General features: G+C 31.3%; 14 protein-coding genes and 1 non-coding gene across 22 annotated transcripts in view; 4 read left to right on the forward strand and 11 right to left on the reverse strand.

The window, feature by feature from the left end:
* The window catches only part of LOC129290740 (serine/threonine-protein kinase ATG1c), a 9,218-nt gene extending 6,682 nt beyond the window's left edge, over positions 1–2,536 (reverse strand). The window contains exons 1-6 of one of the 3 annotated variants that reach the window (XM_054927655.1): positions 1,922–2,049; positions 1,617–1,731; positions 1,394–1,525; positions 909–1,026; positions 515–573; positions 95–159 (exon numbers count right to left, since the gene is read on the reverse strand). In XM_054927655.1, the coding sequence (XP_054783630.1) occupies positions 95–159; positions 515–573; positions 909–972 (188 nt within the window). In that variant the 5' untranslated portion in view covers positions 973–1,026; positions 1,394–1,525; positions 1,617–1,731; positions 1,922–2,049. Of the gene's footprint in view, positions 1–94; positions 160–514; positions 574–908; positions 1,027–1,393; positions 1,526–1,616; positions 1,732–1,921 lie in introns of all 3 variants that reach the window. The other 2 variants (XM_054927656.1, XM_054927654.1) reach the window with 2 other exon arrangements.
* Positions 2,537–20,009: 17,473 nt separating this feature from the next.
* On the forward strand, positions 20,010–20,083 carry TRNAV-CAC (transfer RNA valine (anticodon CAC)). Its single transcript has one exon. It is a non-coding gene; the product is annotated as a tRNA-Val (tRNA).
* Positions 20,084–20,137: 54 nt separating this feature from the next.
* Positions 20,138–24,011, forward strand: LOC129290291 (PRA1 family protein A1). The gene is made up of 8 exons (XM_054927027.1): positions 20,138–20,466; positions 21,681–21,721; positions 21,809–21,887; positions 22,424–22,510; positions 22,612–22,700; positions 22,791–22,862; positions 22,993–23,115; positions 23,822–24,011. The coding sequence occupies exons 1-7, from the start codon at positions 20,309–20,311 to the stop codon at positions 23,094–23,096; spliced, it is 630 nt and encodes a 209-aa protein (XP_054783002.1). The 5' UTR covers positions 20,138–20,308; the 3' UTR covers positions 23,097–23,115; positions 23,822–24,011.
* An 8,258-nt stretch (positions 24,012–32,269) lies between these two features.
* Positions 32,270–34,273, reverse strand: LOC129291455 (uncharacterized protein At2g39795, mitochondrial). Its single transcript, XM_054928807.1, has 3 exons — positions 33,944–34,273; positions 32,804–33,144; positions 32,270–32,713 (listed from the first exon to the last, which is right to left on the reverse strand). Exons 1-3 carry the CDS (start codon positions 34,199–34,201, stop codon positions 32,554–32,556), a joined length of 759 nt encoding a protein of 252 aa, XP_054784782.1. The 5' UTR covers positions 34,202–34,273; the 3' UTR covers positions 32,270–32,553.
* Positions 34,274–36,502: 2,229 nt separating this feature from the next.
* Positions 36,503–39,916, reverse strand: LOC129291195 (NADPH-dependent aldo-keto reductase, chloroplastic-like). The gene is made up of 7 exons (XM_054928433.1): positions 39,621–39,916; positions 38,560–38,610; positions 38,218–38,294; positions 37,995–38,082; positions 37,353–37,628; positions 36,958–37,206; positions 36,503–36,827 (listed from the first exon to the last, which is right to left on the reverse strand). Exons 1-7 carry the CDS (start codon positions 39,741–39,743, stop codon positions 36,741–36,743), a joined length of 951 nt encoding a protein of 316 aa, XP_054784408.1. The 5' UTR covers positions 39,744–39,916; the 3' UTR covers positions 36,503–36,740.
* Positions 39,917–43,995: 4,079 nt separating this feature from the next.
* Positions 43,996–47,011, reverse strand: LOC129291149 (NADPH-dependent aldo-keto reductase, chloroplastic-like). Of its 2 annotated transcripts, none has more exons than XM_054928360.1 (7): positions 46,756–47,011; positions 46,155–46,232; positions 45,975–46,051; positions 45,751–45,838; positions 45,105–45,380; positions 44,712–44,960; positions 43,996–44,327 (listed from the first exon to the last, which is right to left on the reverse strand). In XM_054928360.1, exons 1-7 carry the CDS (start codon positions 46,876–46,878, stop codon positions 44,241–44,243), a joined length of 978 nt encoding a protein of 325 aa, XP_054784335.1. In that variant the 5' UTR covers positions 46,879–47,011; the 3' UTR covers positions 43,996–44,240. The 2 variants fall into 2 exon arrangements, with proteins under 2 accessions (XP_054784335.1, XP_054784336.1); XM_054928361.1 differs by having other exon boundaries at positions 46,155–46,205; positions 46,756–47,010.
* A 3,066-nt stretch (positions 47,012–50,077) lies between these two features.
* Positions 50,078–54,059, reverse strand: LOC129291799 (NADPH-dependent aldo-keto reductase, chloroplastic-like). Its single transcript, XM_054929324.1, has 7 exons — positions 53,685–54,059; positions 53,308–53,358; positions 53,029–53,105; positions 51,937–52,024; positions 51,546–51,821; positions 51,186–51,425; positions 50,078–50,417 (listed from the first exon to the last, which is right to left on the reverse strand). Exons 1-7 carry the CDS (start codon positions 53,802–53,804, stop codon positions 50,334–50,336), a joined length of 936 nt encoding a protein of 311 aa, XP_054785299.1. The 5' UTR covers positions 53,805–54,059; the 3' UTR covers positions 50,078–50,333.
* Positions 54,060–58,961: 4,902 nt separating this feature from the next.
* LOC129290104 (NADPH-dependent aldo-keto reductase, chloroplastic-like) lies at positions 58,962–59,975 on the reverse strand. Its single transcript, XM_054926807.1, has 3 exons — positions 59,928–59,975; positions 59,131–59,379; positions 58,962–59,048 (listed from the first exon to the last, which is right to left on the reverse strand). Exons 1-3 carry the CDS (start codon positions 59,973–59,975, stop codon positions 58,962–58,964), a joined length of 384 nt encoding a protein of 127 aa, XP_054782782.1.
* A 95-nt stretch (positions 59,976–60,070) lies between these two features.
* LOC129290105 (NADPH-dependent aldo-keto reductase, chloroplastic-like) lies at positions 60,071–61,205 on the reverse strand. The gene is made up of 5 exons (XM_054926808.1): positions 61,071–61,205; positions 60,916–60,966; positions 60,727–60,803; positions 60,530–60,617; positions 60,071–60,430 (listed from the first exon to the last, which is right to left on the reverse strand). The coding sequence occupies exons 1-5, from the start codon at positions 61,188–61,190 to the stop codon at positions 60,071–60,073; spliced, it is 696 nt and encodes a 231-aa protein (XP_054782783.1). The 5' UTR covers positions 61,191–61,205.
* A 9,799-nt stretch (positions 61,206–71,004) lies between these two features.
* LOC129291139 (NADPH-dependent aldo-keto reductase, chloroplastic-like) lies at positions 71,005–73,591 on the reverse strand. Its single transcript, XM_054928337.1, has 7 exons — positions 73,329–73,591; positions 73,174–73,224; positions 72,986–73,062; positions 72,787–72,874; positions 72,413–72,688; positions 71,424–71,672; positions 71,005–71,341 (listed from the first exon to the last, which is right to left on the reverse strand). The coding sequence occupies exons 1-7, from the start codon at positions 73,446–73,448 to the stop codon at positions 71,255–71,257; spliced, it is 948 nt and encodes a 315-aa protein (XP_054784312.1). The 5' UTR covers positions 73,449–73,591; the 3' UTR covers positions 71,005–71,254.
* A 9,057-nt stretch (positions 73,592–82,648) lies between these two features.
* LOC129291179 (CASP-like protein 5B2) lies at positions 82,649–86,946 on the forward strand. 2 transcript variants are annotated; one of them, XM_054928415.1, is made up of 4 exons: positions 82,649–82,729; positions 83,118–83,380; positions 85,612–85,744; positions 86,616–86,946. In XM_054928415.1, exons 2-4 carry the CDS (start codon positions 83,250–83,252, stop codon positions 86,814–86,816), a joined length of 465 nt encoding a protein of 154 aa, XP_054784390.1. In that variant the 5' UTR covers positions 82,649–82,729; positions 83,118–83,249; the 3' UTR covers positions 86,817–86,946. The 2 variants fall into 2 exon arrangements, with proteins under 2 accessions (XP_054784390.1, XP_054784391.1); XM_054928416.1 differs by having other exon boundaries at positions 82,722–82,820.
* Positions 86,947–87,772: 826 nt separating this feature from the next.
* LOC129291180 (wall-associated receptor kinase-like 20) lies at positions 87,773–90,724 on the reverse strand. Its single transcript, XM_054928417.1, is given in 4 exon segments — positions 87,773–88,968; positions 89,548–89,580; positions 89,708–89,712; positions 89,823–90,724. Coding segments are annotated over 4 exon segments (1,944 nt in total). The 5' UTR covers positions 90,650–90,724; the 3' UTR covers positions 87,773–87,889.
* Positions 90,725–100,968: 10,244 nt separating this feature from the next.
* On the reverse strand, positions 100,969–101,721 carry LOC129291651 (uncharacterized). The gene has a single exon (XM_054929132.1). It carries the CDS (start codon positions 101,621–101,623, stop codon positions 101,303–101,305), a length of 321 nt encoding a protein of 106 aa, XP_054785107.1. The 5' UTR covers positions 101,624–101,721; the 3' UTR covers positions 100,969–101,302.
* Positions 101,722–120,645: 18,924 nt separating this feature from the next.
* On the forward strand, positions 120,646–127,417 carry LOC129291113 (transcription factor EMB1444-like). 3 transcript variants are annotated; one of them, XM_054928285.1, is made up of 12 exons: positions 120,646–121,116; positions 121,573–121,974; positions 123,143–123,316; positions 123,782–123,875; positions 123,985–124,026; positions 124,275–124,334; positions 124,700–125,531; positions 125,625–125,815; positions 125,908–126,009; positions 126,454–126,585; positions 126,701–126,826; positions 127,042–127,417. In XM_054928285.1, exons 2-12 carry the CDS (start codon positions 121,877–121,879, stop codon positions 127,120–127,122), a joined length of 1,932 nt encoding a protein of 643 aa, XP_054784260.1. In that variant the 5' UTR covers positions 120,646–121,116; positions 121,573–121,876; the 3' UTR covers positions 127,123–127,417. The 3 variants fall into 3 exon arrangements, with proteins under 3 accessions (XP_054784260.1, XP_054784258.1, XP_054784259.1); XM_054928283.1 differs by having other exon boundaries at positions 120,653–121,116; positions 124,700–125,815; XM_054928284.1 differs by having other exon boundaries at positions 120,653–121,974; positions 124,700–125,815.
* Positions 127,418–128,777: 1,360 nt separating this feature from the next.
* LOC129291076 (ultraviolet-B receptor UVR8-like) lies at positions 128,778–136,701 on the reverse strand. 2 transcript variants are annotated; one of them, XM_054928199.1, is made up of 11 exons: positions 136,404–136,701; positions 136,048–136,121; positions 135,870–135,954; positions 134,101–134,232; positions 133,770–134,000; positions 133,297–133,536; positions 132,971–133,014; positions 131,361–131,543; positions 130,729–130,819; positions 129,782–129,885; positions 128,778–129,356 (listed from the first exon to the last, which is right to left on the reverse strand). In XM_054928199.1, the coding sequence occupies exons 1-11, from the start codon at positions 136,609–136,611 to the stop codon at positions 129,234–129,236; spliced, it is 1,515 nt and encodes a 504-aa protein (XP_054784174.1). In that variant the 5' UTR covers positions 136,612–136,701; the 3' UTR covers positions 128,778–129,233. The 2 variants fall into 2 exon arrangements, with proteins under 2 accessions (XP_054784174.1, XP_054784175.1); XM_054928200.1 differs by having other exon boundaries at positions 129,782–129,825; positions 136,404–136,698.
* Positions 136,702–141,259: the final 4,558 nt, after the last annotated feature.

Below are 141,259 nucleotides of genomic sequence, written 5' to 3' on the forward strand. Positions count from 1 at the left end.
CAGCCTTTTACCCAAAAAAGAAAAATAAAAAGGTGAGGGAAGGGGTAGGAAGAGTCAGTGTTAAATTCGAACGGCATAAAAATAGTTAGGATACCTTGCAAACCCAAAATCAGCAATCTTCAGATCTGACTTGTCATCATTTCTGGTGAGAAGAAGATTCTGTGCCAAAAATTATACTTGTCACTACCACCAAAATACCTACACGAGCTTTAAACAAACACAAATATTCGTATGATAAACAATCTTTAGACTTGACATTTACCTGATGCACCCTATATAGATATAAGATGTATTTCTCCACTATTATCAATGTATTAACCTTTCTTAATATCTTTAAACAAAGACTCAATCAAAATAAATTTGCACTTCAAAACACAGACTCTTTATGCTCACCTATGAAATGCAAGTCATGAATTAATAGAAGGTTATCAGTTGTAATCTTGAACTATAAAACTAATAAACCCATAGATAGGCAATTAAGCATCTTGGTATAAGTGGAAAAGCAAAACCAAACCTGTGGTTTCAAATCTCTATGAATAAGATCATTGTGCCGAAGAACTTGTAGGCCAGCAGCTGTAACACAAACGGTTCTCTCCACTGTTACTATGTTAATGTAAGTATATAATAAATTTTACATAGCTCAAACATACTGATGCAGGATGCAAACACCTGTAATTAGGATTTTGTTTCATTTCATTGGGATTTAAATTTAATGTTTAGGGTTTTCAATAAATTGTGGTGTTTAATGAGGTCTTTCATTGTGGAAAATCTCAAACTTATCCCTGGATAATGTTTTAAGTTCTATTTGGTGTTTTTTTTTTTTTTCATTTTGAACTTGGTTTAGAATTAGAATATCAGATCACTTGGAGAGTTTGCACTGTTTCAGTTCTAACTTCTGCTTCACATACCTAGTTGTTGCATAAAATGCTTCGCAGTTGCCTCTTGGACTCGTCCATGGCGTTGTATATACATAGAGAGATCACCCCCTTTACAGTACTCTAGCACAAGATATATCTTCCCAGGAACCTACATTAAGCAAATGTACAACACTAATTAGCAATGCGACAGGCACTTCATTGATAGACCTCGTTAATGAAAATTCACCCTCCCACAAAGGATATTACCGACCAGACTAATCTTGTTCACAACAAGAAAGGTACGAGAATTCTCTGTTAAACCTAATACTTAAACAATGATTATTGGCCTGCGAAATATCCTTATATCATCTTCCATCAGGGAAAATGAATTCAGAATATCAGAACACAAAGAAGGATGCTCATCTCATCAAATATGGCAGATTACATTTCTTAGCAGGATAATCTGGAAGGATAGCAATAAATTAATGTAAATGACAAATGTAATTTCCAAATCAGAGTCAACAGAAATGGAGTACCCTGAATTTGCTAGCTCTTTATTCCTACAATTGGCTACAAGCTAAAACCTTCAGCTTGTTACCCGCACGTGAATTTCCCCAACTCAAATAATTACAAAATGCAGAATCAGCCGAGTCCAAAGTGCATGCATACTGAAAATTCAAACTTACAAAGCGATCACAAAATTAAACCTTATAAGTCCAATTTACACGGGGGAAAATTAGCTTATAAGTTTCTACAAACTTTATCTGACAAATTGGCGAGAAAGAAATCAAGCATCGAACACTTCCGTTTTTCAGAAGCTCTTTTCCTCTCTATTTCTTTTGCCGAAGTTCATTATTTTTCACTCTTCAATCTTCTACAGCCAAATCGAACAGCGGTATTAGATATCCAAAGAAAACAAATCTACAATCTAGGGAGAAGGTAGGGGGCTACAGAAAAGCTCTCCACCTTGGCACCTCCTAACGACCACCGTGACTCCTCTTAACCAGAATAAAATGCGGAAATGCCGTTAGGGAGATAGATAGCAAGAAAAACAAATAGCCCACCTTAATTAATTCGTGCAAACGAATTATGTTAGGATGGTTAATCCCTTTCAGGATAAAAATCTCTGACAAGAGACTGTCCTGCAACTTGTTGTTAAGCCGACCGGTGACGATCTCTTTAATGGCAACCTCAGTTCCATGAACACGGTGCCTCCCATGCCACACCACCGAGAAAGACCCGGACCCAATTTGCTTCCCGATGATGTAGTCTCCCACCAAACCGCCCCGTCCCGACGACTGAGCCATGAACGAGAACCCTAGAAACGGAACTCCAAACCCAACCCACCTCCGAATGCCCAAATCCTTCTCTCGACGGTGGAATTGGATATTTCGACGACTCGAAGCAAAACCCTTTTGAAGATCCCAGCTTCTTCGTCGAATTATCCTAATAATGACGGAAACACTTTGGAAGACAGATTGATGGATTATGGAACCTTATTTGACATATTATTTTTCTAATTTGAAATTTGAAATATTAAAAGAATTAAGTTTACATGATTTTTTTGGTTCAGTCTTGCTGCCAAAAATCACAGGGAGAGAAAGATGGAAGGTTTGAAGGCGAAGCGGTGATGATGACAAAAAGAGGAAAGCGAAGTTACACAAATCCTATGATTGAATCTGATAAGCTGTATCTGCATGATAGAGCCACAGTTAATTAAAGTACTAATTTTGATCAACGGATCAAGGTTTTGTGCTGCTCACTACTCACATAATAAACATGATGAATTAATTAACCAAGATTGACCACAATTTGGCAAAATTGTAAGTAAAAAACTATTATTTCCAGTCCCATTTTATAAGGTATCTTCTTATAAAATTATTATTATTAGTATTAGCGAAATCAATTCAATTAAATACTATTTAGAATATTAATTTTTTTGTAAGAACAGCTGACACTTTTAAAAATATTCTCCATATAGGAAAGGAGAAATATTTAAGAAACAAAATAATAAAAGATAATTTTAAAATAATTTTATTAGCGAACCATTATTTTTTAATAATATTTTATGTTATAAAAGATCAAATCATTTAAAAAAATATCGTATAAAATAAGGTGAAGGTATTATAGTGATATTTTATATATAAAAAAATTACACAACATCCATAGTTCCATATAGGTCCCAATCTTTAGATTTTTTTTTTATCCTAAATGCAACTTTCAATAAACTTTTATATGTAATCAATATATTTTCTAAAAATACTCTTTGCAAAAAGTCTAAATCACTACTTATCCCACCTTTATTATTTAAAAAATATATGCCTTCTCGTGGCATTTAATTGGAAATTGAATATGTCAAGACTTATATTAAAAAAAACATAATCTTTAATTCTTATAATTTTATCAAATTTTACTTTTAATATTTATAATTTTTTTAATATTTTTAATCTTTATAAGGATTAAAAATATTAAAAAATAAAACTATATAAACTTGAAAAATAAAGGTCATTCAATTTTTTTAAAATTATAAAAACTTAAAACAGTAAAAAAATTATAAAAATTAAAAACAAAACTCGGTGAAACATGAAACTATATGAATATATAAATGATTATGTTTTTCTTATATTAAATTAGGGGGGAAAGCACAGTGATAAAGTTTTCTCAACTAATTCTTAACTTATAAATTCTGATATAAAAAGCTGGTGAAAGCATATTTCACTTAAAATACTGAAAACTTTACTTATTGATAAAATAAATAAATAAATAAATATATATATATATATATATATATGTTTTTATATGAAACTACTATTTAAATATTTTCTTTTGCAATTTATGTAGAGTTAAAGGGGTACATGCATCATGCATGTGTCGGATCAACAAAATATCGGCAAGTATATGGGTATGGTAGTATAGTTATAGAAGTTAATGTATTATGTTTTTATTATATATAATATAAAATAAAGATAAAAATGTGTTTTTAATCCTTTCACTTTCATAAAAAATTTTATTTAATTTTTAGTTTTATAAAATATTTTTTTTACTTCTTCCAAACACCATTATTACTTTCATTCACAAGAAATTATAATAAAAAATAATAAGTAAACTTATAATCTTTCAGTCCAATTGTTTTTATTTTTAAAAACCAAAGTCAATATGTTAGAATTTGAGACATTTTGTCCGCATTTAAAATTATAATATACTAAATTTCTAAATTTTAAATGATGAGACTAAACAATATTAAAATTAGAGGATTAAAAAGTCGCCTTATAAAAATTAAGAAACCAAATTAAAGACCAAACATGCAAATTTGCATGAAATAAGTAAATATAATATTATGACAATTTATAAATAGTACTATATTTAACGACAAATTTGTCGGTAAAAAAATTTCCTACAAAATTTAATTAATATATTGAATGAGTATTGACGTCGAGTTGCATTGAAAGGTCAATGTGGAGTCCACGGAAGCATTAAAACAAGTGAAGTCCTGGGGGCAGATTAAGGTTAATGTTGACAGAAGTTGTTGCCAAATGCAAATTGTTGGTGGGCACATGGGAGGTGCACTCATTGGATTGGATGTACGCTGACAAGTTGAGTTTAGATTGATATGCATTGAATGTGATTTCAAACAAATTGGTAAACCTGAATATATACATGCATGCATATATATATATATATATATATATATAAAGAAGTAAAAAGGAAAAAAAAATAAAATAAAAGTCATCATTCAAATGAATGAAACCTAAGTACACATAACATCCAAACAAATCAAAAAGGCTAAAAGACATACGCAGACCACACCAGACAAACCAAGGGGTGGCGCTGCAAGCAGAAGAGAATCGGTAGACATATTGTAAGCAAACGTGACAAGAAAACACAGAGGTAAAAGCAAAGAGAATGTTTGCTATCATCAAGAATTCGGATCACATGATATGCCATGCATTGAATTTTCTTCCAAAGCCACTCAGCACGACATATTTCTTTGTTAAAGACTTGGTCAATCTTGTACATCAATTAGCATTTTGCTTCACTTAACTAAAACTAGATTTAGGTATCTTGGTCCTTTATTTTGGTTAATGATCAAAGAAATTGCATTTAATTCTCTGAAATGAATGGCTGATTCTGAATACTAGAAGGGACAGGAAAGCCTCCAAATGCACCCAAATTCCGTTGCTATTTTTGTTGAGCTTTTTGTTAGTTGTTTCTTCTCCATGATCCCCCAATTTCTGCCCCTTTTGCTTTGATCCGTACACTGAGAACACAACGGAAAGTTAGAGGTTGCTTGATTTAAATATTTTCAAAAATTATTTTTTGTTTTTAAAAACAAAAAAAAATCGTTGGGATAAGTGTTTTGGATTTAAATTTTATTAAAGTTGTTCTCAATTTTTGTTGTTAAAAAAAATTGAAAACATCTTATTGCTATTTTTGCTTTCTTTAAAGCGAAATAAATTTGACTAGGGATAATAAGTAAAATGAACCCTAAAGTATTACGCGAAAAGTATTATAAATCCTAAATTTTTAAAATGTGCAAAAATAAATCTTAAACTTTTAAATTTATAACAAATTAAATCTCACCGTTAACTTACCATTAAAATCATTACTGTTCACTCAATGGGGCTCAATCAAAATGCTAATGTAGCAGTTTCTTGCTGATGTATCATTTTTAATTAGCATCACAGACTCTAAACTAAAGCATGAATAACATTTTGAACCCTAAACTTTAAAATTCAAAGCAAATTATCCCCATTGTTTATGTGTATATCATTGACTATTATATACACCAAATTAGCCTCAACGTGGTCTGCCGTGATTAATGCATCATTAGCTGTAGCGAACTACCCATATTTTTATGAAATGATATTTTTTGCCCTCTTTTTTGCAATATTTTTCAAATGATTGGTATATCATAATTTCATATACTCTATAACTCTTATTTAGTCTCATTTTGAATAATATTTATTTATTTAATGGTAAAAATTTGAGATCCCATTTGAAAAAAAAGTTTAAGTATAAGAGGATTTTACAGATAATGAATGCAAAAGTTGGCAATTTTATCAACAAATTTCAACTTCAAATTAACCAGTTAATAAAATCCTAAACTTCTTTTTAAATAAGATCTTAAGTTTTTACCATTAAATAAATAAACATTATTTGAAACAAAACTAAATCAAAGTTATAGAGTATGTGGAAATATGAGATGCTAATTGTTTGGAAAGTAATGCAACAAAGGGGGCAAAAAATATCATTTCATAAAATTATGGGTTGTTCTTTGCAACCAACAATGCATTCACTGTGGCAGATCACATTGAGGCTAATTTAGTTTACATAATAGTTAACGTTTTACACATAAATGGTGAGGATAATTTACATTGAATTTCAAAATTCAAGATCCAAGATGCTACTCGTGCAATAATTTAGAGTCTATGATACTATTAAAAATGATACATCAATAAGGGACTGCCACATCAATATTTTGACTAGGCTCCACTGAGTGAATAGTAATGGCATTAATGGTGAGTTAATGATAGGGTTTAATGTATTATGAATTTAAAAGTTTAGGATCAATTTTGTACATTTTTAAGAGTTTAGAATCCATAACGCTTTTTGTACAATACTTCAAAGTCCATTTTACCCATTAATCCATTTGACTATTATAAATTACCTTCAATTATGGTCAATCATTATTATAAGTCATTATTATTAATTACCAGTGACCATCACTATCGACTATTTTTTTTAACTCAAAATTTTTCAAACTAACATAATTGTACATATTTTCATTTTTTTTGAAACAATTTTTTAAAATTGATCTGAAAAATAATTTTTCAAAACAAAAAATAAGAACAAAACTTTTTTAAAATGAAAAGAAAAACAAAATAAACCCTTAATTTAATTTTCCACATGCACTATTAAGACCTGTTTTGTATGAAGTATAAATTTTTAAAGGATTGAGAATAAGAATAGGATTGTAAATGGAATTTGGGGTGCAAATATGCTTTAAGATCATGTTTGGCATGTCATGAAATTAAAAAAACATCCCAAAACTCAAATCAAACAAAAAATTAAGTTAAAGACACAATTATTTCCATCTTCCAATTTTGCAAGCATCTTATTCCCATCTCAGCCACTCACGACTCTTTATTAGAGCATCCACATTTCAATTTTGCCAACATTTGATTTAGAATTAAAGATGTAGTTTGGTTTGGTTTTAGTCAAAATTTAATTTAATTTTTAAGCAGTTTGGTTCTGTTTGATTCATATATGAATTAAGTTTCAATATTTTTTTAACTTATAAAATAATACATTAAGGAAGTACAATTTTTTACCCTCTCTTTTTCCCTTCATATTCTAACTTTAAATCAAATTATTTTTTACTTTATTGTTCATTCATGAAAATGAATATCCTATCCAAAATAAAAGTATTCAAATTTCATTATCAATAAACATTGGGGTATATGATGAATTAAATTTCATTATAAAATGAAAAGTAACTTGTTTTTTGGTTTGGGCTAGAATTTAGTTGTAGTTAAAATTAATAAAAGACACTAATTAATAGTCTTATATTAATAATGAAAAATGCATTTAAAAATAATAAAAATGTGTGGTTTTGGTTTCGTTAAGATTTCAAAGAAAGAAACTGACACTTAAACGAAACCATTTGATTTTTAAATTTATTAAACTAAACCAAGTCTTACTAATGATCGATTTTATTTAATTTTTATGGAATTAATTAATTTGGTGTGATTGGTTTTATTTGGTTTTATTTACCCTTAATCTTGATATACAAGGGCTTCGTAGTGAATTCAATTCATGGATTTGGGAATCAGGCGCTATTCTTTCCCCCACCGTGACCATTCCCTCAAAACCTAGACAAGCAGCCATGGCCAATTGTCTAAATACCAGGTTACATATTCAACACGCAAGCTAATATGCAATATGAACACGTAATACCAATACACCTCAGTTTTAACGTGTTTTAAAGCTAATTTACAAAATCTACCAATTATTTTTCTCTACATGAATTACACACGTTTTTTTTTTTGGATTCAAAAGATTATTTAAGTTACATGGTTTAAATACTTAAATTTATATACTTAACCTTATATACTTAATACTTAATATACTTATATCCAATCAAATTATGACAAGTGAATCTTAAGGTATTAACTAAATTAATAACAATAATTTATTATAAGAGAAATTCTTAGATAAATCGGGTGCATCACATTATTTGTGGCTTATTCAATAAAAACATGACATTTAGATGATATTAAACATGAATTAATTTTGATATAGTAGAGAGAAAAAAAGCAAGAAATCAAATTTGCATTCTGTTATAAGAATAAAATTGATTAAAAAATATTACACAAGATTTTATTTAGATTACTTAGAGATTGAACAGACTACAAATAACGTGGTGGACTTGATCTATCTAAATATTTCTATTTATTAAAAAATAAATAATTTATAAAAGTCTTGATTTAACTGAAAATAAATACATTAAATATATAAAGTTAAATGTATAAGTTTTTTTCGTTATATAGATAATAACTAATACAAATAAAGGCTGTGATCCTTTCATAATTTTTTTAAAAATTTGAAAATTTTAATTGTTATTAATATATTACCTGATTTGTAATTATTAATTTTTTTTATTGCTCATGTGAATCATTTTATAGAAAGTAATTATGTTCAATATATAATTAGATACTAAATATAGATACTCTTTTTAATAAAAATTTAAATTTAAATTTGATATGTTATGAAAAATTAATCATTTTTATTAGATCCGATAATAATTATTTAATTGTAGCATATTGCCAGCTTGGGGTTCACGTATGTACGCCACTACGCCGGCATTGAAACTTTCTCAAACTTCAATCATTTCGCTTTCTTCATTCAACAATCTGCGTCGCCCTCCCACTCCTTCGTTGTTCTCCAAGAGGCTCTTCAGCTTTTGCTTCTCCCGCAAATATTTGTATAGTTTAATTACCACTCCTATCATGGATAAAATACTACTTCCGTTGCTACTATATATACGACAGTTGAACTAAAATGGGGTAGTTCAATTATTGGATATTACATAAAAAATAAATAAATTTTCAATTTTTTGGTTAACAAGATTAAATGACAATCTTCTCTTTAAATCATAGATTCAAAAATATCTAGGCCCCAATTTCTTTTTAGTGTAATGTTTCTCTTTAACATTTAAAAATAATGTCTGAGCTTGGTATAATTAAGGGGAGAAGCCAAAATGTACATGGGCACTCTTTCATCTCATGCCCCTCGCCTCTCCTTAAATTGCAATCCCTGTTGGTTGGCTTTTGTTAGACTTAGAGATTTGAGAATAGAAACAATGAGAGAGAGCCTCGATCAATCTTCTTTGAAAAATTGGGATAAAGTTTCGGATCTAATTCAGAATCTTGTTGAAATTGTTTGAAATTTATGAAAAAGGTAAATTAATTATTCAAAAAACTAAATTAATAGTCTCACCTTCGAATAATAAATAACCATTCTCTAAATTAGCAATAGTAACTTGTCCTATTTTTATACAATATGCATATCATTATTTATTTTTTAAAAATATGTTGCACTCTCATGTCTCAAGTCCTAGCTCTGCCACTGAAATGGTGCAATGATATTCATATTATTAATAAAAGTTAACTTTGATTATTAATTGAATAAAAATTTATGAAAAAATAACCTAAACATTACAAAAAGAGATCCAAAAATTATAAATAACAGGTAAAAAATTTATACTGATTTTTTTGAAAATAAAAAAAATCAAGAAAAAATAATATGTTTGTTTTAATAATATCTTATTAAAGTGTTATTTTAATGTTTAATATTTTTAAATATTATAATTATTACTTATAAATACTCCTCCAAAATTTATAAATAAAATATAATATGGTATTATAATAAGATAACATTAAAAAAATATAATATTTGTTAACTCGTTAGCCGGTTAAACTAGCTGGTTTAATGTCTTTTACATGAAAAAGAATTAACACCTGTCACTTGCTATTTATTTATAATTTAAAAAATTTAATTGACATTAATTTTTTTATAGGATATTTATTTATATTTATTTATAATTTTTATTCAATTAATTGTCAAAGTTAACATATGTTAAATATGGAGGTGACATTATATCTTTTTTAAGGTTGAAAGGGAACATTGCATCAAGAATGAGTTTAAGATCCTAGATACTTTTGAACTTATAGTTTAAAGGTAAAATTATCCTTTAATTCTTATAAATATTTTCTCTCATGTGCAACTTCTTACCTTATTCATAAAAAAATGGAAAAAAAAGTAAAATTAATAGTATATTTTTTTAATATACAAAGTGATTTAATATCTTATAGAGTGTGACTCATATATAAGACTAGAAAGAGTAATAAATCTATAAGTCAATAACATCTTAATTCGTTGTAAACAAATTAATTGTTCCTATTTTAGTCCTCTTGCTTATGTTAAAAAAAAAATTGAAAATTGTTAAATGTTGTTAAATGTGGCGCTAAATATTAACACGTACCATCGAAAATTCCCAGAGTTGATAGGACGAGATGGTTAAATCACCTAAACCACCTAACCCACTGAGTCAATTAGCAGACAAACACAGTGAGGCCAGTGCAGTGGAGTACTTGGATCAATGGTATGAAACCCAAGATGAAGTTCGGGAGGACATTGCGATGGGAGACGAGGGCGAGGTTGTCCCTGAATCTCTTGCATGATTGCTTGGCGTGACCTTCTATTCCCTTCCTCTCTTTCATTTATGAATTTCTTAACTTGGAATTATAGAGACGCTACCTCAAAAATTTTTGTTAGATGCTTGAAAGATTTGTTGAAAAGTAAAGTCATCAACTTTATTGTTTTAGCAGAGACTTTTGTAAGTGGGGTAAAAGCTGACCATATTTGTGCTAGACTGGGGTTTTTTTTTTTATTGGATTAGGTCAAGTCTATTGGGTATGCTGGAGGTATTTGGGTGCTCTAGAATGAGGATTCATTTTCTGTTCAATACGTTTGTTCTTCTACTCAATTTATTCATCTCAAAGTGACTTGTCTCAAAACTAATAAATATATGTGGATCACTGGAGTGTATGTTGAACCGAACTTGAATGTGTGTAATGTTCTTTAGGAAGATATTTGCAAGCTTAGTCAAACTCTAAATGAGGCTTGGTTGGTTTTGGGTGATTGTAACACCTATTTATCAACTGTAGATAGATGTGGGGTTTTGGAACCAAATTTTTATCCAGGGACTAGTTTGATAATTATATTCAAAGAGCTCTCTTACAGGTGGTGGATTGTGCGGGTGATAAATTTACTTGGGAATGGAGTTTATTAAAAGAGCATATTGATTAGGCTCTCGTTAACCACTTTTTAGAATAATTTGTAATATCTTGAAAATTAATCTTCTATTAATTAAACTAATCAATAGGAAATTTAGAAAAATCAGTGTGGTATGTGGTTAGAGAAATCTAATGAATACCTTTGGTTATGGTTTCAGCCATATATTTGGGCTCGAAGTGAAACTAAGTTACCTGAATCTCAAAAAAGGAAGAAAACAAAGAAAAATGTCTTTGTGCGAGATGCCATGTGTGTGTTGTATGCTGCAGTACATTAAACCAAAAAAATATGAAGGAGCTTCTCTATGCTATATGCCGTGACATGTGTCATGTGCATCACAACTTATGGCCTATTTTATGTAGAAAATAAGATGCAATCTAAGACAAGAAACATAAGAGTTTGGAGACAAAAATGAAGATCTTAACATTTGCTTTGCTAGGGCTTGAAGTTTAGGGAGTAATTTAGGACTCCTAAACACTAAGAGTAAGTTCAATAATCTTTCTCTTTTTCTCTTTCATTTTTAGGAGTTGTGAGGTTAGTGTATGTGTTGGAAAAGTGATTTTTGGTCCATAAAGGACATGGGTTTGAATTCAATAATTTAAATAGAGTTAATAAGAGTTTTTAAATGTATTTAAATCTAATGTTTGTGAGTTGACATGTTTTGTTAGTGGGATGTCATTTATGAGCAAAAATGCTATTTAATAAGGTTGTTGGAGTTGGTTGGGAAGCCATTAATGATGATTTGAAAGTTTAATAAAACTCTAGGGAGCTAAAGTGAGTTAATGAGCCTAATGACTAAACTTAAAATGTGGGAGACTAAGTTTTGGGGTATTTGTAGAATTGAAATGTGAAGTTTGAATTGTGTAAATGGTGATAGTGATAAGGTTGGATATGAATAAATTACAATAATACAATAAAACAGTAATAGAGTTATTTAAGTACAAAGTTGATAAGTTATTATTTTTTCTTTTATTTTACTAAAGTCATAATAATATTTTATACTTAATAGAGTTACTCAAAAATTAAAATTGGTTCAAAAAGTAGATAAAAAATATTTTTAAAAAGTTATGTGTATTCAGGCCGATCTAAATAAGCCCGAACCCAAAAAGTGTTAGGGCTAGGGTTAGCTATATGGGCTTTTTATATAAAGTAAGATATTTTAAGTCCAATTCGAATGAGCCTAGCGCACCTAAATTATTGGCTCTAGTGAAAACTCATCATGGGAATGATGTGGTTAAACTTAAGGTGGATGGGTTTGTGAAGGATAATGGTAAAAGTGGGTGTCATAGTGTTATTTGGGAAAAGCAGGGAAATTAGGTTAAGGGTTTCAGTTATAAGCTTATTAACGTCCCTTCGGTGATTGTGGAGATTCTAGTTATTGTTTAAGGCCATTAACTTTGCTGGTCTATTAGATTTAGAGATTTAGATATTTATAATGATTATATTCAAGCCATCTGGTTGATATAACATAAGTCTATTGAGGAGCACCCTTTCAGGGACATTATTGAGGATGCTAGATTGCTTTACCATGGAGATTGAAATATTGCGATTCATCATTTTAGTATGAACTATAATTTTAATGATGATTGTCTTGCTAGTTTAGCTTATAGTTTAGATTTTAGTTTTTGTACTTATGATCTCCCCCTGCCCCTTCTATAGTAGACCCTCCTAATTTGTAATCTCCTTTGATTAATGCATGCATCTTTCAGTAAAAAGAAATTGCTGATACATTATATCAAAACTATCAATCTCAAAAGAGGCAATGTTTTAAGGGATCAAAGCATTAGTAATTGTGACTGGAATGTTATTGGGAGAATTTCAACTAAGGACAATGGAAGATAAATATTTACCAGTGAGACCTAAAAAAATTAAAAATTCTCAGCAGGATTTTTGGACTCAACTAAAATAAATGTTGAAAAGACTGGAATGCCCTTCTGTAAAATTAACGTGTACTTTGTTACTACCTAACTTTACTTGTTAATTCTTTAACAGTACTTGTTAAATATTAATTACTTAATTCCTTGACTCTATAATCTCAAGAACATTATTTGTTAATTTCATAACTTTACTTATTAATTTGTCAATATGGCTTGTTAACTACTTAACTTGACTTGTGAATCCTTTACAAAACTTGTTCATTCAATTCAATCAAAAAGCACCATCATTAGTCATTATATTTCTTATTTCACTTGTTAATTTACTAATATCAATTATAAATTACCTGACTTCACTTGTCAATAATCATATTAATATGAGTTGTTAATTATCTAACTTTTACTTGTTAATTTATTAGTATCAATTGTAAATCATATGACTTGTCAATAATCATACTAGTTTCATCATTTTGTCCAAAATACAGAATCATTAGTTGATAATTCTTAATTTTACTTGTTAATTTAATCGGTTGTCAATCATTTTATTTTTTGCAAAAAGGCATTTTTATCTTTTTAGTCACCTATTTTATTTCAATTTAGTTCAAAAATCCAATAGTGAATTTTCAAATTTTTTTAGGATCCATTGGTAAATATTTCTCTTTTCTGATCCTTAGTTGAAATTCTCTCAGGTTGCATATTGATGGGTGAATTTAAGTTGAGAATCTAGACTTAAAATCTTCTATTTGAAATCTCAAATTTAAAATTCATATATTCTAAATTTTTTATTTAGATGATATAAAAAATTTCAAATTATAATATCAAAGTCTTTTAGTTGGATTTAAACTAAAATTTTAAATTCTATATTTGAATTTGAATTTAAATTTAAATTTAAGATAAACTTGAAAGATTGGTTAGAGTCGATGGTCTAAATAGACAACTTTTACTGGGATCAAATAGTCAAAGTGGATTGGGATTGTAGCATTGGTGATGACTAAGACAGGACAACTAACTTCTATCGAGACTAGATTGACATAACAACGAGCACTAGTTGATCGGCTTCTACTTGGACCAAACGGATAGTGACAATACCGACAAAACAACTGACTTCCATTGAGACCGGATCGATGGCGATGATGGGGACCAAACAATTACCTTCCACTAGGATCAAACTGGTGGCGGTGGTAGGGATAGGATAATAGACTTCCAATGGGACTAAATTGGTGGCGATGATGGGGATTGAAGGAAGTCAGGCATTCAGTCTTGGTGGTCACTGTTAGTCTAATCCCAATTGTCACTATCGATTTGGTCCTGGTAGAAGGAAACCATTCAGTCCCTGTCATTGTTGTTGGTTCGGTCTTTATGGAAATCAACCATCTTGTCCTCGTCATCACAGGCAGTCTAGTCCTAGTAGAAGTCAGCCATCTTGTCTTAGTCGTCGCCTTAAGTTTGATCCCTTTCATTGTCTGTCAAGTCCTAGTGAAAGTTGGCCGTCCAGATCCTTGTTGAAGTCGGTCGTTTGATCTTCATTGTCACAGTCGATTCAGTCCCGTTGGAAATTAGCTGTCCGATTGCAACATCTTGGAAAGTTTAATCATGATTGTTAACCTAATGAGTGTGATTAGTGAGTTAATGAGGTGTGTGGCTAAAGGAGCTTAATTAGTGTAATTAATTGTGATTTCAGCCTTAGAAGTTGGTCTAGATCGAATGGCGGGCCACCAGGGCATGGAAAGAGGGAGAAAAAAAATAAAGGAATGCCCTTTGTGCCACATGTCATAGCATGTGGTCAATCTGCCATGATGCATAGAGGCAAATTTAAATGTAACAGGCTTTTCTGTGCCATGTGCCATGATGCATAGCCAAAATTTTGATTAAATCAATTTGTTTCTGCGTGCAAAATTAGAGGAGGGGGAGGAGAAGAGAAAATAAAGAGCATGACTAAAGCTTTGCTAGGGCACATTGTTGGATCACATTGAGGATAGTTTAAAGCTCCCAAACACCCAAGGTAAGCAATTTATACTCTTTTCTTCCTTTCTCTTTCTCATTTATGAAGGTTTGAGTTAAGATTTGAAATGGAAGATTGATTTTCAGTTCATAGAAGTTATGGGTCCGAACTCATTGGTTAAAATGGATATATTGGGAGTTGTTTACGGTAGATAAACTATACATTAATGACCTTATGTATAGTTGGTTGAATGAAGCATTTAATGTTCAAAAATTAACATAAATGAGGTAGTTGGGAGAGTTTGATATTCATTAATGGTGGTTTAATGACTCATTAATGGTAATGTGAGTCAATGAAACCTAATGAACTCATTGGGTATGAATAAATGGTAAATTTGTGGATTGATAGAATAGATATGTAGAGTTTGGTATTGGTAAATCCTAAAAAATGAGATGATAATAGTATCCTTGTGCTATGAATTTAGAGAGGTTCAATTTGGCACCATTCAAGATAGTAAGAAGCTTGGGAAGTTAGTATTATGAGGAGTAAATTTTTGATCTTTTAAAGATTTGAGGTAATCGAAGAAAACCTAATTTTTATAGTTAAATATTAATTGTGTTTGTAAAATATGGTTGATGGTTTAAATTAATGATGCAATTTGACAATATGTTTAACTTTTGAAATAGTTTTGAAAAAAGAAAATCTTTTACAAGCCATTATTGTGATTGATGATTTGGTTGGTGGCATAATGAAGTGAAAGTGATAAATGTGATGTTTTGAAAATGCTCTATATGTGATATATTAATTGTGGCTTATTAGGAGTAAGAGATTAATATGATATTGTGTTGGTTATGAATTGGGTCACATGTACATTTATATATGGCATGTGCATCATATGATCATTGGCGCGAGTTCATCTAAAGAGATGAGTAGATGATTAAATTCACGTGGTACTGACAGTGATCGTTGGAATTGAGAGATTACCTTGGCACTGACAGTTAGAATTAGAGTCAGGCACACGAGTTGAGCTCGCGGGCTAGCCCATTTAACCCGCACAATTTGATGGGTTGGGTTAAAGAAATTGGCCCATTTTTTAAAACGGGCTGGGTTAGCCCAACCCATAAAATTAGTGGGCTAAAATGAGCTAGCCCGCGCGCTAGCATATTTTAAAAAATAATTTTTTATTTTTAATTATATTATATCTTTTTATAAATCTACAATAATAATAATATTTCTTAAATGTGTAATTTATGACTCTCAAATATGTTCTTTACATTGAAAATATAGTGTAAATCTTTTTTACAGTTTGCAAATAAAATTTTTGTTATAGTTTGTAAAGATGATTTATTAGTTTTTATAGAAATATTTTAAATATATATTATTTATTAATCTCATAAAATTTATTGATTGAAATTATAAATATGAATTCACTAAGAAAAATAATATGGGTTTATATTCAAATTTTCTTTCTCAGTGACAAAGATAGCACACCTAGGCGAGAAGATGATTGATAGTAAAAATCTAGCAAAATGAATTTGCTTGGTTGAATTCTATGTTTATTTTATTTATTTACAAATTTTTTAATTGCTAATTTATTTTAAAATATGAAATAAATAAATATATTTATATTATATAAATTTTAAATTATTAAAAAAATCTAATAATTTTTTGTGGGCCAACCGGTGGGTTGGCTAGCCCATTAGAAAATGAGTTGGGTTGGATTTTTCAACCCGTTTTATCTGGCGGGCGGACCCAACCCAACCCAACCCAACTCGCAAAAATACCAGCCCACACATAACCCGTTTGCCCAGTGCTAGTTAGAATAGAGAGGTAGCTTATGTCCCATAATTGATTTGGGATTGTTCTACTTATTCTACGAGGGGCTCAAACTTAGCTAGTCTCTATTGATTCATGAGGAGGCTAAACTAAGGTTATGACACCCTATGGTTGTTAGTATTGGGGAAAACTAAATAATATAAGTGAGTGAGTTAACCCTGACCCAGTAGTTTCTCACAAGTAGAAGGCTAAGTTAGTTCATAAAGGACGTAATTATCAGCTTCATGTTGAAGGTAACAAAAGGGTATAAGGTTGACATTCGATTATGCATTTTAATTTGGCCACATGATTGTTAGTATTGTGGTTTGTTATGTGTTAAGGGCACATGGTTGGCATTATTACAATCCCATGATGTGCATTAATAATGTGTGAATATGTATATGTGTATTGAGCCCAGTCATATGGTTGTTAGTATTGTGAACCGTGGCCAAGTCCATCATATGTGCTGTATTTGTGTATTCTTGTTTATTTGCATTTGTTTACAATTGATATGTAACTATATAGATTAGGTGAAACTTGATAACTGAGTGGTTGTACTCATCCCTCAATTCTCAATATTTTCAGGGTCTAGCTCATCGGATTCAACTTGGGGAAAACACGCAAAGGCTTAGGATTTGTAAAGTAATCCTTTTGTATGCCTCTCTTTGTTGTTTTATGTGTATGAATGTTAATGCAATTTTTAACTAGGAGTTACATGTTATTTTTGTACTACTTGCATTATTGTAGTATATAACTTGCGTATTTTGTGCCTTGGGTTGAAGACTTTTGGTTGAAAATCTGTAGATAGGATCAAAATACTTGTGTAAGTAGGAAGATGTGTATTTTAAATGATTTGAAATGAAAATGATGGTTTTATGCATAATTTTCCTCCTCCTTGTGTTTTGTGAAAATTGAGATTGAGTGATGATTTTGAGATATATGTGTTTTTGATTGTGTATTCCTCCCCTTTATGTTTTGCAAAAATTGAGGTTGAGTGGTGATTTTGAGATATATGTGTTTTTGATTGTGTATGGTGTATTGCACAAGTCTACTAGAATTAACTGAGTGTGGTCGAATGGTCGATGTAGGCTTTTGGCAAGTGAGGTTGTGTTGGGACACCATGGTTGTGAAATTTTAGTGAAAAAGTAATAAAATGAGTTTTGGTGTTTAACTTTTTTAGAAAATAAATTTAAGTGTGAAACTTATGCCATTAGCTAGAGTTAGAAAAAAGTTTTGTGTATACACTGAAACCACATTAATTGGATGTCGGACGAAGATTTGGTATGCATTTAAAGTTCGCTCCCTATGTTGTCATTTTGACAGCTAATATCTATCATTTTCGTGCAATGCACCATGGCGCATGGCATAGAGAAGGATGAGCCGTGGTGCATATGTCATAAGTCATGACGCATGGGTCATTTTCTACACAAAACATATTTTGAGTTTTAATACTCTTTGTTTTGGGCCCTGTTTGATTTTCAAACTTTCGCGTTATTTTTAAATTCTGATTTTAAACATTATAAGTGTGTGTTAGTGATTGAAATTGAACTTTGGGATCCCATTGTAAATGATTTGAGAATTCTTTTCTTTTAGGTAATATTACAACTTTGGTAATTCTTTGAGGATTAACCTTTGATTACCATTTTTATGGAGTTAAATGTGGTTAAGTAAGGGAGACCTTACACTGGTCTTGATGGTCACTGTCATTTCAGTCCTTATGGAAATCAGCCATCCAGTCCTCGTCATTGTCGTCAGTCTAGTCCTGGTGGAAGTCGGTCATTCCATCCCGCTCGACATTGTCGGTTCAATCACAGTAGAAGTTGCCCGTCTAATCTCAATCAATGGTGGCAGCTTGTTTTCATAAATTTTGACAGTCCAGTTCAATTATTGTTGGTAAGTCGATCAAGCTTTCATATATTTGAGTTAAATTATAAAAAAAAATTGAGTTAAGATTTGAAATAATAGGTATTTAAAAATGATTTCAAATTATAAAGAAATTGATATAGAAGTCTGATTTGAATTTAGATTTGGGTTAAATCAAGCATATATTTTTAATTATCTAAACAATAGATTTAGCTTAAATCAAAATCAAAATTCAAATTCTTATATATCCAAACATAGCATCAATGTTCATTCCCTAAACACATTAATATATATCACAAAAACACTACTTCTATTATGTCCCATGGCAAGCAGCAGTTGATTCCATCTCACCGCTTAATATAGCAAATAGCATCAGGGTTACGATAGCACATTCGAATTTTGATAACCCTTTTATAGCATAGATGCCATCTCAATCCTAAAGTTTCATTAGCCAATGCTTGACTAAACCAAGAACTATATTGTTAGTAAATTCAAGTAAACCGAACTTAAAAGACACGTATGGTGTGATACCCCCGGAAATGTCATTAACACTGAAAGCAACTATGAACATCTAATAAAACTATATGCTCTCTTTCATCTTTATTTGATTTTGGGTCATCCATCCAACAAAAAGGACATTTTCCCCATCGGTTGAACAAATCCATATTGATGTTAACATATCATTCTTATCTACAACAAAATTCATAAAAATTTACATTATTCACGAGTCATAAATAATATGATTAATTTTCATCTCCTATAATAAAAAATATCCATCCAATTTCAATAAAAATTTACTCCCTCTGTTAAAAAATATAAGGTATTTTTAATCGAATCTCATCTCTAATAAAGTATTTACTTATCTTTAAACTAACCCTATTTTTTCATATTTACCTCTATTTAATAGGGTGTTTCATTCTAAAATAAATATAAAATATTTATTCAATAGGGATACTTTTAAAAAAAGGCAATAATTATATATTGAAAGATTAAAAATATTTCATATTTTTTGACATTCAACTTTTTAAAAAATATTTTATATTTTTGAATGAAGGAAGTATATTTTAGCTTTATTTATTTACATGTATCTTTTTATTTGAAACAATTTTATTTAAAATATAGTTAAATACTAAGTATAAATATTTTTTTTATGAGAATTTAAATTTTGATGCGCAACATTGTGAGAAATTATTTTTTTTCTCACTAGATTCAATTCTAGGGCTATCATCCATCTTAATTTTGAGGCTTCTAGTTTTGTTGCTCAGTAGAAATTCTACTTTAATAAATTATACATCGCCAGCTGTCTGGGTGGTGTAGTTGGTTATCACGCTAGTCTCACACACTAGAGGTCCCCGGTTCGAACCCGGGCTCAGACATTTTTTTTATTCTTCTATTTTTTAATTTCCATTTTCCTGGATACATGTTCTCCTTCGCCATAGATTATAAGCAACTGTGCTCTCCTTACATCTCTTCCATCACTGATCAGTTCGTTGAATGCAAACTACATCTATCTCTGTTTCTTGCTTCGAATTCCATATAGGTTACACTGAATTTTCCTTCTTCCTAGGGCCTTCGCTGAGCAGACGAGAAGAATCGGAGTCATGGATTGGGGAAATGTAACAGCAGAAGATCTGATCGATGCCCTCCGCGAAGTGGACTGGTCATCACCGCCGCGTCCTCTCTCTGAATTCTTCTCGAGATTCACCGTACCGAGATCCTCCTCTAAATGGAATAGCCGCCTCAAATGCAACCTGTACTAGTACGATTTCCTTCTGGGGCTAAGTAGTTCTCTTCCCAAATCACTTGATTTTGAGTTCAATTTGTCATATTGTACAGTAGCTGAAAGATATCTCCGTCCTTTTACACTTCAGTTTCTGTAAATTATTTCGGATAGTGCTTTAATGATGGTGATGTTGGAGTCAACGATTTTAGGATACTTTTTCCTGATTTTTATTTTGTTTTTCCTATGTTAATTTTTCGCGGTCAATGGGAAAACTCTGTTTATAATATTTTATTCTTGCAAGTTTCATTAAGCCCCACAATTTTTGGTTTGCTTGACAAGTTCTTAATTCTGTCCCAAGTTCAAAACGCTACCCCTGGTTTGACAGGATTCAATGACATAGGAAAACTTAAATAATCCTAATTTTTATGTGAAATATTAAACCAATGCACCTTGGACGTTGTGGATAGTTGAGCCAATACTACCAGGCCAGGATAACTGTTGGATAAATTTATAGTTTCTCTGCGTGATTGAAATTGGCGATGCATAACAGCATAAGCTTACTAAGATTACCTCCACTATAGATTTACAGCCGGCATGTAGTTCGATACAATCTTGGGTATCAAGAAGGGCCATCCGAACATAAAATAACAAAGACCAAAACAGAGAAATGTGAGGTGAATTTCCTTATAGGATATGCGCTGATCATGGAAAGGGATTGAGGAAAACAGAAAAGAGACCTTCCTCTTCGAGTCTGGAAGGAGCAGCAAAGTCCAAGCTACAACTATTCATACATTTTTTTGCATGCTTCTCTTGCATTCCGGCAGTATACTCCCTTTATTGAAAGGAATATTACTTTATTTGGCTGATAGATTTGTTATTCTCCCTGATCAGCCTTCTAACCAACCTCAAGTCTTTATTCAGTTGAAACTCGTGCTCCCACATATGGAGCCTTCTCACTGCTCTATCTTCCCTTTCGCCCCTTTGCTTCCATCTGCATCATATCCTACATTCATCCTCACATAGTTGATGATGTAATATCTGCTCCAGCTTAAGTTTTCATGATCTCTTTTGTTTGTTTAACTACTTATGTATAGTTAATTCTTGCAAGTTCCACGATAATTCTGAGTTCATAGGCTGAAGTCACTTTTAGGTAATACTTATTTCTGTAGACAAGAGATATGATTACTATTCCTAATTTCTATAGTATTCATTGGTAAATAATGATACTTATACATACAATGTATTTGCAGCTACCGGACCAACTACTTCCTTTTGATTGTTTCTGTTCTCAGTAAGTGAACATAATTATGTATTTATTTTTTTCCATTTCCACTTAATATATACATTCGCTACTCAACTTTCATGCTTTGAATTGTAGTATTGGGTTTTCTTCGAAGGCCGCTAGCTATTGTAGCTGCATTTCTTACAGCACTTAGCCTTGCTTTCTTAAATGACAGGTTTGTCAAATAACTCCCTCTCTTATTACATCATCAGTTGGAGTTCACTTGATTTCATGAATAATTTGGCCTAATGTTATTGTACTACTGTCTAGGAAGAAACTTTTCTTAAATGATATAGGATATTGCTGCCATATTAGGCATTGATCATCTGACTTCTTCGTTGTGCAACCAAAACAAGTCATGTTTCATGGCACCATAGTTTATGGAATTTTGGCGTTATACATTACAGTTTAATATCTTATATATCCAATTGCGTATGTATTTTTGTGTGTGTGTGTGTTTCATTTTTTAAATATAGTTTGAGATCCACAAAGATACATAACTGCTGAGTATGGAAAACATATTCATCTTAAATTCTTCAATTTAAGTGTATGGAGGTTTTGTTAAACTTGATTTTAGGATCTTGAATAGGCACTTTGGATGGCTTAGGGAAACAAAATTTTACTGTCTTATTGAATTCCTAACCCATTACGTCATAAGTGTTTTAGCTTTGATATTTTTTGTGCATTGATTTAATCTGTAATCTTTGGCAGCTTTGCAGGAACCTTTAGTGAGAAAGTAACACGAACAGTTAGGCAATTTTCACCACATTTAGCAGCCAAGATGAGACCTCCTCTTACGTCAGTGTTTGCTTTTTATTTATTTTTGTGTTACATCAAGTATTGCTGCTTCTTTTTTTCTTTATCTTTACTTTTTATAAAATAAATTATTCAAATTCCAGGCCTGTTATCCGTGGACGCCCGTCAGCTAAGAGAGCAATATATATTTGTGGTCGACCTCGTTGGGTTTTTGTCCTGATGTTCTCATTTGGTAATCGAATCATTCCAACAAGGACCCTCTTTTTTGTTATAACAATATTTTTGGCGGAGTAGTAATACTTTTCCTATGCTCTTTGTGCAGTAAGTTTCATCCTTTGGTTTGTCTCTGCTGGTCTTCTAACTGTGTTATGGTCGCTTGCAATTGGTCTTCTTGGTATATCACATTTTGAGACATTTTAATCCTTCTTGTTTACATTTATGTTTTCCTTTTCTTTTCTTTTCTTTCTTTTTGTTTTTCTTAAGTTGATTAACCTCTCTCTCTCTTCCCTCCTCACATTTTTCAGCCACCATCCTGCATGCAAGCTTTAGAACACCTAACTTGAAAGCACGTCTAAACACATTCCGTGAAGAGTTTCGTGCAGTGTGGCGCAATTATAGTGAGCTGTAGTTTACAGTGTGTTTACGGGGTATGTCAATGATTTCTGGTTTTATGTTTGCATGCAGTTATCTGCTTAGTGATCTTGGCTACGGATATGAATTATATGCAGTACAACTCAAGTGATTGAGAAGCAAACGAGTAGCTTGTAGGTTTTAAAATGGAGAAGTAGCGTACTATACTGCATTATGTTTAGTAATGTCTGGGATCTCAAATTATGGTGAAGTTTTTTTGGTACGTTGATCTATTTTATCCAAAACCTAGGTTTAACTAACATAAGGGTTATATTGGTTGGAAGGGCTTTAAGATTTTGGTCAGCTTGTGTTTTGCTTCTCCTTTCACTTCGTGGTCCATAATGTACTTGTGAGTATGCTGATGCATTTTTATCCGGGACTGACATGTGAATTGTGGTAAGTTACCGTTTGAATTATGATCCATGAGATGCATCCACCATTAAATTGGACTCAATGTGATGATATCTCTGATTATTCTTATCTTGTTTGTTTCTTGCACAGTTACTTGTGGGTTCTTTAGTTTATTATTATTATTATTATTATTATTATTATTATTATTTTTGTTACTTGTGCAATGTGCAGAAGCAGAATTAAAATGGAAATGAACTCTGGCCCCGACATAGAAAAATATTCTTTTAGATTTCCTATATTTTCTTTTATATTTTTCTATCACGATGTTGATTGCAATGTTGATGAAGCTTTTCTGGTATTGTTATTGTTTAGGAGTCGCCGCTTTTTCAGTTGAAGTAATTCCTGGTGACTGGAATGGGACTGTCTGGGGCAATATATCAACCATTGCTGGTTACAAACAGAATGTATATGGTCAGAGATCTTGTTCATGTAAATTACATTGTGCTGGACTTCTGGTTGTTCTATTGTTGACTCTATCGAGGGGATGCTTTTCAACCTTTTACGTGCTGTGCTCTTGAAATTCTCGCCAAATCGGGTCTTAAAGTTCATCAGTAGCTTTCAGAATCCTTACTTCGTGATGGATTTGTTTTATATGCTTTTGCCCTTTTCTCACTCTTACTAGCTGTAGGGTTAAGTAAAATTATCCATATGGTTGCCTGATTTTACTAATATTTGAAAAATTTCAAAATGAACTTATTTATGATTGTTAAGTTTATTGCGATGGAATTATGGTTGAACCAATGATAATTAAATATCTATTATTTAATTTTATCGATTTTTATCTGTTTGAATGGTTTTTATTTTTAATCAATTCAATCATGTTTGTTTTTGGTCTATCGTTTATGGATTTTGAAGATTAGGTGCGGCTCTTTCCAATTTGTACTTCTATGTGGCTGGTCATCAATCTTACAAACTTCTGTGTAAAAGTTATCTGTGTTGATAATTTAGACGTCGTTGTTAGGAAAAACGTGAAATTTGGCTCAAAGTGATTTCATTGTTGAAATTTTCTTAGCGTGGTTGGCTCTTTTTAGTCATTCATTTTCATTGATCATTGACTAGGATGTGATCATGTGGAGGTATTTTATCAAATTGTCTTGCATCACCCCCAATTTGTGTCCAATCTTTACACGAAACCGCTTGGAATGTCTCTGGACATTTTCCGTTGAAGTCGACATTATTTCTTAAATATTTCAATTTCAATAAAATTAGAATATAATTAAAATGCTTCTATATTAAAATAGTTGTTTCAGGTTTTTTGGAAATATAAATATGTTTGACGTGAATAAAAATTAAATATCAAATTAATTCTCACCTCTCCTCTTGACAATCAGCAATTTATTTATTTTTTATTATAAACTTTTCAATAGATATCTTGGTGGAATATTCTATAATGGGTTAAATGGCAATATAAATTTTATACTATAGATTTATGAGTGATTTGAACCCTGTATTTATATTTGATGCATTTTAAATTTTGAATAATTCAATCTGTAGCAATCTAGCCCTACAATTAATTATTCAGAGGGTCAAGGTGAGATTGTTCAAAATTTAATTATTGAAAATTTAAAATATATTAAATATGAGTTTATGATTTAAATTGTGTTTTGCCTTATAGTTTAGGATTTATATTGCCATTTAATCCTATATAATTGATGGATGAATGAAATGGTACACTGAATGCGAAAAATGCCCTGCAAACATCCAACCTTTCATTGATGTGATATTTACATGCTTGTTTATTTCTTTGTTTACTTTTCCCCCCCTACTTAATGAGCCATTCAAATTTTCTTTTATGTGAAAAAAAATTTAGATTGTAAATTATCTCGGTTTCCCTGTTCAATGACAATTGGACCAAGCCAACATAGCAATATTAACATACGAACATATCTCATGTGTACCGCAATCTTAACTGTAAAAAAGTTTTTTTGTAAAAGAAGATTGATTGGCGTATATTTTACAGATAAGAAGTTGAGCCTCGCAAGAAACTCATGAGTTGGCTTATAGTTAATTTTAAAGACACATTCTCTCCCAAAATCAATATAACCATTACCATTGTGAAATATAAATCTATCGGTTAAGAGACATCTATATTTGAATATATACATGTGTGTGTGTGTGAAAGAGAAAATAAATATGATTATAGAATGTAAATCTCATATACAGTCATATTTTTGAACATCACTTTTAATAAAGGAATAATGCATCTTAGGTGAGACTCCGAGCAATATCAGATAAGTAAGTGTATTTTTAAACATAATCAAGCATTCAAGCTAGGCGATCAAACTAATAAAGACCTTTTGCTCAGTGTCGCAACAGGCTGTGCATTTGCCCCTCTTTTTTAGTTTTTTTTTTTTAATCTGAATATTTGCCCCTCTATTAAGTAAAGCCGTCAATCACATGCCCGCTCCTTTTAAGCTAGAAAAAATCTTAGGTTGGTATATTACTTCAAAGTGTAAAACAACAATTTAAGTTTAAAAGAAACCCTTTTAAATTCTAAAATAAAAGAGCTAGCCTAAGCCCTTTTATAATTTTAAAAAAATTTTAACATTAAAAAACTTAGTACTATACTAATTCTAGAACCTTAGCCTCATTTCACAAGTATAAGAAGAAATATATAAAAAGCTTAATATTTTTGCTATTGATGAGGCTCAATAAGAAAAATGATTAAATTATATTGATGTTGATGATAATAAAAAAAATTAAGATTTAGCTAATGATACTAGCAAAGTCTAATTATTATCGATATTATTAGATTTAAATTTCTTTTTGTGTATATTGACTTAAATTTATTTTTTAAACTCAATGTTGTGTAATAATTTTTTTAAAATTTTAAATATATTTTTTAAAAATTTTAAATTAAAAAATGAAAAAATAGGCCCGAAATCCTAAATGCCAACCCTTCACTCCTAAAGGCCAGGGTTGAGTCGATTAAAATAGAGCCTTAGGATATAATTTTACTTAACAGGATTAGTACATTTAGGTCTTGACCCTTCAATGCTTTAAAAAATTATTAATTATTTTTATAAGTATAAATCTTTTAAGGTTGACTAAATGAACTCTCGAAAATTTGTTCAAAATAATTTTGTTTTAGTCTTTTATAAAAACTTTTATGTTGATTTACAACATATTTAAGATTTAAAATTACATAAATTATTCTATTCTAAGATATAATTGATTAATTTCTATTTATTATGAAAATATATACAAATTCGTTTGTACCATAGTTTATTTGAAAAATATATTTATATAATTTAATTTCAATACTCTCCTTTGCCCTAAATATAAGACCTAGTTAAGAGATTTATTTTAGTCCTAAATATAGGATCACAGTTGCTTATCAATATATATATATATATATATATATAGGATCTCAATTTTCTTTATCTCCATCATTTAATGCCGTTTCTCCAAATTGCCGTAGGTGCTTTAGGAAAAATGACACCTTTTTTACGCAATAATAGATAGTAGATAACCAACTTAATAATTTTTTAATGGAAAAACATATCATTAAGTTTCTACATTTTATTTATATTTTTCTGTTAATCTCTACACTTTTCTGTTAATATTTTAGGTCTCTGTATTTTTTTTATTATTTTATATCCTTTTATAAATAAATTGTAAGGACCTTGGAGGGAACTAATACAATAAAAATAAAAGTATTAAAAATGTTGAAATGTCATCTCGGTCTCACGAAAAAGAATTGAATTGCTTGATATTAAAAAACAAAAAATTGAAGTGAGGTTTGGCTCTAAAATGGAAAGAAAAGATGATGATTGCCGTGAGAGTTGGGGTGGCTATTGTTAGCCTAATAATTTTATATCACAGGCCTTGTCCCGTGTCATGTGCAGCTCCCAATTGTGTATTATATTTCTCCCTCTTCTTTCGATACCATGTTTCTGTATAAAGTTATACAACCTTATCAATCTAGGTTGGTGACTTGGTGTAAATAGCATGCTTTTGCTGGCAAAGAAAAAAAATTAGCATGCTTTTGTTTCTTTGATCATATCATTAGAAAAGCAAATAAATGTATTAAATAGCTGCTTCAACAAGCAGCTAATATTAAAAAAAAAAACATAGTTTAGATGTTAAGATTTTTGTTGACTCATTTTTAGGGTATAAAAGACCTATAAATTCTGCTTGAATGTTATTTCTTGCACAATATTCCATGATTATATATTGAAAAAACATGCTTTTATTCCTTAATCAAATAATTGGGAGCTTTTTTTTTTTTGGCCTGATAATAATTGGGAGTTTGATCCTAATTTTTACATGTAGAGCACATCTAGTCAAAAAGGTCTACCTTTGCCCTTCATACTTCAAAAGATGTTAGTCTCATTTGTCAATAGAATATACTCTGGCTTCCAAAAAAAAAATTATATATCTTTTTTTGTTTTTACATTCTAGACATTTTTTATGAAAATAAAAAATAAGTTACACAAATTATTTGTTTTATTAAAATTATGCAAATTTCATTTCCAATTCTAAAAATCAAATTTTTTGGAAAGCAAAGAGTAGATTACTTATTATTTCTTGATTTTTATTTACAGAGATCTCTTTTTAGTATTAGAAATGCTTGTGTATATATATTTTGGAAACAAAAATATATAATAAAATTATTGTATTTCATCTATTTATTTATTTAAGTAGATCTATCCAGGTTTCATCAAGCATAGAAATGATCAAAACATAAACGGGTGCAAAACGTGTATGCATCAAATTGTGCAAGGCATTAACTTCAAGATTGGGTTTTTGGCCAACGAACTTAACGATTAATTGGTTTAAAATAGAGTTGATTAAGGTGGGAAAAATACTTGTTATATCATATACATGTATAAATTCAGAATATCAAAAGCGTGGAAACAGATGATATCAACGTGTGAACACAGCACCAGAGAAGAAGAAGAAGAAGAAAAGATGGGATATTTATGAAGGAAGAAGACGAGGCTGAGGAAAAACTTGTGACAATATCTGAATGAAATGGACGATCAGTACTTGAGGTGGGCACAGGCTTTGGCTTCTGCATGGGGTTTCATGTTGTTGGTGGGTCTCGTGTGTTGTTGTCTCAGCACTAAGCCCCGCCACGACGGCGGCGATTCCCTCTCCGGCAACGGTGGCTGCACCTGCGATGGCGGCGGCAATACCTGTGTTTGAAGCTAGCTTCTTCTGAGTTTGCTGTATATAAGATTTGAATTTTGCAGATTGGTTTGTCCTTTCATTCATTTTTATGGATGATTAGTTATACCAAACAAGATTTAGCTAGCATTCATCAAAATCTTGGTTGTTATGTAGTCCACAGTCGATTTGCAGAGATGCACACACACACACACATACATATGTACATAAGTTTTGATTGTCAACGGTGAAGTTGCTCTTTTGGTTATTCTTTTCTTCATCGATTTCCGTCAGATTAATCCGCGAGAAGAAGCTGGAAATAGATTAAGCGAACCCTTGATCTCTCCTTCCCTTATTAATTAATTGATGTATTACGTATATATCCTTCATTAACGCTAAGTTAAGATAAGAAATTTGTGAAATACTTGAGTTTGAATGAAACAAAGTTATGAATTTCCAAACTCTCTCTCCCCCTCTCTCATTCACACACACACACGCACGCACACACACGAGGACACGGGCCATAATTTGGTAGGTAGAGAGTTAGAATAGTTTTCACAACAGCAACACAACTGTTTTCACCGAAAAGAACGAATGATTGTAGGGTAGCTTGACCCCCTCTTCCTCTCAACTCTCAAGTCTCAACAACTCACATTCTCTTCTTTCTTAACAGTAATTCACACGCACAAAGTAATTTTCAATTGTTGGGTTTTGTAAGTCCGGGGATCTAGTTTCTTGCCCAAACTTAAGCTCACATGGTCGAAAGGGGCTCACCAAGATATTAATTATGAAGATGTTTGGGTCTTTGACTGTAATATTCTCATTTTTGTGTGTGGGAATAGTTTTTAAGAGATGGATGTTCGAAAATTATGTGGGTGAAAGTTATAGAGTATTGAAGGCTGTTGTTAAATCCAAACTATTAATTCTATAAGGTTACACTTGGTGAATAATTCATTCTTTTCTCCTTTTCCTGTCAATGGTGTATTTACTGTAAATCAGAGGCAAAATTTGAGTAACTTAGTCATTCACATGGAGGCATTATCTGGTGCAGTAACAGGCATGCCTTTTACATCAATAATTGCCAATTTTTTTATCAAAACAGAGTGCTAAATACCTTTCACCAAGCTTAATTGCAATAATTAATATATGTATTTTGAAATGTAAAAACACTTTTTGAAACTTCAGGTGACAATAAAAAATTTAATGATTGATAAATAGGAACTGCAAAATGCTACTATAAATTTTCAGGATTAAACAATTTTGCAGTGAGTTCAAATTTTTTAATCTAGATTTATTATTTTCATGCAAATCCAAAATTTAATAAAAAAATAATCATATCCTATTTCATATATTTATTTAAAATTGAGTTTTTTTTTATTGTATATATGTATCATTCTATTAAAAACAATCTTACTAATTTGTACATTTTTTCCCGCAGGGATTCAAACTTCTCTCTCTCTCTCTCTCTCTCTGTGTGGGTAAAAGTGATGATACTTAACTTAAAAATGTTGTCATTTATGACTCAATCTAGATGGTCCAACAGCTCCTGTCCTGGCATGACTAGCTTTCTCCAAGGCAAAGGAGAGAGGGTATTGAAATGGCAATCATATAAGTGATTGGTGACCAATGAATTGCTCTGCATCAGCAACATAGAGACCTTCCCACTATGATCTGTAACCAGCACATTTCTGATATACAATCTCATCCTTAAAGACTGAACAGATCAATATTTGAACCTGAGGTGGATTATTTGCTAATTCTGAAGAATTAAGCAACCAAGGTCTTAATCCTAGAGGAGAGCCAAGCCATATTGCTCTTACCCATTGACTCTCCAAAAATAAATGGTGTATGGATTCCTCATTATGTTCATAGAACTCACAATTCCTCATTATCAGATGGTGGTCCCCCAGGCATCTTCTTTGCAGGAAGGGAATGGACGGGGAGTTTTAGAGCTGTGGATGGTTATAACATGCTGGTTTTATAAATTTGAGTATACTTTTCTTCAAAAAAGAGTTGGTCACGCATTTTTGGCCCAAGAGTTATGCTGCTACCAAACTTGGCCCAAGAGTTAAGGGAAGAGTGTTATGCGACAATTGGAATAAATTGGATCTAGTCAAAGGAATTAGGCCCCTATAACATGGTGTGAGATGCTCATATTTAGTATTTAACAATGCTTTGAATATGATTGGCTCTAATAAAAAAATGTTTGAATATAATAAAAATATAAGAAAAGTGTGCGTGCATGCCGAGTGAGAGATTCTCTTACTAAACATGTCTCTTGATGTTTTTTGAAAAAGATCACCAATTACATGATTCAACTTGTAGGGAGCTGCGCCAATTTAATGAAGAGTTTTGAATTTGAATTTTGAAAATACCAGCTATGTTAATTATTTTATTGAAGAGCTTGTTCTTTGTGATCCTACTTGTCTGAATCCTGATAAGTCATCTACTTGCAACGAAGTAGGCCAAAATATCTTGAAAAAATAGTTGGCTCCAAAAAATTTTTTTGTTACTGATGGCTGAATGAGTCTCAACCTCCAAGCCAACCTTTGCAGGGAGTGTTAACTTGGTGCTTCATGCTCTTTTTATTTTATCTTTTAGTAAAGTTTTCTTTTGGATAAATTACCAAATACCATGTAAGAAGTTGAATGACAAATTTATTCTGAAATTATTAGTTCTATAATACCTGATATCTTAAATTCATTTTTAATATTATATTCCTCTATAACAAATATTAATCTTGATCTTTAATTGATTAAAAATCATAGAGAAGAATCTAAAAAATTACAAAAAAATGATTAAAAATTATAAATTTAATTAATATTAATTTTTTTATAAAATCTTGCAATTTTCTTAAATCTTTCTACTCCTTCTGTTAAAAAATGTAAAGAATTTTTTAAAAAATTAAATATTAAAAATGTAAAATAATTTTAATCGTTCGAACTGTAATCATTGCCAAAAAAATACTTCTATTAATAGATGACTTTATATTTATTATAAAGTATTTAATAGAGATAAATATAAAAAGATAAAATTAGTTAAAAAATAATTGACTATTTTATTAAAAAATAAAATTTAATTAAAAATATCTTACATTTTTTAACGCAAGGAGTATATAATTTTAAATTTTTTTGTGACTTTTTTATAACTTAACTATCAAAATTAACATTTATTAATGATAAATGAAACATTCCACCATTTTAAAATGTTTAGAAAACATTGCATAGAAAAAGATTTTAAAATCACAAGCACTCCTAAATATAGTTTAAAGACAAATTTACTTTAACCTTAATATAATTTTAACAGATTTTATCCAGCTAAAATTAATATTGTCATTCTTGTAAATAATATACCAATCGGGACAGCTTTCAATTTTAAAAAATTAAAATAATTTTTAATTTTCAGAGCCCTTAAACCTCGCTTCATTTCCAAAATCACCTTTACAAATTAACAAAAAATGAAAAAATAAAATATAACCATCAAATTTTACAAGTGTTGTTATCCATAAATCTGCTTAGCATCATGTCATGGGGAGCAAAATCTTGAATTCTTAGGTCCTGAAATAATCTGACTTGATGCTCAAGAAAGCGATGCGACGTGGGGATGAAAAAAAGGGGGGGGGGGGAGCAGATTTAGCAAGCGCTACAATTAAACACTTACCTGGTCCCTGTTAAATATCAGCTTCGGACATGGGAAGCTTTGCCCCTGACTTGGGGGAAATTAGGAATGGAGAAACATACGTGAGGCTAACATTATTTGGAACCATCTAAAGCAACTCAATGCCTCCCCAAAACAGTTGTTCAAAATCCCTAATCTACTCCAGCACTTTTTATCATAACAAGAGAACAACGGTTATGAATAAGTCCTGAACACCCGAGGGCTCTTACCACTCATAAATAAAATAACCTGTAATAAAAAAATATTCTTCTAAATCATGTCTCAATAAATTTCCTCAGGTTCTTCAGCCACATTGAGTATTCTTTGCTGTCTTTGTTGACCATATATTCATGCAAAAAGTTCGTTGTGCTGGGCTTGATCCCTCGTATCTCAAGATACTTGTGGAAAGCCTTTTGCAAATTTTCATCCAAATCACTGTAGACAAAAGAGTAAGCAAGTCTTCAGCAACAAGAAAATGACATTATAAAAAGATTTAGATAATGTCATATATAAAGGGGTGCTTACTGGAACTCAGGTCCCTCATATGCAAGCTGGTCTTCTGATTCTTCTGACTGTTTTATGGACAAACTATCGATGGAAATCTCATCAGGAAATGCAGTAATACCAAACTCCAGAGTGACCCCGCTTCTTTTGGAAATATTAACAACTAAAGGAATGCTAGATTCATCACGATTCTCCTCCTGATCACCACCCTCATCCTCATCCTCATCTTCCTCAGCTGCTACGTTAGGGACGTCAACTTGCACTGTGATGGTTTCATCCTCATATTGCCTCTTAAGGAATACGGTTCTCTCACCAGGATTGTCTTCGATTGAAAATGGAAAATCATTTGGCACGTCCTCCATCTTAATAAATGTTTGCACAAAAGAAAAGGAAACAAAATCAATAGGTAAGCTAACATCATCAAAGATCACATTAAAATAAATTCTATGGAACAGCAATCCAATAGCACTCCCACAATAGCTGCATCTGGTATTCCTTCCATAAAGAAACATTTGCCCTCTTTTCTTTGTAAAGGGGAAAAAGCAGAGCTAGGGTAATCCGTACGTAATTAAAATTTGCTGGTAGGTTATATATTAGCACAAGGGGTTGACCATTAAAGCGGCTATTGCCCATTATAACCCATAAAATTACATTTTTTCTCAGATTGATCCAATATACCAATACAAAACTAGTGAATAATTAAATAGTCGTTATATCACCAGCAAGCTGCACCACAAAACATTGTTGAGATATTTGCAGCAACTCCTAAAAGCACTTCATTAGACACAATCGCATCACTAAACTTTTCTGGAAGCATATCTTAAAACGCCGACTGTAGAAGAATATTTTCAAAATAAAGACTGCAGGAAAAGAGGAACAGTACCAAAGTGATCAATAGAGTTAAGTCATTCTTTGGTCAACTTGCGATAGAGAGGATCTCAGACTTACATATTCCAGAAATAAAAGAAAAATGGGCTTGCACATAACTTCCTAAATAGTCAGTTTTTTCTTACCAGCTCCAAAAAAGAAACCAGAAATTTCCGCAAAACATAGAATATTTAAATTATGAGCACGCTTGCTGTAGAGTAGTATACTGATTAGGAACTGACTGAAAAATAGACTTGATTATATAAAAATATAAGATATGCATCCGTTACTTACTTCATGATCCTCCTCCTCGGCACATTGAATCTCCGTATCAAGGACTCGAAGCAGATTTTCATCAGCACTCGTCTTTGTAGCAAATGAATTAGCCAGGCGCACAGAGGGGAGAAGGATTCTTTCAATGAGACGATGAGTAAGTCCAGACGCACGAACAGCAGAGGCAGCGCAGTGGAAGGTTCTAGGAGATGCCATGGCGCGAAATGCTAGGGGCAATACTGATGAGGATACGCGACGGAGCACGGAGTTCATAGCCATTTCTAAGTTGAAGGGGGCTTTTGTGGAGGAGAGGAAAGGCGCGAGGGTTTTAGTGCGACTGAGTTAGGGTTTTAGGCCGTCCCTGTTTATAGTATCAATTCCTCACGTGACACGCACGTGAACGGCACGTTTGTGTTCGTTTGCCGTGATCACTGATCAGCATTCAGCAGTTTAGGGCGGACGTGGGAGGGTCATGGGTGGGGAGAACAATTTCCTCGGATTTTATTTGTAAATTATTATTAACGTGTTTTATTGAAATTATAAAAAATTTAAAAACCCATTAACTCTTCTTAAAAAGTTTAGGATAAATTAGCCAACTAGTTGAAGAAAATTTTGTACCCAAAAAATATAGACTAAATTTTTAAAAATTTGAGAGTATAATCAATTCATAATGATATACGAGAAATTTATGATTGATATATAAAGAGTTTATCATTAAAAATTTGTAAAGATTTAATAGTATATCATTAATAAATATAATAAATTGGTTATAATATAATATATAATAAATGTTGGATTGTTTATTTAATTTGATCATCTAACATGAGTTATATCTACAAAAGCCCCAAAAATTTAGTGAATGTATATATTTCAATATTGTATTTTATGTCACTAATTTTCTATGAGAATAAGAGAAAATTTATAATAAAAAATAATTATATATGTTATAAATAGGATAAAAAATTTATTTTTTCTATTTTATACATAAAAATGGTATTAACTGAGAAGGAGTCATCAATGGAGCAGCCACTACATGTTCCCTTACTCAGTTCCTCTACTAAATTCTCTGAAAAAATCCTGAAAGTATGATGAATAGATTGATGTTTTCCAAGTTGCATCCTTCCTACATTTCGTTGGTTTGTTAACCCAGATCACTCCCAAGTCCCACCTCACTGACTGTCATTAAAGTATGAAAAATTACACCTTTCCCTACTACCGATTGATGGTTTCTGATACATATCACTGTAGCCCAATTACAATAGAAGCGAAGACGTCCTCTATTTTCCTCCTCTTCCTCACAGAACAAACAGGTAGGATCCACATTTAAATGATGCTTTCTTAAATGATCCTTTGCAGGTAATCCAGAAGTTTCCAAAGAAAAAGACAGACTCTAGGAAGTAGGGATAATTGATTTATCTTCTTCCAAGTGCCATCTGGAATTTGGCATACATGGAAAATGGAGTAGCTAAAATTGATTTTGCCGATTCCTCCCTACAAAGTGTCCTGACTAATCTAGAATTCCAAGAACCAGATTGGTGCACCATAAGATCACCAACTGAATTGAGTGTCAGTGATTGATCCACCCGCACGGCACTTGGCACCATAAGCGGCTAAATATATTAATACCACTGCCATCGCAAATTCTCTGTTGGGACTTCTCTATAATCAAATCCTTTGCCCATATCATATCCTCCAACGTGGGAGATGGAACTGCTTTTTTTCATACTTGTACCATCTACCAAAACAGAAAAGCACTTCGGCCTTAATACCGACAACCAATTAAATGCCATTATATAACTGCGATTTATTTTTTTCTCAAATCAACATAAATGCCCAAATACTTCCCCATAGAGCCATCAAACTTGACTACCATCAACTGAGATAAGGAAAAAAAAAAAACTTATTTTGATAAAAAGCAGTTTAAAAATATGTTTCCTGTTATATGTCATCCGTTAAAAAAATTTGAAGGAAAAACATACCTTTTAATCCCTGCTCGTGTTTTGGTATGAATTTCTATATTTTTTTTATTAATATTTTAGATTTTTACACTTTTATTTTTTAGTGTTTGATGTTCATTCAAAATCCCTACACTTTCTTCATTTTGTTCATTTAGGAACTAGAATAATGAAAAATAAAAGTGTAAGAGCCCAAAACATCAAAAAAAAAATGTAAGAACCTATAACAAAATACGAACAAAATGCAAAGACCAAAAGGTATATTTTTCCAAAATTAAAAGTTATTATGAAAAATTACAAAATTCAGAAATTTTTTTATTTATGTTTTATTATTTTTTTATTTTGCAAAGCTAGAAAAATTATAAAAAAAATCATGTTTTCATTAAAGACAATTATATTAATAAACTAAATAATCATTTCATCCTTTAGTTCACCATTTTAGATATATTTTTCAAAATAATGATTCAAACACTTTTTTTCATTTTTTTTTATTTTCAAAACTTGATATAAAAAATTACTCTATAAAATTGTTTTAAAAACATAAAACAGAGAACAGAATCAAACAATCCAATTTTTCATGTTTTCTTTGACTTTGATGTTCTGAATTTCATAACACTTCAAGTCATACTAGAAAACTCAAAAATTGATACTTGTAGTGATTGAAAGAGCAACCACATTTGTCATCCAGTAATTCATAAAAAGATAAACTATTGCTCCATCAAACATATGTAAGCCCATATTTTGCTGACAAACTGAACAGAGTCAACATATTTCCCCATTCCTTGCGCCCCTACAAACTTAAAAGGCTAAAAGACACTTCTCTTATTCCTTCGACTTCTCCAATTGGCCACCCAGTCTACCGCTCAGATTTCACCATCCCACAATTCCTCAAGAGATCTGTAGATTCCATGAGTTTCATGGACAAATGTAGTACCCCTGATTAATCTCGCCTGCAACAGAAGAACCACTGTAATAATCACGACTTTCTATTCTATACCTATCATCACATGACTTGTAACCTGTTCATGTCTTCATGTCATGAAATATGAGAAAGAGTGAAGGTAAACATAAAAAAGTGACCTGCTGAATCTCGGAAAATTTTGTGAATAAGTCATCAGGTATAGACCAGTCAAAAATGTCAAAGTTCTCTTTTATCCTTGCTTCATTTGTACTCTTGGGAAGCACGCTGTGACCCATTTGCAGTCCCCAGCGAAGAGCTACTTGTGCAGGAGTCTTGCCTAATTTATCAGCAATCAAATTCAGGACCGGATGCTTCAGAACATCACTTTGAAGCCAGGTTGTCCCAGGAGAACCTAATGGTGAATATCCCTAGTCACATGCAACTTGAAACTCAGTTTAAGGAGTGCATATAGTTTTTAAGGCCAAGTTGCCAACTTTCGAAAGTCTAACAAAATTAAATAACAGCCACTCTTCAGGCAGATTTATAGAAGGTAATTCAAAATTTGTGAACTTACAGAGAGGTGCACACCCTTGGACTTGCAGAATGCCAGCAACTTGTCCTGCTGCCATGAAGGATGACACTCTACCTGGTTGACAGCAGGAGGTATGCGTGCTACCTCCAGCAAGTCCCCCAGCTTCTTGGATGAGAAATTGCTTACACCTATAGCGCGAGCCTTGCCAGAGTCGTAGAGTTCTTCCATTGCCTTCCATGTGCTAGGTATATTGGGAGACTCAAGATTTTCAGGTTTAAAGCCCACAGATCCCTTCTTCATTGGAACCGGCCAATGGATCTTAAAAGGAAAAATTTCAATTTATGATTGATTATATCACCAATAAGCAATCTATATTACTTAAAGAATTGAATAAAGTATGCTACATGCATCTCTGAAGATCTCACAAAATAATCAAGTTTGACAAAAAAATGCTGCATAAAAACTAGATTTTGCAATGTTTTGTAGTAGCTTGATTTTAAAAAGGAAACAAAAACTATTTTATGCATACCGCATTTTTTGAAACATTGTGTAATCTATGTAACAGCTGTTGTTACAGAAGATAAGTTCGTTAGCAAATTTTGGAACAACATTAAATGTAAACAAAATAATCACACATGTAACCTAGAGAAAGATAGATACTCTGATTTAAGTGATACTACATACAAGGTATAAATCCACATAATCAAGCTGCAAGTCTCTCAAAGTTCTGTCCAATGCTTTCGGAACATCTTCTGGAGCATGATCAGTATTCCTGCAGATCACCATAAATTCAGCCATAGGCAATCCTTACAGACAAGGTGAATTCTCACAATTGCATGATTCTACTTGCGTCACTTCAGTTTAAATGGTAAAACCAAATGAAATTAAATAAAGAACTAGAACAAACCAGAGTTTAGAGGTAATCCACAAATCCTCTCGCTTCACTACACCATCCTCAAACAGCTTTTTCAGTACTGAACCAATCTGCAGTGACAAGATTGAATCATTTGCAGTTTTAAGATGTCAAACAATATCTTTGGTGTAGAGTTTATGCTGCCTTTGATGGCTAAAGTCAATAGATAGATGTCTGACTTAATCAGTATGTTGAATTTCATGACCATGAAAGACCATGAGTCACTGAAAATAATTCAGTTACCTAGAGCTCCTGCTCAATTGGAATGGGATGAGTGATTAAATCATGACACCAACGTTTACAAAAATATGGCTTTAAATCAATTATTATAATTACCTCCTTTTCGTTGTCATAAATCTGAGCACAATCAATATGTCGGTAACCAACCTGTAATTTCCAAACAGTCATTTAGTTAAGCGCAAAACACCAATGTATGTTCAAACAAAGAAGCAAAAGAGGATTACGTATACAGTCACTCAGTCATCCTTTTCTTTCATTTTTTTGATCACATTCATCTCATGCAATCCCCCTCCCCCAAAAACAAGGGAAAAAAAGTATATACAATGTGTTGTTCTGTCATTAAAAAAATTAAAACATAAATAGACGCCATCAACCAGCTTTATCCTTGGGCAAGGGAAATAAATAACATATCTATCCGCACTTCTTCAATCCAATCCTTTTTTCTACACATTCTTCAGTCTTAAAATTTTTGACGCATTGAGACATCCTCATTGCAAGTTTTTTAGGGTAGAAATGAGGAAAATTACATGAACATATATACTTTATTAATTTCGCACGCAAATATTTGACTTCCCCTAATTCACATTGTCCACACGCTTTGCAACAAAACTAATATAATAGGACAACCCACCCTTCGCCCTACACACGTTGCCATGTTTATCACCCACTCTACTCTACATATCCTCTACCTCTTTCTCTTCCACTTGTTGCTCTCTTATTTTCCAGACTCCACACACTTCAAATTGGTCGTTTCCTTACTCCAATTAAGCATCGCAATGTTCTGAATTCAATCCTTTACCGCTGCCATATGACAGCTTCAGGATGAGTTTAGAAAGAAACTAGCGGTAAGCCCCTCCATTTCCTTTGGTAAGTGAACCAAGATTTTCTCCAGAGACAGAGTGATGACTTTCAACCTGAACCTTAAATCTTCATTCAAATTCCTACCTCAAATTAAATTACTATCAACAAACAATTCGAAGAACCATCCGAATAAAATATACCGTTACACAGTTTAATTCCCTATCGGTTGAAGTAAACATAAATGACCAGACTCTGACATCTCAAACTGCAAGCTTTCAATCATCCGAAAGCTGAAAGAAATCACAAAGGAAAAGTGCAAGTTCGAGAGCGCAAAGCATGAAAAAGTGAAAATGGACCTTGATGGCGGCAGCAACGGCGTCGCCAACGAGACCGGGAGAAGACTGCCATGTTCCCAAGCCAACTGAAGGGATCAGAGCTCCAGTGTTCAATGGGAAGAATCGAATCGAGTTGGTCGCCATTGTTATCTTTCTCTCCGAACAGAAGAATCAAAGCCGACGTAGAAACTATAAGTAGGGAGAACGGTTTCACGTTTCAGTGAGCGAAGGAAGCCAAAAGGAAGAGGAAAGAGCAGAGATGAGAAGGAATAAAAAATGCGTGCAGCGTGGCCATAAATAGCAAAAGCCACAGGTTTCGGGCTGCTCGTGGGGCGAGGGCGGGAGTTTTGTGATGCTTTCCCTGTCTTACTGCCACGTGCACTCCGTCCCCTTCCTTTCTTCCTAAGCCGGCTCCCATCGATAGACACCTCGTTTTTCTTTTCGGGAAAATTTTATTTAAGTTAGGGCCCTACATGGAGATTGTTAGAATACAAGAGTTGGGTTCATCCAGAATTAAAGCCCAGTCCAGCTCTAATCATGCAAAGCCTAAAGAGAAGATTAAGGATAGGCCTAAAGTGCAGAAGACGAGTGTTTAACTTTTATTTTCTGTTATGAAACATGTGGACTTAGTATGTTATAGCCAATTATTGTTAGATTAACTGTATGAGTTGGCATTAGTTTACTCGGTGTAACATTTCTATATATATATATAGAATATATGAGCTTCTGAGTTTAATTAACTTAGATAAGCATTTTCTCCAAATTATCATTTTACTTCTGAATTTCACTTGATATCAGAATAGAAGATGATAGAGACCTCAACTTCTTCCAGGTCACCATTGATCAAAACCTCTAGTATAAGACCACCAATTGGTACAATTACTCTAATTGTTCCACAAGTTTCGACGACAACAACGAAGGTTACTCCACTTCTTAGCAGGCTGAATCAGGTTAGTATGATCAAGTTGAATTGCACAAACTATATTTTGTGGAGTTCACATGTCATTACTATGATTTGAGGACACTGTCTCGATCGATATTTGAGTCGAGCAAAGCAGTGCCCACAAGAATTTATCCTTGTGAATGATGAAGTTCAAATTAATCCAAATTATGAAGATTGGATAGCAACAAATCAATTACTTTACAAATGGCTTATTGGTTCTTTGCAAGTTGAAGTAAGTTCACATATGCTTCATTGTAAAACCTCATGTCAACTCTGGAATAGTTCACATATGCTTCTTGGTTCGATGTCGTTCTCTTTAACTCAAAGGAGAATTATCACGGGCTCAAAAAGGAAGCATGAGCATGGACAAGTACATTTATAAGATGAAATTGTTATTTGACAATTTGGCTCTTGCAAGGAGTCCTATCTCCATACCAGATCTGATTATGGCTACTCTCATAGGTCTCAATTTAAAGTATACTCTACTTGTTGTTCAACTTACTAACAAATAAAATTTGTCTTGGATCGAGATGCAATCTAGACTCTTGTCATATGAAGCACGCTTAAAGCATATTCATTGACCATTGGTGAAAAACTTGAGCAATGCTTTTGATAATTTTTCTATTCATACTGACGCCTTTGCTTCTTATGCTCCAAACATAGGATCTTTTCAAGGTCGTGGAAATCATTCTAGTAGAGGACGAGGACAATATGGTTGTCATAACAATAATAACAAGCATATGTGTCAAGTTTACACTAAATCAGGTCACACCACAATCAAATGCTGTGATTGCTTTTATCGATATGATAAAACTTATTATAAACTCGATTCAAGACAGTATGAACCTGTTGCATATTTTGCCTCACTTGAGATAGTAACTGATCCGGCCTGGTATTTTAATAGTGGCGCCATGCATCATGTTACTCATAACACTGTTCATGCGTCTACTTCTAGATTTGGCACTCTCAAGGTTAGAGGTAAACACAAGCTTCCTATCCATAGCTTCACTAGTGCTCAATTTTCTGCTCCTCATTGTGCTCCTTTGAAGTTGAATAACATACTTGTGGTTCCTAATATTCAAAAGAATCTTATGAGTGTTCATAAACCGGCTTTGGACAACAATGCATTAATTATGTGATACTTTTGGGTGTTGTGTTAAGGACAAAGCAAAGAATAGACTCATAGTAATCGAGACACCACATGAAGGTGGCTTGTATCGAACTAATTGGAAGTCTATATTTCTTTATGTTGATTCTTCGTCTGCAACCTCTGCTCAGGCTTACAATGTTGCTTTAAGTACTGCACTTCAATCTTGGCATCAAAGATTGGGTTATTGTTCTACTACCACATTAAAAGATGTGTTAACTTATTGTCATATTGTTTCAAAGATTAATGAAAAAGTTGAATTTTTCTCTGCCTGTCAATATAGCAAGTCTCATGTACCCCCATTTTTTAATTTTGACTCTCATGCTAGCACCACTTATCTTAATTCACTTTGATCTTTGGGATCCAAAACCAATTATTTCTACTCGCAGCTTTTGCTACTATATTAGTTTCATTGATGATTATAGTAGGTATACGTGATTATATCCACTAAAGGCCAAGAGTGGTGTACTATCAGCCTTTATTCATTTTAAGAAAATGGTTAAGAATCAATGTGATAGAAAAAAAATTTTTTTTGATGTGATAATGGTGTAACATCCTGGAAAAATTAACTTAAGGTTAATTGAGTTATTAAAGATAAATTAGACAATTAAGAGCTAACTTGGATTAAAAGATATTGTACAGATGGCTAATAGGTCTATCGAACCTTAATTAGTGCTTAGAATTGGACTCTAGATGGTATTAGGCCACATTTAGGCCTACTTAGATGGACTATGTTCATAACATTAATTTTTGGTCTTTGGCCGCAGCCAAAATTTAATTTTTTTAAGATTCCAAATTTACATTTTAACTCAAAAAATTAGAGAGTTAAGTGGTAGTCCAAAGGTGAACGAGAAGAGTTCTACTAGGATTTGTTGGAGGCATCTAATTGAGTCTATTTATAGCTTCTAATCAATTGGGTAAGTGCCTATAACCTCTTATCTTCCTCTCTTGTGCATTTTCATTATTGTTTTTGGAAAGTTCTTTGGGAATCTAAAAATAAGTTGTGATTTTGCCTAAAATTCTGACTTCAATGGGATTAATGGTTGTTTATTTAAGTGTCTAACCTTTGGGTTATGGTGCTAATAAAATTTTAGAATTTTAAAGTGAGGTTTGAAGTAAACTCTTAAGCTAATTAGTTGAGCTAAGAAAATTAAGAGTTAGTAATGGTATTGATTAGTCTAATGGGAGTCTAAGTGAACTAATGAAACCTAAGACTGGATTTGGTTATGAATATATGACCACAATGGAATTTTTAGGTTTAGGCTTTAATCAGAGTTAATTAAGAATAATTAGTCATTTATGATTATTGATGTGTTTGATTGTAGATTGATCATTGTTAGTGCTATAGCCCAATCCAACTCTAATCATGCAAAGCCTAAAGAGAAGATCAAGGATAGGCCTAAAGTGCAGAAGACAAGTTTAACTTTTATTTTATGTTATGAACATGTGGACTTAGTTAGTCTGTTATAGCCAATTATTGTTAGATTAACTGTATGAGTTGGCATTAGTTTACTCAGTGTAACATTTCTATATATATAGAAGATATGAGCTTCTGAGTTAAATTAACTCAGATAAGCATTTTCTCCAAATTGTCGTGTTAACTCTTAATTTCATTGAGATCCCGTCTTGATAAGCCTGTCTCTACCTCCTATTTTTATATATGATAGGGTCGTTTACATAGGCAAAGTTTGACATTAATATCAATGTGGGATGGCTCCCAATAATCCTTCCCTCTTTTTGGAAGTACAAGGCCAAAAAAATCGTGTAAAGAGAAACAATCAGGTCATGGAGAATTCAATGGAGTCATGTAAGAATCCACAAGATTTCTGCACCCTAATGAAGGATGGCTAAAAATCATAATATTTAAATTATTGTAAAATGCTTGATTAGTAAGCAGATTGTCACCTTTATTTGTTTATCCAAACACAAGGTCGAAAGTAAATTTTCCCCCTTTTGTTTGTTGTGAAGTGATGATAAAGTGTTAACTAATATAAGTGCTTACACTTCTGCCCCAAAAGAAAAAAAAAGTTCGGGGAAAATGAGAAAAATTGTGTTCTCTTTCGAACAGAAGCCATGAAATTAATTTGAAAAAAGGGGAAAATGACCGGAAATAAAGTATAAACAAAGGTGATGTCGTGAAAAAGAAAGAATACGGGGAAAGAAGCATGAGAAAAATATGAAAGGCAAAACAGAGAAGCAAAATCTTGCACCATTCGCCATTACTAGCAACTAAGCTACCATTTTCCTTTTTCATCTGACAGCATAGAATATATTGATTGACTAGCATGTTTCATCTCCTGGAAGGATTGAATTGCTCTAATGAGCAAATTGGAGAAACAACATTGCTCAAATTGAAAAAGAGAACACATCAGTCATCCACTAATCCATAAAAGTATTGATATCCAGGTGATAATAGCGATTTCAGGACAGGCTTTTGCTGACTAATCGAAAATAGTAAACAAATCCCACTATCCTTGCATCCCTACAACCAAAAGACAAATGGCCCCCACCTATTCCTTCTGCTTCTTTTATTGGCCACTCAGCTGACTGCTCAGATTTCACCATCCCAGAGTTCCTCAATGGATCTGTAGGATCCATAAGTTTCATGGACAAAAAAGGTACCCCTGATTAATCTTGCCTGCAACAGCATAAACAACTGTCATAATCATCAACACATTCTATGCCATACTTATTGTCTTGGCCATTCATGAAAGATTCAAGTTTAATGAAATCTATAAGGGTACAGTGCTACATATTTCCTCATCACTTTTACATGACCACATAACCACTTGGAAAGATCACACATGCCTTGGTATTTTAATTTTCTCTTGACTCTAAACTATTCATGCAAATTTCAAATACCGAAATTTTAATGCTTCCACAGGCGTGATAAGGAAATAAATCTTCATCTTACTCTACATTTTTACTGCTTGACACGGCTAAACACAGCACAATCATTAGATATCCATGTTTTCATGTCATGAAATATCAGAAAGACAGAAGGTAAGCATAAAAAATTGACCTGCTGAATCTCAGAAAATTTCACGAATAAGTCATCAGGTATAGACCAGTCAAAAATGTCAAAGTTCTCTTTTATCCTTGCTTCATTTGTACTCTTGGGAAGCACGCTGTGACCCATTTGAAGCCCCCAGCGAAGAGCTACTTGTGCAGGAGTCTTGCCTAATTTATCAGCAATCATATTCAGGACCGGATGCTTCAGAACATCACTTTGAAGCCAGGTTGTCCCAGGAGAACCTAATGGTGAATATCCCTAGCCATATGCAACTTGAAACTCAGTCCAAGGAAGAAAAATAGTTTAAGGCCAATTTGCCAACTGCCCAAAATCTAACATAGTTAAATAACAGACACTTTTCAGGCAGATTTATAAAAGTTCATTCAAAATTTGTGAACTTACAGAGAGGTGGACACCTTTGGACTTGCAGAAAGCCCGTAACTTGTCCTGCTGCCATGAAGGATGGCACTCTACCTGGTTGACAGCAGGAGATATGCGTGCTACCTCCAGCAAGTCTCTCAGCTTCTTGGATGAGAAATTGCTTACACCTATGGCTCGAGCCTTTCCAGAGTCATAGAGTTCTTCCATTGCCTTCCATGTGCTAGGTATGTTGGGTGGCACAAAATTTTCAGGCTGAAAGCCCACAGACCCTTTCTTCATTTCAACTGGCCAGTGGATCTTAAAAGGCAAAGTCATCAATTTACAATCTATTTTATCATAAATAAGTCATGCATCTTAATTAAAGAATTGGAATAAAGCATGCTACATGCACCACTGAAGGTCTCACAAAATAATGTTCAACAAAACATGCTGCATAACAAATAGTTGCAAGAATTTTGTAATAGTTAGGGTAGTGATTAGAAAGAACCACGTTTTGTGCATATAGCATTTTCTGAAACTTTGTGTGATATATGTAACAAAATGAGGTTAATTCCAGCATACAAAGATAAATTCCATTACAATTTTGAAGGAATGTTAATCTAGACAAAATAGTCACTATATGTAACCAAGAGATAAATGGATTCTCTGATTAAGTGATACTGCATACAAGGTATAAATCCACATAATCAAGCTGCAAGTCTCTCAAAGTTCTCTCCAACGCTTCTGGTACTTCTTCTGGAGCATGATCATTATTCCTGCATATTACCATAATTTAAGCCACAGGCAAACATTGGGTTCTAGACAAGGTGAGATACTCACAGTTGCATGATTCAATTTGCATCACTTTAGCTTGAAGGGTGACACACCAAGAGAATTGAAAACTAAACAAACCTCAATTTAGAGGTAATCCACAAATCCTCACGCTTCACAACACCCTCGTCAAACAGTTTCTTTAGTGCTGAACCTATCTGCATTGACAAGATTGCATCATTGGCACTTTTGCAGTAGCAAAGATGTCTTACAATATCTGCTATTACAAAGACATGGCTTTACATCAATTATTATAATTACCTCCTTTTCATTGCCATAAGCCTGAGCGCAATCAATATGTCGGTAACCAGCCTGTAATTTCCAACAGAAGTCACTTAGCTGAATGCCAAAACATCACAGGATTAGAAAGATTAAACAGAAAAGAGAAAATTTCATAAACATAGTCACTTAATTGCCATCTTATTCATCCCATTCCACCCAGGGGGAAAAGCTAAATCACAATCAGACGCCTTTAATCCAATCCTCTTTACTTCTTCAGTCTTTCATTTTTAGGACACTGTGACATACTTATTAAAACTTGATTAGAGTATAAATGAGAATATTAAAAGAAAAATATACTATTAATTTCTCACACGGAACCTTGACCATCCAGCAATTCACGATGTATGCTCATTCTGAAATAAAACTAACAGGACACCTCACTCTTCACCCTACACATGCAGCCGCCATCTCTCACACACTTCACATTCTCACAATGTCTGCCTCCTCTCTCTTCCATGGTTGCTCTCTTATTCTCCACAATCTAAACACTCGACATTGATATCAAATTTCAAGTATTCAATAATCTCATAGCTTGAAGCAACCACAAGAAAAATAAAGTTCACGGAAATTGAAAAGGGACCTTGATGGCGGCAGCAACGGCGTCGCCAACGACACCGGGAGAAGACTGCCAAGTTCCCAAACCAAGTGAAGGGATTTGAGCTCCAGTGTTGAGCTGGAAGAATCGAATCTCGTTGCTCGTCATTGTTTTCTTACTCTCCAAGTCGAAGCAGAGAAACGAGGAGGCTGAGCGAAGGCTGGTGGAGTGAGGGTGGTTTTCCGGGTCAACAGGAGGCGTGCTTTTAATTTTTCAGATAGTCGATCACGTGAGCCAATCTTCCTCACGATAACATTTTTGTAAGGATGAAGGGTTATTGTCCTCCATAAACTACACGAAGGTCATAACTACCTTTAAATTTGATTATAGATTAATTGTGTCTTTTAATTTTAAAAATTTCATCCATTATCATTCATTTATTTTTTCCTCGTTGACCGTCGATAATTCTCACATTATTTTTTAATATAAAATATTTATATTAAAGGGTAAAAATACTTTTCGAATAAAATTTAAGGGACAAAAATGATCATTAATTTGATAAAAAATAATGAGACTCGTTAACGACTAATATATATTAAATATTTTTAACGTTAAAGTAATACCAAAAGAAATTTTTAAAATTGAGAAATAAATTGACTCATAATTAAATTTAAAATTATTCATAACCATTCGTGTATAATTTAGAATAAAAATAATTCTTAACTTTTTTTTAACTAAAGTTATCAACGATTTATATCAAAATTTAATATTTTTTTATTTTAAATTATAAGATAATTTAAAATAAAATTATGTATACTAATAAAATAGAATAATAACATTTCAATAACTTATTTTTTAAAAAATAAAATTATAAACTTTTAAAAATACTCTTACATGTTATGTTATAATATCATTTTAATTATTTTTTTAATTGAAGAGTAATATTAAAAAAAATATTATTAATAAGATTTTAATTTTAAAAAAATTATTTTATATTTTGGGATCAAAAAAATTAAACATTATCTTATACTTTAAGATGTTAAGAATAATTTAAATTTTTATAATTTAATATTTTAATAATAATTTTTTAAAGCATTGAATTTAGATAGTTTAAAGTGTGGTAGGGAGAAAATAGAGACCAAAGAGACAAGTAAATGGAGAGAAATAGAGTGAAAAAATTTTTTTTGGGGGGGGGGGGTTTACCTTCTTCGAGGACAGGAGTTTATAAAGCTGTTTGAAATTATTTTTATTTTATTATTTTAAAAATTGGTGTTTTATAGAACATGTTCTGAAAATAAAAAATAATAAAAATAGATATTTTTTTATTTTTTCTTGTTCTTTAGAACAATAATTACAAAGCACCTAAAAGTTGTTTTTATTTTTCTGTTCTCCATAACAATATTTTATTTTTTTTGTTCTCTAAAATACTTTTTGAAAATACGTTATCAAATAAACTTTTTTGTTCTCTTACTTTGGAGAACAAAAAATTATTTTTAAAATAGGTTTTCAAACAGACCCTATGTTACTATCCTTATTTTCTTACCATGTGTACTCTGACCTTTCACCTTCATGTTTCATTTGTTGAGAATGACAATTAAATTTTAAAAAAAGAAATTAATGATAGCTAGACCTTTAAAAAAAGTTGTTTGAAAGATCAATTATAAATATCAATTTAAATAATTAAAATTTTAAAAATTTTAATTACAAATATGATATTTAAAATTTAAATGTAACAATTAGTATATAATTTAGATTCTTATTTATAACTATTTAAAATGATATTTATAATTTATTTTACAAAAAAATTTATTAAAAATATAACTATTATTAATTTATTCTTTTAAAAATTTATGATAATCCTCCCTTCGTAGAACCTGTCACTAAGGACAAGGAGTAAAGCCTCTTCTTCTTTTTTATTTTTTTAATATTAGGAGTCTAGGACCCTACTTCATCTCTTACTAAAAGATGATGAAATATTATCTTATTATCTTAGGGTAATTAGTGGCATTTTTATTTTGAAAATTACAATAATGTAGCCTAAATTTTAGCTTTTCCTATCATTTAAGTACATTTGGTATGTAGGACTAAGTAATTGTGATTGGGTAATATCAAATTTTTATGTCTAGTAAGTGAAAATGACAAATTTATTCTCAAGCCCAATCCCATTTAGGTAAGAATATCCAATACCACCTCCCTTGATATTGGAAAATCAATCTCAAGATTGAAAAGTTGCAAGGGGTCTCCAGTCTCCACCTCTACTGTCTACGGTGACACCATGCCCCTTGTCAGCAATGCTGTCTTCCCCCAATGGTGACATTCAATCCTTGTCTTCCACCCATGTCGACATTGTCTCCCTCAGGTCTCAAGTTAGTAAGTCCTCACGTCCTTGCATCTCATATCTGCAATTGCCATCTTTAATCATCATATTGTGTCTCAAATCTGCAACCTATTAGTACTTGAGTGTTTGGGCAATCAAATGAAGCAACGAGAGGCAAAGTTGTAGCAACACTCATAGAAAATGAGGTCAAAACTCAAGGGTTTTGAGTTCTCAAAATAGGCAATAAAGCATGTGGCTTTGGCCAAAACTTTCCCCTTCCTCCTCTTCCACCACTCTCTCCTCTAGCTCCCTTGCATCCACCACTGAGAAACTCCACCATGCTATCAGCCTCCCTAAGAATCAACTTCAATCTGAAGTACAAAGCTCGAGAAGATTGATCTTGCCCTCAACTATGAAATGAAGCTTTGAAAGTATTGGAAAGAGGAGTGGAGGAGTTCAATAGAATCTTCTTCCTCCCTTGAACTGTGTAGTTGTTCATCTTCATCCCTAATTGTACATTTTTTTTTACTAATACTAAGAGGCATTATGGTATTTTGCTTATTTATGATGAATTATAAAAAAAAAATTAATGCAAGTATTACTTTCAAATATTACTTTATATCAAACATATTTTTAAAATCCCAATCCCAATCTCAATCCCTCAAAATTTATAACTACGTACCAAACAAGGCCTTAACATAATGCTAACTATTTTGTATTTACTTTATAAATGTATAATCATCAATATACCTGTATTAAGTAGCAGGATGAACATTATTTAAAATAAAAGTCACCTTAATGCATTTGGTACGTGCTACATAGATAAGGTTTTTCACTCAATAACCCTGTTATTCATGAATGTGAAAAAAAAAAAGTAAAAAAGTAAATGCAAAATGAGAAATGTGCGACATTTTTCTAGCTTAAGGCATGAAACTAATTTTCCCAAAAAAGGTCACAAACTTTAAAAGAAAAGGAAATAGAAAGAGCAGGGAAAAAAATAAGCACAAGTGAAAAGGTGAAACTCGTGAAAAAAATACAGAGAAAGAAGCATGGGGAAAAAATAAGAATGATAAATTAGAGAAGCACAATCTTGCACCAACACCCGGGCTCATTCATATGGCGCTACACCCCGCCATTAAGAACTATAAAGCTACCAATTGTTTTTCCCCCCCCCGTTAATCTGACAGCACGGAATATGTTGATTCACTCATTGTCTCATCACGTGGAATACAGGTTTCTGTAACTTCAGTTATATCTAATAGACAGTAATAACAGGAGAAAGTGTATCCAGAGAAAGTATCTTCAACTATTCGCCATCCCAGAGTTCTTCAATTGTTCTGTAGGCACCAAATGTTTCATGAACAAAGGAGGCGCCTGTAACTAGTTTCTCCTGCATCAGCATGATTGGTAAATATCATTTTTTTAAAAAAGAAGACTTCTACTCAAGCAGCAAACTATCTTTCAAGTTTCTGACAACAATTAGCTTGTGCATAACACTAAATGGTAGGGTTAATTATAACTTTAATCCCTATACCAGAAAGCAATAATCCCTCTATTATTCATTAAAGCAAGTAAATTCTTCTAACTTTAACCAAATCAGTTCAATGACATAATTATTATTCTGGAAAAATTGTGCATTAGAACCAAATAACTGAGATATTTGAGAGGAATAACCAAATCTTGAAGATCCTTAAGGTGCATTGCAGATCTGCAGTTAAGCTTCAAAAAATTATCAATGCAGATCCTTGAAAGTCTCTTCAAACTCAATTACAGATTTTAAAATCTTCAATAATCTTCAAGCCTCGGTCCTTCGTCCCAAATATTTCAATTCATTTGGTTCTTATGCACAATTTCCCCTAGTTTTTTTCCCAGCTTTTTGGCTTGAAGAAACCTTGATATGACCTATTCACCTATGGTTGCTGATTGCCAATTGAGTAATTGGATACAAAACGTTGATTAAATTAACCGGAAAAGGACTGAATTGCACAGATAAGAAAATTGGAGGAATAACATTGCTCAAATTGAAGAAGTGACTAAATTATTTTCCGGTGTAAGAAAAGTGCACAATTAAACAGGTAATACCTATCTAGAAATAAAGGAAGGCTGAAGCACAACAAAACAAGACAAAAATATTGCATCAAGTATTCAAGTGACTTGCCTGCTTAATCTCAGAGAAGTTGGCAAGAAATTCCGAAGGCATACACCAGTCAAACAAATCAAGGTTTTCCTTGATCCTGGCATGATTTGTGCTCTTAGGCAGTACACTATGACCCATTTGTAGTCCCCACCGAAGAGCCACTTGTGCTGGAGTTTTCCCCAATTTCTTCGCAACCATGTGCAGAACTTGATTCTTAAGAACCTCACTCCTATTAAACCCTTTACCCAGTGGTGAATAACCCTGAATCACAATGATAATTTGTCAATCATTTAGTCATTTGTGACCTTCGTATTCAGCTATACGTGAACATCTACAATTATTTATCGTCTATCATAAATGGCTGTAGATGTGCTTACTCACAGATAAATGCACTCCCTTGGATATGCAGAAAGCGTGTAACTTCAACTGCTGCCATGAAGGATGGCATTCCACTTGGTTAACAGCAGGAGGAACATGTGCCACCTCCAACAGATCCTGAAGCTTCCTTGAAGAGAAGTTGCTTACTCCTATAGATCGAACCTTGCCAGAATTGTAGAGTGCTTCCATTGCTCTCCATGTGCTCAGTATATCAGGTTGGGTGAGATTTTCAGGCTTATCGTCAACAGAACCTTTTCTCATGCTGACAGGCCAGTGAATCTGGGTGACCATTGAGCAATTAAACAAAGGAAGTATTACTATAAGAACTCATCTTATGAATCAACTGAGACAAAATTAATAGAAATTGCAAAGATATCCTTAGTAATACACATACAAGGTAAAGATCCAGATAATCCAGCTGCAAATCCTGAAGAGTTCTATCCAATGCTTTTGGTACATCTTCTGACAAGTGATCAGTACACCTGGATATATGGTAAAATAAATTAGGTGGAAAAGAAAGTAAGATTTGAGCCATTATGATCTTAGATATTAACATGCTTAAAGACAAGTTAGCCAGCAATTTCAACAAATCCAAGAAATATGCCCATCTAGTGAGGGCTAATACTGTATCTTGAGAAATTACTCTCCTTATCCATCCCACCCCACAAACAAATAGAAATATAAATAAATCCACAAAAAACCCTCAAAACTATCCTCTCCTTCCTTTCACTGGGCCAGTGGCTATGATTATCTATTTCTTTTGCACATCCAGACATCATATCCTTAATTAGTCTTATAACAAGATTCTCAGTCCCAATAACAACATATAGTTATTAGGTACAGTGAAGGATTTGTGCTTCAGATTTACGGTGTGTTCAGAGCCAGAAGGTGCCAAAATACGTCCTAGATATCGCATGAATTGAATCTGACAGTGAGTAACTAAATAAAAATTGAAGATCATTTGATGGGTCATACAAGTAATAGAAACGTTATGTATCAGCTTGCATTGGAGTTATGACAACATTCTGCGTTCTTCTTCATACAAGCAAAATATTTATCCTAAAAAATAATTCCTCCTTCAAACATGAAATCAATTAATTTGTGGTTATTATAACAAACAAAAATCATCGATGATTTATTGAGACAAGTTGCCTCTAAGAATATCACTGAGGATGCTGATTAAAGAGTTTTCCTCTTTCCAAGAACAGAGAAGATTCAGGAAATGAATTATCTTGCACATTTAGATCGTCTAATTAAATTTGATGACTTTAAATGTGAAGCCCCCTTCAACTGTTTTGAGGCAATTCCAGAAAATACGAGGGGCAAGGACGTAAAGTCACCCATGAGGTTGTGTTTACTATAAATATTTCATACATAACTGACATACTGAAGAACTTTGCGTGACAGGTGATGACACACCAAAATTTGCAATCAGAATTATCAAAGAGCATAATAGATACTCTCAGTCCATGAAAACAAAGCAAACCAGAGTTTGGAGGTGATCCACACATTTTCTCGCTTAACTACACCATCATCAAAAAGACTCTTCAAGGCATGACCAATCTGTATAAAATAAGCCATATGTTGTTAATCATTTTTTCAGGTGCTGTCAGCTAGTTCTTGCTATAAACTAAACAATGTTGAAAGAAAGGGAGGGAGACAGAGAGGAAATAGGCTTCCAATGGACGGAAAAACAATAACACAAGAAAAAAAAAACGCATTTTTTTTTCTTTTTTCAACGAAGAAGAATCTAAATGATTCTCACCTCCTGTTCATTGCCATAAGCTTGAGCACAATCTATATGCCGATATCCAACCTGCATTAAAATTTTATCATCGGTTGCTCTAAAATTCGTAGGGTAACAGTGATAGAACAACGCAAAACATCAAACAAGTTTTCAAATAAAATTTTGAAAGATTATGATTAATTACAAATAACATCAATATCATATGCAATCCCCTCCCTCTTTTACAACTAAGAAACAATAAAGCAGTTGAAACTGCGTTCCTTTACGCTATAAACATTTGCATAAATAGCTTCTCAAAATTCATCATAGGAAAAGATTTTTTTTTTTTTGGGGGGTGGGGGAAGCAAATACAGAAACCAAAATAACAATTAAGAAAAAGGACAAAATCAGAGAACCTTGATGGCGGCGGCTATGGCATCAGCAACGACGCCGGGTTCAGCACGCCAAGTACCCAAACCAACAGAAGGTATTTTAGCCCCCGTATTCAGCTCGAAGAATCGAATTTCATCCGCCATTGCTCACAGGGTCAGATGAATGTAACTACTCAGGAAAGCCACCCACAAGTCTTTCTTCGATTCCAGTGCTTGGGCGATCGCAAAACAAACAAAAATATAGAACGCGAAGACACGGCAAGCGGGTACGAGGAGCATCACCAGCGAAGTTGATGATTCAAGAATACAAGTGGATAGAAACTTTTGAGTTCTTTGGACACCTACTAACCATTACGAGATTGGGGCCGCGTTGTCATTGTTCATTTCATTCATGTCAGTCAGATACTCACCTCTCAATATATACATATGTTGACATCCATTGAGATGAGGTACTGCTATGTCTTGGTCAAAAAAAAAAAAAAAGGATTTTGATATGCAGATGCAGTGCGTTATTTTTTTAAAATTAAACTAGAAAGATATCCCGTAGGTTGCATGGGCTTAAAAAACTACAAATTACGTGTTTAAATATTATTTGTTAAATACATATGGCTAATATTTTATTGAAATGATACAAATGATTAGTTATGTGACATGTGTGTACTAAATTTTTTTAATGTATTGAATTTTAAATATCCATATTTATTAATGTTGACTACCTACGACTTATTTTTATAAATAATTATTAATTAATAATAATTAATTCATTAATTATTAAATAGTTATTATTAACAAATTAATTGAGAGGTACATGCACCTCGAAAATTATAAATGATGGGTATGAGTTTTTTTTAAAAAAATTGCACCCTTTCCTTTTATATTTTACACTCTTTGTTCTTGATATATTGAAGATTAAACTCACTTGAGTCTCACTTTTAACATAGATTTCAATTTTAATTTTAAACTGATTAAATGAACTTGTTCTCTTAATTCAAAATCCTGACTTCACTACTAAATGCTGACATTTGAATCTCTAATCACTTATGTAAGTTACAAGAACCCTGCCACTCACATTTAAGTTGGTTATTATATTTTATTTAGGAAAAAATTTATATACTTAACTTTATATATTTAATGTTCTTGTTTTTAATCAAATTAAGACATGTAAATCTTATATAAATTATTTATTATATAACAAATTATTATTATTAATTTTATAACACATTAAGATTCACTTATCATAATTTCAATCAGTATAAGTATATTAAGTATATAAAACTAAACACACAACTCTTACGCTTTTATTTATTATTTGTCATGTAAGCAACTCTACATCAATACATTATTCATTAGCTCACTAATAAATCAATAAATTAATTCATAAACTTGTAATTGCCCCTTTTATATGATAAATTGGCCCATTGATTGAAAAACATTTTGTACCCAAAAAATATGAACTTAATCTTTGAAAATTTGAAAGTGTGGCAAGTTATATAAATGGGGTTTATGATTGAATATTTAAAAATTTATAAAGAATTTATCGTTGATATATAATAATATATCATTAACAAATATAATAAATTAACCATAATATAAAATATAATAAATGTTAGGCTATTTATTTGGTTTTATCCTATAATATGAGATATATTTATAAAAGCACCGGTTTTATAATAGTAAGAATTTTTAGGACTTATATTCATATCTATATTTATATTTGCATATATAAAACATCATAATCTATCTAAAATAAACTAATTTATTTTTAAAAAATTTAAATTGAAAATTTATTTTAACTATTATTAGATTATGGTATGATTTATTCCCTCCATCTCTATATATAAGATATTTTTAATCAAATCACACAAACTAATAAAATTTGATTATTTAATTAAAAGTATAACAAGATTTTAACTTTACTCCTAATTATTGTAAATAAAAAATAAATTTTTTATCAAAGTAAATTAATGAGAGTACTTATATTTTTTTCTTTTTAATTTAACAATGGTATAATAATCTATTCATTAAAAAAATACAAACAATCCCTTATATTAAGGGACAAAAATAATTCTAAAAGACTTCTTATATATAGAAACAGAGCGAGTATATGATTATATGATACAACATGATAGATAATCCTGCTTTAAAAATAAGAATAAAATGATAATGACATGCATTATATTGGAAGTTGAAGTAGTAACAAATAAATTATATGGATAAAAACAAATAAATAAAATTTAAATAATCCATTAATTAAAATTTTTTATCCAGTATTTAAATCACCCATCTACTTCCATGATAATATGATTGAAAATTAAATCATTGCAGTAACCGAAGCAATATTGACAACAATTACTTTAAAACATTATTAGTCTTTATTAGAATTATAGGAGTTGAAGATTATATTTAAATTTAAATTATAAAAAAGGAAAATAAAGATATATATATGATAATAAAGTGATCGGCCAATGGACATTCTCCTACTACATTTATATTATAAATTTGAATTTGAATTCAATTCAATGAATATATAATGAATAGAAGTAGAAATAGATAGATTCGTCAAGGAAAAATTACGCAGGAGACTTATTTATAAATAAGTCATGTAAAATTAAAAAACTATAATTAATTTTTTGAAATTTAAAATTAAAGTCAAAAGATAATAATGCACTAGTTAAAAATATATTACATTAATCAAATAATTTACAATTACTTTATTAATAATATATAACTATTACTTTAACTTTTTTACAACGATAAATTTATATATTTAATAGTTAAATCAATTATGAATTATTAAAAAGTTTAACATTAATTATTTACAACTATTTTATCAATAATTTACAATTATTACTTTAACTTTTTACATCTGTAATTTCACATGTTTAATAGTTAAATTGATTATGCATTATTAACAAAGTTTAATAATAACTGTTCACAATTACTTTATCACTAATTTATAACAATTACTTTAATAATTTACAAATATAACTTCATATATTCAATGATTAAAATATTTGAATATTTGATATAAAAAGTTGAAGTGATAGTTGTAAATTATTAATAAAGTTGTTATATATTATTTGATTAATGTAATATATTTTTAATAACAACATTATTATCTTTGCATTCTAACTTTAAATTACATTCAGGTTCCAAGGAACCTGACTGTGGTTTTAAATTTTGGGAGACTTACTAATAAAAAAATTTATTCCATGAAACCTATATGTAATTTTTTCTAAATTCAAATAATAAAATTTAATGACTAATGTAATGTTGGAGTTTTGTTGTATGTGTATGTCAAATGAAGTTTTACATTGGTCATTTGAAAAATTGAGAAAGCCTTAATGTGTATACATTAAGATGAAAATTTGAGCAAGTAAATGGGTTAAAAAGAAAAGTGGACTCGCACAAATAATAACAGGTCAATATAGTTGAAATTTGGCTTTTTTTTTGCTGTGCACGAGTTAAATGTGGTGTTGGCACTTTAATCACCAGTAATTAATTTTTATTACAATGCTTGAAATGGTTTTCCTTAATGGTCATTAAACCATATTTAATAATATTCAAGTATATGAATTTATATTTAATCAGATGTTGGATGATGAAACAAATTACCCCAAAAATTGGTCGGAGGTACTGTCATAACAATAGCAACACGCTGTAATCCACTACACAGTAAGAGGACTTTCCTCTCACAGCTAATAGTGGAATTTGAGAAGTGTCCAAATTGTCATCTTTTGTTCATTGCATGTATTAATTTATATTTCCATGTTTCTATTACTTCTTTTAGCTTGTTCTAAACTATCATTTGAGCTCGTATATCTTTTCAAAAAGAGTTTCTTGCGATCCCAACTTCTAAACTGATTTTTCTTGAGCCCTTATATTAGGATAACATAATATAAGGAATTAATTAATCATGATTATTATAACAGTGTTATGTGCTATGCTCTGATAATGTTAAGACGAGCATTACAACTTCGCCAATACTAAATAGTATTGGTCTAGGTCTGGTTCATATTTCAAAAGATATCAAATTTAAAACGGCTATACTCATAGTTGTAACTCAAGTATTTATATTTCTTTTGACACATGTAAGGGATTGTTAGAGTTTCTATGTTTGTGTATGTTAAAACAAATCTTACATTGCTCATTGAGGACTTGAGGAAGCCTCAGTGTATATACATTAAAATGAAAATTTGAGCAAGTAAATGGGCAAAAAAAAGAAGTGGGCTCACACACATAATAATAGGATCAATATGGTTGAGATCCGACTTTTTTTTCACTTTATTCACCTTTAATTAATTTGATTACAATGTTCAACAATAGTTTTTCTTAATGGCCATTAAAACATATTTGATTATATTCAAATCCATTAATATGTATTTAATCATCCTTAAATCACCCATAAATTTTGGCTTATATAAGCTTAAGCAAGAGTTTTTGAACTTTTCTTTTCTTCCTCTTGAGTTCTTCCTTTCTTGTTTATATTTATACTATTTTGTCACCCTATTTATTCTATAGGAGGGTTTTGTTTAATTCAAAAAAAATGACAATATTAAAATAATTTTTAAGTATAGTATTCTTAGATACATCTCAAAATAAATCTTTTATAAGATTTTTCAACATGTGAGACAATCCATCCATTAAAAAAGACATTTGAATTGAACTGATTGGGATGGTAATGTGCTAGTTTTGTATCACATCAACATTGATGATTGCATGGCTTTTCAGGTGATAGGTTGCAGGTGTTTGTTCTCCATTTCTTTACCAATGAAGCTAACGTATGACTCAAACGGGATGTAATCCAAATAATCAAAATGGATAGAAACAAATATTACTCTGTTTTTATTTGTAAAAAAAATTATCACTTTTTATTTTTTTTATATAAATAAAATTATATATTTTAATGAACATTTATTATACATTTTTTAAATCACCCTTTATAATTTACATTAATGAAAAATAATTAATGTACACTTATATTGATTAGCATAAGGCATTTTAGTTTAATTTTTTTATTTTCAGACATAATTATTATGGTTAATTAATTTTTTTAAATTATGTGATATAATTTTTTTTTCTTCTATATAGAAAGAGAGGGAGTACAACCGAATATATGTAATATGACAAAAAAATCCTTATCTTCTGACTGCTGTGAACCTCAGCGGCCAAGAAAAATGACAGAATTAAACCGTCCTACCTTTATTGGACTGGAAGGCAATTTGAACATCAACAAACTCACAAGTAATTTGTGATTAGTTCACTTGTAATCATCAATTAATGCTGCGTCCTGCTTCTCATTCACAGTTCACCATCCCAGAGTTCTTCAATGGTCTTGTAGAACCCAAGTGTCTCGTGAACAAATCCAGTTCCCTTGATTAGCCTCTCCTGCACCAACGGATTTCATGAGTTAATCCAAAAGGCGAGCATTTTCTACGCATTACACATTACAAATGAATGAAAGACTTGCCTGCTTAATCTCAGAGAACTTGGCCATTAATTCTTCAGGGATAGACCAATCGAAGACACGGAAGTTTTCTTTGATTCTGTTCTCGCTCGAGCTCTTAGGGAGGACGCTGTGACCTGCTTGGAGGCCCCAACGAAGGGCCACTTGAGCCGGAGTCTTCCCCAGCTTCTCTGCCACCACGTTGATCACTGGATGCTTAAGGACGTCGCTCTTGACACCTGCTGTTCCTCGAGACCCCAGTGGTGAATATCCCTATATATGACAGAAGTCATCGTTATCAACATATCAATGCAAAATATATAATTTATAACAGATCACTCAATTTATCGATTCTAAACCACATCTAGTTTCATTTAAAGAAATTATTGCTCTTTGGATGTGCAGTATTTAGATTTCTTTTCTCCAATTAATTATGTGTAGAAGCTTAAAACCATTTTCTCCAATTATTTTATAATTTATAAAGGAAATAACACTTCTATGTTTTTTATTCTTTATTAACAATTAAACAAGTACTTTCCGATGTATAAAAAATAAACCAATTAATCCATCCATTCTTAATTATAAAGCAAATGTAACCATGACTTTTTTAATTTTTCTCTACACTTAAATTAATAACTACAACAAAGAAGTGCGTCTAAGAATTATAATTTGGGTACAGTTAACGACGAACAATATTAAAAAAAATATTTATTTGAAGGAGGCTTATATTCACGATCAAACAAGCCTTTAAAACTTTGATCCAGACATGAGGGAGCAGGGTGATTAACTCGTGCTTCGATTTTAGGATCCCCGTGCAGAACCAGACTCAAATATGAGGCGTAGATTTTGGGTGCAATACCAGCGATCATGTACGCTCTGAGCCTCTGATTAATTTGAAAGTATCTCTAAACATTAATCTGACAGGCGGCAGCCTTAAATTGTTTTATCCAAATAGACAGAGGAACTATATATATTTTGATAGATTTTGCCCCCTTGTTGATAATTGGAGCTGTGGATTTAGGGTGGTGTTGTATGTACTCACAGAGATGTGAACTCCATGGGATGCACAGAATTCATGGAGCTTGGGCTGCTGCCACAGGGGGTGGCATTCCACTTGATTCACAGCAGGAGGCACTCTTGCAATCTGCAGCAGCTCATTCAGCTTCTTCGTCGAGAAATTGCTCACTCCGATTGCTCTCGCCTTACCGGACTCGTACGCCGCTTCCATCGCTCTCCACGTGCTCGCTATGTCTGTTTTTGTTTCCGCCAGATTCTCAGGCTTGAGTCCCACCGATCCCTTCTTCATTCTCACTGGCCAGTGTATCTACAAAAATCACACCATATCTTCGTCTCGTTCAACCAAAAGAATTGGCTCGTGAATTAGCGTGAAGTATAAATCTTAAACGTAAAAGATAGATTATACCAGATAGAGATCTAGGTAGTCAAGCTGCAATTCCTTTAGAGTTTTATCCAACGCCTTTGGTACGTCCTCAGGAGCATGATCTGCGCACCTGGAGTTTATCAGAAAAACAGAGCATCTCCGTTCAGTGCAGAAACCAGAGGCAGAAATGTATATTCTGAGAGTGAAAAGCTGGAGAGAAACTTCCAGACGATACAAACCAGAGTTTGGAGGTGATCCATAAGTCTTCACGTTTCACAATTCCTTCATCAAACAGTTTCTTAAGAGCAGAACCAATCTACGAAAACCATATGAAAGATATCAGACTAATGAATAATAGCTTATACAAAGCAATAGAGAGAAAATACAAAAGAAATAAGTAATAGTGATAGATCATTCATTAGTAATACCTCTGCTTGATTGTAGTAAGCTTGAGCACAATCGATGTGCCTGTACCCGACCTGCATAATTCATGACCTTTGTGTAAGCTGAGGTCCCACCAAGGAATCAAACAAGCAAAAAGAATAAATCACAATGAATTCCTTCAAGTTTTTGGAATTTATGCCTTAATAGCAGTAGTAACTGCATTGGCAACAACGCCAGGATCAGCCTGGTATGTCCCCTGACCAACGGAAGGCATCTTAGCCCCAGTGTTGAGCTCGAAGAATCTAATTGCCTTCGCCATTTCCCAATGTTGGAGCGATCAATGTGGGTTTTCTCTTTCTATGTGAATGTGAGGTCGCTGCTACAATTTATAGGCACAATGAGCGAACCCTTGTTGAAGAAGAAGGAGGAGCATGAGCGGCGAAACTCGCAGAAAAAGTCAAGATGGCGAATAGGCATTTTGGAGAAAGATGACAATAAAATCTTTTCAATTATATAAATAATAATTTAATTTTTTATAATGTTACAATTTCATTAAAATTTTTAAAAAATTTTATATTAATAAATTTTAAAATAAAAAATTATTTTATTCTAATTAAAAATAATAAAACTCAATCATAGTTTTTATTTAAAAAATAATAATTTTTATTTCGTAAATTATAAGAATTGAATAAAAAATTAAAAACTTATCAAACATAATTTTTATTATTAAAAAGGGATAATAACAAGTAAGGACCCATAAAAATATTAATGTCAAATTAAAATTTTTTTATGCTAATGTTTCCAAATTTAATATTCATTCTTTCATATTTTAATATTAAAATTTTTAATTTAGCATTAACATTCATATAAAGACCTTATTTGTCATTCTTCTTATTAAAAACAAGCTCTGATCATAATTTTTGGCTTGAGAAATATTAGCTTTTGTTATGTGAATCATAAGTGTTGAATAAAAAATCACAACTTCTCAAGTGTATTTTTTATTATTGAAAAATAAATTCTTAAAATAACAAACTTTAATTATAACTTTTATTTAAAGAATAATAATTTTTATTCAAAAAATGATAATAATTAAATAAAAAATTATAACTCATTCATGAAAATAAAATAATCTTTTTAAATTAAATTTATTATGATAAAATTTTTTAAAAATTTTAATAAAATTATAGCATTTTAAAATATTATATTGTTTAGGGACAATTATATCGAAGTTCCACATAAAAAAATTAATTATTATAAAATTTATTAAAAATTAAATTAAATTATATTAATAACATAATAGTTATCAATATAATTTAATTTAATTATTAATAAATTTTATAATAATTAATTTTTTTATGTAAGATTTAATTGTAATTCTTCTTATTGTTTATCAGTATTCTTTCCATTTAAAAATGTAAAATATTTTTAATTAAATTTTATCCCTCAATAAAGTAGTTAATTATTTTCAAACTAACCATATCTTTTTATTTTTACCCCTATTAAACACGCTATAATAAATATACTTCCTCTGTCTTTATATATAAGGTATTTTTAATCGAATCTCACTTACTAATAAAAATTTGTTATTTAGTTAAACTCACATAAAAATATAATAATTTTTTAGTTTTACCCCTAATAATATCATAGTTAATATTATGATAGTAGTAGGGAAAACATATATTTAATGATTTATTTCATTTTTTAAGATATGGATAAAATTATCTAATTACTTAAAAAAAATCAATGCCACCCCTTATATTTAGGGACAAAATAAGCTTTTAAAAATTATTTTATATATAAGAATGGAGGGGATAAAGTCATTCATTAATAGGGATACTTTTGAAAAAAAGATAATGATTACACCTAAAAATGCTTTACATTTTTGAACATCAAACTTTTTAAAAAATATCTTATACTCCCTCCATTCCAAATTATAGGACATTTTTAAACAAAATCTCACATACCAATAAACTTCATTAAATACACTTAACAACCTTATCTTTTCAAAATAAAAATATAAACTTTTAAAAATATTTATCATTTAATGCATTAAAAAGAGAAGAAACGGAAATTAATTGTAAAAAAAGAAAGGATAATATTGTAATTGGTATATTTAATGAAATCTTAATCTACCCAAAATGTCTTATATTTTAAGATGAAAAAATTTCTTCAAAAATGTCATATAATTTAAAATGGAGGGAGTATTTTTGAATGGAGATTTATCCTTTTCTCAAAATAGTCATTCACTATTTTTTTTTTGTCAAACTTCTAAAAAAGTGAAAAAAATATGTGAAATTGCAGAACAGTTAAACATGATTGATCAGAGACAAGGAATAAAGTTAGGAAAGAATAATTTGATGTTTTTACATATTTTCTAGAGTGTTATATAGGTACAATATACAGATTTTAGAAAGTAGTTCATTGGAGGTTTTAGGCACAGCGCATTTGAGAAATATTGAGCATATGCATTCTTCTGCAGAAAAAAAAAAGAAAGTAGTTTATTAAAAATAGAGAAAATATAATCATAAATTTTGTTAAGAAATAATTTGAAATGTCTCTAACATTATCGTAAGAATTCTTGAAAATTTTTGTAATTTGTATTGTGAGGGTTTGTGAAGTTTGGAGAGAGAATGTCCTATTAGGTTATACTTCTTTAACCCTATTTATAGAATACTTATATAATTATTATGTCCATCTTTATCATTTTACTTCTATTAAATGGTGGGAATGTTATTAAATGCTAAACTATTTTATTTTTAAAGTATATATATTTAATAGAAATAAAATTAAAAACTTGTTGAATTTTTAAATAAAGTTAATAAGATTTAAGATTTTTTTTATTCTGATAAAAATATTACAAGTGATTTATAAATAAAATCAAATGAAATATGTGTGTTTCATCATGGAGAGATTCAAATTCTTAACAAAGTTGGGTCGCGAAAATGTAATGGAGTCACTATGTTATATGAGAATTTGAATTTAGTAAATGGTACATATTTAGTTATTCATTTACTTAATAAGTATCCCACACAATATGATAACAATCCTTGATGCAATTGAAATGCTGTCAATATTTTGTTATATATATGATATATAGAAAATATTGAAATCTCAAATTTTTAAAAAGAACAATGTACTGCATGGGGAGCATGGTGATCGTAAAGGTTGTTTTAAATTTGTAAAGAGAAATATATATTAATATTTTTAAATATTAATTACATTCAATGACTATAGTTATGAAACACTTGTTGGGGGAATGAATTGAAAACACTCACCAAAATCAAAAATGTTGTATGAGGAGTGAGTTAAAAAGTGAAAGCATGATAAAAGGAAAGCGGTGAATGAAAAAGGAGGTGCGTGAATATAATGGCATGGCCGTCCAAGCTCAAGGCATGGCAAAATGCAAAGAAAATAGATAGAAATTATATATGTAAGTTATTTTCTCAAAAAATTATTTTATTCATAAATATAAAAAATATTTTAATATTTTTAAGTAATTAAATAATTTTATTCTTATCTTAAGAAAAAAAATAGGAGATATTAATTGTGTGCTATATTACCCACCACCATTATATTAATTATGACATTATCAAGAGCAAAACTAAACAATTATTGTAATTTTATATACTTTTCAATTAAATAATAAATTTTTATTGGTACACACTTTATATATAAGGTCAAAGAGATTAATAGAAGAATATAAAATATTTTTTTAATTTTCTATGAATATTTCTTTCCATTTAATTATAACTTTAAGTGTGTTTTGTCCAATGTTCATCTTTCATACCGTTGACCAACCGAGAGCTCTTCAAAATCATGTGAAGTTCCATTAACCCGATAAGTAAATAAAGAGCGGGTGGGTGAGTTGTGTGGAGTTGATCAAAGGCACGACAGAGAACCTCCCTCATGTTGTGAGATAGATACACAAACATACATACATACACAGTCCATATTAGACAAGCTTATCAGTATTGTCATGTGGGGGCTGACACTCTAGAGTGTTCACTTAGTTAGCTCTTTCGTCTTGTCTTGCAAATTTCTCATTGTATTTTGGAGCCTTTGATTTTCTCCGATCCCTTGAAAATTGAAATCAGCTCTTGCGTGAATAAAATATCTTTTGCATTGAAATATATAAAGGGACACACACTTGGAATCTTGCTTGTTCGAGCTAGATTGCACTCTGTACTTGCAAGATTTTTGTAATAGCAGTACTTAATTTTCTCTTTTTTTATTTTTTTATCAAAAAAATTACTACAGTTATGTTGGAAGGATTATTTGGTGCTTTTTTTATGAAATATTTTTTATTTTTTCTAAATATTTCTTTTCATTTAATTATAATTGTAGGTGTGTTTTGTCCAATTTCATCTTTCTTACAAGTGTCATCCAAGAACTCTTGAAAACCATGTGAAGTTTTGTTTAGCCAAGAAAGAAATAATAAATAAATAAATAAAGAGTGGCTAGGTGAGTCATGTGAAGTTGAACAAACTACAAAGGCACGACATGGAACCTCTCATGTTGTGAAACAGATACACACACTTACATGGTCTATATACTTCATTCAATCTCATTTATAAGTCACATTCTAAAAGGTTTATTTGATTACATTTATAAATCATGGTGCAGTTTTTTAAGTAATACTTAAAAAATATTTTTAAAATTATCCTTCATAAAAAAATAATAACATGACATCACTTTTTAGCTTTATTATATGAAGGCATATTTGAAATTTGATATACTTTTATTCCTTATACTTTTTTTGCATTAATATTGATGAGATTGATAAAAATAATTTATAAAGAAAACTGGATGAGTAATATCTTTTAACTTATTAGTAATTTCATGTGGTGGCTAATGCTCTAAAGTGACATGGACTTGCTTGGTGCCAAAAGCAACCATTACTGCTGCCCATGATTGGATTGCTTTTGTTGATTGAGATAGGTGAAATATTTCCTCTACTAAACACCATTGACCATTCAAAATCATGGTAATTAAGCAATTAGGTCATAAAAGATTACAAGTTGTGATTTAAGAAAAATAGGAATTTCAATTTTTATAATCAAAATGAGTTAAAACTAACCATTAACTCTTTAATCAGAGTAAAATCAAATTACAAAAGTATGAGATATCCCTGAAGAGTAAAAGAACTTAAAAATAGTTGAAAAATATTAAGTTTGCAAAAAAAAAATAGAGCAATGTACCATGGCTTATGCACATCGCGCCGCGGCGTGTTGCTCTCTATGCCGCGCGCCGCCAATCAGGGGCCAATGTGCTGCAGCGTGTTGCATGTTTTTTATAGTAGATTCTACTATTATTTGACAGTAGAATCGAGCAATTTTCGATGTGTCTTAATTCTTTGTCCGACGTCTGAATGACATGATCTAGGTGTTTATGAGAAGCTCTTTTCATAAATTAACTAATAACATAGGTTTTATTTTTAAAACAAGTCACACCAGGAAGTTGAACATTCAAACACACTTTGACCATTTTTCACAACTTTTTACATCAAAAGAGTGTCCAAAACTTAAAACAAGTGCTAATAGCTATTCCTAACATCCAAACCATACTCATTAGACTTAGAAATACTAGTACAATACATCACATGTACTCAAAAATCAATATAACATAAAATTACTCATTAACCCCTTTTATACCAATAATAAAAGGGGGAGGTAAAATCATTTCATTGCATCAAAATCAATCATAATATATCTAAAATTACATTTATACATTTACACTAGTATTTTGGCCCTATCAATACATATAACTTATCATACACAGTTATTCAGGGACCAAATACAATTCAAATATTTTAAACAACTATATAGTGCAAGTATACACAAAATGCAACTTAAAATTGAAAATAATATTCTATTATATAAAGTATATGAAACTAGAGGCATACAAAAAGGAATGCATAGATTCCTAAGCCTCAGAAGTTTTGTCCCTCTCAGCACTAGAGCTAGAACTTGTAAAATGTTTAATGAAAGAAGTGAATCTAGCCATTCAATTATTAAGGTAAAATATATCATTTGCAGTTATATATCAATTGTAATTAAATATATGCATATGAAATAAAGTTCTTAAAATATGGTTGAACACATATCATAACTTATCACTCCAGTTATAACTTTCCTCAATTATTTCAAACCTTTGAGAAATCAAAGGTTTCCAAGCTTGAATTCCCAAGGTAAATTAGTGTTCAAGAGTGCAATCTACAATCCACAAATTATTGGATTCATCAATATGGTCAAACACACATATTTCAACTCTTATCTTCTCTTTCTAGATTTTTCAATGCCCACAATGTTTATATTTAGGCCTACCTATTAGGCTTATTAACTCTCTTTAGTTCCCAATAACATTAATAAGTTATTAAATTCTCATTAATGACATTACACTCTTCCAACAACCCTCATTAATGCTAAATTCACATATTTATGGGTTCCAACATCCATAAATCCCAAAACTCATCATTTCTAAGTTTTAATACTCCAATCTAATCCTATTAACTCCATTTAAGTCAATGAATTCAAACCCATAACCTATATGGACCGAAAAATCATCTCCCACTATCAAGCTCTAACAAAAAACTCATAAATGTGGATGGGATAGGAAGAAATGGAGTTTAGGTCACTTACCTTAAGTATTTTTAGCTTTAAAATACTCCTAATATCATCCAAAGCTGAACCCTAGTAGAGCTTTCCACTGGTTCTTCGTTTTCCTCTTTACTTCTCTTTAATTTTGCCTTAGTTTGCGATTGATATTCTATAGAAAATGGCTAGCCATAATGAACGCTAAACGTGCCACGATGCATGGCACAAAGAGGCATTCTCTCATTTCAGTTGGGTTTGTGAGCCACAACGGATGTATTTCATGCCGCGACATGTGACACAGAAGTACTTCTTCCTTGGTTTCTTCTCTTTTCAATGCCTAGTTAACCTAACTTCACACTGAACTTATAATTAGGGCTAAAACACAACCAAAATTAATTATTAGACCTCCCTAGCCACACACCACATCAATTTACTTAATTATCTTAATTAAATTTAGTTAATCCATAGATTAAAATTTGAGATGTTATAATAGAATTGTTGACGTCAAACGCGATCGAACCTCCATCAATAGGACCAACCACCGATGGTGACTGAGACCTATCCCATCTGTCATCTAGGACCAAATCATTGATGCCAATGAGGAGTGGACCATGAGCTCTAATTGGGATCAGACTACTAACTTCAATCGAGATGGGACCGTGAGAGCCAATCAAGATTGAATTACCAACTTTGATTGGGATTGAACCGTTGATGCCGACCAGTTATTTTCTAAAAAAATTCCCAATCCAAATCCATCTATCTAAATGCTACCTAATTTATTTTTTATAAATGTAAATTGAAAATTTATTTTAACTATTATTAGATTATGGTATGGTTTATATGATTATATGATACAGCATGATAGATAATCATTCTTTAAAAATAAGAATAAAATGCATTGTATTGGAAGTTGAAGTGATAAAAAATAAATTATATGGCTAAAAATATGAATAAATAAAATTTAAATAATACATTAATTAAAATTTTTTATCTTGTATTTAAATCACCAATCTAGTTCCATGATAATATCATTGAAAATTAAATCAGTATAGTAACCGAAGCAATATTGACAACAATTACTTTAAAACATTATTAGTCTTGATTAGAATTATAGGGGTTGAAGATTATATTTAAATTTAAATTATAAAAGAAAGAAAATAAGGATATATATGATAATAAAATGATTGACCAATGGACATTCTCCTACTAAATTTATATAATAAATTTGACTTGAATTGGATTGAATGAATATAAAATAAACAGAAATAGATTATTCAAATAATATAATTTAATGACTAATGTAATGTTGGAATTTTTGTGTTTGTGTGTGTTAAAAGAAGCCTAACATTGTTTAAACTTAAGGACTTGAGGAAGCCTTAATGTACATATACTAAGATGAATATTTGAATAAGTAAATGGGCTAAAAAAAAGTGGACTTGCGTGCATGATTACGGGCTAATATAGTTGAGATTCAATTTTTTTGCTCTACACAAGTTAGATAAGGTGTGGGGCACTTCAATCACCAATAATTTTTATTATAATATTCAGAAACAGTTTTCTTTAATGATCATTAAGCCATATTTAATTATATTCAAATCCATTAATCTATATTTAATCATCCTTGTATCACCTATAAATTTTGGCTTGTATAAGATTGTCCTCATTGCTTGTTTTGACACACCGTTCAAGTAAGGTAACATTAAGTATTTGCAGTGAGCCATATAATATCATAAGTCAATATCTTCTCATTAGTAAACTCTGACCGAGATCATGCCTTTTAATCTTTTTTATTTTCTTCGAATATTGACCACTTTAACTCTTTAAAGTAGTATAACACTTAAAATTCCTCCCTTAAGTAGTTACTTGGCTTATTTAATGTACTTAACTTAATTACACTTATTTAAATGTAACATTTTATCTTTATGATTACAATGCATGCTAAAAATCTCATTTCATAAAGAATATCATTGTTAAATAGAAAAGAACATAGATATATTATTATCAAAATTAAACCCCATAAATCTTTCTAAAACATATTTATTTACATATGATTGTTTAAAATATATAATACATGCTAGATAGTATTATTTATTTAAAAATATCTAAATAAATTAATAAAAAATATAAATTTTTTCCTTACCTCAACCCCTTTTATTTCAAAAGAGTCCTCTTAGATTAAAAAAAAAAAAATAAGACTTAACTTTTTCCTTCATAAGCTCCACTAACAATCCCTCGAACCAAAGTGCAGTGGCAACAGCTATAAATCAAATCTTCCTGATGCTGAAGAAGGAAAAGAGAAGAACTTCAATCTGCTGCAAGCATGAGAAGGAAGAAGACCAGAATTTTTAGCTAGCAAATGAAAGAATCAAGCTACCAGACATAAACGCATGTGACTTTCAACAGCTGAGAAGGAAGAAAAGAGAAAAACCGAACATGCTCACACACACCGCTGTCATCCACGACACAGCAGAAATAGGGAAAGAGATTCAACCACGCCTCTGTGCAGAAACGGACGAGCAGAGAAGACTAATGACCAAGAGAGGAAGCTGATGGTAAGGATCTAGGAAGGAAAACGATGATCAATAATCAAAAGAGCTTGCTGTCGGTGAGGAGAAGGAAGAAATAAAACTCCGAAAATGCTCTGTTCTCCGCACGGGAATGAGAAGAAAAAAAATCTGAACTAAGGATATTCGGAAAAACTACAACCAAGAGCCTAAAATCTTTTTGTTATAACATAAAACATCAGGAAAACTTTGATAATTTTTTCATAATTTAAAATAAAATAAAATCAACCTTTTAGTTAGTGGAATCTTTATTAAATTATTCTTCATTTTTTATTTAAATTCAACTTTAAAAAATTTCATAATGTTACACTTAGTGCATTTGCTTTGAGATGAAAATTCAAACAAGTAAATAAGCAAAGAATAGAAGTAGGCTCATGCACGTAATAGCAGGTCAATATAGTTGAGATCTAACTTTTTCCCTTGTGCATGAGTTAGATGTGGTGTTTGGCACTTTAATCACCAATAATTAATTTTTATTACGATATTTAGAAATACTTTTTCTTAATGGTTAGTAAATCATATCTAATTATATTTAAGTTCATTAATCTGTATTTAATTGTCCTCAAATCACCTATGAATTTTGGCTTATATAAGTTTGTGCCCACTGCTTGTTTAGACATACCATTTAAGAGTCTTTGAGATATTCTCTTCCTCCTCCTAACTTCTTCCTTTCCTGTTTATATTCCTACTATTCTATTATCCCATTCTTTTTATCGGAGGATTCTGCTCAATTCTAGGGAGATGTTGATGATTGTGTTGAAATGGTTCTTAAAAGCATTATCCTTGGGCATGACTTGGAAAATATTTTTTATATGATTTTCCAACATGTGAAACTATCCATCCTTTTATGAATTGAACTGATTGGGATGGTAATGTCCTAGTTTTTGTATTACACCAACATTGACGATTGCATGGTTTTTTGGGTGATAGGTTGCAGGTGTTTGTTCTCCATTTCATTACCAACAAAGCTAATGTATGAATCCAACGGAAGGTAATCCAAATAATCAAAATGGATGGAAACAAATACAACCGAATATATTTAATGTGACAAAAAAAAAATCCTTATCTTCTGACTGCTGTGAACCTCAACGGCCAAGGAAAATGACCGAATTAATCTGTCCTACAGTTATTGGACTGGAAAGGCATTTTGAACATCAACAAACTCACAAGTAATTTGAGATTAATTTACTTGTAATCATCAATTAATGCTGCATCCTGCTTCTCATTCACAGTTCACCATCCCAGAGTTCTTCAATGGTCTTGTAGAACCCAAGGGTCTCGTGAACAAATCCAGTTCCCTTGATCAGCCTCTCCTGCACCAATGGATTTCATGCGTTAATCCAAAAGCCGAGCATTTTCTACGTATTGAACATTAGAAATGAATGAAAGACTTGCCTGGTTAATCTCAGAGAACTTGGCCATTAATTCTTCAGGGATGGACCAATCGAAGACATGGAAGTTTTCTTTGATTCTGGTCTCGCTCGTGCTCTTAGGGAGGACGCTGTGACCTGCTTGGAGGCCCCAGCGAAGGGCCACTTGAGCCGGAGTCTTCCCCAGCTTCTCTGCCACCATGTTGATCACTGGATGCTTAAGGACGTCACCCTTGATACTTGCTGTTCCTGGAGACCCCAGCGGTGAATATCCCTATAACAGAAATCATCGTTGTCAATATATCAATACAAAATGTATAATTTATAACAGATCACTCCATTTATCGATTCTAAACCACATCTAGTTTCATTTAAAGAAATTACTGCTCTTTGGATGTGCAGTACTTAGTTTTCTTTTCTCCAATTAATTATATACAGAAGCTTAAAATCATTTTCTCCAATTATTTTATAATTTATATTGGAAACAGCACTTCTATGCTTTCTATTCTTTATTAACAATTAAACAAGTGCTTTCCGATGTGCCAAAAAGAAATAGCAATTAAATTAATCCATCCTGTCTTAATTATAAAGCAAATGTAACCATGACTTTTTTAATTTTGCAATACACTTAAAGTAATGACTATAATAAAAAAGTGTGTCAACGAATTATATTTTGGGGACAGTTAAGGACGAACAAAATTAAAAATAATAATAATAACTTGAAGGAGGCTTATATTCATGGTCAAAGAAGGCTTTAAAACTTTGATCCAGCCATGAGGGAGTGAGCGATTAACTCATGCTTCGATTTGAGGGTCCATATGCAGGACCAGACCCAAATATGAGGCCAAGATTTTGGGTGCAATACCAGCGATCATGTAAGCTCTGAGCCTCTGATTAGTTTAAAAATATCTCTAAACATTAATCTGCCAGCCTTAAATTGTTTTATCCAAATAGACAGAGGAGCTGTGTATTGAAAGATTTTGCCTCTTTGGATCAATTGTTATATGCACTCACAGAAATGTGAACTCCATGGGATGCACAGAATTCATGGAGCTTGGGCTGCTGCCACTGGGGGTGGCATTCCACTTGATTAACGGCAGGAGGCACTCTTGCAATCTGCAGCAGCTCATTCAGCTTCTTCGTCGAGAAATTGCTCACTCCGATTGCTCTCGCCTTGCCGGATTCGTACGCCGCCTCCATCGCTCTCCACGTGCTCGCTATGTCTGTTTCCGTCAGATTCTCAGGCTTGAATCCTACCGATCCTCTCTTCATTCTCACTGGCCAGTGTATCTACAAAAATCACACCATATCTTCGCCTCGTTCAACCGAAAGAATTGGCTCGTGAATTAGCGTGAAGTATAAATCTTAAACGTAAAAATAGACTATACCAGATAGAGATCTAGGTAGTCAAGCTGCAACTCCTTCAGAGTTTTATCCAACGCCTTTGGTACGTCCTCAGGAGCATGATCTGCGCACCTGGAGTTTATCAAAAAAACAGAGCATCTCTGTTCATTTCAGCAACCAAATGCAGAGAAACATGTATTCTGAGAGTGAAAAGCTGGAGAGAAACTTCCAGACGATACAGACCAGAGTTTGGAGGTGATCCATAAATCTTCACGTTTCACAATTCCTTCATCAAACAGTTTCTTAAGAGCAGAACCAATCTACGAAAACCATGGGAAATAAATCAGATTAATCAACAAATAGATTATAAAAGCACAGAAAGAAAAGGCAAAAGAAATAAGTAATAGTGATAGATCATTTATTAGTAACACCTCTGCTTGATTGTAGTAAGCTTGAGCACAATCGATGTGCCTGTACCCGACCTGCATAATTCATGACCTTGGTGTAAGCTGAGGTCCCACCAAGAAATCAAACAAGCAAAAAGAATAAATCACAATGAATTCCTTCAAGTTTTTGGAATTTATGCCTTAATAGCAGTGGCAACTGCATTGGCAACAACGCCGGGATCAGCCTGCCATGTCCCCAAACCAACGGAAGGCATCTTAGCCCCAGTGTTGAGCTCGAAGAATCTAATTTCTTTCGCCATTTCCCAATGTTGGAGCGATCAATGTGGGTTTTCTCTTTCTATGTGAGGTCTCTGCTACAATTTATAGGCAGAATGAGGGAACCCTTTAAGAAGGAGGAGAAGGAAGAGCGGCGAAACTCGCAGAAAAAGTGAAGACGGCGAATAGGCATTTTTCGAGAGTCTTCAGCTCTTCTTGATGGCTGATTTACGCGCACACGTCACGGGGCTGGCATCCGAATTTGATTCCTTCTCCCATGCGTGAAAATTAGCCGAACTCCGCGAATACGAATACATGGCCCTTTTCAGTTTTCATTACCCTCCTTTTTATTTTATTACAGTCAAACTTGATCAAAATTTCAATAATTCTAATTTATTATTTTATGAAATTAATATTATAATTTTAAATAAGTAATACATTACTATGTTTAAACTGTTGAAAAAGTTCATCTAATAAAATATTTTAATAATAATTTACCCTTTTAAACTGCACAGAATTTAACAGTTTCAATTTATTTATAAATTTTTATTTAAAATTATAATAGTAATTTTATAAAAAATTAAGGGCTTGTTGGTTTTAACTTATTCAATGAAAAAATTACTTATTTTTTTAAAACAATTATTTTGTGAGTTTTTATTATATTTTTTTAAACTTTTGAAAATAATAAAAAAATTTATTATTTTAAGAAATTATTTTGAGTAGTTTCTAAAAATAAATTAATATGATAAATGAGAGAAAGTGTTTTAAAGAGGTAAAATACGTACAGATATTATAAAATTTTAAAATTACTAACTAATAATCACTTTTTATTATTATAAACAAACATAAAATAATTTTTATTTTTATAAAATTTCTATAAAATAAATATTTTTTATAAAATTTTTAAAATATCTAATTTTTTTTATTTTTAATCTTAAATTAATGATCCCTACTGAAAAAGGAAAAAAAAACAAGGAAAAAATTGAGAGCAAGAGAAAAGGAGAGGTTCCTTTCTCAATGATTTCACAGGAAAATCAAGATAATGGTATTTTATTTTATAAGATAAATATACAATACTCTTGCCAATCTTATCAAAAGTCATCTTAATTTTTAAAAATTATTCTCCCTATTCAAAAATATAAGACATTTTTTTGAAGAGATAGATGTTAAAAAATATAAGACATTTTTAACCTTTCAAGATATAATCATTATTTTTTTTAAAGTACCTCTATATTGATGATGACTTTATATTTATTATAAGGTGTTTAATAGGAATAAATATGAAAAGCTAGGGTTAGTTGAAAAGTAGGTAACTACTTTATTGAAGGTGAGATTCGGTTAAAAATACCTTATATTTTTAAATAGAGGGAGTATATTCTTTGAATCATATTGAGAAAAATATTATTTTATCTTATTTATAAAATATAATATTAATTTTTATCACAAGTTTTCCGTGTTAGCCTGTTAAATGTTGGTAAGGGATAATAAATTATTAAAATATGTATATTTAATAAAAAAATTGATAATTTATTAAATTTATAGTGAGAGTTATTGCATTTCAAGGTTTTTTATTAATTCCTGTAAAATTATGTTGAAAGTAACTTAATTAAAACTAACATTAGTGAGAGTATCAATAATAATTCATTAATCTCTCCTTTTCATCCAAGGACTTTGTGTAGAAAGAATACCCATTAATATCATACACACTCCAACATATAACATCAAAGTTAGGACTTCCTACCAACCATTTAATTATATCAAAAATGTCACTTTCATTCAAAACTTTCTGCTTAAACTAATCTACAAAAGTCTTATTATGCTCTTTTAACAACCTTTGTTCAGTCATTCTCATTTGATAATTTTCTGCCTTTAGAAGTTCGTTGTGAGAAGAAATGTATTCTTTAACTTCATCAATATTATTTAAGATATATAAATGTACTTCTTGTAATTCATCATGACTCATGCTCTTTACTGATATTCCACGTGTGCCTTGACCTAATTGCCTCTTCTCACGATAAGATTTAGGAAGTCTAATTGATTCTGTACTTGACAAGTAATTAGAACAAAATTCAATGGCTTCTTCGGTAACATATTTTTTAACTATCGATGCTTCAAGTTGATATGGATTCTTGACATACTCTTTTAGTATTTTCATGTATCTCTCAACTGGGTACATTCATTGTAAATAAACAGGGCCACGCAATTTTACCTCCCTCACTAGATGTACTATTAGGTGAACCATAATGTCAAAAAAAGTAGGAAGAAAGTGCATCTCAAGTTGGCACAAAATCATACAAGCTTCTTGTTCTAACTCTTCTAGTTTACAGGGATCTATAGCTTTACTGCATAAAGTATTGAAAAAGAAATAGAGTCTAGTTATTGTAAGTTTTAAATCTTCTTTTAATAAACCTCAAATAGCCAAAGGTAATAGTTGTTGTATCAAGACATGGCAATCATGAGACTTTAAGCTTACCAGTTTCAACTCTTTCACAGACATAAGCTTCCCAATATTTGAAGAATACCCCGAAGGAACTTTAATTCCATGTAAACACTCATAAAAATTTATTTTCTCAAACTTGCACAATGTATGAGAGGTTAGGGGACAATAAGTTCACTTACCTTCTGGTCTCGAGTGTAAATCCTCTCGTATTCCCATTTCTTTTAAATCTAATCTTACGTTCACACCGTCCTTGGTCTTTCTTGGTATGTTCAGAAGCATTCCAATAATACTATCACACATGTTTTTCTCCACATGCATAACATCAATACAGTGCCTTACTTTAAGATTGTGCTAATATGAAAGATCAAAAAAGATAGACCTTTTTTTTTCATATGTTTTTTGCACTAATGTTCTTTTTAGTCTTATCGAAGACAATATTGATATCTTTCACCCATTCAAACACTTGATTCCCAGTCAAAGCATTCAGAGCATGATTGTTCTCTTGGTGACCATGAACAGCTTTCTTTAATTTACGATAACGGTGATCTCGTCTAAGAAACTTCCGATGGCCAAGGTAGACTGTCTTCCTTCCATGTTGAAGTTGATGATAGTTTGTGCTTTCTTCACAAATTGGACAAGCTTTATGACCTTTCACACTATAACTAGACAAATTTTCATATGCAGGAAAATTATTTATAGTACAAAAGATCATAGCATGTAACTTAAAATTTTCCTTTCGATTTGCATCAAACATTTCCACACGTACCTCCCACAACATTTTCAAATCTTCAATTAGAGGTCTTAGGTAAATATCAATATCATTTCCAGGTTGTTTTGATCCTGAAATCAATATGAATAGCATCATGTACTTCTGTTTCATGCACAGTCGAGGTGATAGGTTATAAATCACCAAAACAATAGGCTATGAACTATGTATACTACTGAGACTACTATAAGGATTCATTCTATCAGTAGAAAGTTCGAGCCTTAGGTTTCTTGGCTCATTACCAAATTTAAGAAACAATTGATCAATTTTCTTCCACTGAGGAAAATCGACTGGATGTCGAAGTCTTCCATCAAATATCCTCTCATTTGTATGCCACATCAAGTTCTTCGCATCATTAATATTTGCAAACAAGCGCTTGAACCTTGGTATAATTGGAAGATACCATAAGACCTTTGCAGGAGCCCCCTTCTCTTTGTACTGTGGTGCCTCACATTTCGGACACTTCTCCTCCCCTTCAAGCTCGTTTCTGTACAATATACAATCATTAAGGCATGCATGTATTTTTTTTATACTTCATACCCATTGGACATAAGATCTTCTTGGCATCATAATAACAATTTGGTAATACATTGCCTTTCGGCAACATTATTTGAAGTAACTTTAGCAACTAAGTAAAACTTTGGTCACTCTACCTAGCTCTTGCCTTTAAGGTAACCAGTTTTAACACCCCAAATAACAAACTAAAATCAATGCACCCTGGATATAGAGGCTTCTCTGCGTCAGTGCATAAGTTATCATATATATGTGCTCGTTTAAAAGCTTCTTCCCCCACATTACGAATCATGTCCTCTAATCGATCTTCATTCATATCTATTTCATCATTCAGATTATCAATTTTCACGTATTGAGACGTGTTATTATAATGTTCCAATCGTTCACCATGCCAAATTCATATTGTATAATTCTTGCAAATTCCATCACAAATCAAGTGCTCTCTTATTTCGACTGCACCTAATCTCCTCTCATTCAAGCAATTAACACAAGGGAGAACCTTACACTGTTGTCAACAGTATTTTTCTTAGCAAATTCTAAAAATTCCTTCACCCCATTATCATACTCATCACTTGTTCGTCTAGCATTCATCCAACTACGATCCATATGTCAACACCTAAAAAATATACTAATGTTAAAAATTAAACCTTCTTAAAAATGACCATATGCAAACAACTTGATGAGGCCTTCTTAAAAACTAAATTTAAGCAATTCAAAGGAAAAGAATGAATTTTAAAAAATTTCGACAGAGTCTCCCTAAAAATTAGACCTCCCAAGATTTTTAAAAAATTTTAATAGAGAAAATTGATAATTTTAAACCAAATTAATGATCACATGCAACAACTTAAGGCTTTATGAATCCACTAACAGCATTTTCAATAATAATCAATATCATTATTATCATATATATATACACACGCACACACATATCAGCCTAATAAATTAATAAAAAAATACAATCAAATAAAAAATTATCTTTACAAAAATTAAGAGCCATACCTAATCAATCAAGAGTGGTGACAGAAATAAGAGGAGGAGCAAGCAGGAGGAGAAAGAGGCGGTAGAGGTAGGGGGAGGGAATGGCAACAGAAGGGGGAGGGGCAGCTGTAGGGGGAGGGGGTATAGGGATGGGGGGTGGGGGCCGACAGGGAGGGGGATGGGGGTAAGGACGGGGGGGGGCAGGGGGACAGGGGTGGGGACGGGGGTGAGGACCGAGGGGGGTGAGGACGGGGGGCTATGGGGAAGGGGATGAAGGGAAGAGGAAGGATGAATAAGGGACAGGGGATGAGGGAGGAAAGCATGAATGAGTGTTCTAAAGGCACAAAAATAAGGGAAGAGAAGCACGGAGTTTAAAAGTAAAAAAAATTGAACCACTTTCTACAACGAGTCACCATGCACCTACTGTAGAAAGTGGTTTTCTACAGCGGGTGCAAGCCACCCGCTACAGAAAATCGTGTCACCTACTGTAGAAAATTATCTTTCTACAGCGGGTGTTATTTTTAACAGCAGTTGCCTTTTTACTCGATGTAAAATCTATAATACGTATTGTCAAAATTACAAAAATGCCATCACCTTAACTTTTTACATTGTTTGGCTTTCAACCGATGTAGAAAGTGCCCCTTAAATTTTATATTTTGTACTAGTGAATGACATGGTTAGAGCAAGCAGAAAAATATTTCAAGAGGATGGAGAAGAAAAACAAAAAAACCAAAACCTTGAAGTGGCTTTCATTGCAATGTGCGTTTGTGCAAGAACACAAGGAAAGCTATTGAGAAGTGAAAAGTAAATGCAAACACACGGCGAATAAATCTTGAAGTTTAGTTATTCAGGTGGCTAAAGACATGACGTAGCGACACACACGATTGAAATGAAGAAGGAGAGACTCTCGCCTCATGTGCAGCCATGTTGTGCGATGATAAGGATTGAAATTAGGGCAAGCAGAAATAAAGAATGAATGGGACATAGTTTGAGTAAAACTCTTTTACATTTTATGGTTTGGTAAATAATATATTTAATACTAGAAAATATATTCATCTAGACAGAGTTAGACCATATGGTCTCTCCACTAGCAGTCTCTAGGTGTGGTCTAGTTCGATTAGTCTAGTCCTTTCTTTGGGTTCACTTTTCAAAATGAGTTTGTTCGGGTCATGCCAGGTTAGATCGGGTTATGAATTTCTTTTTTCACAATCTTATTTTAAGGTTTTTCTTAGTTTCAATGAAAATATTAGAAGTTACTTATAAAAAAAACTAAAGGGAGTAGTTGTGTTTCGTCATGGAGAGATTCAAATTCTTAACAATGTTGGGCCGTGAAAATGTAACAAAGTCACTATTTTATATGAGAATTTGGATTTAGTGAATGTCATACATTTACTCACTTAATGAATATCTTCTGTGATATAATAATAACCATTTAATTTAGTCAAAAGGTTATCAAATATTTTGTTATATGACGTAAAGAAAGTATTGAAATATCAAACTTTTAGATGGAACAATGTATTAAATGAAGAGTATTTTGGTTGTAAAGATTGTGTTGAATTTTTAAAAGAAGTATATCTTAATAATTTTTAAATATTAATTAAATTTAATTATTATAATTGAGCCACTTATTTGAGGGGATGACGTTAGAATAATTACCAAATTCAAATATATTATATGAAACAATGTGATGGAGTAAGTTAAAAGTGAAAGCGTGATGAAAGGAAAGCAGTGTATGAAAGAAGAGGTAAGTGAATACGATGGCCATGGCCGTCCAAGTCCAAGGCATTGGTAAAATGCCAAAAAAAATAAAAAGAAAGTAGAAAGAAACTATTCATGTAAAATATTTTTTAAAAACTTGTTTTATCTTTAAATATAAAGAATGTTGTGTTATTTTTTAGTAATTAAATAATTTTTTCCTTTTCTTAAAAAAAATAGGAGATATTAACTGTATACTTTATTAGCCACCATCATAATATTAATTATGACATTATTAAAAAAAACTGGTAAATTATTGTAATTTTATATGCTTTCAATTAAATACTATTTTTTTATTGGTACACACTTTATATATAAGGTTGGAGTAATAGATGAATATGAAATATTTTTATATTTTCTCTAAATATTTCTTTCCATTTAATTATAATTCTAAGTGTGTTTTGTCCAATTTCATCTTTCACACAAGCACCATCCAAGAACTCTTAAAAACCATGTGAAGTTTTGTTTAGCCAAGAAAGAAATAATAAATAAATAAATAAAGAGTGGGTGGGTGAGTCATGTGAAGTTGAACAAAGGCACCACATGGAACCTCCCTTGTGTCATGTAGTCCATATTAGACAAGCTTATCATTAATTTCATGTGAGGGCTAACGCTCTAGAGTATTTACTTTGTCAGCACCTTCCTCTTGTTTTACAAATTTCTTATTGTATTTTGGAGCTTTTAATTTTCTCCGATCCCTTGAAAATTAAAATTAGCTCATGCGTGAATAAAATATCTTTTGCATTGAAATATACAAAGGGACACAAACTTGGAATCTTGCTTATTCTAACTAGATTGCACTCTATACTTGCAAGATTTTGTAATAGCAGTAATTAAATCTCCCTTTCTTTATTTTTTTTAAAGAGAAAAAAACACTACAGTCATGTTGGAAGGGTTATTTAGTGCTTTTACCTCAAAAGATTTTAAAGTCATATAAATTTGATATGCAGTTAATAAAAACTTAACTTGTACCTTACAGATACTAAAATAAGTTATAATTTTGTTACTGATATAAACTCTTGGTTAATAATAAATGTGTATTTTTCTTAACATCTATTCTAAAAGTTATGAGACATACCTTACCTTTTATTTGAAGCCCAACCTATATTAGTATTACTTTTTTTTTTTAAAAATGTTATTGAGTTTTTTTTTGTAACAAACAAAATTACATTGACAATAACAAGATCAAAATACAAAGTTAGAATTCAAAGTCCAAGGTGAAAATCCAAATTCAAAATAAATTAAATCTTCCTAATTGAAATAAAAACGACATCAAAATGTATGGAAATGATCGAGCTATGTAAGGAGATTAGATCAATTGCAACAACATTATCTCACTTGTGTTCTGGTAACTCTACTTATCCAAAAGTTGTTTCTTTGTTTTTTTTTTCTTTTAATGCAATGGAGTCTCGAAGGCATGGAGGGAATGTTATGATTGCTATGATAGTTGAGTATCTACCAGATCAGTGATCTAAAGTAAATAAAGTAGAATAGCAGGGTGCCTTCCATTTGATGTTGTGAAGCATATATACAAGAGTTCATTTGAATGATTATCCGGCAATTAATGAACACTTTTTTTTTTAATTCATTAGATAAGTTCATTAGTCATCTGATTCACTACATTTATACATTAGATAAGTTCAAAGTTTGTTAGTGTGAATCGGCCAAACTAATAAACAAATTGTAAGTATATGCACTCCCGTATAAAAATCAATAAAGATTTAAAGGTATTATTGAATAACAAATTAAAAGTACCATAATCTCAAAGAATGCAAACCCCACTTAAAAAGTTTTAGAATTAGAATTAATGAGATAATGAAATGGGAGAAGTTCGTAGTTGAATGTGACAAAGTAATTAAACATATGGCATAATTAAGCATATTAGCTTCCAGAAATGTGGCATACACATAGTTTTAAAGGTGGTCCCCTAACGGAGGTAAGTGGAGCAGGTGACCAAGATGTTTAAGCATATGCCTCTCATAGTTTTAGTACACTTTTTATAATTAGATTGCTTTATTAGGTAATTCAGTTGGCATGATTTGCTTAAACAAGTTTACATTACGTGAGTTCTGCCTCACCAAATTGAATCAAACAATTTTGTTTCTCAATTTTTATTTGTGGAATCAAATCTACTTGGGCTTGAAACATAAAACAAAGTTTAGAATTGAAACATAAAAAAACATGAATGTAATTTGAGTTAGAGCAATCTCAAATTTCTAAATAAGATAACACTTTCGTTATATTTTTTGCACTTATAAGATTCAAATTTAAAATTTTGTTTAAAAAAATACTAAATACTTTGATGAGTAGAACAAGCTCATTTTTTTTTTGAATAAAACTCCATATTTGAATTTTATATAAAAAATTACATTGATAGAATTATATAAACTTGATCAAGTTTAAATTCCATGAGATAATACTAAGTGAATACTAAGTAGATATAGATTATAGAAAAGATATCACATATATAAATATTTTATTGTGTATAAGTCCTCTTGTTTTAAAAAAATCTCACATTAAAAATGTAAGACATTTTTTTTAAGATAAGATGTTTAAAAATATAAAGTATCTTGAATTTTTAAGATGCAATTAATAAGATTTTTTAAAAATACCTTTAATTAAGGATATAATTAATAATTTTTTTAAATAAGAGAAAACATGAAAAGAGTATGTAATTTTAAAAATAATTAACCAATATAATTTGATTAAATATGCATTATAAAAATAAACAAGTTGGTATTATTTAAAGCAAATTTAGCTAGTTTTGACTTTAATTCACCACCTGTTTATATCTTCTATTACAATGCATGCCTTGTTAAGACATGTAGGGCTGCGGAGCAATACAAAGATGTGAAATCCCAAATCTTTTCAAGGTTTGTGCATTCCAGTTTGTTTGAGACATCCCCCCTCGTTTAAACAAAGAGAAGAAGGAAAACGAAAAGAAAGCCTTTAGAAATCAAAATAGTAACCCAACTTGTCTTTCTTCTCACAGTGTATACGTGGATTTTCTCGGATCTTGTCTGCGCTAGAAATCAAGCATTAGTGACCCTAAATAGTATCATTAACAATCCCTTATTTGTGCCATTTCTCAGTGATTAAGCACAAATCTTTCTTCTTTCACAGGATTGGCCTTTTCCTTTTAGTGCTATCACTTTTCTTTCCCATTGATGAATCATTGTTCTTTTCCTGTTATTCTCTCTTTCTGATTTCCAATTCACTTCCTCTGATTGTTGCTTCTATACCGTACAATCTATATGACAGATCTCTCAGACCTGTAGTGAAGTGGTGGGTGAGCTGAAGAGATTTGTGAAAATGGCCGTTTTTTGAAATCTAGGGTTTCTTCAGGGGCCCTTTTCCTCAACAAAAGGGCCCTCGATCACTCTAAAGAAGAAGATGAAGCGATTGCTAGGGGGACCGGGGACTATCACAGGGTTGATGTTGAGATTAGCGCAATGCGCATTTGGTGCTGCTTCTATTGGAGTTATGGTCACTGCTTTTGGGTTCTCTAGCTACACTGCTTTTTGGTATTCCTACATCCATTTTCTACTTTTTGGTTGCTAGTGTGTGAATTTCGGATTTCCTGCTGCTTTTTACGCTATATCTGAAAAATAGTGTGATTTACGAATAAATCTACTTGGTAAGCTGCCACCGGTTAGGATCATTGTTATTCAGCTTAAGAGTGACCCAAGTACTTCTAATGAGGATGTATTAACGCTTCCTGAACAATATTTATCATGTGGAAATTGGTCTCTGATTGTTGTTTTCGACATTTGGCAAGGACTTGAGTTGTTCTAGTAGATACTATCACCATCAGGACTTGTTAATGAAGCGATTCAATTTAATGCAGGATCTCTAGGAACGGAAAGACTCATTATATTTAATACTTAGGAAAAGTTTCTCAGAAGTTTGTTGCCAGGTCTCCAATAAAAATCATGTAATGTGGATGCCCTTTTTTCTTTTGGGGGATTGTGTGCATGTATGTGGGGAAAGAATCATATGAATTCTCAGCTCAAAAATTTCTTTGCTTGTCATTTTCTCGTTGGAGAACGTGATGGAAGATACCAAATATATGTGCTTAATATTTGTCCTCATATTTAATAAGTCATTCACACGTGCTTCTTATTTGGGGTTATTTGTTGCATAGATGCATGCTCATTCTGTTGTCTTTGGCAGTGAGATTGACAAACTTTTGTTTAATATCTGATTAAGAAGTTTCTTGATCACCCTCATTGTTGATTTTGAGGCTATTTGAACCTATTTACACCTTGTTATTGCAATGCGAGTGATTGAGAGCCAATTTGTTCTGTTGTTTAACGCCAAATTCCAGTTCTTGCAACAAAGTAATCTAAAGCACTAACTGATCTAATTTTGATTTGTGTAAAGAAGGAGCTTTCAATTTGCCATTAGCTTTCAAACTGAAGAAGGTTTGATGATTGAGGACGATTGTCTTGATCAGATCTTTGTTAGTGTAACATTTTGAGTAATAGCATGAATCATGCTTATTTATGGTTAACTTTCAAATTTTATACATTTTAGGTTCTTATATAATATTTGACAGTTCTTGGCAAAAAGGAATTAGGGGGATTAGTTGTGTGTACTTTCCATATTAGTTCATAAATAAATTTAGTGCGTTTAATAACTTGTCATTTAATATGTGCTTGGTCCTCTCATTCTGTTCCTGCTGTGGGTATTCTAGTTATGTATGTGCTTAAAACACTGCATTTACTTACAGGTAAGCATCCCTTATGTGGGTATCCTTTATATTTATTTATGTATTTTTTTGACATGGATTTTGTGGAATGTATCTGCAGTAGTTACCACTGAAATCATTGTTGATAATAACTCCAACAATAATCTAAAATTCAACAGCATCAAGCAGTTGAATGTTTAAATCACAAATATGTCAAAATTGAATGACTTTAGCCGTTGGGAAGAATGAGAAAAGGTGAGTTCCTTCTGGATGAAGTGATGAACTAGAGGAAGGAGAAAGTGCCAAGAGAGATGAAGTCATAAAACTGAGAAAAACCAGAAAATAGCTTGAATAAGGACAGAGGAAGGAACAAGAAAGAGAAATCAGAACTCAGAAGTGAGCAATGAACCTAAATTGATATTTTGGCTGCATACTCATGTGGTGTACCACAATATGCCATCTGAATTTTGCGATGCCATGATTTTGCTTGGCAGTTGGCACAACTTTGACTTTACTTGATTGAGTTTTGAGTTGGCAGGGGGATAAACTATGGTCCAAGTATATAAAACACCAAAATGGGGCAGTATGGTCAATAATAAAGTCAATGGGTGCCTCACTACTTCATATATTGAAGAATGAGTCAACGCAACAGATCATTCATCAGAGTAGTAAATGAGCTGCTAAATAAAGACTTGTTTTAGAGATTTTTCCTTTTGTTACAGTTATTTTTTTTGGACTACGTATCAGTTTTAATTTATGAATGTCCTTCTATATCTAAATTGGCAAGGTGTCTATTTATCAGAAGCATGCCTTTTGAACTGGGTCACCAAAAGTTAATGGTGCTTGCTAAGGCTGCATGCACCTTATTCATGTTCTTGAGCATTGTCTGACTAAGATTCATCTAAGGATACGGCATCTGCTGGAGCTGGAGAAGTTAGGATTGAATATTTACATTGATTAATGTTTCATTTGCCTGTAAATAGAATTTTCCTTTTCTTTAGGCTTCAAACATATTATTCTCTTTTGTTCTTCCAATATCTATATACTTCTTGTCTGCACTTTCAGTTACTTAATCGCATCAATGGGACTTCAAGTGCTCTGGAGCTTTGGTCTTGCATGTCTTGACATTTATGCTGTGAGGAGAAAGAGAGACCTTCAAAATGCAATCCTTGTCAGCCTGTTTGTTGTGGGTGATTGGGTAATAATCAAGCCAATTTCCTTATCTTCTTTCTATCTTATTGAGGGGAAAAGGTCTATAAGCTTTTTATGGAGCTAGATTAAAGCGACTTTATGATTAAGCTTTTATCATTTGTATCACTTATTCTGGATGGACTGAAAAATTAATACACTGTGGCTGGTAAATCATTGAAATAGCCGTAACGAGATGGCTAGGCTTGCAAAATTTTAAAGATGTGCTCTGCATTGTAGTTTTCTTAGCTCTTATTTTTAGTGAACAACTAATGAATCATTTTGCAAACATCACTTAGAAGTAATTGAGGAGTTTGAACTTTGAAGCAAACTTTTATATGTGATCTGGTTTAAGGGCTGTGAGGGAAACTCAGTTTTTGGCCCAGAGTTGATGAAACCGGTGCCTTAGTGCATGAATTTATTTTATACTAATGGATTATTAATTTATTATAAAAGATTCTTCAACTTTCTTCTTGAATATTGATTGTTGGGAATTTTTTCTTTCTCATGTAAGAAAATGAGGGTTTTTTGTCTGCTTTCATGATGAAACATTTTGGGGGTTATTGTTAGATGTAATGATAAAACTATTAGTGGTCTTGCACCCGAGTTTTTGAGTTGAAATAGTTGACACAATATCGGAGTAATTATGGTCAGGTGGTACAGAGTTTGATCATTCCTGCCTCTAATTCTTTCAATTAAAATTAAGTCTCAGCCTATGGTATGACAAACCTTTGCTTTTCCCTTTTTTTAAGTCCACAGTACTTTTATATGATGGTTAGAACTTATAGAAAAATAATTCATTGGCCTTCACATAAAACTTGAACTTCTGAATAGAACTAGATATTTGCTTCCTGGTGATGATAGTAATTTATGAAATGCAGGTAACGGCTACTTTATCATTGGCAGCTGCATGCTCGTCGGCAGGAATCATTGTTCTTTATTCTAAAGACCTGGATTTCTGCAAGATTCAAAAGAGTCTCCCTTGCAGAAGGTACCAAATTTCTGTAGCCATGGCTTTTATCACCTGGGTTTTTACGGCAATCTCATCACACGTGATGTTTTGGATCTTAGCTTCTGTGTAGCTTTACCTATTTCCCTTGCCAGAAAGATGATTTGCACGTTATATCATCTTTGATTTCTGTTGTATATTTTGTTGCACGAGTAGATAGTTGACGCTGTAAATTTTGCTGTATCAGTTAGCTTGCTTCCACATGCTAGCGAAGCTTTCTAGAAAAATAAACTAAACCAATCATGGAGAGATATGTAGACATGTCATAGGTGAGCTTTACTAAGAAAATCAGTGGCATGTATACATAACTATTCATGATTAAGTTTAGTTTATATTTCTTTTGCAGATTGTGTTTAAGTTTTTCCTTTCACATTTTTTTCTGGACAAAATCTTCCATAATTTTCCTTGCAACTCAAGTATGATACTGACGCGCATTTTAAGAATTTGAATTCTTTATATCCACAAAAGTAAACGCTCGCGCTCACACACGCATTTACAAAAATATAAAGGAGATGGCAAGTGCAAAGATGGTCTGTGTATTTTACACTCTTGTATTTTCTATCATTCTCTTTCCCAATATACGAGTTTATAAAATTTGAAGATCGAAATTCATTTTCAGAGTAGGGTTTTCTTCCCCTCCCTGAATCATTTGATTTGTGCATGAGACTTGACGTGGTTTAAATATCGAATTAGATTATATATTTGGGGTGATGGTGGTACTTTTCTTTCATAGACATGCCACCATATTGCTGTCCATTAGAACTTTGACTAGAAACGAGCGGCCAATAAGCAGCCGCTAATTGCTTTTAATCTCTGGTCTCATCTATAACTAACCCACTAAATCGCTATCAACGACCAACCACTCTCAGCCAAGATGACCGAGATTGGATTGGATGGAGTGGTTGAATCAGGACATGTTCTTGTTCATACTAGCATTTCAAGCAGTGGCAGAGTCACAATATACATGAGAAGGTCGAGAATGAAAAGTATATATAGTGTAAGATCTATATAACCCAGGTGGCCCTGGCCTCTACCAATCCTGTCCTAACCCACTTAAACTTAAAACCAGCATCTTAAAGTACAATATACAAATTGTTTTGTGAAAGTAATTAATTCGTAACTAGCTCTGCAAAAGGACTTGGACATTTAAGTTTTGGGAAGGTCATTAGTAAGAATACAAATTAGGTACTCAATCTCATCGGAAATTTCCTTCATGGAAGGTCGATTCTGCCTCTGCTCTTCCAAGCAAGCCACTGCAAGAAACCCCAGAGACTTCATCGTCTCCAACTCCAAGTTGGTCGCTCCATCCTTCAACGCCGGATCCACCATGTCCAGAAGCCTCTCTTCCTTCATCATCTTCTTCCCATAAACCACCAAGTTCACATTCTCCTCTTTCCTGTTAAAATCAATAGCCTTCTCACGTGTGAGAATCTCCAACAACACCACCCCGAAGCTATACACATCACTTTTATCAGTAAGCTGAAAGTTACGATAATACTCAGGGTCGAGATACCCTAGGGTCCCCTGTGCACTAGTGAAGATATGGCTCTTGTTCGCTTCAGCTATCTCAACAAGCCTAGACAGCCCAAAGTCTGAGACTTTGGCATCAAACCTATCGTCCAACAGTATATTGCTTGATTTCACGTCCCTGTGGTATATAGGAGGCAACGCCGAAGAGTGAAGATAATATAGAGCTTGAGCTGTTTGGTGGGCGATCTTGAGCCTGTGGAGCCAGTGGAGAGGACGATCAAAACGGTGCGTGTGGAGGTGGTCGAAGAGGGTCCCGTTGGGGATGTATTCGTAGATTAGAAGGGGTTGGTAGTCTAGTTCGACACAACAACCCAGGAGGCGGACGAGGTTACGGTGGTTGACTTGGCAGAGGATTCGAACCTCGTTCAGGATTTGGTCGAGGGCTTTGGTGTTGCTGAGCTTGGCTCGTTTGATGGCTATGACGGTTCCGTCGTCGAAGGTTCCTTTGAAGACTTCTCCGAAGCCGCCGGTGCTGATGAGGTTGTCTTTGGAGAAGTTGTCGGACGCCTTCTTTATTTCTCTCATTGTGAAGATCCTGGCTGATAGCCCACAGTTGGCTTTCGCGTTTAAGATTCGTTCCTTTTGCTTCCTTAACTTCATCTCGGCTTGTCTCTTTGATTTGTCATGCTGCTTGTACAGAATAATGCTCACAAACAGCGCAATGAATACTATTGCTCCCAAGGATGCTCCCACGGCTGAGGAAAACAAAATCCCAGAAAATTACCATCATGTTTAAAGCCCAAATTTTTTTTAAAAAATTGTAATTTTCAAAATGTATGCAAACATATTCAATTTTTGAGATCAATTTGTATACATGAAGCAGAATGTGGATTTTCCACAAATAAAAAAATTATAGACATATACCAACAAAAAAGGTATAAACATTACATTGGAGGGGTAAATTTATAAGCAAGAGTCTATCAACACACACACACACACACACACGAGGTTGATTATTTATTACATTATTACCTACCGGCGAGTGGCATGGCCGCCTTCTTCCGATGAATAGGCTTGCATTGTTTACCTTTTTTATCGTGCATTGGGCAGGTTACATCTACATTGTGATGATAGAAGACAATGTTATTAACTAACTTGGAATGAAGGATTCGACTGGAATTCACACTGAGAAATCTCAAGCATGATTTTTAAATAAGGAGAAAAACATGAATAAAATATTTCAATGAAAATTACTATTATTGTTATCATCACGAGCTAATATGGACCTGTTTTGTCTCTTGATACTTCCCTCCTAATATCCCTTTAACACTCACATTAGCAGGTTTCTGTTTCTTTTTTTTTTTTTCCTTTTTCTTTCTAAGTTTACGTTTATGCTTTTTATCAAACCCACCTACCCATGTGAGTGCAACAAGGAGGTATCAGGAGCGGAGCCAGAATTTACAGATAAACCTCACTTAAAATAGCAAGTTACACGACACCTTAATTTAATTTTACAATATTTTTCTTGAAACAACTTCTGCATTTAAAATTAATATATAATTATAAGGAGATATTTAAATTTTTATAAATTATAAACAAAAAATTTCACTTACTTTTTGGTCGACCATGGATTAGTTGACACAAACCATTGGCAGGGTCCCACTTGAAGCCAGCATTGCAAAGGCACTTCATTTGCCGAGCATTGATCGGATCCTTCAAACATGTGGAGTTCAACAGCGCCTTGCAATCCGTCGGCCCCTTGCAAACTGGCTCCTCCGGTATCACCCACTCCAGCTCTATTCCCGGCTCCGGCCATTTCTTCAGCTTCCGAGCCATTGCCTCATTGAGATTTACAAAACTCTGATACGCAGCACACTCTCCTCCATGCACCCTCACCATGTCCTCCGAGAACGGCCTACCAGTCCTGAAGCTGCAACATAGCTCCACGCTCATGCACGCTCCGCCGGAATCTGCATGGTCCTTAATGTAGCTATGACAGAGGCCATTCAGTGAACAGTCCATGGGCGGTTTTGATTTCTGCATCGCGTTCGTACAGTTGTACAGAAAGACGGTGTTATTGCTGGTGATTTTAAAGGGAAGGTTCTTGTTCAAGCGTATGCCTTCGCTGCTGAGGTCTGTGGACACACACGTCTTCGGCGCCATGCTTGCAGGTCGTATAATGATCCGTCGGGTTATCGGATTGATGGACTTGATCATATAAGATGATCCACCAAGAGCGTCAAGCCACAACTTGCTTGTTACGCACTTTATATTGTACATCGGGTGGCCACAGCCGGGTCCTGTGCTTAACGGGTACGGAACAGTATTCAAGCCGCAGTTGCGGCAGCTTCGTGCTGCCGTGCCACTGGCGCAAGATAGCAGGATCACCATTATGAAAATTAAGGTTATTACTGCAGGAACTGTCTGTTGCACCATTGGAGAGCAAACAGTAGAATGAAAATTGGCAGGTAGATGGAAAGATGGAAACAGGATTATAATTTGAGGTGAGGATTGAGTAAATATTTTGAGGAGCCAAACTCTCGTAACGTGACCCAAAAAAAAAAAAAAAAGTACTACAAAGCTTCTTTAGCTAGAGACCTTGATCGTAACTACTATTGTTCGACAAGAGTTTTAAGAGTGTTGAAGGTTGCCTAGGATTGCATGTAGGGGATAGGGAATGATCAAAAAGAAAATTTACGTCGAATCCTATGAAGATATTGTAGGGAACTGTACTGATGGCGTTTCCAAATTAAGTTGTAGATTACTTTTGAATGCTCAAGGGGACCAATAAAAGGACTAAATTCGTATATAACTTAGCCATGAAGCCACGTTCAGCTGAAAGCATTGCATGTGTCTTGTTTAGGTTTTCCCAGAGTGTGTCACGTTCTTCTAAGGGGGATGTGCACGTGCTTTGACAGCTTTAATTTCTTCACAGAAAGGGTAAACCAATATAATGTTCATGAACTATAAATGGCTCGCAAACACACATATTGTGCTTTCGGGATTTAGTAATCTAGTTTAAAACATAAAATACTGTTCCGTGCATATCCCAAAAGTAACCTTTACATTACACAGCTGATGATTCATATTAAAGTGCGTATAGCTAATATACTGCATTGTGAGTGTTTGTGTTCATCAGAAGACCCTTTTTGAGAATTTCAGAAACTGCATACGATCCGAAGTTCTCATACTTGGAGTTCGAAAGATCGAATAATTCGTAGGTTTTTGTGCCCCGAGTTTGTTGGTTTCGATGGTGGATTTCACATGACATCTGTCGTCATGTTAATGGACGGTTGCTGGGGTAACTTGTATGAAGAAAGCAAATAGACATCATCACATTTTAGAATGTAAACTCCTACTTCCATGGTTCTTCGATCCAGCACAAAATGGTATTTGTGCTCTCAATTAACTTGATGTCCGATTGACTTCCCATTTCATTTATAAAATTAGGTATATAAAGCTCGAGCTGACACTCGCCCTGTCAACTATTTTATAAGCAGTGCAGCTTTTCATAACGTTTTTTTTTTAAAAAAAAAAATCCTATATATATTCGATCATTCATATATATATATATATATATATATAAGGTGTGTTCACATATTGGATGGTTGTAATCAAGTGATTTCGGTATAACAATAAAGCATTATATCATACTATCATGTTTGAGTGTAGTCTAGATAATGAAATGACAAGAGAGGTAATATCAAAAAAAGGCGCATAGGACCTCAGAACCTTTATCTCTTTATATAGGATTAGGGTAAAAACCCTAGTGTACAAGAATGTGAGAACAAATGTACCATTATAGAAATATACAAAGGGTTAAAGTACAAATGTACAATTACAGGAACATACAAAGGATTGAAGTCTATTATTGCCTTTGAACTATATTATCAAAATCACTCAGTATCCTATACTTTCCTTTAGTTCATTATTGTCTTTAAACTATCAAAACTGGTTCATTTTTGCCCCTACCATTACTTAAAGTTAAGTTTGACTCTAAATAATTTTTGTTGACTAAAACTATCCAGTTGGCATCCACCTCAGCAAATGACTCAAATTTTTTAAAAAATTACTACATCTCCCCTGTCAGCCTCAGCAACGCATAAGCCATGAAAACATGAATTGGCAGAAATTCAAACCAAAAAGCCATAGAGAGCGTCTCATCGCCGATGAAGAGAAATCAGAAAAATCCCAAAACAAATCTCAACCTAGAACCAATCTATCTAAACACAAAAATCATCCCATGCTAAAGCATAAATTGGCACTTATAAACTAGAAATCAAAATCAAACAAAGGCATAAAATAAAACCAAAAACCAATCTATCCCAAGACAAATAGTGTAAATTACAGAGAAAACTTAGCCATTTACAACCAATTTCAAAATATGCCGATAAACAAAAATCCAAAAAAAAAAATCAACCAGAACCAATCTATCCAAATAGCAATATAAAAATCAAAGAGAAATAAGAAAAATCTAACAAATCGAGAACAAATCCTTGAACAGAGTCAAAGCCCAAGTGCTAATGAAGAGCACAATGTGCTTTTGTTGGTTTGGATCATATGTCTCTGATGGTTGATGAATGATGAGGATGAAGAAGAAGAAGCGGGGTTGCCAAGGTTGACTGGACAAAGTTGAAGATGGCGCAAGGTGGAGAGAAATCCAAATTGGAGGTTGAAGTCTGGAAACATAGATTTGCTTCACCGTCTTGAAGAAGGTGTGATAAGGAGAAAAACCCAGACCACAAAAATTCCTTCCCCTAAAAGATCCAACATAATCCCCTGATTCTACTTCCCTTTTGAGTATGGAGGAAGCCTAGGTTGCATAGATACGGGTACGAGTATCCGATACGATACAGCATGATACGGGGATACGGCAAATTTTCAAAATTTTAGGATACGGGTACGAGAATATTTATAATGTATATTTCAACATTTTATGATGTAAGTATAGGTATTTTGATTTTTAAACAAGAATTTCTAAAGCAATATAAGGATATTTATAGTAATTAACTAAAATATTAAGTGTTTTTTCAAGTTTTTAAGTGATATAGTAAAAAATTATTGAAAAAAAATCATATAACAAATGTTAGAATATGGGATACGTATGTAGAAGTATCCTACAAGTATCGTATCGGATACGTATCGGATACGGGTACGTTTATTTTTTTGAAGTATCCGTGCTACATAGGAGGAAGCTTGAAGGTCGGCAAATTGCAGGTTGAGTGAAGGAGGGAGCGTCAAACTTGATGGCGATCAAAGAGCAGAAAGGCCTTAGTGAAATGAACAACGATGAGAAGCATAAACTTGTTGGACTCATCAGTGAAGCCATGGACGAGGGTAACAATCATCATTGAATCCTTCACGATCTCGACTCTTCCGTTGAACTTAATCACACAAGTAGCTAACCCATGGATTGGAAGTATGGACTAGGTGGAGGGGTAAGACGATGAGGTAAAGGGAGAGAGGGTGAGATGATGAGTTAGAGTCTAGGTTTTGTGGGCTTGGATTTTTCTCCCAAGATTGAAGGTATAGAAAAATCGATAGAGATGAGGAAGGAAGAGGAGTATGTGGATTTTGATAACTACACTCTTGCCCTTCTATGATAATCAGAATATAGCCCTCTCCCGCATGGCACAACATGTGGCAAAACATAGTCAAATTTCTATGACTAGATTGCCACCTATGCAAATTTACGGGACCCACTTGCCTTACTTAACATTCGTCGACCTCAATTTAATGGTAGGACATTGGGTGACCTGATTTTAAGAGCTTAAGGACAAGAATAGACTAAAGAAAAGTATAAGACACTAGGTGATCCTAAGAGTATAGTTGAAGACATTAACTCATATACAAATTACATCAAATGGGTTACTTTACAAGAGACATTTTTAGGCCTCAAGAGCTCATTTGTTAACATGTTGACATGCCCCCTCAAACGAGAGCCTGGAGATTTTGAAAGGTCAAGTTTGTCTGTGAGAGAAAGAAAGAGAGAATGTGTCATTGCCTTTATGAAAAATGTTTGCTCCATTCTAAGAGGAGGGAACATACTAAACTATTAAGCTCTGATATATCACTCTATCTTTGACAGAGTGCACATCCGATTCTATATGATTTGTTCTTCCATGGTAAACTAGGTTCAAAGCTATAGCAATAGCACTTAATTAGATTATTGCACCATGCAATTAGGGGGGTTGATTGAGTTTCAAACCAATTTCAAAAATCTACAACCGTAACCAAGCAAGCTCAGTAGCAAGATAAGCGAGGGACCTATACTTAAACTTCATACTCAACTTGGTGACTACCCTTTGTTTCTTTCCTGGCAAAGAAATTAAGAAATAACCAAAGAAGACACAATGACCTCCAATTGACTTTTTATCATCCACACAGACTGCCTAATCAACATTAGAAAAGCCTTAAAGATTCAAGTAAGTACTTGGCCTGGTATGTAAAGTGAGATCTATAGAGCCCTTCAAATATCTACATAATCATTTAATAGCTTGCCATTGCTTGCTATTGGTCTCTGAAGAAATTGACTAAGTTTGTTAGCAAAGAACATAATATCAGGCCTTGTATTCACCAAATATTATAGATCACCAATAAGCTTTTCTGTAAAGCGTATGGTTCTATAGAGGAATGCCATAATAGATTGAAAGGTTGTATGACAACTATAGGTGTTGGCATAAGTGAACAATTTTCCATACTTCACTTTCTCAAAAGCTCATGTATATACTTCTTCTACTTAAAATACTGTCTAGTAATATCTCTATAGGTCTCCATACCCAGAAAATTATTGAACCCTTATTTTGATTGTTACAAAATTAAGAGAAGATTGTGTTTCATAGGTTATTTAATTATAACTAAGCTAATTGACAAAACATTGAATTGTAATTTACTTAAAAAGTAGGTTTTGAATTCTAAATCATGTGTGCCAAAATTCTTTTCTAATACCTCATCCCTTTTTTTAAGAAATCATGTCTTGGTTAAGTATTTGACTTAAATATGCCTTTTAAATACTTAAGTATCCTTGTATAAGTTTTTTAGAGGAATTTTGTGTTAAAAATCTCTTTCTAGAATTTTCTTTTTGCGTAAGTGCCTTTAGTGTCGGCATTGTGCTTATAGCACCAATGCCATCGATCATTTGCTTCACATTATCTACTCTAAGACTTAACTTTTGTGCCTTTAATATTGAAACTATTCACTTAGCACCTAAGTTACTCATGTTCTCCATAATTTTCTTTTCTAAAATTCCTTATCTCATTCTCTTATTTCTCGTTTATCACTTGTACTTCTTTGATAACATCTATACTATTGCTTAAAACACTAATAGTTTCTTTTGTCAGAAGTTTTCTGAGTTAAGTTAACACATGTGCTAACTTGATAGCACTGGTGCTATCCTACAAGACTCTCTACACATACGCTACTGACATAGCATCAGTACTTCTTTTAACTTGACTCTCAGGAACTCTATGTTAATTGTTTTAATACTTGTGTTATTCCTTCTAGCACCCGTGCTATCTTGCTTCTTGAGAAAATCATGATATTTCCATAAAAATGGTAAAGATCTTTGTCATTTATGAAGAAGCTTAATTTCAGTACTATTAGAGCAATACCTATGCTATTTTTCTGTGTGCTATCTTTTTCCTCTTCACAGCACCAATACTATATTGCTTTTTCATGCTCTATTTCACAAATTTAATCTTAAACTCTTCGAAATTCATTTCTTAGCTATTCCTTTCATCTACAATTAATTGTGTTCACTCTATAACCTTCTTAGAATCTATCTAAACACAATGATTCTTGATCAAACTCTTTATGACTCTTTCTTAATTCATAACACCCATGCTAAATTACAAAACTGGTATAAACCTTCACCTACTTATATTAGAGCATTTAATATTTATAGCCATTACGTTGCGTCAAGAGAAACCTCTACCATAATGTATTGTTACATTGCTTCAACTACCACAGAAAACTTAGAAACTCTCATGTATCCAGAAAAGTTCAGAGAAAAGAAGAAGATGTGAGTAACTGACATCCAATAGGAAGATTAATGAGTCTAACAGATCATTATGACTCTCAACTATAAATGGGTTCATTATGAACAATGAAGATAGAGAAGAAGAGACAACAAGAATGAAACTCTATCATTATTGTGCATTCATTTTTACCAACCTTTTGAGAAATATTTATTGTTTGTGAGATACATTGATTGCATATTCACTCATAAAAAGAGTTTATAATAATAGTAGTTCACTCTTGAACATACTCTATTTATTCCTGTTTTTCTTTATCAAAACAAAGGATCTTAAGCTCAAAGAGTTTAAGGAGTTTTAGCATTACCTTTGTAAGGAAGAGAGATTTAGACGTGTTAAGAAGTTTGTTAATATATTTAGGTAACTAAGAGCCTGGTTTAATCTTAATGATATAGTTAGAAATCTCAAGAGATTCATAAAAACTAGATATAAACTCAAGTGATAGGAGTCAAATTAGGACAAACTATCTATGCAAAGCTCTTCTCTCCTATCTTTTGTGTTTGGTGATATTGTTCCTACATTTCCCTTGTTATTTCTACAAATTTACTTTAATTTTTAATTAGCTTAATTCACCCTCTCTTAGGATCATTTACAAAAATGATATAAATGACCTACATCCTTAAGAGGAAATAATGCATTCAACTCTTTAACAAACACGACAAGCATATGAGGATTATTCCCAGTAATAATAATATCATCCACATATATCGAGCAAAAGATTATACTATTCTTCAATTTAAGGAAAAATAAGGTGTTGTCATACTTGGAATGGGTAAGATTCTAGCTTAACAGTATATTTTTCAATCTCTCAAACTAAGCCTTGGGTTCTTGCTTTAGTCTATAGATAGCTTCATTCAACAAGCATATGTGGTTGGGGTACCTTTTATTACAGACGGGAATTCGAGCGAGCCTAACCCTTAAGAGCTTAGGCCTTAAAGTTCGATTACTTAAAATTTGACTTAATTTTAAAACCCAATCCTTACCAGCAGGGCTCAGGGCTAAGCCCATAAGCCCTTTTTTTAGGAAAAAAAAATCCAACATTTTAATTTAACAAAGATTTAAAAATCTAAATTCAACATAAAATAAATTAAAATCTCACATAAAATTCAGTAAAGATTTAAAAGTCTAAATTTAAGATGAAAATTGAAATCTTCATTAATATAAATCTAAATCCTCCTCATCATCATCTAAAAATAGAATGTAAAGCAATTGAAAAGTAAGCTTGGAATTTTAAGCAAGACAACATGCATGAAGGATTAAGTTTCAAGACCCACAAAATTAATATTAAGATCAAAATCCACCCCACCATAAAAATTCCAATTGATCTCAGATTTCTCTCCCTAGTTTGTTCTAGCAAGATTGCTTCATCACTTTAGCCAATCCCATAAGTCACTAAAAGAGATTTTTTTTTTAACTTTGTAAGAGTAGAATCAACTTTCATAGATGTGAAAGTTGAGAAGGAGAGCAAAATCTGGTCCGTTAAAGAAACGAGATACGAGATGTAGATAAGATGCAAGATGGCTAGGGAGAGATGAAGAACGAGAGGCATGAGGTTGAGTAGTTGACTGGCTGTGGTTGAGGGTGTGAGGTGGTAAGGGAGAGACGAGCAAGGAGAAGCAAGAGGCGATCGCAAGTTTTAGAAAGTTGAGTGATTAGGGTTTAGCAACAGGGTCCCTTCTTCAAACCAATCAAATGCGCATTTCACAAAAAATTTAAAAAAAATAGAATAACAGGGCTTAAAAGGCCGCTTGGGCTTGAGCTTGAGCTTTTTTTTTTTTACAAAACTTATTAAGATCAGGCCCTTAAACTCAGTTACTTTAAAAAAATTAATTTTTAAAGCCTGAACTCTTATTTAAATAGAACCTCCAAATTCGATCCTTGTTCCCGACTCTACTTTTTATCTATAAATCCCTTTGGTTTGGTAATTAGCTAGCTTTGAGTAATTATAGGAGTTTTTAGAATATTTTAAGAGCTGGAGTCAACTATGGCAGCATGCCTATGTAAGTTCTAATGCCAAGATAATAAAATGACGAGAGAGGTGATATCAAAAAGTGGCATATGGGGCCCGAGAACCTTTATCTCTTTATATGGATTAGGGAAAAAAAAAACCCTAAGTACAAGAATGTGCCATGTGCCATTACAAATAAGAACAAATGTACAATTGTAAAGAATATACAAATTGCATTAGGTGGGCTACTTTATTTGAGAAGCTTTTGGGCCTCAATTTGTCTGGACTTGGCCGCCTGTGCGTTGGGCTCATTTATTAACAGTCTTGAAAGTCTCCGGCTCCATCCCTTGAGAGATTGTGATTCTTCAGATTAAATTAAATGCAGTTTAATTAGTTCGCCATTTTCCGTTTAAAAAATATGAAGAAAACTGTGAAATAAAACGGGGTATATTTGCACTGAATCTGTTAATCATGCATGTCAAAATATTTGTATTATTAGTATGTGTATGCTTCAGCATGTGTGAGCGACCCATACACAAATTACTTTCTAGTTACCAGAAATCAGTTATCACAATTTGAACTCTCAGATTCTCAACAGAATTCGTAGTATTAAGCTATAAATTATAGTTGAGTTCTTTAGTAATTACAAATTTTGTGTTATATTAACTCTTCATATATAGATCATAATTTTTATGCGTTGTCCACTTCATTTATTTAGTTTCATAAGAACCTATAGAACTATTTAATTTTATTTTCTTCCATCTTTATAAAGCACGCATTTCCTTTCTTGTTATGCAAGACCATAAAATCTTCATTTTATTCTGCAAGTAAACTTAATATTGAGGGTCAAGATAAAGCAAGGTTCCTTTTACCACACGTTGTGATGTGGCTTGGAAGCAAAAATATCTGGAAACCCCGAGAGACAAACTTGTGCATTGAGCTTAGGGAAGAAGACAATTAAGGAATTTAGTTAGATTATCATATAAAACAAAATATATTATCTCAAAAATTTTATGCGAATTTCACATATGGGCTCGACCGTTGCATAGTTATTTAATATTATTATTCATATTGCAAGGATATTAGCAATTGAATTTAGATATTAAAAAAGACTTTATATTCTACTGGGCTAGATGTCAAATAACAATCAATATATCCATAGAATTACAGGAAACAGTGTGAACAATGTTACCTAACCTTTATGCAAGTGCAAATGGTTATTCACTCCTGTTTGTTTGAGTGATTTGTTTCCAGAAAGCTAAGGGTGGCGTTTCATCAGCAAATTATAAAACGTCACGTTGTTTATGAAATATAGATAGTCAAGATTTTTAAATTTTATGCAAAAAAATGAGTTTATTCTAATTAAATATAAGACCACATGACTCTCAAAAGAAGTTATTATATATATATATATATATATATTACATTTGAAGCTTTTATTTTGGTAAACATTTGAAATTTATTATATTGACATTTATATTTATAATAATTTAGATTATAACAATATCATATATATATATATATATATATAAGGAGTAAATTCTTCGGACATTTGAATGTTTCATTAGTTAAGGTATGATTAAACACATAATTTTTTGAATAAAATAAAGTTGAAAGTTGAACGTTGTCAGCCAATGGATCATTTGGAGAAACAAACAAATATTATATATTTAAAGGATTTGGAGAAACAAACAAATATTATATATTTAAAGGTAGCCGACCTCTCCAACTCCACCAAACCAAATAGTGAAAATACTGGCCTTTAATTTCTTTCTACATTGAATTTTACTCCCTTACAATATAATATCTTAAGAATATAAAAATGGAGGTTTCTTGTAAGACTAGATTTCTTTGGAAGCTCCCACAACAAACCTTGAATCATGCATCATCCTATTCAAAGCTTACAACACAGCCTTCATCTATGATTATTAGCTTCTAATTAACGTATAAATATATATGCATTGATTGAGTTCCCTTAGCTTTATTCTTTTTTTTTTTTAAGTATAAGGAGTTCACTTTATTCGTTAGTTACGCCTAAATGTTAAGTTGTTCTTGATCGCTAGAGCTCTCATTACATAATTATACTCTTTATTATGAAAAAAAAAAAAGAAATTATTGTATTGTACGATTAGTTTTGTCAGTTTCAATTTGAAATTTTTCCATATAAGACTCATATTATAAAATTAAATTAAGTAAATAATCTAACATTTATTATATTTTGTATTATAACCGTTTGTTATATTTATTAATGATATACCGTTATATATTAATCATAAACCTCTTCTAAATTTTTAACGATAAACTTTATATATATATCAATGATATAATTTTTTTATATATTAATGATAAACTTTTTGTATATCACTCTAGTCAGACCATGCTTTCAAATGTTTAAAAAATTAATTTATATTTTTTGGACATAAAATTTTTTTGGCTAATGAGTTAACTTATCCTTTCAATTTTATGTTTTATCATTTTATATTTTCGTTTTATTTTTTATTATACTTTTATAGTTATCTTGCAAATTTCTATTTTTGCTCACTTTAAACTCGCACAAAATCTTGTAATTTTTTTTCCAATTTTTGTCTTACCTCAAATTCACTTCAAAATCTAACAATAAAAAATATTTTTTGTCCAAATGAGTGAATGTGAGGCAAGAGAAGTAGAGATATAAATTGTGATCTCGAAATTAAAACAGAAGACGTGATAAAAAATTCCGAACACGCATTAATTTTGATCAAAAAGGAAGAATTGAACTCTGAACATAAAGTAAATTAAACAACAAACAAATTAATCTTTTCATATAAATTATTCAATAAAGTCATAGGTTTTCATACCCACTTTGCCCATGAAAACAAATACATTTTGTTTATTAACTAACTAAAGCCAAAAATCCCATACTTTGTACTTTTACAGACCCTTCGGCCATGGAAACGCAAACACTTTTCTTAAACACCAGATGATTCAGACCCCATAAATCCATAATATTTACATCTTACACATGCTTCTTACATCGAAAGAACCCCCCCTTTTGGGAATCGACGTACGATTTCAGAAATCAAAGACAATCTTGAACAACACTTTGACCAAGTCCCTTTTTATATGCAGTTATAAATCATCAGAATCCATTACAGATTTTGTTGCAGAAGCTCGACGAGGAGTCAAACGACGTCGTGGAGACTGAACCCCAGAAGACGTCAGGACTTGAGCAGCAGAGGCAGCGGACTTAGAAGAAGACGAAGATGCAGACGTGAAGCCATAGTCGGAGAGAAAAGCAGAAGCAGAGGGTTGAAACCTACCTGAGTCGCCGGCGGGAAGTCTCATGTAAGAATAAGAAGGTGACTCGCTGAACAGTGACCCCAAGGGCCCTTCTTTTTCATTCTTGTACTGGACAAAAGCTCTGTACACAAATGGAATCAGACCCTCCATTTTCTTGGTGGATTATTATCTTCTAGAGAGAGAGAGAGAGAGAGAGAGAGAGGTGATGAAGTTTGGTATCTGACTGAGTGGGATTGAAGGTGAGAGAAAAGGGAAGGGATTGAGGGTATAATATAGGAAGAAGATGACGTGGAGTGATAGATAGGGTTATTGCCTTATTGGAATACAGCTATTGACGATATCTTTCAACTCAAACCCACACGAAGACCCTTGAAAGCTATGCGCAAACCGCAAACCCACAAGTTTATCTTCTTAGCACACAATATTGAACACCTTGAGTCCTTGACCTTCTGTTTTATATACAGTATATATCACATTTTTTTAATGGGATTTTTTTATTTATACTCAGGGCACAGTTAAAAAATTATTTATTCATTATAAAAATTGTTTCTTTTTTAAATTAGTTAGAGCTTCTATTTTTTTATTGTAGAATAATATATCTTCAATTTAAACTGTACACCAATGGAGATCAAATCTTAAAAGAATTAATCATTAAGTCTAGAATTAGATTAGAGTTTATTCAATACCCCTGTCCCATTTTATAACATATTTTTTTATAGATTATTTGATATCACAAAATATATGAGAAAGAAAAATAAGGTTTATTATTTCACTCTTTATATAAATTTCATTCCCCCTCTCTTATTAATAAAGGGTATTTTTAAAAATTTATAAAAAAATTGAAATTGTAAACTGTATTTAATGAACTTCATTGATAAATGTAATTTTATCAAAAAAATATCATATGTTATAAAATTAAATGAAGGGAGTGTATTGAATATTTAACAGGCAGTTATTACATGCACATTCATGAATATAAATTATGTTTGTTTATATTTCATTAAGGTTTACTCTATATGTTAATTTTTCTGATTTGGTTGGATGGTTTAGAGCTTTTAGAACAAGAATAGCCGGCCAGCTCTGTAGCCTATTTGGAAATGAGATCACTGATTTATTCTCATTCATTTGTCGTGGTTTTAAATTTTAATATTAAACGGGGTTTGTTGGTTTAGATGTTGTTTTTAAGTAAGGTGGCTGAATTATTAATAATTAATTGTTCATTGAATCTATGCAAGATTATGGAAAGTATTTAATTAATCATTTTTTGCATATTGTCCACGCCAAAATGATGGCAATACGCATATCATCAACCTGTTTTGGTTGAATAATCGACCATTTGAAATTATTTCACCCTCCTTTTTTTTAGCTTTATGATGTTTCTCGTGTCTAATGTGGAGAATCGAATGATTGGGTAACGCTTTTGAATAAACAAGCAGCGCCCAAAAAATAACTGTTAAACGTAGATTCAACGCATTGTTATTGGTTATTGGTTATTGGTATGAGTTTTTACTATGTAATATAGATCAATTACTCTTGTGAAATGAAGGCAATCTTTAACTGGATAAAAAATAAAAAATAAAAATTCGGATGTAAATAAATGAATCTAATTAATATCATCTCATGTATCGTAATTCGTAAATATTAAAACTATTAGATATTAGATAATCAAACAATATGAAGATAAAAATGAGAAGTTTCAATTAATACTCTCTCCATTCAAAGATGGAAAGCATTTTGGTATTTTAAGGTATAATTAATATGTTTTATCAATATTGTTCCTAATAAATAAATCTCTTTATATTTATTTTAAAATAAAATATTTTATTAAATAGAGATAAATATTAAAAAAAAGATAATGTTAGTTTAAAAATTATCTAACTCCTTTATTGAGGTGTAATTTAGTTTAAAATGCTTCATAATTTTTAATGGAGAGAATATATGCTTCTATATATTTTGAGAATGACATATATTAATGACACGTAATTAATGTTAAAAAAAAAACACATACACACATGATTAAAATACACGACACATATCTTTTTGCTTGTTGCGTTGCTAATGGTCGTCAGTGGAGTTTTAATTTCTATCATTTAATCATTACTACTCATGATTAACATTATAAAAAAATGACTTTCAAAACTTGCAGCTAAACTTTTCACCGTCAAAAAATTACTACAAAAAGGTTTAATCATTAATAGTTTTTAACGATGATAAACGTAGTTATCAATAAAATTATACGTTTAATGGTAACATTTGTCAATATCAAAAGTTTTTTTCTGTTAAAAATTTATTTTTAATAGTAACAAAAGTTTTTTTACAAAAAAATAAAATAAAAGAGTCATCTAATATCACATTATCCTACCACATGTGTGTTTTCTCATGCCACGTCGTCAATATGTGCCACATCACATTTTCATTATAGAATATGTTAAAGCTAAAATTTAAACCCTTAATCTCCACTTTTGAAGTTTTAAGTTATCATTTTTTATCAATTGAATTGAAATATACTTGTAATTATTATATGTAAAATTAAATATTATTTATTTAATTACATACACACATATCAAATAATATATTATTAAAATATATATATATTATTTATTTTTAATTATTAATATGGTAAAATAATTTATATGACTGTATATATTATATTTTTTAATAAATACTATTTCTTATTAGAAAATATTATTTTTATTAGGGAAATCAACTTAAAATAAAACAAAATTTAAATATTATATGATTTTCTTATAAACATTTTAACCCATTTTTTATTTTTTATTTGTAAATGAAAATAATTAAGTTTACATTTATTTATAAATATGTATCATATGATTTTATGTTAAATATCTTTTACTTTTATTTTCTCCATATTTTTCTCAAAAATTATTAAATAAATGATTAAATTTATATCTTCTCTCAAGTTAAATGTTTCCTCTTCTTTTATTAAAAAAAATTATCAACAATTTTTCATTTTTTTTAAAAAATATTTTAATAAAAATTAATTTTAACCATATAAATTTTGTTAATAGTCATTTTAAATAATTTTAAATTTTTAATGAATACTAATAATTTTTACAATGTAAAATAATTATAAGGATCTTAAATATGATTGATCTAGCTAGCTAACATCTAATCATTCTCTACCTCACAACAATAAGGCAAATTTAAATAATTTTATATTATTTTTAATAATAACGTGTTATAAAAATCTTATTATTAACTCCTTTCTTCATAACAAAATTAAAAAATAATTTAATAATTAAACTTAACACATCTTCATTATTATTTGCTTTGCTTCTTGATCCTATATGTTATTTATTTCTCATTCTATATATAAAATGAGAAATTAATTTCATAAATATCTTTTGAATAATCTTATTTAATTTTATATTTTTAAAATAATTAATAAAAATATTTTATAATAATAATTTTATAAACTGTTTCATATATTTTAAAATTATATTTAATTTTTTAAAAAATACTTTTAGAGACAACAAATTTTTCTTCTAAAAGTAATAATATAAATTATTTTAAATTTTTAAAATATTTTTATAAAAATATTTTTACGGCTACAAAATATTGTGACTAAAAGTTATTTTTGGCAGCAACTTTAAAAAGTTGCCACAAAAATTAATTTTTAGCAGCAACCTTTGACATTAACTTTTTGATCACCGCTAAAAATTATAGTCAAAAGTTATTTTTTTATAATGAATATATATATATATATATTTATTGTGTGTCTGTGCATATATAGTTGTGATCCATCAACACCAGAAAGTTTGATTGTTATTAAAGTATTGTTATTTTCATATGAATCATATTAATATTTTTTTATCTTTTCGACCATTTATTACCAAGGGGAGAAATTTTTATTTTTGTTAATTCTGATATATATATATATATATATATACACTCATTTCATTCAAAAATGCAAAGTATTTTTAACTGAATCTCACCTTCAATAAAGTAATTACTTACTTTCTAACTAACTCTATCTTTTAATATTTACCCCTATTAAATACCCTATAATAAATATAAAGTCATTATCAATACGGATACTTTTGAAAAAAAGGCAATGATTACATTTTAAAAGACTAAAAATGTCTTATATTTTTGAACAAAAGGAGTATATATAGATTTAAAAATAGTAAAAATATTGAATTAACATGGTTATTTGTGGTCCTATTTTGATAACCAGAAGTAGAACAATTAAAGATTTAGTCATGAAAGGAGCCAAGACCGAAAAACATACGTGTAACATAGTTTGCATGAATTTGGAAAAAAAAAAATGTATGACATTTATATAATACTTAAAAAATTGAAATTCCAAAAAGCTCTTGCTAGTCTCCCCTTCTCTGCCGTGAAAAGTATAAATTATGCAAGCAACTAGTAAACAATCACCATTTCTAGAGAGTTGAAATTAATTTTAATAATTTTTTGTTAAATTATTTTGAAAATTTGGAATAAATAATACTTGAACTCATATAATATTCAAATTTAATGACGATGAAGTCACTGAAGAGAAGGGTCAAAATGGGACAGAAGAAGGAGAAAGCAAAGGTCAAAAATGAGAAATTCTAGGAAGGTAAAATGAAGGCGGTCTCTGTCTTAATGAACGATTCAATTTGGACTGTCATACATAATTGAACTATAAAACCAAAACTTAACTTCAAAATCCACATGCTAACAACTCCTTCAACGCAACTTCATTTTTATGGAATATAGTCAGAGAATAAATAGTAAGAGCCAAACAGCCCGAACAAGTAAAATCTTGCAAGTTAATCATCAATCTTAGCCTTCAACTTATGCAGCCCACAACATAATAACGCATATGTTGAAATTTCTTTATCCTAAACCGCGTACTGAACGTGCCTGCTTGTTTCATATCGTTTTAAGCTATCTATTTGTGTGTCTCCACTAAAAGAATTTCTTTTTCTTTTTCTTTTTCTTTTTTGGTTTTGCTTGGAAATCATGTCATTGATTTTTTATTATAATTTTGTTCGCTCGCCATTAAATATTGATGAGACAAAGTATATTATTAAAGGATGCATGTATATTTGATATGAATAAAGTTAAAAATTTATTAAATGTTTTGATAGAGTTAATGAGTTTTAAATTTTTTTATTTCAATAAAATATATTAAAAGTAACTTGTAAAAATAGGACAAAAAAGATGAGTGTATATTTATATCTATGATACAATATTACTTTGATACAACATAAGCTAGGACCGCCAGAGGATTGGGAGAAAGACATGCGGACATCCATGCAGTTCCATAAACTTAAAGCCAGCATTGATGTATTTAATAGTATATGTATATTCATATGCAGAAATTTTGGTATACTTTACACGTTATATTGGAGATTAGGTTTGTTTTATTAGAATTTTTAAGGTGCGTTAATCCTTTGAATTGAGTTAGCATATTAGAACGTTATAATGTCTTTACATCTAACACGATAAAATAAACCGATATCCACACACACATATGCATATGCATACTAATATTCGCATAATTCAAAAGTTACATGTGCATGCGACAAAGGAAAGGATTAAAATACATCGTTTAAGTTGTAAAAATTGTAACTGCAATATCTATGGTAAGAGCCATGAAGAATGAGATTAGAAGTGTGAATTGAATGATATGTGATATATGATATATGGTTGGATCACGATGATCCTATAATGAATACCAACTCCATTGATAATCTGAATCGTAGATGAAGTCACGGGTTGCGCCATCAGGAGGACGATGCATGTTTTCTTAAGGTTAGAATTTAGTATTTTGATGGTCATATGTAAGATAAGCATGTGTCAGTTTCTTGCCTCCCAACATTAATATATAATATATTACCTTCAAAGCACAGAGATAAGGCCTCCTCTATTCCTTTCACACACACAGAACAGCGTGCGCCTGAGTTTTAATTCGTGGATGGAGTTAGGTGAAGAAGAAGAAGAGTTCTTGATGATAAGGTCCAATTGGCGTTTCTGATTATTTCCCTTTATTTTAATTTTCTTCAATTCCTAAAACATTTACCTGCAGCCGCCATCACACATCCATATACAATAATCTATCTTTTTAACCAATTTTATCTTTCTATTGAAATTACTCTTTGACCTTTTTAAACATTCATTTTGAGCGGATTTGAAACTTTAACTTCACTCATCCCATCCAAAAACTTGAAATTTGGTATTTTATAAGTATTACATGACAGAATCTTTAATAATCATTTGATTAATTAAATTGAATTTATTATTAATGTGTCATGTGAGATACTATTAAGTGAGTAGACTTAAACCATTTACCAGATTTAAATCTATTATGAGCTTCAAATATTTTAATTATGTATAATTTTCTACATACAAATTTTTATAAAAGTAAAAAATAATGAATGGGTTTAGTGGAAGAGACTTAATTCTTTTAAGCGAGATTGGAAGTTCAAACTTTACTCCGTTCAAATTTATTTATAAGTCATTTTTAACTTGTTTTAACAAGACTAATGAAAATCTTAAAATTTATTAACTTTATCTAAAATTTTATTAAAATTTTAACTTTATTTTTATTAAACATAAATGCTTTTTCTTACCAACACTTAATGGATGATAAAAAAATAATTTTTGATAAAAAATTAATAACATGACTTATAAATAAAACTAAAAAATTATTCTTTTTTTAACTTATAAATAGGATTAGAGGTAGTATAAATTTTAAAAAACAAATTGGGAGAGATGCCACAAATGGACCAAAAAATTAATGGAAAAGAAATATTTTTAATAAAAATTAAAAAATATTCTCATATTTCTATTATAAGGAGTCCTCTAGAAAAAATTATTGGTCTTAACATAAGTCACATAGAGTTATTAATTAGTTTTTTTAATTTTATCCCTAGAAAATGATTGAAAGGAGATTTTAATTCGGTGCTTCTATATGATTTATCGAATATTATGTTTCTTCTTCTGGTAAAATTTTTAAAATTTATTTAATGAGTTGATGAGTTTTTTATTCTGGTAATAATTTAGTTGAAAGTGACTTGTAATGAAAAGGGGTAGAGGATGAGGATTGACGAAAGTGTGCATTCAAAGCAATGAGGGAAGTAATAATTTATACCGTTAAACAATTATTGGAGGCAGGAAAGGAATATTGCGAAGACAAAACAAATCAAACTTTGGAAATTGACGGTCACACCAATGGAAATTTTAAAAAATAATATTAAAAGTAATACAAAATTAAAAAGAAAGAATGGTGTGACCGATGGCTTATCCCTTTGATTTATCCTCTATTTTCAAAGTTTGTAAATGCATTAGTAAATTGTAGTTAATTACTTAATTTAGTGCAAATTAAGACTTGGCTTCGGTTATGCAAGAAATACGTGGGGTCCAGTTTTACAAGATAAAGCCCAATATAGAAAACATTCTACATGGGCTCTCGATCTGGCCAACCCAAAACGGCTTTTATTTCTTTTGTTTTTTTTTTAAATGAGTTACAAACGACGAAACTTGAAAGTTTGAAAAATCTAGACAAAGGTTGAACCGTGAGAATATTGCTCAGTACATATAATCTAAAACAGATTCATGAAAGAGGATATAAGTATCCCCGTAATCAGCAATCCTAGCAAGGATGTCCACACAAATCAATGCAATGCTATTGGTCTACTGAAGTTCAACGTCCTTCATTGCAAAAAAATGATTCCGTATGTCACTAATAGTGGTCCACAAAAGGGTGATCGTGTGTGCCATATCTAAAAATCATATTAATACCTTCAAGTGAGTCTGAGTGAATACTAACAGACAATAATGACTCATCTATCTCAAATATAGAGTTCAACGAGCTCTACTTCATACACAAATGCTAGGAATTACTCGCAAAAACATATATAATTTTATATTTGATTGTGATGCTAATTAAAATTATTCAATTATGACTTCATGATTAATATATTAATTTCACTATCAGAAAAATTGATATCAGTAAGATACGAATTTGTCAGAAATACTATACTAATTTATGTGACAGAAATGTATCCGTTACTAAAATAAATATATCTATCATTATTGTTTAATTAATTAATTTTATTGATTTCATTATTAAAAAACTTATTATGATATTTATCGCTTTTATCTACTCTCCTTCAGTCTCTCGATAATCCATGTGCCTCCCCCATCCATCCACTTACTCCCTTCGAACCAAAATAAGAATATTATGATCTTAAAAAATATTGGTTAAAATCTTAATTTTTTGAAAAATTACATCTTTTCAATTATACTTTCATTGAATATTTTTTATAAGTGTCTTGATAATGATAATTAACATTTTAATGCATCATTTTTTAAAAAGAGTAATAAATAAAGTGGAGATATAATTAAAAAAATAATTATAAAAATTATTTAATATTTTATAATTTGAACTAAACAATGCTTTTAAAAAATATTTTATATTGTAATGCAGAGAGAATAATATTTAATTTGAAAAAGTTGCGTGCCTCTTGGTTGAACTGGGGACCTCATATTCGTTTTACATATAATCTCCTAGTCTTGCCAATTGATTCTTCAAATTTTAGTGTGTGTGTGTATGGACACACACCTTATGTATAATATTCTCCCAATTCAAAATATAAGAAGTTTTCAAAAATAATTTACAAACCAATAAAAATTTTATTCTCGTATAAATATATAATACTTTTTTATTCTTAATTTCAATTACTAATAATGAGCGAGAAGTTCATAAAATTCACATAAAAATTGAGTTTAATAAATATAATTGATAAAAATAAAAAAATTCTAAAACTATTAAATTTTTTATATTTTGAACAAAAATTAGATTGAAAAACTGTTTATATTTTGAACTAAAGGGTGTATATTTTAAACAAAAAATTATAAATATATACTAGTTGAATTTTTAATATTTAAAAAAACTAATGCATAAAAAATTTGCCAAAAAAAGCCACAACCTGAACAAGGTAAAAGGAATAATTCTTTTTTAATTCAAATGATTATTTTTATAAATTTTTTCTATTTTAAAATCATATAACTATTGATTTAATTGATTTCAAATTAAATATATTCAACATTTTCTTAAATTACTGATACTTAATGACATGCGTTTCAATGTAAAAATACAAATATTTGATAAAAAAAATAACGTGCACAAGCATACAATTTTTTTAATTTAATAAATAATATATAATTTGTATGCATACATAATAATGATATAATGTATTAATAATATAACTTTTACAGATGACAATATTAAAAATTTATCACTATATATCAAATGATAAAACATTTACAAACTAATGCGCATTGATAAAAAAAACACTATATTATATTATGTGTATATATTCCACTAACAATTTTTCAAATCTATTTTTATTGAAATGTAATAGATTTGATAATTTAATGATATAAATTTGAGTTTTCACATGACAGATTATTACGTTTTAGAAAATGAATATTAGTGAAGGATAACATTATATCATTGCATTTAAAAATTTTGATAAAATAGTAAATGATATTGTGTTTGTCACAAATTTATCATTAATTATAATATTTTACTGACAAAAATTAATATTTTACTAAATTAAAATATTTTGATAAAGTCGTGACAGATTTTCACTTCTGTCTCTAATTTTTATATTTAGTGACATTTTCAGTTGTCACTATTTCTCTGTCATTAATTTTAATTTTTTTTAATAGTGTTATTACTATTATGAAATTTAAATCAATCAATTTATTGTGCATGCATGCCGCAGAGATACATCTCGCAGAGCCTCGAAACCAAAAACTTTAAAGATTTAATGAAACTGCACCGTGAACTTGAAATCATCAAATCTCTTTTCGATTAGTAGCATGCATGAGATTGCTCCATCGATGACTTAACATAAAGACTTGAAATTATAAAATAAATCAATAATTTAAATTGTCCACCTTCAAACCTAGGTAGTTTTATAATTGTATTATCATATCACATTACAGATTGAATGTCAACTGCCAATCACAAAGAAATTAAACTAATGCTAAATCATATCCAATATATATTTCGGTTATACTGTATCAAAATTAGTCTACATAGTCAAACAATTTAATAAGGATAAATTGAGAATTTTTCTTCTTTTTTAGACAACATCAATAATTTAACTAACTCTCCTTAGTTTTGATGAGGTAGTTAAAAGTGACTTATAAATAGAATTGAATGAAGTATAAATTGGTGAAACTCACCATGATAATTAAGTTGAATCTTAGAGTTTATATATTACTTGTAGAATTAGATAACGATCCATAATTCCATATTATTCGTATAATTTATTAATGGTACCTGAAATTTAAAAATTAAATGAAATATTTAAATTTTTTTCCCCAGATACTTCTCCAACTTGATATAGAACTCAAAAAGTTTATCTAATGTACTCCTTATGTATATATAAGTCACTTTTAACTATTACATCAAACTTAAAAGGATGTAGTTAAATCATTAATATTGTTTGAAAAAGAAAAAAATTAATTTTCCAATTAAATCTTATTAAACATATCATTTCTAAAAATATTTTCTCTGAAATATGTTATCTTTTACTTGTTTATAGACAATTGCTTGGAAGTGCAGGAAGAAAACAAAATGAGAGAGCGAACAAATGGATATTAAGAGTAGCAAAATGACATTTTATATTAACTTAAAAATATCAAAACTCAAGTTTATAACTCATTTTTTTATTATATATTAATTATTAAACTCAATTTTATTTGATGTGAGATTTTTTATATTATTTTAAGTCTACTCACATTTACAACTTAATTTTTTAGTTTCAAATGATATGTAGCATGCAAGCAAGCATAGCCTTGTTAGTGATGGAGAGTGACTTTCTAGAAATGGAGGAAATAACAAATGGGCAAGAATATTGAGAAGATACTGTATCTAAACTTAAAATCTCTCAAAATTCAAGTTCATAGGTCATTCATTTTTTCAATGAATGATTAAGCTCCACTTATATTATTCTATATGAATTTTCTTATATTAGTTCAAATCCCACTTACACGTAAACATCCAACAAAAAACCTTCAAGTTAGTGTCATGGTGATTTTAATATGTTACTGTCAAACATGTGGCAAATAATGCTGATATTATGAGAATGGGACATAGATGCATGAAAACATGCTGTGATTTCGCTTTAGGAAAAGGGCAAAAAAAAAAAAAAAGACTTATAGAAATATGCATGCATGGTGATTTTTGCCTGCTCAATTAGGAAATCAAATCGTACTTCTCGTTTACATTCTGATTTGTTCTACTTACTTCTCATATATTTTGTTCTGTACTTTATTATTAATTATTGATTGTTGATGCTTCATCATCATCATTCTTCTTCTTCTTGGTTTTTTCTACACCCGCATGGATCATGCATGGACCAACCCTATCGTAGTCATTTTTGCTTCAATTCTAAGATTGTTTCCACGGCATAATTTCACTTGCACATCGATCACACGACACATGTATATAACTTCGACCTTTTACTTCAGCGGCCACTTTTTTGAATTTATTAGCCACGTACGATTACGATTTTTTATCAATTTTTTCTCTCAATTTTCAGCTGGATATATATAATATATTCTTTTCATTAAAAAATATAAGATATTCTTAACTGAATCTCATCCTCAATAAAATAGTTACCTACTTTGTAACTAATCTTATCTTTTCATATTTATCTCTATTAAATATCTTATAATAAATAAAAAATCATTATCAATAAGGGCACTTTTGAAAAAAAAAGATAACAATTACACTTTACAAGATTAAAAATGTCTTACATTTTTTAACATTTAATTCTTTAAAAAATATTTTATATTTTTTGAATGGAGAGTGTATGCTTTTGGCCAAAGAGAAATGGTGGATTAATTACTTTCTTTATAAATAAGTTTACTCTTTGCAAACAATGTGCTAAAAACTTCTTCTATCTTATACTTTTCTAGTCCTAATTATAAGTCATTTTTACCAACCTCATCAATATTAATATAATAAAAGTATAAGAAATAAAAATTAGTGAAATTCCAAACATAGTCCTCAAAAAATAAATAAACTATATAATATTATTTTTCTATCTCTCTTACTTTTTAAATGCAGTTTAGATATTTTATTTAAAACAAATTACTTTCAATGCAATGACTTATAAATTAAACTATTTCACCCTTATAAAATGTGATCAATAAAGTGAATTAGAGGAAGTATATTTTTGTGGTTATTTGAAAAAGCAAATACATGGTAAATAACTAAGGATGTACTTTCTCCATTTCAAAATATCGAGAGTTAGGAATTTTAATTTTCTTTTAAATAATTTTCAATTTGAGAGTTCAATGAAATATTAATTATTTTTATATTATTTTACAGTTTTATTAATCTATGTGCATAACCTGATAATTATTTTTGAAATGTTTCTCTAAGCTACAGCTCAACTTAAATGGTGATTTATACTACCTTTGAAACTATTTATAAGGAACCAATGGTAGTTATTTTAATCTAGAAGTAATACTTCATTCATCTTAATTTATAAGATATTTTTTTAAAAAATATGTATATTAATATATTTCATTAAGTACACTTTATAATTTATTTAAAAACACAAATATAAATTTTTAAAAATACTCTTCATTTAATATAAATTTTTTTTGTGAAACATTAAATAGATAGAGAGAAAATATAATAAGGATGGAAAGATAATATTACAACAAGTATTTCTTCCATTAAGAAATATAAAATATTTTTTGATGAGCGAGATATTAAAAAATATAAAATATTTTTAGTCTTTTGAGGTGTAATTATTGTATTTTTTTTAAAAGTGTCCCTATTAATAAATGAATTTATATTTATTGTAGGGTGTTTAATAAGGATAAATATAAAAAAATAAGATTATTTTAAAAGTACATAATTACTTTATTGGGGGCTAAAATTTAGTTAAAAATGCCTTATATTTTTTAACAAATAGAGTATAATTAATAAAATTTTATTTTCGTTAGAGTGTCTTATATTTTAGGATACTAAATTATCTTTAAAAATATCTTATAAATTAAAATGAAAGGAGTACTATATAACTAGTTTCTTATTACTCATTAGTCAAATAGTCAATTGGAACCTTGCCCTACACATGAAATCCAACAAGTTTAAACACTTGAAAAATACCAATTCTTTTAAACTTAATAATAAATTGAAAAAAATATATTTTTAATCCTATAATTTTATATAAAATTTTAGTTTGATCATTTAATTTTATAAAATATTTTTTAGTCTTCTTACTTTAACATCATTAGTTTTAAATAATTACTTTTTATATCAATTATTGTTATTTTTTTAAAAAAAATTAAACTTAATATCTCAATATGTAAGAGGTCAATGTAAAAATTTTGCATTGATAACAATATTAAAATTAAGAAACTTAAAAGATACTATATAAAATTAAAGTATTAAGATAAAATATTGTATAAAGTGTAAAAAATTAAAAGTATATTTTATTTTAATAATTTTTTTAAATACAATTGTATTTAGAATAAGCTTTTCAATGAATCAAAGTTTGAGGTGAGTGGTGTCCCCAGTCGTTAAAGGGATTAAAAAGATGGGCGTGTATTAGGAAGTTTCTAAAAAGTTGATTCCAAAACATTGGAGGAGGACAAGAAGTGGTGCAAGAGAAGAGCGGGTGACACATGGAGTGGGGGAGAAGAAGACAAGGTTATGGGGCAGAGTGGTTGGTTGGTCCAAGGAGGAGAGGATAATGCCACAATGGTGGTGCCCACGCAAGGCAGCGCGTGAGGAGCACGAGAAGGAGAGGGGGAGTGGGGGGTAGGCAGGAGGGCGGGGCACTCAAGTGGCTCTAATTCAGTTGTGTGTTGTGGAGAGAAGAGAGTTGCAAACGAACAAAGAAATGAATAATAGAATGATGCCATAGCGGAGGAACTGTCTCTCTCCAATAATACTGTCTCTGTCTCTCTCTCCATTAAAAATTCCATCACCCCCGAACCTCTTGTTCTCCCTCCGTACACTACACAACCAGACAACCTACGCTCCTCTTGTTCTCCTTTCATTGTTTTCTTTTTTTTTTTTTCCCTAATAAAAAACCTTCATATTTACATTTATTGGAGGCTAAAATTCATTTTTATCTTTAATTTTTTTTAGAAGAGTGTTGGATATCCTTGTTAGTAAATGAGGCAAATTTTTTAACCATTTTTTTAAAAATTAAAAATATCTTTCCATCAGTGATCTATCAATATAATTCAAAAAATATTAATGATCTATTAATTTATTTTTAATTTGTCCTTGATCTCTTTCTTCAAAGGCATTGGGCACCTTAAAATTTTATTAAAATAAAATTTAATAAATATTATTAAAATATTAAAATTTTAAATATTATTATTTATAAATATTTATAAAAATTTATAAATATTATTAAAAAATTTTAAGATTTTTGGCACTTCTAAAAAAAAAGTTCACAAATAAATTAGCATTAAAGACATGCCACACTAGCAAAAAAACAACAGAGTTAATTGATAACTAATAAAGGGATATTTTTACTCTTAAAAAAATAGTTCGGGAAAAAAAATTAGTTCACTTATTAGTATATGATGCCTAATGTTCCTTGAAAAAAAGTTTAAGAGTAAAAATAAACTTTAATCCTATTTATTGGTTATTGATTTTATTTTCAGATTTTTTTATTAAAAGAAGGATAAATTGGCTTACGGACAAAAAAAAAAACTTGTGCCTACAAAATATGAACCAAATTTTTTAAACATTGAGAGTGTAACTGGTTCACATTGATATATAAATAGTTTATCATTAATATATAAGCAGTTGATAATTAAAATTTTAAAAATTTAAAAAAGATTTATCATTGATATATAACAGTATATCATTGACAAATATAATAAACTGACTATGATATAAAATATAATAAATGTTAAGTTATTTATTTGGTTTGATAATATAATATGGACTTTATGCAAAAGCCCCTTAAAAAAAATCACAACTAAAGACTTGAAAAAATGGTAATCATAATTAAGGATCACAAAGTTCTAAAATTAAATTTAAGATTCATGGTCCTTTTTGTAATTAAAAAAAGAAAAACATAATTTTAAATTTCTATACTTTACTCGAATTTTTTTATAAATCCCTACACTTTTTTTTAATGTTTTAAGTTTCTCTATTTTTATTTTTTGATGTTTTACCTAAAACATTAAAAAATAAAAATGTCAAAACTTAAAACATTAAAAAAATTATAAAGATTTATAAAAAAATTGAAGTAAAATATAAAAATTTAAAGTTATATTTTTTTAAAAAAAAAATATTCCAACTGAAACTAAAAATTAAGACTCACCCTCACATTTCTGCTTTGTGTTTGAACCATGACTGCGGCAAAGTCATCCTCCTCCTCCTTACGCCATCTTTTGTCTCTTGCTGTTTTACATCCTCTCGCTTTTCATCAACCAATTATCTTCCTGCTCTCTTCGTTCTTGTCGACATGTTTTGAAGCATTCGAAGCTGATGATGAAGATGCCTCCAATAACCAACCCATCGATTCCATTTTTCTCCGATCACCTCTCATGGCACTATCTTACATGCATTTAAATATCCAACCTTTTAAACAATTAGACTTGTGTGTTTTACTTTTTAATTATATGGTACATAGATTTTGGTACATTTTTTTTGGGTGTGTTTTTAAACAATTAGACTTTTATTTAGTGACCGAGGAGGCATTGCACCACACATTTATTTAATGTGAAACTGAATAATCTCGGGTAAAAAAAAAAAAAACAGAGAGAGCTGAAGTTGACTAGTCAAATAATTTTATACTCTTTGATGCAATAAATTTAAAATCATGCAAAATATAATAAAATTTTTATGCCAATCAAATCGTCCATTGATTGTGTCAAATGACAATAATGGAAAGTTTTATTTTATATTCTTTGATGCAATAAATTTAAAATCATGCAAAATACAGTACTCTTTCCGTCTCAAATTATGAGACATTTTTAGGCAAAATTTTACATATCAATAAATATTATTCAATACACTTAGCAACCTTATTTTTTTAAAATAAAAATATAAACTTTTAAAAATATCTATCATTTAATATATTGAAAAGAAAAAAGATAAAAATCAATTATAGAGAGGGAAAATATAATATTAAAATTGGTGTATTTAATAAAACTTTAATCTATTCAAAGTGGCCTATATTTTAAAACAAAAAAACTCTTTTAAAAATGTATTTTAATTTGGAATAGAGGGAGTAAAATTTTTAAGCTAATCAAATAGTCAAATGAAAGTTAGATAAGTGTTGACTTTGGTTTTCTCTAGGATAAAAAGTCAAATACAGCGTTTAAAAAAAAAGTTAAATAAGTGTTGACTTAAGTTTTTCAACTATAAAACTCAAATACGGTGTTCTTAAATAAAGTCAAATGGAGTTCAGCGGAACATTAAGCCTTTAACACGGAATCGTTAGAAAAGAAACATGCACACCCGAATGCAATGATGAAAATTTTAGCAGGCTCCATTAATGCTGAGGCATCTTTTTGCCTATTCAAGGGAAAATATTCAATAAATATTCATCCACAATATTTTTTCAAATTTTATTATTAATTATTTTTATCAATCCCCTCAATATTAATATAAAAAAATATAAAAATAAAAATATATTTAAATTTAAATTTATTCTAATATAATAAATTTAAAAAATAAAGTCTTATTATTTTTTCTTTTTCACAAATGATAATTTAAAAAAATATTTTTTAAATATTATGTAAAAAGTTATACTGTAATTTATAAATAAAATTAAATATATTTTTTAAAATGTAATTTATAAATAAAATTGGAGGGAGCATAAAGGATATCAAATATTTAAACTAAAATATATAATAAAATGTGGACCATTTAATTTCCTCATGATTAATCCAAAATGTTGCTCCTTCTCTTTTTTTTATAAGAGAAAAAATTATATCACATAGTTTAAAAAATTAATTAATCATATTAATTATATTTAAAAATAAAAAATTAAATTAAAATATCCTTTGTTAATTATGTTAATTAAGTTTTTGTTAATTGTTTGTTATGATTGTCAATGATAAAATTATGATGAATAATTTAAAAATTTATAGTAAATGAATATTGAAAAATATAATTTTTTATATACAAAATAAAAAAATAACAATTTCTTTTATAAATAAAAAAAGAGGGAGCAGGTTTGAGGATTTTTTTTTATTTTTTAATAAGAAAAGGGATGAAGCCCAAACTAGCATCTCGATACAACTAGTACAAGAGCTCTTTAGCTAGGAAGCTCCTCTAAGAACCTGCAATTAACACCATAGTTAACATGCCAAATTTAGCTAACCAATCTCCATACAAATTATGCCTTCTCTAAAAACATGTCTAGCTTCAATATGCCAATATCATTATTCAGAAGCAGCAGAGCTTGACTTAGGTATCGCTGCGCCGAATCTCTTTCATAAATGAGCTTTAAAACAGAAGAGAATCAAATTAAGATAGAAGCAAAACGAAGACACATGTAAATGAGCTTAATAATAGACATTGACCCCAAATCTTAGGTCATATTTATGATTCATTCCATTCTCAAGGTGTCAATGGGATGGAAGGGATGAGATTAATTAGGATAGCCCTTACCTCTATAATGAGATGGAATTTTCAACTTTACATCTTATCTCATCTCAAGTTTAGTCCCATCATCCTGAGGTTACTTTCATCTCGCATAACAGGATGTGAAAAACGAGCGAGTTTGGAACATCTTGATAAATTAAAACAAAAAATGTTCCTAACTTGTACTTATTTTGTTTAAAAATATAAGATATTTTTTGAAGAACTCAATTTTAAAAATGTAAAGTATTTTTAGTCTTTCAAGATGTAATCATTACCTTTTTTTTCAAAAGTATTCCTATTAATAATGACTTCATATTTATTATAGGGTATTTAATAAGGGTAAATATGAAAAGATAGGGTTAATTTAAATGTATGTAATTACTTTATTAGGAAGTAAAATTCGATTAAAAATATTTTACATTTTTAAATGAAGGAAGTGCATATTTCAAAACAGATTAGGACAAAATACATTTGTCCAAAATAAGAGGTTCACTCCAAATTACTAGCTGAAGGATATTATTACTTTAAGAGCTAAATATTTAAGCTTCAGGATTTTTCCTTTTTCCTAACTACTTTTTTCTTGCACTGTCCCATCTCTTTTTTCTTGCTATTTTTCAAAGATAATACTTCCACCATAAATAAAAGTCAGAATTTAATCATAATTTATTGAAAAAATTCAATTATTTGGTCAAAATACTCAGCATTTGGTCTTTAAAGTTTAACTTAGTGCACCTCAATTACTATAATTTTAACTCAGTTACAATTCAATTTTTAAACTTTAATTAAATGCAACTCAAGACTTTTTTGGTTTATATTTTCAAAAATTTTTTAAAAAATTGTTTGAATAAGTATTTTGAATTGAATTATTTTTAAAATTATTCTCATTAAAAAAATGAAAACATCTTAAAGTTTTTTATTTTATTTTTCTTATATTTATAACACACTACATTTAATTATTAAAAAATATAATTAATTTGATTAATTTCTATAATAAACTATCACCAACATTAATCACCTACAACCATCACTAGTATTATATTTTTAAATTCCAAAACCAATTGAAAATTATTGTAACTTTTCTTGTAAAAAAAAATTCAAAAATTGAATCACAAGATGGTTTTTAAAAATAAAAAACAAGAATAGAAACCAAACAAGTCTTTAATTTCTATAGTTTTAATAATTTAAAATGTTAGTTTCAAGAAATAACTTTAATATTTTAAATTTTATATTATAAAATATTAAGATTGGTATTTTAAATTATTAAAATTATAAAAATTATATCATATTGAAACAAAATTTAAAAACTGAATTGAAAATGAATTAAAATTATAATGAATAAAAAATCACAAACTAAATTATAATGGATTATTAAAATTATAGGATCAAATAACAGTTACCACTTTCTAGAAAGTAGAAACTGTAATTAAATTATTAGAGCTAGGAAGAAATGAAGGGTTTATATGACTATTCATAGCGAAGCATTCCTTTGATGCTGTTCCGAAAATCGCGATCCTCTTGTGGGCAACCTGTATTTCAACTTTGTTGGTTCTTGGCTCGGTATTTGCATAATGAATGTAAGGAATATGAGAGAATCCCGAGGAGAAGATTCACTTGACCACCTCAAATTCCTTGTCCCACGCGCTCGCTCGCGTCTCCTGAGCAGCTCCTGTCCCTGTCAGGGCCTCGAACTCCACTCTCCTATCAACTCTAGTGTTATTTTTTTTGGAGTCCGCAAAGGAACAACACACACAGCGAGAAATCGAGTGGTTGGCTGGTGACAATGGCAAATATTATATATAGAAGGTTGCTGTTAGCTTCGAGGTTCAAGTCTTTTTGGTTCTAGATTATCGAGGGGAAAAGACAAATCGGCATTCTCCTCTTTTCCACCTTTTCTTTTGGTGTTTTGATTCTTTGGATTTTGGATAGTCCACCAATCTGAGTGCCAGAATTCACTTGTTAGTAGTTTGCACTTTGCACGTCTATGGACTTTCATGTATGGTGAATTTCTTTGGTTATTCATCAGTGCTGGTGGGTAAGTAGTGCAGACTAGCTCAACTTAAATATCTGTATGGTAACTGAGAAAATGACGCAAAAGGTTTGATGGTTTTTTTTCCTTTTGGTTTTTACATTTGCTCTGGCTCGACTAATCTTACTGGCTTTAGTGGGTTTTGTTGTTTGCTCAGTATCTTACTCTCCTGTCCTAGTTTCTGCTACATTTCTTGCCACATTTCTTCCCTATCAGTTGGTTCTCTTACTGAGAAAATGATGTTCGGTTGCTGGGAACATAATACAAGTTTTGGTTCTTGTGTTGGTTCTATTACTCTGGCTTAATGAGCTTGATGTTTCCAATGGGTCTTATTTATTGCTGCGTAAACTGCTCTCCAGTACCACTTTCCTACACATTTTCGTTTTCCATTAAATTTTCAGTAACCAAACCTACCGTATAAGCTTCTGTCATCTTATTATATTAGTGTTTTCCTTCTTGCAGGCTTCTCTGCGGCCAAAGTTTTGTAAGAGTTCACTTGGAAATTGTTTGAATGCCAAGAAATGTGAAAGCCCTAGACGCTTCTAGTCGTTATTGATAATCACAGGACGGCTTTTTTCGTTTATTTTCTCATAATCTTGAGCTGGGAACAAGCTATGGTGGTATTTTTACTTCTTGGTGCAACAGGACCACCGATTAAAAGAAGAAAGGGTTTAAGGATCAAGCAAGCTGGTCGAGGTTCATACAGGGGAAGCTAGTTGCAGCTTTCGGGTTTCTGCTGTAATATTTCACCTTGGAAGATCCATAGATGGAAGCCACTTCTATGATGAAGTTGCTGAAGAGCTTTTGTGATTGCTCACATTGGAATTATGCTGTATTTTGGAAGCTTAATCACCATTTTCCAATGTAAGATCTTTTGTTCTATGATTATTGAGACGCTTCTTTGTCCTTCATTTGTTATTGGAAACCTAGTTGAATCAGTTGAATTTGTCTTGGAATTACTAAATTACTAAAATATAGAGAATAGAAAGTATGTTTGTATCTGAGAAAATGCTTTTCATTTAGTCATATGAGGAGTACATAACGATTCTTTTATAGTGCTGCTGTGATAATTGTATGATCAACTAATAGGAATAACATTTCCTGTTCCTTTAATAAATATCTTTCAACATGTTCTTCAATCTGAACTTTTTAGTTGAAAGTCAATGGTTCTAATAATAAGAGCTAATTAGTGTATAAGATCACTTCACTTTTGACTTTGCTTCAGGATCACCTTGCAAGACTATTCTTTATAATAATTGCTTTGATATAAGAAGCATGGACACTGACACAGGCATTGCCAAAACAATAAAACTTGATGGTCCCGTTTGCTTATTAGAATGGAATTGATTAAAAAAAATAAGATGACTAAAGGAGATAGGTGATCACATTTATAAGAGGGAGGGTAATTTAATTCATGCGGTGGGGAATTATAATTCATAAGATTTTTGGAGAGTGATGATTTCTACGTTTGTAATATATAATAATGAGTTTTATTATGCTCACCATGAGGAAAAGAGCAATTTGGTTCATTTTTGTCTTTATTTTTTCAATCCATTTCATTCCATTTAATTCTAGTAACCAAACAGGACCGAAGCGTTAGCACTTTGTAACATACAAACATAAACACGGATTGTCTCTAGAAGGACTGTGCTTGAGAGGCTTTGATTTCTTGGAGCAGTATTCTTGGATGACTTGTGGATATCTCCGTGGAGAAAAAAACTTGTTAGTTGTAATTTGTTGTTACATGTGTTCATTAAAATTCTCGGTCATATGGGTCATCTTCAATAGCTTCTATGTTTGTGGATGCAATTTGTTTGACACAATTTAACTCCTTAAGATCATAATCCTTTTAGTCACATTGGAAGCTAGCTGCATTGCAGTTACTATTTTGTTGTTTGTTATGAATCTACTTAGAAAGTATTCATATAACATATGTAATTGGTTTAAGCTTTCTGACACTGCATCAAATAATAAACTAGGATTTCAAATTTTTTTACTTATGATGTCTTTGCACGTCTTGTTATTGCACAAGGACTTTGACCTGGGAAGACGGATACTATTGTGATTTGCAAACCAATGAGGCTGTGGAAAATATGTGGACGGAGGTGGCTTCTTCAAGTTGTGAAACTATACGTAGTTCTGAAGAGAGTTCTGTTAGATTACTCATGACTGAAATGTCTCGTCTGAAGTACATATTGGGAGAGGGGTAAAAGCATAATTTTTTTTTAATATTTTTTATGGTAGTAATTATAAACCATGTATTTCTTAATATTTGTTCATAATATTTATGTACATCGATATATACATAAAGTGAGTGGCTCGTCAGAAATATGAGAATATATACGGTTGAAAAATTATAAGCAGATGAATCTTGGATGAGGCAAGAATTTCATGAGGTTGAAAGGTTCAGTATTTTTTCTATCTGATTGAGCCATTATGATTGAAATTGTAGTTATACACATTCCATCATTATTGATTATTGAAGCAGTGGCTGCATAGTGCTTTCTCTTTGCATTTTAAAAAATATCACCTATCTAGGCTGTTAGGAAAAAATAAGCAGCTATATTGCTTGTTTTGTACTCGTGTATACCAGAAAAAAAAAAAAATCTCTTTTATGATCGTGAAAGCAACGGGAAGCTCATGCTAACCACAATTGTGATTACTCTGTCAGGGCTGTCGGCAAAATAGCTCTTACTGGAGATCATTGTTGGATTTTATTTGAGGATATTCTTACTGGTAAATTCCAGACTAAGTTGAAAAATGAGGTGAGATTCTAATGTAATGATATAAGTTCTCCATGAAACTACAGAGTATTGCTATGAAGTATTAATTTTTTCTTTAATGATATATATTCTTAATCTTTTCCTCCTGCAGTGTCTAAATGAATGGCTTCTTCAATTTGCATCAGCTATCAAGGTATTAATTTCTAGTCTTGATTTTTTTTTTTTTCCTTCATACTTTATACCTAAGTGAAAGGTCTGATTTCCAGCTCTAATGTCTGGATGAATGATTCTGCATTCCATTTGTGTGCTACTTAGTTCAGTATCCAACTCAGCTGAGACATAACTGCCTAGTTGAAGAATCATGAATTTACATGCCATTTTCATAAAGATGTACTAGTTGATTAATGACAATCCTTTTATTTTCTTCAAATCATTCTTCAGACTATCGTACTGGTACCCGTTCTTCCACAAGGAGTTTTGCAATTCGGCTCATTCAAAGCGGTGTGTATTTGTTCTATACTTGGAACCTAAAAAAGCAGTGGGTTTTCAAATGATTGAGTGACTCATGTCATAGCAGCACACATTGAATCAGAATGTCTAAATTTTATTGAACTATGTATCTTACCTAAAGTATTTCCTATGTGGCCTCTCCCTCTCTATATATATCAGCATGCAAATGTCACCAAATCAGCACAGTTGTTTTACTTATCGTTATCTCATGCTCATTTTAGTATTAGTGCATTTCAGAATGTTTAGAAGCGTGCAATAGCTATTGGCTGAAATGAACATTTGGGTCAAATTCTATATGCCTTGTGATGATGTTTGTTTTACTTATTTGGATCTCTTGTTTCCTGTCAAGATTTTAGGTTGCCGAAGATCTGGTCTTTGTTGCAAATGTCAAGGAGAAATTCAATTTCTTTCATCATGCAACAGCAGATACTCTGACATTGAGCTCAGATGAAAATATTCACTATTGGTCATTCTCGGCTCTAACAAACTGTCCTCTAGATAATTCTGATGTATCATCTCTTACAAACACTATCCTGACACGTGAACTTTTTGGTGGCAATTCACTTACTATAAATGAACTGAGGTTGAATCCAACTGTCCCATTGTCTATTCCGGTCGAAAGTGGTTCCAGGTCCAGGAAAAATGAGACCATTCCCCCATCAACTGGGGTGTCAAATGATGCTGGTCAGGTGGAAATCAAATCAAACCGAATGGAAGAAGTGATAGGGACCTGTTCTCCATGTGTCAATAACGTGGGAGTATTTGGACAGACATCTGAAGGACAATTTTCTTACTCTCACAATGACATGGCAGAACAATTTGGAGATACTGACACTGATCATGAAGAATGTAATAAGGTGGATAGTTTCAATTTTCCATTGGATTCTGAATTACACAAAGCACTAGGGCCTTTTACTAATAGACAAACTTCTGAACCTGGGTTGGAATATTTATCTGCTGAGGATACTTACAGTGCTAGCTCCACGTCGATATCTGGTGAAAAAGAGCTCGGTCATATTAGGGGCATAAAATTTTCAGAGGGACACAAATCAGAAAATCTTTTGGATGCAGTTCTTGGCAATTTATCCAGTGCCTCTGGTGATTCTTCATCGACTTTGCCAACCGTGTTTACTGCTTCCATTCATCCACAAAGTCATTCTGAGGGAAGCACTTTGATTGCGTATAATGGTGATTCTAGTAGCCATCTTCCATCTGCATTTGGGGCCAACATAGATGAATGTACTGACCTTCTTACGTTGGCATCTTTGGATGACAATTCAGGCATATTGCTTGATGGGGCACAGCAGGAATCTGTTCATGTTCATAGGCAGCCTAACAGTGGATCGAAACACCCTAGTATTGGCAAGAAAAGAGCCCGTGCAGGAAATACACCAAGGCCAAGACCAAGGGACAGACAGTTGATCATGGACCGGATGAAGGAGCTGAGGGAACTTGTCCCAGATGGTGCCAAGGTAAGTTGATGCTTCTCCAGGACCAAAGTTGAACATTTTAGAGTCCCTAAGGAAACTTTTTAATATTGTCTGTGATGTTCTATGATTTGCAGTGCAGCATTGACAACCTCTTAGATCGGGCCATAAAGCACATGCTATACTTGAGAGAAGTAACAGACCAGGCTGAGAAATTGAAACAGTTTGAGCATAAAGAGGTAAATCTGACTGTATATCTGAGGAACTTAAGTCCAGATAAAGTGGATTAATTTTAGCAATTAAAGATGTGTGGCCCTATCTTTCATTCCACGGAAGCTACAAATATTATCTTTAAATTAATTTCATTACTTCTTAAGAATTGCAAACTGAAACTTCAGCTCCTCTGGATTCACCTTATGCTATAAACCTCTCCTGAAGTGGATAAAACTTTACACTCTCACCTCCAGTTTTAGATTATATGACAACCTCCATTTTGCAAGGTTGGCACTTTGTTGATTTGTACTGCACTGAACCAGGCTCTCTTGGGAGTTTTCTAGGAGGGAAAATGCATGAATTATCCATTAACAAAAATGAAACTTTGGGAGGTTAAAGGAGCTTGTAAAATCTTTTGGCGAAACTGCTTCATATAGGCTGCTGACATTGGTCAATCTGACTTGACTTAGGTGCCCGAGCTGAAGCAGAAAATCAATGGCAATCATACTGGGAGGAGTTGCGCAATTGACTTTGGCAGTGAACTCCAAGTCTTCCCCATAGTCATAGAAGATCTTGAATGCCCTGGCCACATGCTTATAGAGGTTTTCTTCAATCTCCACACGCACGCGCGCACAAAAACTATTTGCTAATTAAATTTACCAGACCAGAAAAACTTGAAGTGAATGTTAAATGAATGGCATTCCATTTTTGTTGCAGGTGATATGCAGTGAGCATGGACTTTTCTTTGAGATTGCCCAAGTGATTCGACAGCTGGAGCTTACCATATTGAAAGGTGTTTTAGAAAGCAGTTCAAGCACTGCCTTGGCCCGTTTCATTGTTGAGGTATAATAACCAGCCTAGTTTGATTAAATGCATGATTTTCAGATAGGTGGGGTTAATCATCAAAGATGGGTCTCGCCGAAAAATGTGCCTATATGCACATTACTGACATTAGTCTAATTCATCTATACGTGATAGACTGTTCTCAAGAATATTTCACCTTCATTGTTGCAATAATAAATGGAGCTTTAGTTCTGAGATGGTTTTATTTGGATCAGGTTCCCAGAGGTTTTCACAGAATGGATGTTCTGTGCCCTTTGTTGCATCTTTTGCAGACTGGAACAAGCTCTGTCACATAGAATTTGATCTATTTCATCTGCATATAACGAAGAATGCATATCCTGTCAAAAGTTTGAAATGGCACAGATCCTGTAGCTGGTTGTATATATATATCGCCTACTTAATATCGTGTTATTCAAGGCAAGATTCAAGCAGTCGGCCTCAATGTTTAATTGTTAGCTGCATTAATTCTTGACAGATCTACATCCTGTATATTATGATTATGAAGCCTTTCCATCAGAACAGTTTTTATGGCTTAGAAGTACAATTTATTTCCGGATCTCGGCGGAACATTTATGATCCCTTATTCTGTCAGCCTCAACCTCCTGTGTTTTATTTATTTATTTATGATAAGAACCCATGTTTTAAATTGGTGCGATACTTTAGCTCATAATTGGCAAAACGACGATTACAGAGCTTATAAAAATATTAATGATAATTCATGTGGGTGGATCGGAGATGAAGCGAAAAGTTTTATGTCAAACAAAATTAAGCTTGATAGTTAATAACAAATAAAAGAGCAAGATTCATAAACTTAAATATTCAAGTTTGATCCAAATTGAAGTCCAGGTTCTATATTCATCTTAAGGATGAGCTTGATACGAAATCTCAACCATTTAAATTTTAATTTAAATAATTTAAATTTAAGTTTTATTTGGTTGAAGGGAGGGGAAGGGGGATCTCCAAATTCAGAGGAGGCCCTCCTCCCCTCTTGTTTGATAAGATGAAAGGGAGGAATTTTTTCTTTTTAGAATTTCCCCTTCTCTTCCCTTTTTTTCAATCAAACACTATTTTAAAATATTATTATTATATTATTATATATTATATTTATTAAAATAAAAATTTATTAATAATTTTTTTATTTTTACTTTAATCTAGATTTAATTTAATAATAAAATTTTTATAATTAATGTACATTAATTATTTAGATATACCCTGCACAATCCTGTGTAGCATAAATCGAGATAATTAATATACAGTGATTATAAAAATTTTAATATTAAACCAAACTCCCTAAATTAAATTTAGAATAGATTAAAAAATAAAAAAAGTTATTAAAATTATTTTATAAATTTTACAATTTTTTATTCTAAGAAATATAATATATAATAATATAATGATATTACTTTAAATTTAAACCATTCAAATTAAAAATTTAAAGGATCCAAATCTCATTTCTAGTGGGATAAGTAAAGAAATCAATTTCTCAAAACTGTATTAGAAACTTGACAGAAGTTTCATTTATATTTATTTAAAGACTTTTCTTGTTTATATTTTTTTACTCTAGACTTTCTATAAATTTATATGTAACGTTTTTAAAATTCAAAATTTACAAGTGAATTCACAAGCCCCATTTCTTATATTCAGTTAATTTTTTACCACTATTTCAATAATAGAGCTAAGAGTCTTTTAATTGTACATAAAAATCATAATCTTTCCATAACATTTCAATACTATAAAATTTTCACTTTCATTTAACACGTCTACTAGGTTTGTGATTGTAACTTTCCTTCATATTTTGTTTTTGGGGTTTGTACTTAGATAATTCCAAGTTCCTGAACAAAATTCTTATTTCTGCTAGACAGACACAAAACCCCACCGAGTTTTTTGGGTGACGCGATCGTCAACTAGTCAAAAACGCTACCTTCATCAATCGACCAGTGAGGAAATCTGCTATAAGATAACAACTGTTATTTAATTGTATACTGTAAAATAAAAATAATAATAAGTGAAGATCCTACAATTAATGACTTAAAAAAAAAAAACGCTCCAAATTGAATCCAAGCACAGCCAAGGTATAACCCAAATTCCGCAGCATTTTCCCGGTACCTAAGAGACCAAGACTCGTATAATTCTAAATCGGAATAAACCGAACAGTCGCAAACACTTACTTGTGCGTAAGCAAACCAAAAGATCTGATATCTCAATAATGTTAACGCCAAAGCTAAAGTCTACCAAGGAAAGAGCTAGATAGCGAAATCAGAAGAAATATATAAAGATGAAGAAACATGCTGCGTGATTTTGGACACACCTACGTCCCACTAATGATATGTCGCCTAGTGAATTACCAAAATCCTATCAAAACTGTGCCACCTTCTCCTCTAGATTGCACTATTTGACAAACTTGGAATCAAACGGATTTTTCAGCCACCAGTAGCGTATGCCACCAACCACATGCTATATTTCTTGGTCGACATTCACCAATAGATACTTGACATGGGATGTTTCTGTCAACAGAATCCCCCAAACCAAGCTGTGCAGAGAGACAATAACCAATTATGTAATTGAGGAGAAACTTTTCAAGTATGTATGGGATTAAGGTGGATGAAAATAGGAAGAGAAATTTTCAATATAAATATTCTTTTTTCTATTTAAATATTTTTTTATATCATTCATTTTCTTCAACTCATATGCTCATAAAAAGGGGAAAACATCAAATATATAAACACAAAAATAAATCTCGAAGAATTTTTTTCCTTCATTCTCAATACAGTGAAAACATAGTGGTGATTACTGATTACTACATGATAATTGGATGTTTAAAAAAATTTCCTCAACACATTATAAGATTAATTAAGTTGACAATAAACAATTTTAATAATTCCAATCCACATAATCCAAAAGCAACCGCCATTTATTCACTCCTATTGTATCCGCTAAACTCAAGATTTAGAGTACCTGGCCATATTTGTTCCATCCCCAAGTGAAAAATTGACCATCGTCTTCAACATGCAAACAAAACAGTCGTTGTAAGAGTAAGTGGAACAGTATCAAGAATGTCTCTGAACAGTTCAGATATAAAAAGAAAAAATTAGAAATCAGCTTTAAATAGTGATTATATTCAACGATGAAAGATATTAAGCTTAGGCCAACGCATAAAAGCCATCGAGTTTGGAAATGATGGAATTTTTTTCAATTCATGCGGCTAGAGCAGCAAAATCTTAAAGAATGTTGTTACAAGTCATAAACATTGAGCATTTCAAAAGCTGCAAGTTATGCTTTCGAGAACTACCTAGCGGAACAATTTTCAGAGCTTATGCTGCCGCTACAACAATTATTATTGACTTAAAAACTTTCATCTTTCTAAAAAAGAATAAATAAACGTCATTTCTAAATTTCAAATCATCTATTCAACTCAATTAGATCTCCAGAAAATTCAAACATGGCTGTTAGTGAATATGCAATCCACAGATTTTTAATCGTATTTCTACCAGACAACATTAACATCCTCAAGAACAAGAACGCTTTTTATTTAACAATTATGCAATAAAAGCTTTTATCAGGCCATAACAATTCCAAAGGAGTACTTAAGCAGTGACTGAGCTGCCGTGGATTTACTTGAATAAAGTATTTAGGAAGTTGGGGTAAATGTCTGCCAAAAGTTCATTTGATTTATAGTATCTTGAGTAGTTTAGTTCATATGATTAACTTGAAATGGTTGGGTATGCAGTCACTCAGTTATCATGTTTTAATAAATAACGATTCTCCTGCACAAGTAACTCCTCAATTATCCTACTCCCTACCCCCACTGAAAATAACAACAATAAATGGGACGTACTCGGTCAATATAAAAGCCCTAAATGGCTCTAGAAGGTTCCCTTCAGCATGTAGTTTTGAAAACGCACCTGTTAGTACAGCACTATGACGAGCACCGCAAGAAATCACACTAGAGTGCTTATTCTCCAAACACGAAGCATCCAAGAGTCTAGGTGACGCCTGAAACAGATATAAATAGGGTAAGTAAAACACAGGCAAAAGAATCATCTCCTAACTAAGCTAACGCATTTCTCAAGACAATGGTTAAACAGAAAAATATTTATATTTCTTCAAATATAACCACACAAATAAACAATTCTGTAGGCTAAATCACAAATATATCCGTAGGTGAGCTTTCATTTGATTGACTGCAAAGACCCAAGTTTAGTTATTAACTGAAAATTTTGAGTTGATTCAATACATTTAGGTTGGAAGGTCTAGTCTTAATTTATCCTTACTGATCACAATCAGATTCTCCTCAATAACAGTACTTGATTCCCGTAAGAATAGCATAATACTTCATTGCTGCTTATTAAGAGAACTGATGTTCAAAAGATTTTATTCTCCCAACACGTTGAGAAAATGATACTTCTTCCTAAAACTAACAAAAGATCATACTAAAATTAAAATTAATGCGCTAGTTGATGTAATGCGGGACCAAACTGATATTATTTTACAGAAAAATTGTAAAAATTCAGAACCAACAGTGCCTTGAAAATACCTCAAGATGGTCAGAACCTGTACCCAGCTGTCCAAACTGGTTCCCGCCAAATGAATAAAGATGACCATCTACAGTTACACACAGTGTATGCCATAGTCCTGCAGCAGCTTTTTCCACTCTAGTTCCCAATAAAGAAGGTACACAAGTTGGTCTCAGCTGATCGGCAGTACTCCCTTGCCCGCACTGCACAAAATTTGAATGAAAAAAGATATATGGGAATCTCAGATAGGCCACTTAATTATTTATAAGACAGCGCCACTAAAAAACATATCCTTTCACTTCATGGCAGTGTTTTATGACTACAGAAAATTTTATAACTTTATTGAGGGGGTGAGTAGTGGCGAGTTCCTCCTAAACTTTAGTAGTATGTCTCTCATGTCTTCATCAATTCTAGAAGAAAGATATGTCCCAACACCTTTGAACAGACTTTTTGGAACAAGAAAAATATTTATCACTTCTCACATGCATGCTGGACACATTACATACATTCTAGAGATATCTCCTCGCAATTGGTAAAATAATTATTTTAACATCTCTATATGTACCATTTGCTAAAACTAGTAGCATTATGTTGTGTCAATGTATAGTGCTTGTGTCGAGAGTGTCCTGTGTCTAGAATAAAGGAAATGAATTATGCTGACCTAGGCTCCTTTTTTGTTGCTAGATAGAAAGAAATGGAATAGAATGGATTGAAAAAATAAAAGTAAAAGTAAGATGATCAAAATGTGGAGGGGGATAGGCAAACCATATTCATAAAAAAAAAGATAATTTTAGTGCATGTGATTAAGAATCATGATTCATGAGATTTTTAAAGAATGTGATGATTCTCACATTTGTTGTTTATAGTATTGAGTTTTATCATATGTATCATGAGGGGAAAGGGTAATTTAATTCATTTTTATTTTGATTTTTTCAATCCAATCCATTCCATTCCCATCCTTTCTAACAACCAAATAGGACCACAGTTTAATATGGTCATTGTGCATTTTAAATAGAAAGTAGGGATGGCTTTATAAATCCTAGAAGCAAGAGATTTTTTTTTGTGTGGTTACAAATAACAAAACTACACCTACCTCTACATTCCAAATCACTTCCTTATCTTTCTTTTACCTCCGTGCATAATTCATCTTTATCACCTGGGTTTCTCTTACTTTTATACAGACCAGAAAACAAAAACCATTTTCCAAGAATGACATTTTTTTCGTTCTAATAGGTGTCAGCAGATATCACAACTAATTCATGACAACTGCTTTCAAATACTTTCCCCTTTCTTCCTCTTTTGGGGCCAAACAACTTCAAAATCTACCTCTTGCCAACCCAAATTTTGCCAAGAGCAGACACTCAAACAAACAAGCAACATGACACTATCAAGTTGACATGTCAAACTTGAAGAAATATGAAAACACACGCGCGCATGCGCTCATATATTATCTTAAAATTTATGTCATATCCAAATCATTAGTCTCGCATACCACTTCGTGAGAGTCTTTTGTTTCCTTGACAATATTATTACATTAGTGCCAACTTATCCTTAACAAGATAAACTGAGTTCCTTCCCTCAATATGAATAATAAAGGGGGTATATAATAATCTTCTAACCATAGAAATACCTGTCCATACAGGCCCCAGCCAAAAGTAAGTAGTGCCCCCACATCTGCAAGAGAAAGAAACGAAGCTACTTGAGGCATGCACATATTAACCACTTACTGGCACATCCTTTCAATTACATAAAAGTGGACAAAACATTTGGTATTTGATCCACAGACTTCCAAACCGAATTCTGCAATGGTAGCTACAGACACTAGATTTTGTATTGTACCCTTGTAGCTTGTAATTTTGTATTAAAAAAAAAAAACTATAATGGCAATTTTGTTCAAAATCTTGAGCACTTGAGCCATGGTTATGCTGGAAAACAAGATATCTATGATATGCTGACCTGTTATTATGGCACTGTGCCGACCTCCACAAGCAATTTCCTTCACATAAGTCCCTGGGACTTTTGAAGCTTGAGTTGTAGCACCCAAACCTCCTTGATGAATTACCGATGGCTTATCCTTCTGAGAAGTTGATGGCTCAATACAAGGTATGAGATGAGGAGAGGAAACCATCTTAACACGAGAACCCAAACCTAGCTGTCCTTCACCTCCATAGCCCCAACCCCAGACCTGTCCCACATCTGAAAACTTTGGTAAAAATATGGTGCATCAGGTGTCTTGCTTTAAATAAAAAATCAAAAACCTCTCATACCTCCGTATTTCAAAGAACCTAAAAAACTATATACATTGACAACAACGAATATCCAACTACAATTAAAAGGACATAACTTGTTTTCCATGTACTATCAAAAAGTAAATAAATAAATAAATAAAAGGACATAACCATTTGTCCAGATGGACACAAAGAAATTACCTGACAGTGCCAATGTATGCCTCCCCCCTGCTGCTACAGTGGTAATTTTCACCCCATGACCAAAAGTAATAAGTGAAGGAGATACTGTAAAAAATTCATCTCCAGACGATGGACTGTCAGATTCTAGCCTGGCTGGTGATATCTTCCTACGCTTTATAGTTTCCTCTCCAACTTTCTTGTTGTCAAGTTGTGAATCTGACCCATTACTCGTGTTCGAGCCTTGTGGGCTTCCTGTTTAATGTCTGAATTCCATTAGCGCCCTGAAATGAAGTCAAGAAATCTCTATGTTTTGTTAATTATTCTGTTGCATGTATGAGCAATGTTTGGCCACCTTGTTCAGTCACCAAAGAGCTCTGTTTCCCAGCAGCATCTTTTTGAAGGTTTCTACCAATGAGGAAATCGCCAACAATTTTTCCAGAAGGCACACATTCTTTCCAGCCCCATGCATATACTTCACCTTGCTCTGCACATAAAGCCATAAATTCCATAATTTTTGTCAGACAACATGGAAGGGCATAACCAAAGAAAGAAATCAAGCTTCAATAAGCAAAACTCTTAGGCAGTCTTCAGATTGATGGATTTAGATTTTAGATTTGAAATCTCACATTTCGAATCCATGTATTTAAAATCCTTTGTTTAAATAGTTTTAAAAATTTCAAATGAAGAAGAGAGATGAAATAAGATTCAAAGCAAAAAAAAAGAAAAATAGAAATGACAAGTTTATTTATATTTTGTAATCGACAAGGAATGAGAAAAGACATGAGAGTAGAGGAATCAATAATGAAAACACAAAGAGAGCAAATATTTTAAGTTTTTAGAATTTCAAATGATTAGGGTGTAGAGGAAATTTAAAATTACAAAGAAATTATAATTTGAAATGGATTTAGATTTGAATCAAATTCAAATTCATAATATTTTGTATATCTAAATGAGGGATTTGATTCAAATCCAAATTCTCATTAATCCAAACACACTATTAAGTAATATCCTTTCTTCCGTACTTCTGAATCAAAACAACATTTAAACTCTATTGAAAATCGGATCCAAGAAAGAAATTGTTCATCAGCATGAAACAAATAGCACAAATACCCTTTTCATGAACAATATGCACTAATATGACGAACATAGACATAGAATTTCGCATGTCTTAAGATTCATAGTTGTGTCCCTGCAAGCTTAAACATTTAAGGCATGTGCTTCTTTGACATAGTCGGAGAGGGAATATAAAGCCTAACAATTCAATCCTCCGCACACAAAGTCTCATGGTGACAGACAGAATTTAAAATAGTGTTCAGTGTTACTTTATCATATTTGTTTACCACATCTCATGTCCATCGGACTTCCAAATCACGAGACAAAAGTTCAACTTTACATCGATTCCTTAACTTAAACTTTAAGATTAATCCATTCTATGACATGATGTAAAAGTTCAAAGATAAACTTGCCCCATTAGTATGATTATTATTATAAGAAAAAAGAACAGTGAGGACAGTGGCTAAGGGCAACTTTTGCGCACTGCAGTTAATAAGGACATTGGTGATTGAATCTGTAACCAAACCAAAATGCCTCATCATTACAAGGGCAAAGTAGAATGTCGCACTACAAGGCAATGCATAAGCATAGAAATCCAAACTCAATTCCAATTAAAAACAACGGGAAATGCAAAAAAGATAGCAGAAGGCCCGATTCAACAGAGAACGTGACCTTAAATGAGCTAACAATCCAAAGAAAAAGGAATTATTTAAAACCACGCATCCAGGGAAAGTAAGGTTGAATTCACAACATAGTTTTCAAAAGATTTGCCGACATAACCCCATTGGGTCCGCTCTCGCGCGCGAAAGAAAGAAAGAAAGAACCAATGGTGCCATAATACGGTCAATCTAAGGAAAAATTTCCGGGGAAACAAAAAGGTATCGACCTATCGTTCAATTGTCAGTGGCCACTCTCAGGTCCTCTTGAAAGTATTTAAACTCCTCCAATCTCGATATCTATAATTAACATATCAAGCATCGTAACAGTGATAATCCCCCGAGAAATTTCATTGCTAATTTTGCAATCTACGGTTTATGTAAAAATTATTATGAATCAAAGATGCAATACCAGTGACTGAGACGCAATGAGCCCAGCCAGCAGCAGCCTTGACCACAGAAGCTTCAGTGGGAACCGGAAAAGGCTCTGGGGTCTCCTACAAAACACGCAGGGAGAAGCAGCAAACAAAATCAATTGGAGAATATGTACTGTAAAAGCAAGTTCAACATTAGAAGAATACTGCATTTACCCCATGTTTTCCCGATGTCGAGTAGCTTTGACTCTCATCATCCGCCGCTCCCCACGTTATGAGCTTTCCATTCTCTGAGATTCACAGTGCAAAAATCGGAAAATTAGACAGCAACGTCCCATCATCACAGGCACCAAATTAAAATAGAAATGAAGATATACCATAAAAGAAGAAAATTATAAATTGCAAAACCACAGAAAAAACAGAATCCGCTGTTCAACTTTTAGCAATACAAATCAGTATTCTTTTGAATGATCTGTTTGTCTAAAACAGATCTAAGTTTCTACTTGATAATAACAAATCGATCTGAACTTATTCTATAAAAGTGGTAGTAGAATAAGAGATCGATAGTGAACCTGAGATGGCCATGGCGAATCCACAACCACCTCCACACACGTCCTTCCACGAATCTCCAGCTAGAACCGGATCTGAAAGCCTGACCGGAACTGGAGACAATATGGGAGCCTTCTCCGGCAGAGCTCCGGGAAGGTATCCCCACGTATAGACTAATTTCTCCAGGTGCTTGTCCATTTTCTCATCTTCAATTGCTTCATTTCCATTCATCACGATAATCCAACAAGAAACGAACACTCCTCCACTTCCGATCTCAAGAGGAAGGAGGTGGAGAAGAAGGGGACTACGGAAAGCAAAATGAAGAAAACATCAAGACTAACAAGAATAGTACGGGCGTATCAATTACAGGGATATAGGACTGCCACGTCGGATGCTGACATGGTGATATGGACGCGTGGAATGATCTGAACCGCAGTTGCAGATTATAAATTTGAAGTCACGAGCTGGCTGGAACCTTCTGGAGCACGACGGACCCTTCCTCGCGTTCGAGGTGCCTCGTTTGCGGGACACGTGGACGAAGCACTTATGACAATAATGCTAAAATAATATTAATCATTATTTAATACCATCATTAGTGTCTTTGGTTGTTTTTATAATAAGTTTACAAAGTTTACAATTTGAGCACGGTCCCTTTAGGATGTACCAGAAGTTCTTTAAAAGCAAGGCGACAGATAAACTGAACCTCTGAACAAAGTGTCTCTTTCTACAATTCTTCATTTATTTACTTTTATAGAGTTCCTGGTTTTTATTTTTAAATTTCTGATAAGAGTCCTAGCCCTTTAAAATTCAAATTTTTTTAAACATTATCATCATCAATATACGTAATAAATCCACATTATTTATCAATTATGAAAAAATACTGTTCGTCTTATCTTAGTCTTAGATTTTATGTTAAGTATGATATGATATACACAATCAAGTTTAAACAAATGTATGTAATTGTGCTGGGCGGAGAGTATTTAGTTTACGATAAAATTTGTATTTTTTTTTTTTTAAGGATAGATAGGGCCGTTTTATCAATTATAATCTTAACAAAGAACATTGGATTTTTACAAAGAAAAAAATATCATTGGATCTCTTTTATTCCGTCCAATTTTCTTGGCCAACTTTATTCCGTCCAATTAGTTTACCATGATTTTGTTTTTTCAATTTCTGCTCACAGCTTTGAACATGATTAGAGATAGAATATTCCCATACGAATAATGTCCTCATTTCTGTAAAAACATATATCGTTTTTCTTTGTATCCCTCGTTCTAGTTACCATTACCAATATATTCTAGATTAATAAATATAATGGGTAAAATAAAAAAAAAATTCATGTACAAATTAGTTATATTTTGAACCGAAATTAGTTAAGAAAAAATGTTTGTATTTTAGATCAAGGGTGTAGTATTACAAACTCAATTGAATTTACTGATATCTTTGATATGATAATGAAGAAAATTGAAGTCATGCAGAAATAGAATGATCAAACAAAACATTTTTTTTTTGGGGGGGGCTACTCCCTCTTTTCCTATTTGCCCTATTATTAAATTTTTATCATAAATTTTTTTATTTGACTTTTAATGAATGTTAGGGAGGAAAAATATATTATTAAAGTATATATATTTAATAGTGGTAAGGTTAAAAAATTATTAAATTTTTAAACAAAATTAATGAGTTTTAAAATTCTCCTCAATTTCAATAAAATATGTTAGAAGTATCTTATAAATAGAATTAAATATGTAATTAATTAATCAATAATTAGTGCAAGGTCATTTAGTGCTTATTTGTGTATTAAACTTATTAAAATTTTTCATTTTTTGGGTGTGTTTGGATTTTCATTGACAAAAATTAATTAACAAAATGTGATGATATTTGAAAAATATTTTCTGAAATTGATGTTAATAGTTGAAGATATTTAAATAATTTTTCAGAATCAATTATAAAGATGGGGGAAATGAAAAATGCTCAAATCCTGATAACTGATTTTCAAATAGAGAAAAAAAAATAGTTTCTTCAAAATGGAATGTCACAAACTGAATTAAATTTTATAAAATTAAAGATATTTGGATAAATTTTTATAGAACTATAATTTTAATCCTGAAATTGATTTCAAATGAGTGTACAAACAAAACAACGTTGCCATTCACGAAAGTAATTGACTTGGCATACTAAAATAAAGATGCAAAAAGAAACTGAGATTTAAATGACATTTTTTTTTTGCGACGAGTGTTTAAAATTAATATGAGAAAGTAATATGAATTAAATAAAAAAATAATGAGATTTTAGCACTGCTTTAATTATGTACATATCTCTCTATTAGAGGCCATTCTCCATTGGGGCACTAATGCAATGTTTAGTAGATAAAAAAATGTTTTCTAAAAAAGAAATTAAAATTGTATTTAAAAAGAAAAGTAAATAAATGTATCTTCTATTTCTTCTTTTTAAAAATACTTGTTGACCCAATAAACATCCCATACATGTATGCAATTTCCCTATCGAATAGTAATTTGCAACGTTATGAATTAGCTCTTCTTTTTGCAAATATGTGAGCGTGCTAAAATAATTAAAAAAAAACACTTCAACTCATAGCATCAAAATTTTAGTGAATACCAAGTAATTTCCTGACCAAAATTAAGTGAGATAAAGGTTAACAAATAAACAAGTGACTCATTAATTTTGTTTTTTTTTTTGGTGGGATTAGGAGAATCCATTGTCAATAGGAGAAACTAATCCCCTAAGGATAATCTTTTAAATTTTACAGCCTTAGGGTCTATTTCTGCACTTGAAATATTTACCAAAAAAACTTAATGTTCTGAATTTTTTGTTGTAGTAATTTAGCTCTTAAAATAATTAAAACATAACAATTGTTTCCTTAACAATACAGTTAAATTTGTACATTTACCCTTAAATAAATGAGGGGATAATAATAAGGTCTCAAATAAAAAATTTAATCCCAATTAATTCCGAGCACACTTCTTTATGAATTATAAGTGGAAAAAAATAACAATTACATCCAAAAAAACAAAACAAGCTTACTAGGAGCTCTTTTTTATTCATCCACTACCTCAATACAAGTAAAGTCCCAAACATTTTTAAATCAATTTGGTCAAATTTGGAATGATTTGAAAGTCTTCATCTTTCTCTTTCAAATTCCAATGCCATTTTACTGTCTCCCTCCCTCCCATTGTATTTCATTTTAGCCACATCAATTTTGGATCTAGTTACATTACACATCTTAAGCACCATGAATGAGATTTGGATTGTCCGAATTTAAAATTTTTATTTTTATTTTTATTTTTATGTCATATTTATTAAATTAAAAATTAAAAAAAGTATAATTTTTAATAAATCTATTTAATCATCATTTATCATCAATTTGGACAGTTAGTATTTAATATAGATTTTTAAAATTTAATATTATTTTTTATAATTTTTATAAATTAATTGTTTAGATTTACTGTAAGTAGTTCATATTTACAATTTTTAACTTAATTTTTTTAAGAAAATATTTTTTGAAAATTTTCTATTATAAAATTATCTTTATTTTTAATATTGTATTGATATAAAAAACTTATAAAAATATAAAAATAATATTAAATTTAGATTATATATAGTACATTTGAATAGTCTATTTATAAAATTATAAACGACTTTAATATTAAATTGGATTGTCTACATTAAATTTGTACTATCCAAATTAGTGACAACCAAATTTATTAAAAAATTGTATTTTTTTATAAATTGTTATTCTAATAAATATAAAAATAAAATTTTTAAATTTGAACCATTCAAATTAAATCTAGATAGTCTAGATATCATCAAGCGCAGCTGGATCCATAGAGAGGGAGAATATTGGAGGGACATGGCATTGGAATTAAAAAGAGGAACATGCCCGGAGGGAGAGGTGAAGAGAGAGAAGTGTATTAAAAGGAGTTTCAAGTCATTCTATTCAGATCATATATTGCTTTAAAAATATTTGGGACTTTAATGTCAGTTTTGAATATTTTGATACTTAATTTGAATTAAATTGGTTCTTTAGAATTTAAATGTCATTCTCCCTAAATAAATCAACATATGGAAGCCCAAGGAAGAGAGCTCAAAGAGGGGTTTGAACTTTGCCATTGAAGGTTTTTTTGTGGTAGAGAAAAAGTGATTGATTGATGAACAAATTTAATTTGATACGTTCAATCATAAAGAGATAAATGAGTTAGATTCACATGACAAGCTATGTTTTCAATAAAAATTTGAACTATTTTTCTCTCACATCATGTGTAAAAGTTAATGTTTAAGTATTTAGTATAGTGTAAAATTACTACATTTTAATTATTTCAAGAACAAAATTATTACGACAAAAAATTTAAGATATTGAATGTTCCTTGATGAATAATTCGAGAAAAAAATGGAAATTAACCCAATTTTATATTAAATGGTGAACTTGTTATAAATTTGATATTTATCATTGTGATTAATATTGGTTTAGTAATTTTCACATGATTGAATATATTTAGACATTTGATCCACACTGCGCAAACTTGCTATGGCATTGACTGAATGTTTTTACGGCAGCAAAACCATTCAAACTGTGGAACCCACATCAGCACAAATGATCTGACCAGTGATATACGAAGCAGCACGAAGGCAAAAGAGGGCAAACAATTGCTGATATCTCCTTTGGCTCTTCCGTGCGACCCATAGGCATTTGACACAATATAGCGCTTCCCACGGTTGTTGCCTTTTCCCCTCTTAATATATTCTGTGAGAAGACCAATTTTATTGCTAAATATTGATTTAATATACAGCAAAGTTCAACAAATGGTGATGGCGGATACACTTAACACGACCGTTAGCAGTTAAATGCAACAGCATGTAGGGA

Source organism: Prosopis cineraria, unplaced genomic scaffold (genome assembly GCF_029017545.1).
Source record: "Prosopis cineraria cultivar Desert tree isolate PC_DT_omini unplaced genomic scaffold, ASM2901754v1 PC13, whole genome shotgun sequence".
NCBI classification, from domain to species: domain Eukaryota; kingdom Viridiplantae; phylum Streptophyta; class Magnoliopsida; order Fabales; family Fabaceae; genus Prosopis; species Prosopis cineraria.

What these genes read in the sequence shown, in the direction of transcription:
- LOC129291149 (XM_054928360.1), bottom strand. Translation starts at nt 46,878, where the DNA reads ATGACGAGCAACGAGATTCGATTCTTCCAGCTCAACACTGGAGCTCAA. An exon ending in CCAAAGGTGTCCACCTCTCT is followed by an intron (nt 44,961 to 45,104) that starts GTAAGTTCACAA and finishes GCATATGGCTAG; the next exon opens with GGATATTCACCATTAGGTTC. An exon ending in AATTTTCTGAGATTCAGCAG is followed by an intron (nt 44,328 to 44,711) that starts GTCAATTTTTTA and finishes ATGCTGTTGCAG; the next exon opens with GCAAGATTAATCAGGGGTAC.
- LOC129291076 (XM_054928199.1), bottom strand. Translation starts at nt 136,611, where the DNA reads ATGAATGGAAATGAAGCAATTGAAGATGAGAAAATGGACAAGCACCTG. An exon ending in TCATTGCGTCTCAGTCACTG is followed by an intron (nt 134,233 to 135,869) that starts GTATTGCATCTT and finishes CTTTATGTGCAG; the next exon opens with AGCAAGGTGAAGTATATGCA. An exon ending in GCTGGGGCCTGTATGGACAG is followed by an intron (nt 131,544 to 132,970) that starts GTATTTCTATGG and finishes AATTTTGTGCAG; the next exon opens with TGCGGGCAAGGGAGTACTGC.
- LOC129291799 (XM_054929324.1), bottom strand. Translation starts at nt 53,804, where the DNA reads ATGGCGGATGAAATTCGATTCTTCGAGCTGAATACGGGGGCTAAAATA. An exon ending in CTTATGGCAATGAACAGGAG is followed by an intron (nt 53,106 to 53,307) that starts GTGAGAATCATT and finishes TATTTTATACAG; the next exon opens with ATTGGTCATGCCTTGAAGAG. An exon ending in TGGATCACCTCCAAACTCTG is followed by an intron (nt 52,025 to 53,028) that starts GTTTGCTTTGTT and finishes CCATATATCCAG; the next exon opens with GTGTACTGATCACTTGTCAG.
- LOC129290105 (XM_054926808.1), bottom strand. Translation starts at nt 61,190, where the DNA reads ATGGCGAAGGCAATTAGATTCTTCGAGCTCAACACTGGGGCTAAGATG. An exon ending in CAGTTACTACTGCTATTAAG is followed by an intron (nt 60,967 to 61,070) that starts GCATAAATTCCA and finishes TGAATTATGCAG; the next exon opens with GTCGGGTACAGGCACATCGA. An exon ending in CTTACTACAATCAAGCAGAG is followed by an intron (nt 60,804 to 60,915) that starts GTATTACTAATG and finishes TGGTTTTCGTAG; the next exon opens with ATTGGTTCTGCTCTTAAGAA.
- LOC129291139 (XM_054928337.1), bottom strand. Translation starts at nt 73,448, where the DNA reads ATGGCGAAAGAAATTAGATTCTTCGAGCTCAACACTGGGGCTAAGATG. An exon ending in CTTACTACAATCAAGCAGAG is followed by an intron (nt 73,063 to 73,173) that starts GTGTTACTAATA and finishes TGGTTTTCGTAG; the next exon opens with ATTGGTTCTGCTCTTAAGAA. An exon ending in TGGATCACCTCCAAACTCTG is followed by an intron (nt 72,875 to 72,985) that starts GTCTGTATCGTC and finishes GATAAACTCCAG; the next exon opens with GTGCGCAGATCATGCTCCTG.
- LOC129291195 (XM_054928433.1), bottom strand. Translation starts at nt 39,743, where the DNA reads ATGGCGACCAACTCGATTCGATTCTTCCCATTGAACACTGGAGCTCTG. An exon ending in CCGTTGCTGCCGCCATCAAG is followed by an intron (nt 38,611 to 39,620) that starts GTCCATTTTCAC and finishes TGGAAATTACAG; the next exon opens with GTTGGTTACCGACATATTGA. An exon ending in TTTATGACAACGAAAAGGAG is followed by an intron (nt 38,295 to 38,559) that starts GTAATTATAATA and finishes TTGTCACTGCAG; the next exon opens with ATTGGTTCAGTACTGAAAAA.
- LOC129291113 (XM_054928284.1), top strand. Translation starts at nt 121,877, where the DNA reads ATGGAAGCCACTTCTATGATGAAGTTGCTGAAGAGCTTTTGTGATTGC. An exon ending in AAGTACATATTGGGAGAGGG is followed by an intron (nt 123,317 to 123,781) that starts GTAAAAGCATAA and finishes TTACTCTGTCAG; the next exon opens with GGCTGTCGGCAAAATAGCTC. An exon ending in AGACTAAGTTGAAAAATGAG is followed by an intron (nt 123,876 to 123,984) that starts GTGAGATTCTAA and finishes TTCCTCCTGCAG; the next exon opens with TGTCTAAATGAATGGCTTCT.
- LOC129290104 (XM_054926807.1), bottom strand. Translation starts at nt 59,975, where the DNA reads ATGATCGCTGGTATTGCACCCAAAATCTACGCCTCATATTTGAGTCTG. An exon ending in ACGCCTCATATTTGAGTCTG is followed by an intron (nt 59,380 to 59,927) that starts GTTCTGCACGGG and finishes TGTCATATATAG; the next exon opens with GGATATTCACCACTGGGGTC. An exon ending in AGTTCTCTGAGATTAAGCAG is followed by an intron (nt 59,049 to 59,130) that starts GCAAGTCTTTCA and finishes CCGTTGGTGCAG; the next exon opens with GAGAGGCTAATCAAGGGAAC.
- LOC129291651 (XM_054929132.1), bottom strand. Translation starts at nt 101,623, where the DNA reads ATGGAGGGTCTGATTCCATTTGTGTACAGAGCTTTTGTCCAGTACAAG.
- LOC129290291 (XM_054927027.1), top strand. Translation starts at nt 20,309, where the DNA reads ATGGATTGGGGAAATGTAACAGCAGAAGATCTGATCGATGCCCTCCGC. An exon ending in CTCAAATGCAACCTGTACTA is followed by an intron (nt 20,467 to 21,680) that starts GTACGATTTCCT and finishes ATGTATTTGCAG; the next exon opens with CTACCGGACCAACTACTTCC. An exon ending in CTTGCTTTCTTAAATGACAG is followed by an intron (nt 21,888 to 22,423) that starts GTTTGTCAAATA and finishes AATCTTTGGCAG; the next exon opens with CTTTGCAGGAACCTTTAGTG.
- LOC129291455 (XM_054928807.1), bottom strand. Translation starts at nt 34,201, where the DNA reads ATGGCTATGAACTCCGTGCTCCGTCGCGTATCCTCATCAGTATTGCCC. An exon ending in CCGAGGAGGAGGATCATGAA is followed by an intron (nt 33,145 to 33,943) that starts GTAAGTAACGGA and finishes ACATTTATTAAG; the next exon opens with ATGGAGGACGTGCCAAATGA. An exon ending in TATGAGGGACCTGAGTTCCA is followed by an intron (nt 32,714 to 32,803) that starts GTAAGCACCCCT and finishes TTTTGTCTACAG; the next exon opens with TGATTTGGATGAAAATTTGC.
- LOC129291179 (XM_054928415.1), top strand. Translation starts at nt 83,250, where the DNA reads ATGAAGCGATTGCTAGGGGGACCGGGGACTATCACAGGGTTGATGTTG. An exon ending in TCTAGCTACACTGCTTTTTG is followed by an intron (nt 83,381 to 85,611) that starts GTATTCCTACAT and finishes CTGCACTTTCAG; the next exon opens with TTACTTAATCGCATCAATGG. An exon ending in TGTTTGTTGTGGGTGATTGG is followed by an intron (nt 85,745 to 86,615) that starts GTAATAATCAAG and finishes TATGAAATGCAG; the next exon opens with GTAACGGCTACTTTATCATT.